The sequence below is a fragment of the Melitaea cinxia genome, chromosome 21 (assembly GCF_905220565.1).
Source record: "Melitaea cinxia chromosome 21, ilMelCinx1.1, whole genome shotgun sequence".
NCBI classification, from domain to species: domain Eukaryota; kingdom Metazoa; phylum Arthropoda; class Insecta; order Lepidoptera; family Nymphalidae; genus Melitaea; species Melitaea cinxia.
In genome coordinates, this window is record NC_059414.1 from 8746425 (window position 1) to 8868546 (window position 122122).

A 122122-nucleotide genomic window follows, 5' to 3' on the forward strand; every position below is an offset into this window, starting at 1 on the left:
TTAAGGTAGATTATATGAGACATTGTAACTAATAACACCTTATGTATTAACTATATTCATGCAAATAAAGAATTTGATTTAATTTAACGGAACAAATTTAAATAAATGAACGCATTATTGACTTAAAATACTTTTGTTTACTCCGAGTAAAAATCTACCGATTTCTACCGATTTTTCGGAGCCAAATATACCGATTTTTTATTTTACACTTTTGCAACACTGATAGCAAAACTTGCGTGTTGAATTTTGTGATTTGTGATGTTTTAATACGTTGAATTATCTTAATAAAAAGTTAATCATGAATTTATTAGACGATTTAATAAGTTCTTGTGACAAAAAGTAAAACTTTAACCGTGTTGGACGTACTCGTGTTCATATAAATATGGTAAAAATGGATGCATCAAAAATTACCAGTAAGACAAGTTCACTTAAAGCTTTGATTTTGAAAGCCTGGCGTGAAAGATGGACTGATATTCAATGGGGCATAAACATCAAGACTATTCTTCCAAGAGGGGTCAGTGGAGATCTGTATAACTTGGCTGACTGCATTTTACAACAAGCAATGGTAGGCTGTGGTGCCAATCAGTTAGTAATTTCATATCTAAAACATTCCCTGGCGTCACATCTTGTATCTTATGCTGCTGTATTGCAAAGAATAGCGAAATTTGACGCCTTTCACAAACCACACTGTATTCTAAGTCTCCTAGAATTCTTAGAGGGATTTCTTGACAGTATAACATGTCGCAGCAAAATGGAAGAGGAAATATTGGCATTTGCTGTGTCTTCTATCATCTTGTGGCTTTTACAAGTGTACCACTATTCATTGAGTAAGTACCCGGCATCAAATCCTATACAAAGCCAAGAACTTTTGGAAAAATCAACATCATTACTTAATTCCATCATTCATTCAGACTTTCTTTTATCTATGTTTTATCTTGCTAAACAAAATGATCCAGATGAATATAATGAAGTAACAAAAAAATGTCAGGAGATCACAGCATTTATGATGATGAACACTCAATTTAAAGCACCGGTTACAATACATGATACTTTGCAAAAGATTTGTAATATGGATGTTGATAAAATCGCTCCATTGAATAATAAGCCAGAGACAGTGTCTTACTGCCTACAAGCCTTAATAGCAATCTCTGTGTTGGTTAATCCTAGTGCTGATATGCAACAGTTATCTAGCCAGTTAATAATGATACAAAGAATAAAAACTTATCCATTGTCAAGACTTTACTGTGAGTTAATTAGAGCATGTTTTATTTCTTTAAATGATGCAAGTAAAGATCCATCAAAACAAGCCTTGTGGGCTGCATTCACATTTCTTAAATTACCACAAATTATACATTGTCTCCATAACTCGCATGGTACCAATAAAGATGGCGATTATTCTGTAGAAGTGGTAGAAGCTTTTGAGAAACTTTTGCAAAATACTCCTCTTCTTGATGTTGTTGATGCAAAGAATTCATGTAACAGTGTTGTGTCATTGTTAGAACCCCTTGTGAAATTAAATGTGATATCAGAGACTCAACTTGCATATTTTAATCAAAAAAGAGAAAGTAAAGATGTTAAGTTACAAAAATTAGAACCAATCGGTCTTCAAGGATCTGTCCCATCATTTATTACCCGTGCAGAACCTACATTAGCTGGAATGCTTAAAACTATGGGAGGAGATTTCCATAAAACTCAAGAATCATTATATGTAATGTTATGCCAAATTGTTGGAGGAACCACGTTAGATACTTTTCTAGCTGTTGCAACTGTAGAAGGAAAGCTAAAATTATTTGTCTCAAGATTGATAAAGTTTAATGAATTTGCTCTCCTTACTGCTAGTGAAAAAGGAGCATCTCAATCAAAAGTATATATTTTTGATATTTCATTTTTAATTTTATGCTCTATTGTCCAGGATTATGGAGCTGATGCTGTTCTTGAAGAAAATGGAGATTCGTTTTTTGAACAGTGGGTTAGAGATTGCATGCCACAAAAAGGCATTCATAAATCACCAGAGCAAATATTACAAAAATGTGATTTACAACTCATTGACCTTTTTATACATCATTTGAGTGCCCCTGATTTTGACTTTAAGAATACTAATTTAAAACCTCACGATTTGTGTACTAATGTGAGTGGAGTTATAAAAGAGGTATTATTTGCGTGGGAGCAGGGATCAATTTCCTCTGCAGATGTAAAACGTATGTTAGATTCTTTAAGACAAAAAATGGCTTCGTTAGCTGTTTGTGCTTCAGTATGGCTCTGTTCATATATTAATGTTGTACATCAAGATGCATTTATAAAACCATTAAATATGGTACAGCAGTTTTTGTCACCACCAAGTGAAGTAGAATTAGCTCAAATTGATAATTTCAAGGAGAGAGCTATCCTTATGTGTCAAATAGTGAGAAAGATGCAGTATGACGTTCATCCTCCATTGGCACCAAAATCTAAAATTTTACCCTTTTCTCATTGCATTGTTTCTCGTCAACCAATTCTAGAACAATTACAGTTTGTATGGGAAGATATTAAAACTAGAGGGTACTTACACATAGATGCTACTCATATTGTTGAGAGCCTTTTAAATACTGCTGGCCCAGTATGGTTTGTTACAAATTTGGTCAAGGAAATGCTAAAATTTCGATATCAGGATGATTTAGACAGGTCTGTTGACATTATTTTGGCAATGTTCCATTTGAATATTGAAAAATGTACTGAATCATTATTACTACATGTTTTGCCTCAGTATCTTTATAATGCTAAATTATGTGATGAGCTAGTTGAACCCCAATCAGCTATTTTGGCTAGACTTTGTGTGTACAGCATTTATGCAGCACTTGAATATAGTGTTTCTAATAAGGCTAATACCTCTAGAAAAAGACGACATGACGAATCTGAAGATTTAGATTCAATGTGTTCTTCAAGCAAAGTAAGAAGAATGAATGACAATACATCAGACTCTCTGTATTACTCTCAAGGTCAAAACAACATGTCTAGCATTGTTATAAAAGAACCCTTACAAACAGCTTTAGATGTATTGTATAAGTCATTTTCCCAACTAGCTGGAAAGAATGGCGATATTACACCTCAAACACAATTTATATTCGAGTTTTTGGTATATGCAGTTCAGTGTGGTCAGGATAGAGCTCAAATTGTGTTACAGAAAATGCCAAGTGAAATTGTTCCTACTCTAATAAAAGCTTTACCTGATAACTTCAATGTTGGACTAATATTACGCTTATATGACTTGTCTACGTCATATGGCAGAAAAGATACTGCTAGAGATCTGTGCCTCTTGAGAAATATGCGTCTCAGGCCAGAATAGTGTTTTTTTAATTATCAGTCACTAGCAACCCGCCCCGGCCCTACTGTATTTTGCATGTATTATAGAAATAAACCTTCCTCTGGAATCACTATTTACTAAAGAAAACCTGCATCAAAATCTGTTGTGTGGTTTTATAGATCTAAGTATACAGATAGAGGGAAGTGACTTTGTTCGATACTATGTAATGATATTGATAATAAATATATTGCTTGATGTAATTTCCAAATAAGGATAAAATAAAAGATTTATTTTAAATTATTTTTGTTTATTTTCATACTCATTTTAAAAATAAAATTTACACATTTCGCTATTAACAATATAAATTTACAATACCATCTCACTTGATTGAAAGGAATTGATTGAATTGAATATAAAAATATTTGGAAAATTAAATTATCTTAATTTATAGAAATCTAAATAATATTTAAAATTTAATGGTGGACGGAATCAGTATAATATAGTTTTAGACACACTTAACATCAACTTTGTGTTTTTTTTATTTATTTTATTATTATTATTATTTGAAATAAAAAAAAACAGTGTTTGTAATAAAATTCACAAAATTGTATACTCACTGTGTATAAGTTTTTTTATGTTCTTTATTTTTGATTAAATGTAAGTACGAATATTTAACAATTGCACAAAAACTTAAAATTAGACAGGTACTTATTTCCATGAAGACCTGCCTATATAACTTGCAACTTATACTATAAACTTAAAATCTTTAATTATTTACATAAAATATATATACAAATTACGCTACTACTCACATTTTATGTGACGTTAAATTTGTACAATGTCTACATTTTACATTACAATATAATAATCTTAAAAACACATAGATCACAGGAGAGTTCCAGAACTTTTACCTCTTATGTGGGTAGTTTAAATAACTAAAATTATAAGGTAACAATATATTATTTTTTTACTATAATTTGAGAACACTACAACTTATAATGCAGGCTTTTTGGCCACTGGTGAATCTGGATGCGGGCGATCTGTAATTTTAATCAATGGTTAGAAACGTAATACAATTAAAAACTATTTTGTAAATATAGTATAATTATTTAAATACAAAAGTATTAAATTAAATATGCGTAGTATGCGTTTTTTTTTAACGTGGGGCGAGATGGGGTCGCGCTAGCATTCGCCACCTAAATATAGCACCTACTTTAGCCTTTACCAGTACATTGATAAGTATAAAATTGTTCGTATTGAATTATCTTAATTTTGTTTAATCGGGTCTTCTTTTTACAAACTTGCATGTACCTGCATATTTTGATTGGAATGAAAGATTCTATTCATTCTACTTTTACTCACCCATGTGTCTGCGAAGAGTTTCACCTTCCCTAGTTGTATTATGTTCTGGTGGTGTTCTACTCACCCTCATAGGTAAGTTTATTCTATTAGGATTACAATTTTCGTCGATTGAGCTATCATTACTATTAGCGAAAGTCATTCTTTGATTTCTATTCCAAGTTTGCTGATAGGAACTTTCCGTTGTTACTGTGCTACATCTATTGTTAGTGTGAGGAACGTACTGTTCTGGTGACCAATCAAATACAAACGTATGGCTATAATTTTGCGTATAAGCTGACGGCGTGCCAGAAGGTGTTGGTGGTGTGGTTGTGACGTAAGGACTTAAATCTTGATGGCAAACATCGGGAACTTTTTGTAATGCCGATTCGGACCAAGTTGGACTTGGATTCCACTGATCCATCATTTCCGTTTCGGTTATATTAAAGTTTTTTGACCCTGGCCTCCGATTAGTAATAGATGTCGCTGCTATAGCAACCAAAGTGTCACCTCCAAGATTTGATGAAGAGATACGTGGAGATAAGCTCACAACAGGAGTTTTGTCGTCTGATTGCTTTGCTTTTCTTTTAGCACTAGGCTGAGACCGTGTCTCATCCATCCTTAAATTATGATATCTGAAATAAATACTTAATATTAAACTAAAAATGTTTTTCAAATCAGCTGAAATTTGGAAAGATTTAAGCCGAAAAAGAAATTACGTAAGTCTTTTTTATTAAAAAAATATACCTGTTTTCATGGAGTGACACTGAATAATCGACTGGTCCATTATCATGTCTTTCATAAGCATAATGTATTGGCGTTAAATGTGGTGCAACGTGTGGTATGTGTGGTTGTAGACTCGTATTTGGCATCATAACAGCTTGATTTCCATTAATGCAGACTGGCGGTGTCGGTGCATACTGCATGTTTGTTGGATATACTTGAATATCAGGAGGTGGTGGGCCATACATTCTGGTAGCTGCCTCATATGCTAAACCATAATGCAATTTTGATTGTACGGCGTAATAATGGTATAGCCATGGGTTAGCTTTCATCACTACTGCTTCTTGCTCACTGTTAACAATTAAAACTATGATTATCGTCAATGTTACACAAATTAGTATAGAATAAACTTACTATCTGCATGTGTGTGTTCTTTTCAAGACTACTGGACTTTGGTAAGATATTTATTAATAAATAAATATTTACAAAATACACACACGGTCAACTGTTCTTAAAGTAAGCAACTTTAACGCTTTTATTATACTCGTAGGTAACAGTCGACTGGTATGGCTACATTTTTTTTTCGATAAGCATACATATAAATGGTACATATATATATATAAATATGTATATTACACCCAGGCTCAGATGGGAATCGAACCCACAACCCTCGGAGCAGAAAGCAGGGTCACTACAAACTGCGCCAACGGGCTAGTCGTATAATCATATTATAGAAACCGCTCGACGACCGCTCTCTTGTAATGGTGCGTGTGCTGTGTCGGCGGCGCCTGAACTCTGACGGTCGCGGATTCGATTCACGCTCGGAGTGGATAATTGTGTTTATACAAATATTTATTTCCGATCTGGCTGATAGTCCTTTTGGGTATCCCACCATGCCTCGGAGAGCACGTTAAGCTATCGTTCCCGGTTATTATCATGTACATGATTACGGTTATTAAAATGTGTATGAATATATCCGCCAACTCGCATTGGAGCAGCGTATTGGATTAAGCTCTGATCCTTTTCCTACATGTGGAAAAGGGGCCTATGCCCAGCTGTGGGATATAACAGGCTGAAGCGATTTTTTTTTTGTGAGGACTTAAGATCAAAAACTTATTTTTATAATTATGGTATAGGAATCTTTATTAACGATAGGGGACATTAAAGCTTCAATTATTCTCGTAATAGAGATAGGGCTTCTGCCTAAAAATGATACATTTACAGACTACTTCGGTTCAGTTCGATTTCATTTAATTTCAAATTTGCTTTAAAATAATCATCTAAGAAGATACCAACCACACTTTGATACGCAGTCGCTGTTGCAATAGCTTAAGGGTCTCTTATAAACAATAAAGTTATAGGCACGAGAAATACCAAGTTCATATACCACATCGTAGGTACGTTATTCTTAATCGCAACTTATTTTTAAGATCAAAAATACCTTATCAACATTTGTGTAGAAAACATTATATTATTATATGTTTAAAATAAATCAAAATGAATATACAATATGAACTCTTGACAGGTGTTGTTTTCCTTAAATTCCTCGTACTGCAGTATCTTTACTATTGTACAATAAGATGTATTTAAACATACCTAAGAGTTTGTTACATGCTTTGCCCATTAGTAGAACGGAAAATGGGGACTACTAAAGTTTAATGTTTATATTAAGTAGTAATCTACGTCAATGTGCCTTGTATGTGAAAATTATTTTACAATGAATAGGCAAGTGTAATGCAAAAGATTACGGTCGATTCAAATTATTCTTGTAGATAAGGGCTTGCAGTCGTTAAGCGGTCAGGGATTATTCAAGGTAAGGTTTGAAATCGTCTTAAAGTAGGCCTTTGTTTTGTTGGATTTTATGAAATTTATAATTTTATTGTTATAATCTGTTAAGAAATTAGAATTTATTTTGTGTACTTGGGCTTTTTTTATCTTAAAAAAAATGGTTTTAAATTTATAACAACGAATTTATGACGAAATGTCTGCGACGCTGAAAATTTCAAATTGGCTCGTATTTATTATATAAATAAACGGCTTAATTTAAATATATTTTACGTAAGTGTAATATGCATATTTTAAATTAAAGTGCAATAAATGAAAGAAACTAAACTCAGAGACAATTAAATTTGACACGGTATAACACTACTTTATGGTATACTTACTCAACATTAGAATTAAAAATAAAAAATAAACGTAATTTACAGAACAAAATATTTTGGTATTTGAATATACCAGTTTTAGTTTTTCAATTTAAATATTTAATTAAAAACTATTTCTTTTGGTTTTGTTAATCAAAATAATTTATTGTTGAAAATCCCTTTTACGCTGTACAGAAACAATAATGTAATTGACGCCACTGAAGTATTGAATTTGTGGTTCTAAAATAACCTTTAACGTTAACTCAAGCTTTCAACCTTTTAGATAGTGGATGCAGGGAAATGTCAAATAGTTGGACTGAGTCCTGGACTAAAGATACAGTCGGGTGAAAAGGTTTTGGAAATTGATATGAAATAAATGTTAGATGTTAATTAAATAACATTCAGAAATAAAATCGTGTCATTTATCATTATATATTTTTATCCTACCTATTTAGATAAAGATAATCATCGAAATGTACGGATATGTGTATAGCTTAGCTTCCGAACGAGTTTTTTTTTGTTCGTTATTGTTTGGTAAGGCTTGTATGAAGAAAATTAAAAAATAAATTGCTGTATTCACGAAAATAAAGTATGAAACGAAGTTCGTCGGGTCAGCTCTAAGAAAATATTTTTCTCAGTGAAGGGTACTGGAAATGCGATAAAGTAATGTAAACGTATCACTTGAAGATGACAAATCTATTAATTTAACTGTTTAATGACATAAGACATGAGACAGTCTAAGTATACAAATTAAGATTAATGGCATTTCGTAGCTTTTAACCTTTTAAGGCTTCTGTATGCGACATTACTTACATCAAAGTTTAAATATGTTTTGGACGACGACAAATCGTTTAGCATTCGTAGATAACCGAGAATCAAAGGGTAAGAGGATAAGCGAACTCAGTTTACACACGTTCTGCATAAATAAACTTGACCTTCATGAATTACTTAAACGTGATTTAATACCGTCTTTATGTAGGTACCTGCTATAAAAAAAATATTTGAATATTATTGGCCAAGAATTTGTAAACAATTTGCTGCGTTTATGATATCTGTTGTTATTATTAATACTAATTATATTTTCGTAAATATAGTATTGGTACGATATTTAAAATGTTTAGAAATGTCCATGCAGCATGATGAGAAATAAAAACTAAGTATATGAATAAAAATCTCGTTAGTGTATCGTTATGTATGATGGTGTAGTGTAGTTAATCTCTTAGTACTAATTTACATTATTAAAATTAAAAGTCTTCAAATTATGTAGCTTCCCATACGAAAGAATGAAAAGGAATCACGTTTACATGCGAAGTAATACAGATTGTGATCTTCATTGAAAATTCTCATTTTTTTCGACTAGAATAGTAATGTGCGTAATCTTGCCCTCGTTATGCATAACCGAGTTAATGGAATGTCTGGAACTCGTACCGTCTGATCCGCACGCCAATTTGTGCGTCCGCATCGGCCGAACGCATAAATCTCCGCGACATGACGTAGGCGGTTGACATGTTGACAATTTGTTGTCGTTCAACCAAGCCACATTGGGCTACATGTGTACCTACAGTTATCGTACGGATTTATTAAGACGTTACGACATATAAGGCTATCCGTAATAAAACTGCCTTTTAAAGGTTATACTGACATAATAAATTAAACGCTTTGAGATATTATATAAATACTATTATAGGTGTTTGTTATGAATGTAATAGAATGTGGCTTTCAGAACTTATGTCATATATTATAGAGGGTGTAATGTATGCGTTAATATCACAGATAAACAAAGCGCAAGTTATTATTAAGATATATCACACAAGGAAGATTATTAAAGGCTACAATATTTATCAGAGGAAAGCACGAAGCAACATGAGTAGGTTGCGCAAGAGCATGTGCAGAAACGTGACAAATGACGCAATCCCATGAACAATGCAACCGGGCTTGAGACCAGATCACCAGAGTGGGTTTACTGTATCAATCTTTAAAAAGATGGTTTAATTTTTAACATTTGAGATGATCCGGAATCCAGAACTAGAAGCTGGATGTTAAGACAGTTGGACGTTTTCATATCGTTTCAGTAGTAAGAAAGTTCTACTTGTAGCCGACAATTGTAAGTTAGATTTCGGCTCGAGAAGATTTTTTTTATAAATAGTTTTTTTTCTGGCCTGGGTGTTTATCCACGTGAGTCTCCCCATCGTGCTTCGGAAAACTTTTAAAACCCTCGGTTCGATTGGTATCATATACCTCTACCTATTTTAGGTATAATTCTGTGTTGAATTATTTCAAAACAAATCTTTCTTTTTTGATGAAATGAATGAAACTCTACGCGCTTGTAACTTACGCCAAGTATTAAATAGCCTAGGGCTTGCGCCCTCTGTACTCGTTGATTGTTTAGGTCACTCTGTCACCCACTCGCATTTATATTAATTTAGATTTACTATCACAAGCGCCTACTGACGATTAATTTGAGGTCTTAGTCACTGCTCTAACGCATAATGAGCTTGTTCAGAATTATCTGCTAAATTAATAGTTGCGGTAATAACTGCAGGCCGTGTTGTGATAAATTTAAATGTTCTAAAGGGTGCAATTATGCTGGACCTGAGTTCGAATTAATATCTAATGTTATGTGCAAGATAATTTTACCGATAAATTTCAACTTGCAATAAATGGCAACTTGTTTAATCAGATAAATTAATTTTAATCGATAAAATGCTTTCTAAGATATAGTAAAAGAATGAGAGTGAACAAACACTTCTCATTTATATTTTTGTCGTAATTTATTTGAAAATACCTAAAAGATTGTATTTATAGTCCAATATCTGGACGACGACCGATTGTTTATTAAACAAAGGATGTACCTTGCATTAAGTCCATTATAATAACGATGATATTTGCTCTTATTTCCACAAGGCAAGGTAAACGCTAGGCTGCAATATACAAACATGATAGATCTAACATTCCACGGAATCAGGTGTTTTGGTGCATTTTCGCGCTATAAAATATTCTTGGAAGTAAATTCCGCGCCATCGATCAAACACGAAGCTTGGCGCTTGTTAAACACCGTTTCTCACATCACAATAGCCTGTGCGGGCATATTTCAAACCATCCCGATAGTAACATCGGATCGGCCCCGCTCTGACTTCATAAATCACCCCCTTACAATATTTATTCGTTACAACCTTTACTACGAGTTTTCGACGTCTTGAAGTTCTTCACTAAAATTAATAATTTACAATGAATAATTCATAATTTAGTTCTGTTTAGACGTATTTATTTATCACTGCAACGTTATTCTAAATGGACCAATACATCACAATTGTTGCAAATTTTAAAGATCATAATAGTCAGTTTTAGATGCTGCAATGTTTTATAATGTTAGATATTCGTAAGTTTATAAGTAAAAGTTGTGATTACTTACTACTATAACACATAATGAGAATAATGAAACATGATATATAAATTATTTCAAGCTTGCCGTGTAACAAATGGTAGGGGTGTTCTTGCGAGCAGTTTTAAGACGTCATCTACTATTGATCTCTCAATAGGGAAGTTTGTAAGTGACCGTTTTGAATTATGGCAACCATTTTTCATAGCTTTGCTCTACCGGAAATTATAACATTGTTTAATAGATCGACTTTAAAGCCAATTAGCGTAGCAGACGCCACTTAGACCTTTTAAAAAAGCATTAGCACTAACTGCATGCTGGTAAACTGCACTACAAATCTTACTCGACTTTAAAACATTACCTTATGACTAGCGTTTAAGCTTTTGAGAGAACGGTTAGACTCCACATATTATCTGAGTATTGCTTGAATTTTTTTAAGGTATTTCACACAAAATTTTAATTCGTAAATACTTTTTTTTTTCATACATAACATGAAATTATATTCTACGTGAAAGCCTTGAATCAGAATCGCTATACATAATGAATCACCAAAAGGTACGTACGAGTATAACTTCCGAACGATTTTGGTTCTGTATTATCAGGACAAAAATTTATAAAAGAATAAAATAAAAGTATATTCACGAAAACAATATGGAGGTACGAAAATCAACGGGCCAGCTAGTTTTTAAATCATTACATTGTAACAATTATTTTCGGTTGTTAGTGTAATCAGTGATAAATTTTACGACACAGTTTAAATTTTTAAGTATAGTACTCGTAAAAATTATCATTAAAAAATATTTGCATATTTCCATCTTATACCTTGTTATCCATCCATCTTATATATATTATGTATCAACGTTTATCTAAACAAGTCATTATGTAGTTAATCGCTCAGTATTGCTCATCTTCAAATTACCGTGAAATTGTTCACATCGTTAAACAAATAAAATTCCTAACAAATTATATTCAATTATATGTTAAATTAATAATTACAGACGTTTCGTATTATTACAGACGTAATCACATTGGGGCTTTGATTCATAAGCATTAAACTGTTATGTTAAATTGTTTAGACGAGTAAAATGGTTATTGAAGCCTACGGTCTTCGGTATTATAGGTTTCAAATTACATATCCGTGTGTGTAATCGATTGCATAGTATAAATTACATTATTACATTTTATTCAGTTTTTTATACTATATAGGTGACAACTAAACGAAAGGTCCGCCTATAGACACTTGCAACAACAGAAGCATCGCAAGCTCGTTGCTTATCCTACAATCAACCATCCCTAGGAGCTCTGGGTACCTTACTCTCCTTAGGAACACAATACAACTTGATAGTAGTATTATTTAGCTGTGCAACTGTGTGTATGTGTGTGTGTGTGTGTGTGTGCGTGTGTGGCTGTTCCAAATTTTAAGCAAAATATCTTCTGCTGTGCCCTTCGCATATATCGCAATAAAAGTCCACGGGTTGACAGTGACATAAGCTAGGTTTCCATATGCGAAAATGATTCGTTTTCTAACCGACTTCCAAAAAAGGAGGAGGTTCTCAATTCGATTGTATTTTTTTATGTATGTTACTTCAGAACTTTTGACTAGGTGGACCGATTTCGATATAAAAATGTTTAATCGAAAGGTGGTGCATGTCATTTGTTTCCGTTTAAATTTATTTGAGATCTAACAACTACTTTTCGTCTAACTTATATCTAATAATGTATTTTTACTTGACTATTTTTTTGTCGACCTACGTTGTATTATACCGCATAACTTTTTACTGGGTATACAAATTTTGATGGTTCTTAATTTAATCGAAAGCTGTTGTTTACCATGTGGTTACATTTAAATTTCATCGAGATCTGATCACAACTTTTGAGTAATCTTTAATAACGCGTATTTACTTGACTATTAAGTCGGTTTTTTTTCGTATGCGAGCAAACACAATTATTGTTTACAAATTGTTTAAAGCATGTGGCTTCAGGAATCATAACAATTGATTCTTGTTTCAGTAACAGATCTTCGTTATTGATAAATGTTGTATCTAAGTACAGACATTCTCTTGGATTTGTTTAAAAAATTTTGTTTTGTGTATTTATAACATAGCTTTTGGGGTATTAAAATTATTCGAGTAATTTTGATTATAAAATTCTTCTCAAGGTTTTACCAAATGCATCTTTTGACATAAAACGCGTATACTTAACATTTAACTACACGTAAATGTTTACTTACGGTTGTGTCATCTCATTTGTTTGCATTTAATCATATTTATTTTGTATGTTTACCATTATTTATAATAATTATCGTGAATTTAATTCTCATTTTATACATCACCAACTATAATCGTGTCTACAAAGCTTGATATTAAAAAATATATATTATTTGTCTTTCGTAGTACAGCTTTAATTGCGTTTAACTCTATTTAAACAAAGGCCAGAATATCATTCGATTTAGATGGTGGTAGCTCAAATTCTGGAAAAAAATGTTAAATAAATAGGAAATAAAAATAGGACACTAGTTTAATATGTTAGTTTAGATTAAATATTAATATTAAAGTTGACTGGTACGCAAAGCTAAATGACTTCAATCCGCCAATTGGTTTTATGTGTTTTATAAAGTTAGGTAAATAAATCAACATATATTTTTAAAGAAAAATTGGTAAAGTGAGTGTTGAGTATTAAAAAATTTAGAGTTTTATACGTGGCACAATATTTGAACGATGAGGTTCTATATTTTGTAACCTTTTCCATGGAGTTTTCACAAAATTTCCTTTAATTGTATTTTAACCTTTGAAGTGGGTTTGATTGATACTGTTTATTTTACTGATTGTAATAATACTTAATAATATAAAAATATAAATTAATTTTGTAATATTTGTAACCTTAAATAGGTCAATATACATCCCAAATTATACTATGTAATAATAAAGCGACATACTGGAAACAGATAAAAGATCCAGAATCCTTAAAATTTGTGGCTATATAACATTCGCTACACTCATGTACATATACATTTTATAAAGAGGTAATGTATTGTCATCAAGACAAACTATAAAAATCAGTTTTAAAATTATAATTTTGACTTAAGTTTATTGTGTTAAGTTTATTCTGACATTTATATCAATAACTAGCGACTTGCCCCGGCTTCGCACGGGTACAATGGCTGCTACTATCAACAACAAAACATATGTTAGACACCTCTAAAATTATCAGTGTTTATCTACCATATCATGCATTTATTATAAATATAAACCTTCCTCTTGGATCACTCTATATATAAAAAAAAACCGCATCAAAATCCGTTGTGAAGTTTCTTTGATCTAAGCATACATAGGGTTAAAACAGACAGCGGGAAGCGACTTTGTTTTATACTATGTAGTGATAACTATTAACAATCACATAATATGTAAAGTTTGTTGTGAGATGCTTAAAGATAAAAAATATATATTAAAAATATAAAAATTTGTTTTAATTAAATTTTTTGCGAAACATTTTTTTGTTGATCCTTTTTTTGAAATGACGTTCTTTTGTAATTATTTATCATTCAATCATTAAAGAACAATAAAGTTAATAAAAAAGAATCAAAACAAGTCTTCTTGATGCGTTGTAAGCATTTGTTTTTGCAAGCCCGTACTACATTCAGGTACGTACGAGTATTTTAAATAATAATTGCAGACAGCGGTAAAGATGAAGTGATTTTACCCTTGATCGCTAGATTGCTGTGGTTTCGATGTATTAATGGCCAATAAGAGATACCAAGGGAAAGGGCGATTACGTTGGATGTTTTGAGTGCTTTCATGATTTAGTTCTCATAATTTAGACGCAGCGAGTGAGATGTTACTTGTGAAATTGCCTCGAGTTATTTAGTACGAAATTTGTATCGGAGAGCAATCAATTAAGGGTGTATAATGAATGGCTTTATTAGTGTCAAATTATATTCTGTTTATGACAAATATATGTTAATTTACAAACTTAGTTCGATTTGATGATTATGAAATATTGTTTAGAATGAATTTGAATGCGCATACATTATAGATAATGATATGATAAATTATATTTCGAATTATTTATTGTTTATTTGGTTATTAATATATATATATATATATATATATATATATATATATATATATACATATATATATATATATATATATATATGTTTTCTTTATACTTAGAGCCACTAATACCGATTGCTGATAAAGCTTTAGTCGTAAGTTAGGTACCTATATTCGCAAGCCGTAAAACTAAAATAGGTATATAAATATAAATATTAGATGGTACAACAGGCTCTACAAACTGTTTCACCTCACGCATCAAACTATCGATCATTAACTGGCGATCACCACAGTATTTCAAGCGTCTGCTTCCTATTAGTCTCCTTAGTTAGCAATCTTTTTTTCATAATAAGATTATGAAATTTCATACTTACGGCTGCCAGCGGCCGGCAATTATTCATTGTTTTTCTCAATACTAGTAATTATATAATTACCTTAAAACCTGATTGGTACACACAATGACCGGTCGCTGCGAATTTTCCAGGTTGTCCTTGAGCTGCAACACCGCGTGTACCCAGAGGAACTGGCCGCAACGTCGCTGTAACCTCAGCAGTGCAATGCACGACCTCTCTTGCTCGGACTGCGTTACTGGTAACAAATAATAAAAAATGGTACCTTAATGTTTTCTTAGGCGAATATAGCTAACAACTGGAAATTAGATATACGTTAAGAATACGCAAACTTAAAAATATATATATAAATTAACGAATAAATTTTGAGTATTTATAAATACCATGGTTCGGATGTTTTAATTTATATTGTATTGTTAATACTATTTTAAACTTATCCTATACTGTTGTCAGATATTTTTAAACAAAAAACAAGTCAAGTAAAATCTTGACAGATAATTATTTTTTATTATTACCCAGTGAATCAAAAACACGTGTTATTCCATTCTATCAATATTTTTTTTATAAAATCTCAAATTTATTACTTTGTCCGTCAGTTAACAAAAGATAGATAACATCACAAATACTATCCGAATGAATATAACAGACATTAATCAAAGATATTAACACTTAATCGAAACTGAATTGTTATAATTGAATGTAACTATTATGAGATCATTGTTATTAAGCGGATTATCGACCACACTTCCTAACAAGATGACAACCTCCGCGACTAAACGTCATAAAGCTTGTGATTAATGCGTTTAATATTCGACTTTAATCCCAGTGAAAAAGGTATCATTTTCTTCGCTCTAAGTTTTATCACAATGATCGTTTGATTACGATTTTACTACGTCTTGAAAAGGTTTCGTTCAAAGTTGACTCTTACACGAGTCATATAGTATTGAGAGAGGAGATATTTTAGGAAGAAGTGTTTAATAATAATAATACGTATCAAATATGGAAATCTTCAAATGTCTAGTAACGTAAAAGGAATGAATTTGTTTATTGATCAGTAACGACATAAGAAATCAAGTCTGAGTTATCGTTTACGTTTAAGTTTTCCTACATTTTAAAGCCTATGCTAATATTGTAATGTAATTAAATCACGGTATGTATATTAGTATTAAAATATGAATATTTTATGATCTGTTTGCGTCTTAAATCATTTTGTACGTGTCACTGTAATCGATTTAATATTTACATATACATACTAAAAATTAACTAAGAGTTTTCTTAGACGCTATGTCGTCTACACTTTTATAGGTAACAACATTGTAGTTTGTTATTAACTAGTAAACCAAAACACTTCCGCCCTTGTTTATTTCTTTTACTTCGCTTTCATGTGTTTCTTTCATTAATAAAGAGGTTGTATAGCACGAAATATTTTGTTCAGATTTATAGACAAGTTTAAAAATGCTTAGAAACAGTCGACCTTATGTGTATCATATCGCAGATCCATTTATTTCCCATACATATGTATCAAAATTTACTGTAAACAAACCGTTCCGTAACTGTAGACGCTTAAACTGTGTACTAATTTCGCTATCAATGACTTATATAGACTATACAAAATTAAGTACATATTTATCTTTTAAATACGACATTCATAATTCCAGAGGAGTTTAGATTATCGTTATTATTTAGCTGCTTTGGTTTTGCATGAGGAATCTTAATTTAAAAAAAAAAAACGAGTGTTCTTTAGACCATACGACTGAAGTTAAACTTCGTTAGCAATAGGCCTGCACTTTATCTTAGATATACGAAACGTAACTGGCTGTGAGAGAAAGAGAGAGAGAAAATGTGTGCTCGCACCTCTTTCTCTTGCTCCGTTCACCTAACTGATCACACTTTTCGTAACGCTGTCGCCACATATTCACCAGCTTACTCTTCAAGTCAAGCATGTGTAAAAAAGTTTTTTTTTAAAAACATAAGTTAGAAACTTATCGTAAAGAAATTACTCCAATACTAAAAGTTACCTCGATAAATTCTTTATGAACGAAAATAATTAATAATATATCAGAACAATAATTTTTACAAGCTATTTATTCAATGGAGACACCTAAGCAATTGTATTAAATCATAACGAATATCGTGAGAAATTATTAAAATCGCCATTTAAAACTTGATATACATAAATTAGTAAAGCAAATAAGCGTTTAACGAGCTTTCAAACTCGGTTCATGTTCGAGGTTTCGCGACCGTCGCATGAAACGGGGCTGTAATAAATATTGATAATACGGTGACCCCAGCAGTCGCTCTCGTAACCATTACGTCTATAGAAATAAGATCTATTTTATAATTGTAACCCGGATTGTGTCGCCGTATAACCTGAGGTCGCAATTAAATATGCATTCTATTAGCTTTACAGGACATCCGTGTGGGTTCGTATTGGACCTTCAATTGCCTGTTAATTGTATTTAATTCAATATATTATTGTAATGCTTAATTAATTAAAAATCATAGTCGTAAATAAAAGTGATTTATTCATTGTGTGTGGTCTACGTGTACACAGCGCGCTCTATACAGTGAAATGAATGAGAATTATATAAATGATGTAGGCTATAATTTCAGTAGGTATTCTGAATATAATAGTAGAAGGTATACCGTTAATTTATATAACGCAAGAGGCTTGCTTAGTGATTAAGGTAAGATTTTATTTATGGTAACCGTAGGTAATTATTTTACAACAGTTAAAATACAAATAAAGTTTAATTCTAACACGTAAAATTTTTGTATTTTTTTCTTTTCTTAATTTTCATTATACTCGCGCATTAGATTTAAAGACTGACATATCAATAATTCTTTGTTCTTTTAAAGATTATAATCACTGAAGCCCTTGCCCTTGCGTATAGCTTTTTAATTTTTTGTTAGGCATTGATTAGTGCGGTGTAAGCGCTGGAATCGACTGTACGTGTGTGTGTTTATCGAGTATATCGGTCCGTAAGACCGACCCGAGTATAGTTGTTAGTATTTGACATAATCTACTAATTTTTTTTTAAATATTACTCAGTGAAAAGTAGCTATTAATTTGCGTTGTAATTATACACTGAACAGGAGGGTGAATCATCAGACGAAATCGAAGAGGTCTCGCACCCATCTGTAAACTACTATGGCGGCAGAGATACAACAACTAGGTGGAACAAAAATAATCCGTATTCCACTGTTATAACAAGATCACAAAACATCGTGACGATTATTGTAGGGATAAATAATTATATAAAAGCTAAAAATTGACAATATAAAATGAAGACGCAGGAAGTTTCAGAATATACTTTGCCCCATCTAAAAAACCGAGCTTTCCTTTAAAATATGCACAGAAAACTAAGACAGAGGCTACTAGAAATATGTTGACTTGATAATCCAGAATCTTTAACATACGTCGTTGTTCATTTTGTTCGTTAAAAATGCAGTTAGGGTATGATTAAATTGTTACACTTTACATATACCTACCCGAATAATATTTATTTTTACGATTTTTATTATTTTGCATTCCTTAGTCAATTATATGTCAGAGTTAATTTTTAATTAATACTAGAAAAAAAATAGTTTTCTTATTTAGAAGACATTTCTACCAAATAAAGTTTAAGTTCTAATATTCTTTAGTGTTTTTTATTCACTTATTCACACACCCTGTTATTTAAAATTAATAAGAATAATACTTCAAAAGTATAATATTAAAATAACACAGCCGAGATTTTATCTCGGTCGGAGACACCATGTCCGAGCATATGTGAAAAGCTTTTCCGGGCGAGTATACGAAGGTTAAAAGAAAATGGTCTAGAGGAGATAGCAAAGTTCTTTTTATCAATCTTCTTTGTCAATGAAGTTTCTTCAACTAAAAATATATAAACAAAGTTAATTAGTATTCTTTAAACGCTTATTACCTAGTTCAATATACAGCTTGGCTTAAATTACCTTATGTTCAGAGATTATTACATTACGTTCAGAGTACAAACGTTAAAGACATAGACCTATGCCCACACTAGTTATAGTACAGAGCCATCACAGCAAAAACTTTATTAACAAAATAATCGTGGGCGTAAACTGATTTATACCTGCTATAATTCCAATGTTATCTTATGCTAATAATTACTGGAATACCCACGAAACATGCCAATATCTGATTGCAATGATCTATAAATCCGCTGTGACAGTTAATAGTCAAAGAATGGCATTAAATGCTTATATCGTTTGAGATAATCTGTACATAACACTAGTACGGTACTGGAATGGTGACGGCTGTACTGTTCTTAGGTTGGGACTTCCACACAAGTACTATGGCAGTCTAGGAAAATAGTACTAAATGTACTAATACACACATTCTTAAGAATAACTTTGAAGTGTTTCGTAGCATTCTTAAAAAAAATATTTTTGTAAAACAGCATATAACAACATAGTATATGTGTGTTCTGTGTGATATCTATATATACGAGTATATCAAATATATAAAATTCTCGTGTCGCGGTGTTTGTTGCCAAGCTCCTCCAAAACAGCTGGAACGATTTTTATGAAATTTTGTGTGCATATTGGGTAGGTCTGCGAATTGGCCAACGTCTATTTTTTATACCCCTAAATGATAAGGCTGACCACTCCTAAAAATTTTTAAATTTTTTTGACAATTTTTTTTATTTTTTATTTTATTATGATTTAACATTGAAAAATACACACAACTCTTAATTTTCACCCTTTTACCACCAACCCCTATTTTTTCGGCTCAGCTAATATATACAAGTATATACCTACAAGTGTGTGGTTAAAGTAATTGGAAATTGTAAAATACATCTACTGTAAGATTAGCTTGTACAGAATTCGCTATAATTATTTATGCATCAATGCTTATATTGTACAAATTAAGATTATTTTAAAGCAAAAATTGGATTTGTTACGAAACTAATTTTATTTTAGAAAAATATGCCCACTAATAATATTTTCCTCTATAGTTTGTAAGATGCTTTAAATTTTCGTTGTTCAGTTCAAACTGTATTCGTTTCCAAACCATTAATGGAATGAAATATAGACTGTGTGTTGATTTTAACGAGATAGGTAATCCTTTCGTAGATAGAAACATGGTAGGTAGATAAACTGCTATTGCGTTTAGTAATTGATAATTTAATTTTAATTTAGTCTTTGTTCTATTTGTTCTTTGTCCTATTTTTTAATTTTAAAAATATTACGTAAAATTTAACAAGTTGAATATTTCAATTATTTTATGTTTCGGCGCAAATTTTGCAGTTTTACGATTTTTAATGTAGTTATAGATTTTTATAAATTACTATAGATGTAACTGGCAAAAAAAGCATGCTCAAATATATTTGCAAACACAAAATACGAGTACAGATCAGATCACAAATATGGTATCGAAAAAAGAACTTACTATTAGCAAAATATGATACGAAAATTTAATAGTACCAGCATTTTTAAAGCTTATTTCATGATAAAGATTGTAAAATAACACGCTTAAAACCGACTTCAAAAAAGGACAACATATTTTTGCACAATTGTGTGTTGTTCATATGCGTGAAATTAAACTTTTAAATTTCTTTCTTCTTGAATAATATAGATGTATTACGTATTAAATAGCGATACGCTCAACTCATGACAATAGAGATATGATGGTAATATACAATGAAAAGTAAGACTTGAAAACAATAATACATATATACAAAGTTCAAGTTAAGGTCACTGCACACCGGACGATCCTTGTCGATGCAATTATCAAATTATTCGAATGACGACTCGAACTAGTACGATGGACGCGTAGCCGAATGGACATATTTTGTATATCACCAATTTATTTCTGCTATCACTTTTTGTAAAATATAGCAATTTAGACTCTATAGTAAAGGACTAAAGGTGTGTGACGAGTTTAAGAGAAACATGTAGCTTGTGAAGAGTAATAAGGGTTAATGCCAGACGGTTATTTGTGCAATCTCGAATGTTAGTTTGAGAGTCAAGAGAGATTGACGACTGCTATGATTGTGGTCGGCTTCGCTAACTAGTGCGCTTATCTTCAAGTTACATTATCTATGTGTGTATTCCAAAGTGGGTTTGATTTGCGACTATTATTTTCTAAGTTCTACCTACGCGTATGAATGGAGGTAGGCAAATAAATCAAAAGTAAATCATTATAATGAATATTTATAGCTAAACACCGTTTATATTTTTCCCTGAAGTTTTAATGTATTTAGTTATTCTGACTTTGTTTTTAAATACTATAACAGTTGTTTATTATGACTTAATTATGCTGTCTAATCTTCTATAATATAAAAATGAGTCGCTGAATGTGTTGCTAAGCGCAAAACTCGAGAACGGTTGGACCGATTTCGCTAATTCTTTTTTTAAAATATTCCTTGAAGTACGAGGATGGTTATTACGGAGAGAAAAATTTAAAAAAAAAATTAATAAAATTAAAGAATCGACTGTTAGGCGATACGAAGTTTGCCGGGTCAGCTAGTATTTTTAATACTTCTGTGTCTATCTATCGAATTTGTCATTTATTTTGTTTCGTAATTTTCTTATATAAAGCCTGTTTTCACTTTAAACGTGCAACGGAAACGTCTTCACACCCTCGTCATGTTCGAAAGTGTTCCAATTTTAAAGTCACGACATTATAAATTTCACGTGTCGTTGTTTTGCTAAACAATAGAGTGCAAAATTGTCAACATTTATAGGGATATTTTAAAATTGGTATGTTTTATTTGATTTAATCGCTCACGTAGAGGCAAAAGTACATGACAGTCACGCGTGCTAATGTGTCAACTTTCTCTCGATCGTGAAGGGTTAAATTTTAAGTTTCTATTTTTAGGTTATCTGTGCTAACATGTGTCAAAGACATGCATTTATCGTACGACACATCAACGATGAAGAAGGTATTGGGAGACTTTTACTTTTCTAATTTAGGCACAAATAAACAAGCCTTTAAAACATTTATTCATACTTCAGTGATATTTAAGTAATAATAATTCATCCATTAAAAGTTCAGTTTGTAATTTATCTAAGGTGATTTTTCAATTCAATAAAATATCGTTTAATAAAGTAACAACTATAAATTATTCAATTTGATATAATAATAGGTAATTTGGGTAAGTGAGGCAATGTTATTAATCACAACTATTTGATAAATAGTAACATAAATCAATTAGGGCTTGTCACAGCCTTAGGCCGTGATTGACAGGTGTCTAGATCTCATAAATAGAGTATATGCTGATGTGCTTAGTCAACAACTATGAATTATGGTAATTTATTTTAATATTTTTGTTCAAAATACATATGTAACAGTTTACTACAAAACGAGAGTTTAGGATAAAAAAATGACGGCAAATAAGAAAATTATTGATTTTGTCTTTGTAGTGTTATTAACTTACTTTGATACTTAAAATTAATGCTATAATGATTTAATTTAGTTTCAATATATATTTTTTTTGTCGAAAAGCCAGCGGTGGCAGATACATATAAAAGAGAAAATAAATTGCCGTAAACTGAAATTTATTCTATTTTATTACGTAGCCTGTGATAAAGCAACAATTGTAAATAATTTATAAAAATGCTAACTTAGCATCAGGATATTCAGGAAAGTTTTCTAAAGACAACGTCAAATAAACATTTTTAAGTAAAGAAAAGTTATAGCTCGGTAGTTGGGGTTAGGGACACCATCCGTTCGGTTCGTCTCAAGTTTGACTTTGTTTGTAACAGACTTCTGGTTTTCGGACAGGTTTTGGTGATCTTCCCTAAGAATTTGTCATACTATTCGGAATTTTTTTTCGGGTAAGAAACCCACTTAAATAAAAATGTATGTGCAATAATACAAATCTTCGTTTGAAATCCGTATAAAAAAATTACTTACGTACATAAAATATGGTCTGCCAAGCGCACTCGGAGAAAACTTCATCAAAATATTCAGTAAGTTGTCGATTTATATTAATAAAAAATAGAACATTTTCCTTCCATACAGGGCGAGACAACGTAGTAAATAATAATAAAAAAATGGAATTCGAAATGAGAGCTATAAAACTTTACAACCTCTTATTGTCTTCGAAATAAAATATAACCGAATGGTGTATATATAATAAATTTTTACAACGATTATTGTTTCGAAGTATTGCAGAACAAATCCGTCAACAATTCATATAATATTTTATTAAACAGTTATTTGTAATGCGATCGAATAGATTCCGCTAACGGCCGGAACATTACAGAGCGTTTAGCATTTTACTATCCACATTTAGAAATGTTAAAATGGGTATAAAATAACGTGGGAAGGCGGGTTTTATTACTTTCGGATTTTAAATCTGCTGAAATATAAGTATTATAATTTTCGTTTCTTTGATGTGTGTAAATATGACTGAATACCTCAAATAAAAATTAGTGCTAAAAATACTAACGTAGTGCTAAACCGAAATAAAAATTATTAATAGAACTAGATTTATAATTAGAACTACTAAAAATCATGTCAGGCCTCAACGTTAGAACTAAGAAATTTTGTCACTAAAACAAATTTAAAAAAAATTAAAAAATAATTACTTTTCTCAAATAGCCAGTTCTAAATATCGAAACGTTTTGAGAACTTTTTTATTTCATTTTATTTAATATAACAAAAGTATTACTTGTAAATTTTTACTTGCATATTTGGTTTATTCCTACGAAAAAAAATCTGTCAAGCTTTCAAATCTATTACCGTTAACTAATATCAGCCTAGCAGTAGATTTTAAAGGTAACCTTTAAACAAATGGCTTTATTCGACTTGCTTTAATGTTTCTAGGTATTCAATAAGCGATTGACATCTTACCTTCACCAATTTTTTTTCTAAGACCGATTATAGGTGAAGGCCAATAGTAAAAGTTACCAGCTTTAAAAATCCTTGATTTAATTTTAGGTATCCTAGTTCCTTTTTGTACAATTGATTTTTTATTTAACCTAAGCCGCGCCTACAGCTAATGGCTTTTGTTATCATGATTTTCATAGTAAAAATAAACGCTAATTGTATGTAGTCACGGCAAAAGAGAATTAGTTCTAGATAGGAACGGAAACAAAGGATATATTTGCATGTACTTAAATGAAAAAGTAATTAATTAATTGGATGTTAATATGATCGTATTGCAATGGTCGATCAATATTACGTCTTGCGTAATGGCTGCGTTTGACAGTTTTAGAAATTGTAAGCAAAGTGAATCCTTTTTTGAAAAAAACAGTAGAGTTGTAGTTATATTATCACCAGTAATAGGAGGGGTTTAATCCAATAAGATTACTGTATTATTAACAAGAAACAAAACAAATCATTATGATATCAAAGACCCATTACATAACTTTGTGATTACTAATTTTTATTACCAGTTTTTATTACTCTTTTTTAATATTATAGTAATGAATTTATGAAAGATAATTTCCAAACTAAAATATCAACCACAAGATACCGCTATGGATATAATTATATTTTAAAGGATTTTTAATATTTTAAATTAAATGTATATTTCAAGTGTTCCGAATAAATAGCAGTACTTACAATACAATGAGCTGTCCTGTTTGTACGTAAAATTATATTAAATAGTACTTGTTCTGCAATAAAGGTACAAAATTGCGTATAATGAAGTAGGTTGAAGTTATTGTTTAAATTGACTGTGATTTTAGTATCGATTTTTCCTCATTTGAAGGTCGATACGAAACAAACCTCATTTGATGGTAATAAGGTAATGTTGTATGTTTATTTTTTTTTTTTTTTTTTTCGAAAGTTTCGAGAACTAAGCACTTAACGCGGTTGAATTGATCATTAACTTGAGGGTTTTAATACGAAAACGGTTTTGTTGTCTATATTATTATGTGTAATTTTTTCACAATGCGTTTATGTATCATGTAATAGGATTTTATCACTATAGTTGTATGTGGAATATAACATACGTTATTTAATTTAAAACATACATTGCTTAATATAAGACATTTCTATATCTTCTATGTCCTATTTTAATGCTACGCTATGACTTATTAATGAATGTATCATCATCATTACAGCCTATCACAGTCCACTGCTGGACATAGGCCTCCATAAGTTTACGCCAAAAATAGCGTGAACTCATGTGTTTTGCCCATAGTCACCACGCTGGGCAGGCGGGTTGGTGACCGCAGTGCTGGCTTTGTCGCACCGAAGACGCTGCTGCCCGTCTTCGGCCTGTGTATTTCAAAGCTAGCAATTGGATGGTTATCCCGCCACCGGTCGGCTTTTTAAGTTCCAATGTGGTAGTGGAACTGTGTTATCCCTTAGTCGCCTCTTACGACACCCACGGGAAGAGAGGGGGTGGCTAAATTCTTTAGTACCGTAGCCACACAGTACAATTAATGTATGATATAACTGAAAATTGTGATTTTAACAAAGTAATTACATTGAATTGTTAAAAAAATAAAAAATAAAATATCGTTTATAAAATATTGTAAGGAATACTAAACTTTAAGTATTTATCCAAACTACTACTATACTGTCCTTGTAGGTACTACACAATTTGCATTTATCCGAACTAAACTTATTTTCGGTGTCTCGTGGTGTAATATTACCTTATTATATGTTAAAAACAAATAACTGATAAATCCGTAAGTAAACTTACTCAATCGATGTTTATTCTGTGCCTCTTTAATACAGTCTGGATGTAAGAGGTGGTACCAGCTGACGCCGTGCAATGAACTTCGTTCCCAACCGAGATGCCATTCACTACTGTACAGAAAAAAAGTTTATTAGTCAAAGCACAGTTTTATATTAAGAATAGTCGATGTATCTCGCTATATATTAGATACATAGAATAACAAAAACATTATTGCAGTTAAATCTGGAGCAGCCTAACTGGGCTAGTACCTCAACCTTACAGAAGATCACAGCTACATAATACTGCTTTCAAGCAGTATTGTATTCCTTTAGTGAGTAAGGTGACTAAAGCTCCTGGAAGGGATTGGGGTTAGAGTCAGCAACACGCTTACGATGCTTCTGGTGTTGCAGACGTCTATAGGCTACTGTAATCGCTTACCATCGGTGAGCCATACGCTTGTTTGCCGACCTAGTTATATAAAGAAAAAAATATTGAGGTAAAATATTTGTGTATAGACAAGAAAAGATAACGCATATAATATATTTGTTTCGTAAAAATTATGTTTCTTTTACTGCCTTGTGATCTAGAAATATGATATGCGTGTGCATAGTGTACACATTCATATTTACGATTTAAGCCTACAATACATATAATTATATATACTTAAAAATATTATGTAAATGTAAAATTTTAAATAATAATTATTATTTAATAAATTATTAGTAGTCGTATTCTATTGCTAAACATTTACAAATAACTTAAAATATTAATTAATTTACTTAATTAGATACAAAGTTGTTTTTACATCAAAACATGTTATAAAAGTGTACACCAAAAGTTATAATTAAAACGTTATTTGAAAATTATTCAAAACTTGCATCAAGTCGGAACAAGCCCGTTTATTGACAAGGTCTCGATGATTGATTGATGTGATGACCCGGCTAGATATTTGTTTTGCCGTGTCAAGTTCGCTTTAATTACATTTATCATTATTTTTAATCAACTCTTTGGATTAATGTACTGGAATAATGAACTTGAAATTTGTACTATCGTAATTTAGATTATCTTTCTTTTAGATAGCTGTTGATTTTGATTGTTTAGCTTTTAGTTCTTTAAAGGCGTGCAGGACATTATTATTTCAACGTAGCGGACGTCAAATAAATGTAGCATTGCCATAAATTAAATGGACTAGAGAATGTACGTTTAAAAAATATTTTTGTATCTTAACTGTTCAAATAACCGTGACATTGCAAAATCATCTATGCTATCCTGGCACTAGTGAAAGCTATCAATTTTAATTAATTATAATAATAAATTTAAAATATAAAACACAGGAAGATAATTCGATAATATTTATTTCGTTTGACTAATGGGTTATTTTTCAAAGGGCAAATGCGGTCACATTTCGAACCGTTTCACAATTCATAAGGGCATGCGACGGTATTAATATTACATGACTATGTCGCTACAAGAGTCAAAATTAGTAAAAGCTAGCTTTTAAGATACTTCGTTCGTTCGTAAAAAATATCTTATAATACTCTATAGATTAATTGATCGATTGATCCGGTGAATTCAACCTGTAACATCCCACCGCTGGGCATAGTTCTTTTTTCTCTATGTAGGAGGTGTGGCACAGATTAATTATTTTATCGTTAGGTATGTCGCTAGGTAGACAGAATTTGTTCTTCTTGCGAGTCTCGAAATTAAAAAAAAATGCTCTTTATTAGTACGGTAAACAAACATTTTTTATACTCTTAAATTAAAAATTTATGACAAGTCTGACTGATAAGCAATGCAGTGATAACAGTCGGTAACCATAAGTAACTTTATTGTTCCTCGCATTAAAATATATTTAGCTAATATCTATTTTTATTACCCATCATGACACATATTCCCTTAGACTGATATATTAAAAATATTAATATTACCATATATTTAAAAGAATATCTACAACGCGTTGATATGGCATCGAATAAATAACAAATAAGTAATAACATGTCCATTATATTTATGATTGCCATTCATGAACTGTAAAGTGAAGCTAGTTAGAAAATGTTGCGCAGGCGCCCATTCTCATTGAGAATCGTATAATATGTACAAGACAGGACAAAGATGTTTATGACGAACGACTCCTTAGAATGAATTTTATGCCAGAAATGGCATTTAACTTGTTATCAATTTACTAGCTGACCCCGCAAACGTTGTTTTGCCATATATGTTATTAGCTCCCTTAATCCCCCCCTCCCTTATAACTTAGGGGTATGAAAAATAAATATCGGCCGATTCACAAACCTACTCGATATGAACACAAAATTTCATAAAAATCGGTCCAGCCGCTTCGGAGGAGTATTGTAACTAACATTGTGACACGAGAATTTTATATATAAGTATTTGTAATTTGAAGTATAGGCCTCATCCATATACATAAAGTACTGTGTGGCGCCACACGTTTGTAATAGAAACCTTTTGTTATGTGTGATATGAATCAATCGGATTAGTAGATCCGAGAATTAAAAGATGTCTTTGACATCATTGTTAACTCTTAAAAAGAATTATGATTCATATAATCAATACGACGCTAACCCAATATTAAAAAAGGTTGAAACTTCTTTTAGCATCTAAAACAATCAAGTGTCATCGATATTTTTAAAAAATGATATAAAAAAATTTATGTCTTTTTCTCTGAGATGTCATTTACACATAAGTGTTTAACGAATTATTCACGCTCATACCGCTTCCAATGCAAGCTACAGGACAGGACAATGATGCTCATGACAGATGCAATAGAATATCATGGAAGTTATGACATATGCGTGTGCGAGTGCGTGCATTCAACTTGATTTGCTTAAGACGTAAATTACAACAGCGAATTAATAGGTACAGTACATTAAACTAAAGACATACTCTATACTTAAAGCTTTAACTACTCAAAATGAAATACGCAATATAATTATTTTAATAACTAAATTCTTTGAAAATAATTGCATTACGCTTCAGCCTGTAATATCCTACTACTGGGAATAGACCACATTACCCATGTAGGAGAAGGATCAGAGCTTAATCCATCACGCTGCCCAATGCAGGTTGGCGGATATATACTATGAGTAACGATCGCTATCAGGTGTACATGACAACAACCGGGACCAACAGTATAACGTGCTCTCCGAGGCACAGTGGGGACACCCACAAGGACTAACAACCAGACTGGAAATAAATATTTGTACAAACCACAAATATCCACTCCGAGCGTGAATCGAACCCGCGACCGTCGGTGTTTAGGCGCCGCCGATACATCACATGCACCATTACACCAGAGCGGTCGTTAATTCGAAAAATTCTGCGTCGAATATTTCAATATAATATGTACTTTGGTACATATATTTTCAAAGGCTAAATACACGCGTCAAGGATCGCGGCTGCACTTGAAATACATCTACAAACCGTGAAAAAGATGGCATGAGTAAATATATCGATAATGTATTTTAAGTGTGCATTCAGCCCACAATAAGTACCCACAGTAGCGTGTAAGCCTGTCATTGTATGCAAAGTTTCTTCCGAGCAGGTGACGGACTGGTCTCTCAAAACAAACTTTGTACTCAAATATTTATACGCAATATGAAATTCCTAATCTCCACACGTTAGTTTTCTCCAGGAATTTAATTCTTACTGTTTTCTTAGAACGCAATAAATAATATAATATAACCATAAATCTACGTCTACGATTCTAGTGACTTTAGTCTCTCGATTTATGTTTTATTTATTAGATAAAAAATGTTTATAAATAAGTGTTTTTCAATGTATTAACTACGTTACGACATTTTAAATAATATTTCTTACGTCATTAAATTTTTTCATATTATTAAAAAAAATTGAATATATACTTTAAATGTACAATTTGTGTACATTTAAATATTTATTTTCCTTTTATTTTCCTTTTCAGTTCGCTACAGGGTCGCCACTGGCGACCACCATAAAGATAAGAATTAGCATTAAACAGATGTATCACATATACAATGCTATAATGTCATACATATTTAAAGTACTACGTATTTCTTTTCACTATCTTGCAATGCAATTCCTGATAATATTCAACGTATTGACGTACGCGGTGGACTGATGGCTGCGCCCGATGCGCGACTCATCTGACCACTGTTTACCATTGCATGTTTCAACTCGTCTTATTATTTCGTGCCATTGTTGGCGCTGACGCGGTACATGAATATGAAACGGTTTCAATAGAGACGTTGTCATACATCTGCCTGCCTTTGATGGACGGTAGCTCGATGCGACAGTTACGCATCGGTAATAAGACCTGTTTATTGTTAGCTTCAAACCTTGAACTAGTGTTCACGAGGAAGTGAGGGAAAAGTCGTTTTGTTAAAGAGGATATTATCATACTTGTCGCGCTTTGTTCCTCGTTGCCCTTGGACTTATGTTTGTTTGAATTAATCTGTACTATGATTTCTAACGAGGTCTTTCTTTAATCAGAACTATTGAATGGATATTATTAGAGTGCTGATTCGGTTTATAAGGAATTTACAAAGGGTTTGCCAATGTGCAAGTAGTACTGATATGTGTAACAATACACAATAGTCCGCTTATTTACTTCAGTCTATCAAGTCTACTGCTAATCATAGGGATATCAAGTTTATGTATAATGTTCCAGATCTTCGCAACTCTCATCTAGCTAGTGATATCCCACAGCTAATTGGCCCAGCAGACCAGAGGATGCCCTAGATTGTGTTTGACGAGACATACGTTACTATTATTTTATTATTGATTTTAAACTCACTTGGAATCAATATGAAGTATCTTCATGTCCATTGCGTGGACGGTGGTGAACACATTGGTGGCACCATGCACGACGCATTCCCGCGTCTCCGGCATGGCAAGGGGAGTGCAGGCAGCGAGAAACACGGGCTCGTTGCGACTGCAGAGCGGCAAATAGGACACATAGTGACCTCGAACTAGCACCACCTGGGGAGAGTGAGTTTTCTTAATAATATTCTTATCTGTCTAATTGCACCCCCGATTAGACAAACTAATTCCTAATTGTACCAATTTAGCAGTAAGCACGGAATTTTACACATAACTACTAGTTTATTAGTAATATAGTCAGATATGTATGTATATTGTTGCTGACGAGATTTTATATAATCTGTGTTAATTGTAAACATTGTAGTTATATAAAAACTATCTTCTATTTATTTTATAGTATACTTTATTAATTACGAATGACAACACCTTTCCTCATTATATACCCCACTTTAGTATTTTCGACTTTTATGTAACAACAACAAGGTGAAAAGTCGGTAATAAAAATTCTTGTTGTGTGTGCTGCATCAACTTATGTATAACTTAATTCGAGTTCGATAATTTAAAACATTTGTAATTGTTTTCAAAATTATGGCAAGTCAAGCTGCTAAATAAATTCGTTTGTAGAAAATCGGGATATTAAGAACCGTTTGGCCGTAATAAGATAATATTATTTGACATCATAAATGAAACACATTACATATAAAATCAACCTAAAATGTATTCTTATTGTCTATATTTCTATTTCTTAATGCAAACACCCCACAACTCAATGTTACCGTTAAAATTGTTATAAATCGTGGCATAGCTTTATATTTTTTTAAGAATTGTTCGTTAAATATTATGTAGGATGATTATTTTATTAAAAACGAGTAAAATTTAAACAACAGGTTGCATATAATAACAACAATGATTCAGACTCGTTTACTTTTTTTTAAATACTATTTTAAAATAAACATAATTACGAGTAAGCTTTTAACAGTTTGCAAACAAAAATTAATTTAAATATGATTTTTTCTTTATAAACAAATTATTTCTGGAGTATTTTTTACACAAAAAAAAACTTTTACCGAAGTAAAAAAAATATGTACTTAAAATATTGCAAAAAAATACTGAGTACTCCTAAACAATAACAAAAAATCACATACATAACCAGATACAATGTGTAATATTTTTCAAGTGGAAGCTTTAAAATACATAGAGACACAGTTTATGCATTTCATTTTTAAACTACCATCAAGGCTAAACGTTAAAAAATCTATTAACATCTATCGGCTTCAACTCTGACCGCTTAGCTTCAAAGGCTGTAGGCGTGGCGCTATGACATTCTTCAGAGTTTTAACAACAATGGCATGATAAGAGCTGTTCGACTCAATAGTTCACAGTTCAACCACTCACCGGTAATCTTCGATCCGGGACTTGGCCTTGGTACACATTTTATTGTATTGAATAAGTAAGTTGCTTAACCGCTTAACTGACGATCAATTGTAAGTAACGCTATTATAGAGTTGCATTTAAAGTGAAGTCAATATGCAAATTGGTGGCTTTGAATGCTCATTATTATTAATAGTTTTATATATTTTTAAATTATATATATATTTATATATATGACTAGCCGTTGGCGCAGTTTATAGTGACCCTACTTTTTGCTTCGGGGGTTGAGGGTTCGATTTTACCCCGAGTCTGGGTGTAATAAATGTATTTATTTATATATGTATTATTCATATGTATGTTTATCGAAAAAAACTATGTAGCCATACCAGTCGGCTGTTACGTATAACACAAGCATTAAGTTGCTTACTTTAGGAACAAATGATAGTGTGTGTATATTGTAAATATTTATTTATTTATTTATATTTGATACAAATACTTTTTGTCTAATATTAAAAAATAGTATAATTACACAAACTATTAGTACAGGCATAGTCTGTTGGTACTACACTACACGTACGTACAAACTTGAATTTTTTTCAACTCAGTTTTTTAAGATATGAATATAACAATTGTAACACTATGATACAATAATTTTAAAAATAAAGTTCAATAATATTGAAATATCAATTATCCAAAGAGAAATCTTATTTGTAAGGAATGTACATAAAGAAATAAAATAATACTAAATAGGCATTTTAGTACTAGATTTAATTGAAAATCATTCAAATTTTATTTTAGCTAAAGTATTTTAAGATAATTAAAAATTATGATCATGAATATAAAAATTGAATGTGATTAACACCGCTACTCATATAACTTCATATCCTAATCGATCATCCTACATTTAAAACTCAAGGGAATAAGTAATTCGAAACGCAGCGGAGTCCGTAATTACAATAATTAACACTCAATAATTCCAATCTCATTCGAGATTTATTTTCAGATTCCCCCGAAGATTAATAACTAGAAATGAACAGTTGCGTCAACGTGTCTCCGCCTACGAAAACAAAATGTAATGAGGCTATAATCTGATATGAAACATTGAAATATCGGATCAAACGAACGAAATGAAACGCCCATACTGAATAAGACATTGCTACGGTTTTGATTTAAGACGCTATTATAAGTTTAAAAACAACATATTATTGAATATTGCCAATAAATTAACAAATATAAAATGAAAAGTATTAACTATTTACAGTTAGTTCTGAATTGATGTGTACAAAATGTTTTCTAGGTATACGATTTAATAATTACATACCGATGTAGCTAGTTTTAAAAAGGCGTTAATGTTTAACAACTTCGCGAGAAAACTTGATATTTAATGGAGTTCCTGTTAATGAATATGTAATAAATAAAATAACTGTATATAACTTATTACGAAACCGTTATTTTTATACTTGTTTTACGTTATTCTTACAAGTTATTTACTACTTAAATCAATATTATTGGGACATGACAATTTGTAATTGTTTTAAAAGTAAATCAAGAAAAAGTATTTATTAAACATTTCAACTTTTAAATCGCTTATCACCCACGTAATATCTTAATCAGTCAATCTTATTTAGAACTGAGTGGGTATGACAACGTAGGGCGATCAATCGTGACTTATTATCTTTGGAGCTCTGAATCTATCAGTACGAAGTCCAGTCATAGGTGAACAATAAACCACTTTCTACTTCAGTACAACCGACGTGACTCTCCCTGACCCAGTCATATACTGACCATTTTGAATTTGATCCTAGTGTCAATAAACTTGTTTTATATAAACTTTTTTTTAATGTTTGCAATGAAATGTGAGTACTATGTACCTATGACATTGTTTTAATTTCTATTTTTTTGAGTTTCAACAAACATTGCTGAAGTATGTACCTTTCAAAAAGTATTGACAAAGCCTTTTTGTAGGTCGAGATCTTCTAAATCTTACTAGCTTAGCTATATTTTATTTAAAAATGTTTTAAAAGTTTTTGTGTCTAGTTTAAATGATTGCTTTAAACTTTTTTGTAGAACTGTATTTGTGATATCTGCTTATTAAATGATTTTAATTTTATTTTATTATAAATACCTAGTCGTGCTCGCGACTTCGTCCGCTTGGAATTTGATAAAAAAGTTATTTTTCAGTTCGCAGAGTTATAAAATAAATAAATTTCTAAAATAAAAGTAGCCTAAGTTACTCCTTAGTACATCAGCTATCTATCAGCGAAAGTCCCGTTAAAATCGGTCCAGCCGTTTCAGATATTAACCGGAACAAACAGACAACAGACAAAAATTGTAAAAAGTGTTATTTCGGTATATGTACCGTGTATACATCCATATGTATTTAGTAAAAAGCGGTTATTTTTATATTAAAAACCGACACTCTAATATTATTTATTTGTACATTTAATACAGTGAAAGCAGTCACAGGTCTTAGAACAGGACTTAATATATATCGATCGTAGTACAAAGGCTAGTGAGATGTCAACTACACAATTGTATCTGACGATTTTGACAATTCGTGAGGTTATTAGATAAGGTAAGAGTAATGATCTTGTTCTTACTTGTAATTAGAACATTAGCCCTTGTAACGCGTGTTCTTAGCTTAAAATATAACACCTGTAAGATTTTAAGCTACGAAATAAGACACTTGTGTTATTTTGAAAGGCATTTAAAATCGAGTCCGAATTATTAAATGTTTCTCAGAATTAAATTGCATTATATATTAAGAAAAACAAGGAAGTGATGATTGTGTGTTATTTTTATTAATACAACACACATTCTAAAAGTACTATGTTACTACTACGCTATTAAGCTGTTGAAATTAGTAATTATAATTGTTTATCTTGTTTTTAATAAAAATATATTGTATGTAGCCTCTTCAATTTGTTGTACGTACTTTAAAGCGTCTTAATTTTAATGATAAATGTGAATTCAGATTTTTGTAAATTGTTTCGCTTGGTATTCTGTAATATTGACATTAGATCCTAAACTTGAATACGTTTAAAAAATTAAAATGCATCACTCTTGTGGTTTGAATAGTAGCAGATATATTTGCCACGGAATTTTTCCTGAAGTTGTTTGAATAGAATTTTAAGAGTCTTCGTCGTATGAAGTTCTTTTATCATTGAGCAGGCTTCATGCATTTCAAACAAAATTTATTACTTATAGACTTTGGTGATGATAAGATGGATATCTTGGATGGATATGTCTTCTAAAGATATACACATATAACCTCTGTTAAACTAGAGAAAATTGCCCTTCTAATGTAGCTTTACAGCCAATAATAACTTGGGTTTGACTTTAATCAACATAAACACAAGACTTGATTACTTTAGACGATCATTAAACCATTTAAAATATGAAGATTTACCTAGACGGTATATGGAGTCGTAGTACTTCGTTTATAGTTACTTTAATGTGTTGCCTATCTAGTGAAAGGCGTTGGTTTTAACATTGGTGTGATAATTTTGATTTTATGGAGCGGTTGTTAGTATTTTGTTACCATAGTTTACGGGTGTAATATTGTTTTATCCGTAGTTACGGATTGCAATTATGTATATTAACATTGATTTCTTATGCTGCAAAGATTTCCAGATACTTTACTGGTGTCAATTTTTAATAACATAACATAAAACAATATTCTACATAAAATTTACAAGTATGTTATGCATTACTTTTTTTTCTATTCGAAAAATGTAATCTAACATTTTACATGTAATTATGCTAGAGTCATTAAATATATAATAAAGTTCTATTTAGAAATGTTAGTAAAATGTACAACGCCCTCACGACCTCAACAAATATTGGTTGGGCTTAAAATATTTTTCACGGACGGGCATCAAATTTTTCCGACTACTTTACATTAGTTAGTCAGTTGTTGTACCCTCTGTGCTAACACGTTGCTATCATTTATATAAACTACACCAATTCAAATAGAATGGAACCTCTTTCCTAAGTAACAAAAAAAAAAAAAAAAAAAAAAACGACCTAAAAAATATTAAAAAACTAATGTATTATAAGTATATTTGCGTATGTATTTTTTCCCTTATTTTATTTAATATTTTAATTTCAAAAATAAAAAAATGTGTTTAAATCAATATTTTTTTTAACCATTTCGATATATATTAAGTTGTGTTTAAAAACTTCGGTCAAAACAGTCACGCCGGAGCCTCGAAGTCACGAAGTGTTACGTCAGGACACACCTCTCATCTAAATCATTTGAAACTTTTTAAGACAGCCTCTATAACGGTGCTTTTGAATATATTATATGTGATGATAATATCAATCTGGAATTTATATAGAAATTTTAGTTATTTAGATTTTTGTGGTTACTGCGCCCTAATCGACATAATTTATAAAAAAAATATATTAAATATGGTATAAAAGGGAAGTATTCTAATATTTCAATTGAATTATTTTTAATCCGCAAGTCTTTTGTCTATCATATAATATTCTTTTTTATGTACGCTCATAAAACTAAGAAAATTATCAAAATACCCTAATGTAACAAGGACCATGTTATATATATTCAACGTCGCTTGGTATCGACTTATTCAATGCAATGTGGAAAGAAAGTTCAATAAATTTCATTACATACGAATTAATGTTACAAGAAAGACGAAGTTATATTTTATGAAAGAAATATTACTTTGTTGTGATTTGAGTTTATTATTTTTATTTTTTATATGCAAAGTGAAGCTTATTTTATAACAAGATAAATTATATAAGACGTCTGAATTTTTTTTAAAGATATTTAAGGGAGAGTTTCAATTGTAAAATATTTAACTTTTAAAGTTACTCCATTGTAACATTTTCACAGACAGATTAAATACTTAGCTGTCGGTATTTAACTCCTACGAAACGAAATCGAAAATAAAGCCGTAGATATTTTTAATTGACGTAGCTTAATTCGTAAGTACATTGCATAAAAAGTCATATAATTCTTGCATAAGGCTTTTTATAAGTTAGTGATAGAGTCGTGACACGGTGACGTCACCTGACGGCTGCGTGGCGTGCGCGTGCGCGCGTTGCCCGAATTCACACCGACAACACGACTCGATCGTTCAAAACGTTTCGTTTTTTATCCCTTCGGCCATTGCCATTGTCAGTGGCGATATATCTATGTCTTTTATGTATTTATTAAATTCTACGCCTGTCTGTCCGCCTGTGCGTATAAAAGACTAAATTATGGCACGATAAGTGTTCTGCACCAACTTTATGTGGTTAAATAATACACCTTTTACGATATTACTTATCAATAGTAGTGACAGAACTTTATATTTGTGTGTAGACACTCAATAGTTATAGGCAACACACGCAAGACAAGAACATTAAACTGCAAAATATCGATTGACAAAGCGAAAAATAAGCCCATTAAATCACACACACGGTCACACGTCCCCACAATACTATACAGTATGCAAATATAACATCTTAATATAGAGTGCGGTGGCTCGCAGTTTTGTTATTACAATCAGATGAATTTACATTTCATAAATAAATGCATCTCGGACTGCCCTAACGACGCCACACTGAATGTTTTTGCCGCATAAAATGTGCGAGCGCTTTAATTTAAATAAGACATGCCCGGGATGCTGTAGTGTGAATTTCAGATACTTGAATTTTAGCACAGGAGATCATAAATGCTAGGATGAGTCTACTTTTCTTTAAATTATTCAATTATTGTGCTCAAATAGTTCATTCAGTTCTTATTATTTGATACTTTCTTTATTATATCAGAGTTAATGGATCAAAAACTCTAACAATTTATTTAGTTTCTTACATATAGGTAGGTAGTTACAGACAAATTTTAAACTTATGAATGGTGATAATAATCAGTTCATAGCATTTTAAAGAGCTCGCGCTGTACTGTAATTTTAAATGAATTCTTCGTTTTTATCTGTTTAGTCCTTTTTATGTTAGCTTTTCTCGTGACTATGTTTGCGTCATTTTTTTTTGCAATCTATGTAGATAGGCTGTTAGTCAGTTAGGGATGTATTCTACTCAAAGCTTGTCTGTTTATCTGTACTAATATTATTTATATGATAGATTTGATTTTCTTATATTTATAATGAATAAATTTAAAAATTACTAGACCAGTTTAAGAAATTCTCTCACCAAGAGTATGCTTCTTTATCACCTAGGCTATATGTGAATGGGAGAAAACGTAACAGGTAAAATCGTGTAATCCGCGCGGGGGAAAGCCGCGAATGAAAAGCTAGTATACATTCATAAAAATTTAGGTTAACATAACAACAAACATCAAAACATTGTAGATCTAATAAATTTGTATATTTCCTGAGTATAAGTTTTTCATTGAATATTATTCTTATTTATTCGTCTTTTGTATAACTGAGATGATGAATTCATTCATTATTTACTACGGCAAGATATTATTCATTAATTAGTGAAAACTGTTAAAGAAATAAAATATTTTATTGTATTTTACATCAACTGCCCAATAAATAGTTAAATTATAGACACTCACTATTTATACACCATATATATACAAAAAGTTTCAACATATTATACAGTAAAATAAACATTAAGACAATTGCACGCAGTAATATCTCCAAGGCTTCATTTAGTTACATCAACCCAATTACTGGCGAAGTGCTATTAAACTTTCTAGCTTAATTGATTATAATAGCTTTAAATATTTATGACATTATTTAGTCTTCATTTGTAGAAGTTTTTTTTTCTATAAAATAATTTGATAATATTTAGACATTTTCAATTTTGCATGCGTGGAATACTATCGTAGAATATATGAGAAAAGCATATGGCACATACTTTCGTAGCTAGCTTAAAGCACGTTTAAAGGTTTAATAACAAAATTCAGATTTAAGAACGTTCAATGGCTCATTACACACGATTCCTGCTCAAAATGAATTAGACTATTCAAGACACAGAGACATATTATTTATTCTTGTTCTCACGGACGCTATAAAAATCAAGTTATAATTTCATAGAACCTCCGAACCGACACGTAGGTATATTAATTCAAATAATGACCGTCTCAATGAGGCTTCTTTCGTCACAGCGTATAGAAAACATCAAATACATATAATTAGAGGTATCTATAAACTACGGTAATTGTACCGTCTTCTTTAATTACGATACGGCTTTGAAGGTGAGGCTGCGTTGTGAAACATTTATTTCATTTAGAGATGATGTGATGGATTGATTTTAGATTTTTATAAGAAAACCGCGTATGAGTGTATTCGCTACAAATTTTATAGAATTTGGTGTCTGACGGTCAGAATACTTGATCGTAATTGCTAATGATTTGGCATACTTTGTTGATTCGTGATCAAATTATGTGAAGTAAAGAATTTAGAGTTGTATTGAAAATTGATTACGACATGATCGGAAAAATAAACTAATCAGGCAACGTTACGCGTTTCTTTAATAGAATTTAGTGCGCTATGTGTTTCTTCTACCTTCCATAAAAATAAAAATGAATTGTCGAAAAGGACGTGGTAACTTCCGAGTTACTGCGCAAATTTGGATTATTCTTTTTACCACGCTTTTATTAGCTTGGGTTATATGTATCTATGTATGTAATCTTGATAACTTAAATTTTATTATAATTTTATTTTGAAGTAATTAATTATGATTTTTCGATCTTCTACTACTGTAATATAAACTCTTTGTAATTAAAAATTATTTTCTACTTTTTAGTTCGATTAGCTATAAAAGCGTGCTTTTTTTTAGTTTTTTTTAAACTATAATTTATTTTGTGTTCGTTTGTGGCATGACAAGGTTGTATAAAACATAGATTCAAATAAAATATTTATATTAGTTTTATTAATTAAGTTGGCACATTACTTGAATAGCGTACTCAAATTGACAAACTCTTCTATATTATTGTACTGTATAATACATTGGCTAAGGTAGGTATTTTAGTCTAAAACTAACAGAAACTAAAATCAGAACGACCTACGTAGGATTTCAGTTCTACAAGTAAATATTAAAAATATCGACAAGATATTTTATTATATTCAACTGTAATGTACTAATGAGTCACATTTGAAATTTTATTATTACAAAGATTTGGTTATAAATCAACGTAATCTTTGCCTGTATACTGTAAAAAGATTTCTACATAACAACAATATTGTCAATTTAACAAAATACTGAATGGGCCATTATTCTGGTTATAAAGATCGATGACGAGCCTCTGAATACGATGTTAATACTCTACCGACCTTTTCGTGTTTGCTTTATCTTTTGTGTGGATATTTTTACTTTGATTACAACATATTTTTTTAAATGGCCGTTCATTTTTTCAATAAAATTATTTTTTATTAAAGTACAGATTCTGTTTTTAAAATTTTAGTTAATTTATAAAGTCATTTAAAATTTTTTTTTGTATATCTATTATATATTAAATGATGAGACACAATTAAATTCCTTAAATATTGTACATTTTAAATTGATATATATATTTTGAGTGTCTGAGATATACACAAATAAAATAGAAGTCCTAAAAACTCATTTTATTTATTGTTTATTTAAAAGAAAAATTTTAATACAGTATTAAAATACACATATGTATGTGTACGTATACCGTATCTATTATTGGTCGTATACATAGGAATGTTTTGCTTGCTGTACAGATAGGAATGGAGCCGTTATTGTAATATGGAATAAGATTAGTACACTGAAACCGATCGCTGTACCGTTTGCAACGGAATATAGAACTTTTACTATGTTTTTATTTTACAATTTCTACAAATTAAAAGTTATATACACATACTACTTAAATAGTTTTGAAAAATGTTAAAATAACTGTAAAATTATAAAACATGATTATATACTATACATTTGCAGTTAAGTTACTACTTGAGAGAAGTAATTTCCGGCTATAATTCTATATTCTATTTATATCTATGTGTAAATAACTGTTTTATGTAAATCTTTTCTGAGTAGTGTGCAATAAAGTATATACTATCTATATCATATATAGATATACTTTATAAGGTTGAGGGTTTTCCCTAGTTAGGTTACTCCAGATTTTGAGCAACATATTTCCTGCCGTGCTCAACCTCACAATATAAAATTTACATTTTTATTTATAAACATAATATAACTTAAATATACACACAAGTATATACATTAAAAACAACTCTTGCACTTTTATTACTTTAATAATAACATCAGCGTAGTTATAGATAAACCATTTTATAAATAAATAAAAGTATATGAAATCAGATATATTTTCTGGTGACTCTACATACAGAAACATTTCAAGCAGTTGCACAAGTTTCTTTTGTCATTGTATAATGATGCTTAACGTTTGTGATGTTTTGTACGTTGGAATGTCTTTCGATTAGACTTATGTGCCATACAGAAATGGATTATTCTCTCACTAATAACTAGCGTTACTTCATCTTTCGATGCATTAAACGCCTTTATTCTTTCACATTAAGACATATATTTGCTTGTAATTATACTAATAAGTGTAAATGTGGTCAGATTTCCTATGTTTGTGTGATCGATGGGTTGCGACGGTAGCCTGCTCGTGGTTAAGTGGGTAAAGTTAAAAGTTGTAATTGATAGAGCGAAAGTTAAAATGTGATTAATTACATAGCGGTATCAACGCTAATTGTATTTTCGTGTTTACTAATAATTGAGTGTATTTTTAAAAGTTTAGTTTAAATTTTAATATAGTAAATGCAGTGTGAAATATTTTTTAATCTAAATAAAATTAATAAACGCTTGTAATGGACGTCTATTAGAACAAATAAAAGAAGAACATACGTTTTCTGTTTACGCAAATTTCACTCATTATAATGAAAAAACTTTTTTCGATTTTATCGCGGTTTATTAGACTCCACCTGCGACCATTGTTGCTGTAAAGTATCCGAAACATCGGGCATCTAAAAAAACTTAATAAACTGCCATAAATCCGAAAAAAAATATTTTATTATAAAGAACATACGTTTTTATTATTTTTTATTTTTTGTGTATTGCACAGTCCCTATGGTTATATACATCCTGATCAAACAATTATTACTGTAAAAAATATACACAAAAAAGGCTTTATATGTGTTTGACGAATGAAGAAACTAGTAAAAAAACAATCATATATCGACCTTTTAACAATCTGTAATTAGTATTTGACAATCGAATTCATATTGCGCGATCTGAAATTGCATAAAAACTAAAGCAATAATTGGACTCAAGCAAAAAGATAAAAACAACTAAATAAGTTATTAGTCTTAAGTATATCCGGGATTGTTTCTTCTTTTAGTCAAGCATCGAACAAAAAATAATTTTTCCATTTGTGTAAATCATTGTTACTCTAGTGATGATTTCGATACTTGTATTAAAATATATTTTCCTTGTATCACATACCGTATGTATTATTGATATGAACAATGAACAATTTAAACACATAGCAAATCATTTAACCGAAAAAGATTGTCGTAGACTCATCGCGTCACTCCATTTTTCTTCCTACGAGCTACCTGCAAATTTAACTAAATATGAAGCTAAAATACCTAAAGCCCCTTGTATTGACCTTTTACTTCAATACAGTAAAGGAAATGGACCATGGCAAGAAGGAAACAAGACACATGAACAAATATCACGAAGACTTCGTCAAATCGGCAAGAGCGATTTAGCCAATTGGGTTGGAAAGACTGTTTTCCATCAACTCGCTAAAGATATTAATGATACGCTACTCAAAAATCCATTTGCGGAATATCGTACTCAAAGTGCACTTAACACTAAATTACTCAATGATAAAGATACGTTCGTAGAAACCGAATGGGATAACATTGATATTATGTTATGGATGGCTCTGGTCAGTTTACTTGCAAGCTTGGCATTCTCGTGTTGTCGTATTTTGTACCTATCCTATTTCAGAATTAAAAGGCGTCCAACAAATGAGGAGATGAGAGCTCTATTAAAATAAATATTTAAGTTTAAAAGTAGATGTATAAAACAAAGTGGCGCTATTGTTATAGTTTGATAATTTCAGTAACTGTTAACAGACCTTATATTTAAGGAGATGCTTTATTTTGTAGGGATATATAGATACTATTTTGTTGTGTAAAATCAAAGAAGTTAATCAAGAAAAATTTCTATACAGCAAAGTAATCAAGTGAAACGCATTATGGTACCTAAATGTCCCTCCAACCACGACCTGGGGACTAACAAGGTGGTTTCGGGATTGCGCGTACGGCATCGCTCGTGTCATCTCGGCCGGCCCTTGATAAGCCTCATTAGTGGCCGTCTTAACTTCATCAAGCGATACAGGAGGTACTCCCGGCTAAATGGGATTACGTTAATAGTTACGTACAACTTACAAGCCTTTAACGACATTTAAGTTTTGTAACTGTTGATTGTGAATGTCAACCATTGTTTTTATTATCTGTTTACTAATTAGCACAAGCTTCGTATATTTCGTAATAACTAGTAATTAAATCCACATAAACTCCTATAAACTGTATATTTACACATACGCCATACATAATTTTGCGTAGGTATCTATTTATAGTAATGCCTAGACACATTTTTGTACCTTTAATTTTTATACCCAAATCATTAAGTAATGTATTTCAGATCTTCCTTAAATTGATAACTGTGGATACTGCAATAAATATGATTGAGAGGAAAATAAGTGTGAGCTTTTTATAATATTAGCATCATTCCAGGTCTCTGGCAAGGTCTAATGAATGCCGTATCAGACTGCAATTGCAGTGATAAGACACCATTAACAGCTCGGACATTTCTCTGCCTCAGTTTCATTGCTATGCTGATTAAATCGATTATGAAATGGTACGTATAAAGTGACCATTATTCAATATCTATTTATCATAACGCATTTATCAGCTTCATTCATTTTAAAGGGATAAATTTTAATAAAAACATTTATAATCGTTTCGCTTATGATATTGAATTAATTCGACGATTTATTTGAATAGCCTGGTTTTGAAATTTTGCGCTTACTGAGCTGTGGGAAATATTGGACAATATTGTAATAAATCTTGTACGATTTTTAAATATAAATAACGTAGCATTAAATAAACGAATTGATCTTGATGGATTTGAATTTGAAAGAACAGGTTGAATTTAATTATGCGTAGTTAATTGAGTTGATATAGAGGTAATACAAAACGTTTGTGGTATTCCGTACAGTTCCCATTCTAGTTCTTTAAAGATATATAGTTAACTATTTAAGAAAAACGATGATAAAAAAAATCTACTATTTCAAAAAACTAATATACACAAAGTAAACACGCGACTTGGAATAGCTGACATTGTCACTGCATCGCATAATTAAAGTCAGTCTATTAGAAGCAATTTGCTCTACACGTAGTGAGAGTAACTAAGATGATATATGCAAACGATTAGCCAGCAAACGTGGGACATTTAACGCTCAACAAAAAATATATGACAACCGATGCGCAGACACTACTTGTATCTTAATATTCTCTTTTTAAATCTACCTTTTAACCAACTTGTTATGTTAGAAAAAAAATTACACAAGTAATTTATTGAAATAAATGAGATGGTGTAGTCATTTTAGGCGATGTTAATACATTATATTTTGTAATTAATTTAATGATTTATTACACTACTCTCTAATAATTGAGACGTAGTTTTAATTAGATATCGTCTTAAGATTTTTTTAATTAGGAATTTTTTCATTACCGGCTAGTAGTTACCACGTCAATTTATTATATATTTAATTAAATGAAAATAATTAGGTTTTATATAATTCACATAATGTAAAGGCTTAATATATTATTTTAAAATATACAAGTCTGATGTCTACACTGTTGTTAGCAGAGTAGCACGTGCGATTCGAATATTAATTGGAGACAATAAACTTGAAACTGAGAGCGTTTGTTATTTCGTGCTCTCGCTTCATATCTGCGACCACTTATTGAGCGTGGGTGCACTATAAAATACGTTGGAATATGTGCAATGTTTGTTTTTATTTTAATGGACATTTAATGTTCTATTGAAAGTTGATTATTTTTAAAATTATGTTTTATAACTGTAAAAATATAGTAATTTCTACTAATTGAACAACGAATATAAATAATAATTAATCAATTCCAAAATTATTATTCCTTGAGAAAGGTAGCTGAAATTGAAACATACTATTTATTTAACACATAGGTATCATATAAACACCTTTACTAGAGTTGCTGTTAGTGATCCTCATTTTGTTCATTTTAATTCAAAAGTATTTTATGTAATTTGTATTTTAAAAGAGTTATTTGTTATTTTAATATGTCAATAAATTGCTATAATTTCATTATTAATTATTATAGTTATACAAAATCAAAATCAAAACAAGTTTATTTAAATATGCTTCAAAATCACGTCGAAATGCCATTTAGAAATTAAAAATTTAAAGTGAGTATTATTTTTAAAAGTGAAGCTACCGCCGATTTGGAATGTAGATTTTGCAGAGAAGAATTGGTAAGAAACTCCGCAGTTACTCTTTTGAAAATATACAAACCTATGTAACTGATATACTTAGAAATGAAATTTAAATCGTTAGCATAGATAGATGAGGAATATTAAAACCGCACGAGACGTCTAGTTAAATTGATATTAATTATTATGTTACGTATTTCTTTTCACGTTATACTTTAAAAGAGGGATCAAGATAAAGTAATCTTAATATAATTTAATAACACTGTATTCTATTTTAATATTCGTTATGAAACGCATTAAGCTGATTACGAATCACGTAAGGTTTATGACCCACGGATTAATAATTACAGAAAACTAGTCAGACTTCACACCATCACTTTCTAAGATGAGTATTCAATTACGTGTAATAACTTCAATATATTGATGGCTATCAATTTGTTCATCAAACTGACCTTTTTATTAGGTTCGATTTTGGGGTTCAACGATTTTTTTTTCAAAATTATTTCAAAAATTTACTTTAAACATACTGAAATATTGAGTACGGATATTATAAAAAGTAAATTTTAAGTTTTGGATATGGTCACTTATGTTCTGTACTAGTTTAATAATACGGAAAACAGATATTTTCCCGTAGTTTATGTTAAAAATCAGGAAATCGAATGAAATAATCCGCTGATGAATAAGTACTTAATAATATACTTACTCTAGACTTAGAAATTATATTCGATGAATAATAAAATAATATTGATGCTCGATTTGCCAAAAACATAGTGTAATAAAAATACAGAGGAAACGCTAATAAATATACAAAATGAGTATCACGTAAGAAGCATAAAATTACCTACAAGCGTAAATGAAAAAGCCGTGCAGTGTTTCAAATCAGATACGAAAAGACTAACGGAACCTGATCTATAACTTATAAAATTTTATAAACTTGGCGATATGAAAGTAAACTTGTTAATTATGCTCTCATCAATTTCGTTTACAACCACGGAACCAATACTTGACTGACGTTACAATTTCTAACGAATGTTTGAACGGAGAGACGATATGAGGTATTAATATCCAGTATAAATGTTAATGTATTAATTTATATTCGAGTGTTGCTTTTATATTTTACCTTGTAATCAATTAAGAGTTTTTAAAAAAAATGATTGATGTAATTATTTTTTTTCCGGTAAAGCACTTAGCATTTGATAGGATATTTTCTAGTATAAAAAACATCGATAAAAAAGTTGTTAACCATGTCATGTTGATGATATCATATGAGTTAAATTACTTTTACGGTTGTTTTAATTGATGGCGACTGAGGCACTGGTGAACATCCTTAACCTACTGCTGATACTCGCTTCGAACATATATTAACTTATATAAGCGATATACATGTTTATTTTATGGAGAAAACTTTCACGAATCTTGTTAAATTTTGTAACAGTAAGTACTTATTAAGTAATTAGCAGTGAACCGCGGTTTCACGCGTTAATGTTTTGAAAAAAAAATAGCCTATACCCTTCCTCGATAAATGGGCTATTTAACACTAAAAGAATGTTTAAATCGGAGGTAGTTGTTTCTAAGATTAGCGCGTTCAAAGAAACAAACAAACAAACAAACTCTTGAGCTTTATAATATTAGTATAGATGTTATACTTCATAAGTTTTTTTTTTCATTAATATATTTTATTAAACATTATACATATTTACAATTCACAACTTAAGAACTAAATATTTACAGATAATTTTGGTAATATTATTCTCACTTTATGAGTATATGAAAGAAAGTTAAAAAAACATTTTTGTTACGGAAAAGTCACACGGTAATAAATATATACAATTTACCTAATTTAACATCTAAAATCCATATAAAATCTAACACTGTCAGAATTAAAATTTAAAATAAATGATTTAAACCGTGTATGAATTAAGACACTCAGAAAAAAATATTATATGAAAAAATTATAAATTTACATATGATATTATGTCATAGATTCCTTTAAAATTGTTTAATATATTTAGCACTGTACCTTTTGATCTCCAAATCGCATCTGTCTTCGTGCATTTCGAGCTACATTCATTCTGCATAAGAACACTCGATCTTCGCCGTCAGTCGGGGCCCTCGACAGCTCAGATCTGACGGCCTGTTGGTCCTGCTTGTCGATCACGTCATATACACTATCACCGTGGATGAGAAGGTCCTCCTGAAGAAGAAAAGATATAATTTATTAAGAATAAAATAAAAGGTGTTTTTAAGAATACCATTAGGTACTATTGGTTTCAATTGCCCCAACTACGTAAACACGCAGGTAGTCGTTAAAACAGTCAAATAAATATGCATCATTAAGATAAGTAACTAAAAAAGAACTAGTAAGATCTTGATAATATTTTAACTAAGCCACACGTGTGCTGTGTGGCTACGGCACTAAAGAATTTAGCCACCCCCTCTCTTCCCGTGGGTGTCGTAAGAGGCGACTAAGGGATAACAAGGTTCCACAACCACCTTGGAACTTAAGAAGCCGACCGATGGCGGGATAACCATCCAACTGCTGGCTTTGAAATACACAGGCCGAAGACGGGCAGCAGCGTCTTCGGTGCGACAAAGCCAGTACTGCGGTCACCAACCCGCCTGCCCAGCGTGGTGACTATGGGCAAAACACATGAGTTTATGTTATTTTTGGCGTAAACTTGTGGAGGCCTATGTCCAGCAGTGGACTGTATAGGCTGTAATGATAAGCCACACGACAAGCACCAGCTTCGATTAAAAAAATAGTCATCAAAATTTGTATACCCAGTAAAAAGTTATGAGGTAACACAGATAAAAAATAGAGGATTTGAGAACATCCTCCTTTTTTTAATGTTGGTTAAAAACAATACAAATGTTTGAAATTTATTTAAGAAGAAATGTATGAGCTAGGTACAGAATTTTGCTTTAGAATATCTCAAGTTAGACTATAAATAGTGGTTGTCGCGTTATACTAAATGTCCTTAAAACGCAGACACTGACGCGGCACCAGAGGTGCAAGTGGCAACAGTCCACGATTAAAATAATACTCCTGCGGTCGGCACACTGATGAAAATGTCGACGCAATCTCGCTAAGTATACGCCTCTTTAAAAATAAAAGCGTTTGCTTTAACTCTGCGGCGGCGACCTCTCGCTCGGTTTCCGCAATTATTCAATTTTACCATTCTTTTGTTTCATTTGCACTATAAACTATTTTGACAAAAGTTCGGTATCATGTTTTCATTTTGTCTTATAATCCGAATAATTACTATTGAAAATCATACTAATTAAAAATGCAAAACTTTGTGAGGATGGATGAACGTATGTTTGTTAACTTTTTACGTTAAAAATTCTGAACGGGTTGTAATGAAATTTGGTATGTATATCGCTTAAGATCCGGTATAACATACAGATTACTTTTTATCCCTATATTCCTACTGGATCGGATGTTACGAAGGTGAAACCGCGAGGTGCAGCTTGTAGGTATAAAAAGGACTATTATAAAACTTAATTACGGAAGCATGTGTACTGAACGCGTTCAACACGTTAATATAACAAATAAAACACATAATATATCGTAAAGAATATAGCGAGGCTCATAAATAAGTCTCGTATTTATACGGTAAGGAATTATTTGTAGTAAATATTTACTATAATTACTAGTATCTCACTTTTAGTCCACAGCCTGCTCTTCACTTGGACAGGGTTAATAAAATCGTTTCATATTCCCTTTGTTTTCTGCATAATAACAAACATTTTCAATTAACCTAGGTCTGCATTATTATGTTTAATTAAATCATAGTTCTCATGCAACCCAAAGAAAATATTCTAGAGTTGCGTTTTGATGTAAGGTAGGGCTGCCAAGTAATGTTTATTGCAAATAAGTGTTAGTTATTACAAGAATAGAAGAGTAAAGCAAAATGTTTGTTTGTTTGTGTATTTACATCGATTTTAGGACTTTACGTTTTTTGTTCGAGTTCCGTGTGGTCGTGGAGTTTGGTTCTATAATAAAAGCTTTTTTAGTTTAAGCCAGTTATAAGCTATAAATATTACTGTGGCTTAATAAAATAATACGTAACAAATAATAATGTTTATGACCAATAATTTACCGATTAATTTTTCTATGTATAAAAAAAACATGCCGAAATATACTTATATGCACGTAAAGCCCGAACGACTGCATCAAATTGGATACTATTTAGTATTCGTTATTGAAAGTAAAAAGTTTGTATGGATGAAACAAATATCCAATGTATTCAAGAAAAAATCATGGCGAAGCGAAGTATGCTAGATTAAATAGTTTACAATAAAATTCTTAATCTTAAAAAAAAAGTAGTAATCGTCTAGTAATAATTACCTTTTTATTCTTATAATATCAGTTTCTAACAATTTTAACATCCCACAATCTTCCTTAACAGTGTAAGTACAGTGTAATACGAATCACGTGTGGTCGTAATATTAATTTATGACGTTGGCGACCCTATCTGACGTCAGCGTCATAGCGCCCCGCCCACCTGTCGCGAGCGCTCCGTTAAGACATAATTGTGCGCTTGCGTCGATGCCGCCCACGCCGCTCGGGGGCTCCGACGTTCAACGAAAATGTAAATAAAACCACTGTTATAGGGTTAAATGTTGAATGCTATTATAATTTCTCTGCTTATGATAACACATGCCCTGTGCCGGAAGATTTAGATCTTTGCAATTTTCTGTTAATATTACAGTATTCGTTAAATTATTACCGTTTTTGTTTTGTTTTGTTAATACACAAATGCTATGTTTGTTAACTTTTTTTTTTAAATTGTGTATTTAATAGATACATTTACGGGTTGATTTTCCCAGACAATAACTGAATATGACTAGCTACCTACTAGCGAGGATTTTTCCAACTAATTATAACTCAGGTACCTTCAATGAAGGCATCTTCTAGGCAAGCGCGCACCATCTTAAGCTGCATCTTCACTTACCACCAGGTGAGATTGCAGTCAAGCGCTAGTCTATATATTTAAAAAAAATGGTACCTGGCTCGACTGTGGATATTTAAGTAAGAAATATTATATCAGTTTATACCCATAATATAGGCTTTTGGATGTCCTAACCTTAGTAACAGACGACCACGAACACGTATGTATGTTAAAAATATTTCAATACTACCTGACAAAGCTATAATCAAAACCCTTTGGCATTTTTACACTACGGTAATCTTATACATAATACTGCCTATATTGCATCGAATCTACATATTATGTTAATGGTGTTTAGATTATCGTTCACGCTCATATACCTGTTACCAAGCATTTGAATTTAATTTATATGCATAGTGTATATGTACTTCTTACGTGTGATGAAATAAAAAAAATAAATTAAAAACCTTAAAACAATTTCTTAAAAGTGAGATCTATACTTTTTTTTTTATATATATAACTAATAACATTTTGAATTTAACATTTTTTTTTTTAACCTTTCGCCATATACCTACTATAGATAGGCTGTATAGGTATTTTACTTTACTACATTAGTGTTAGGATTGCATCTTTTGTTTATACAATTATACTAATGTGGATGATTGGTTGGGACCTCTCAGTCGCACACATTCACTCGCAGCAATATTTCACTCTTCAAAATTCGACAACCGGGATTCGGGACTGATTTTTTGCAGGCAACCCTATACCACCGTGTTCATAATGAAATAATCTTTAATTTCATTTAATTTTAATTCAATCATCAGACCGGTGCAAAATGTCGTAGTATCGATCTAGTATTGATCGATATACCTGTTTCTACCTGGCTACCCGAGAGTTGGAACCGGAAAAGAATATGGAACCTAACGTTTGCATATTCTATGGGCTTCATACTTTCGATTGGTATAAACTTTGTCTAATAATAATCAAACCAGTGAAATGTTTAAAAATATTTTTTTTTTAATTATTAATCAATCATATCCTGGACTGAAATTTGTTAGGAAAACCATATGCAATTGATATTATTGACATATTAAATAAAATATAAAATACTTTTGATCAAATAAACATCTCGGTGAAGGTCGTTTTGTATCGGGATCCTATACTATGAGCTTGTCCATAATACATATTTTAGAATAAAATATTTTTGTGACAGTAAAACATACAACACAATTATGCTATCTCATACTGCCGTCAGGACTCTTGATTGTTACAGCTCCTTATTTATAGCTGCGTAAAAATAATTTAGTAGAGACTGTTATATACTTTCAAATTATTATTACGTGGGATACTGATATATGATATATTATACTTTATTGAACTTAGAAATATACTTAAGTTATCTATATAATTAATTATAATAATTAGGTTTGCTCGTAAACAAAAATAATACGTTACGGCGAGTAATACGTTCGTATTATTTATTTTTGTGTTACCTACTCATGAGGGAAATCTAAACTATTTTTGATATTATGATATTATTATAAAAAAAGTAATACGTTGTTTGTCAATAAAAAATTAAAATTATTAATCCTTGATCCAATTTAAATAGGAGCATACAACCAGCACCAGCTTTCAATAAAAAAAAGAATCATCAAAATCACTACACCCGGTAATAAATTATGAGGAAACAAAAAAATGCAGTCGAATTGAGAAGCTCATCTTTTATTTAAAGTCGGTTAAAAATATAACATATAAACTTAATGCCAAAAATAGACGTACCCTTAAAAGAGATCTCTTCCAGTCAATCTATAGTCATAAAAAAGCATAAAATTTAAAGTATAAATAACAGAATAATTTATCTAAATAACTATTATGTTTTTACAATACAAAATATTTATATCATTGTTCTTATCTCTTGTCTTATCGCCTAATGCGGTTCTGTAATACATTTGATATATATTTGTTACACAAACTAGTGAAATAAATCTCGTTAGATTTAACTTAGCAAGTGTATCGTAAATTTAAGTCAGATATTGTAACTAAATCTCTAGTCCTAGGGAACTATGATTTTCGTTTATACACGAAGAAGGTGAAATTATAATTTCAAACAGGTAAATAGTTAATAATAAAAGTCACGTGAATACGAACTCGAAATACATAACATGTAACAAAATTCGTGTTATTAGATATAAAGTTATGAATGCTAATTATTTACTAAATAAATGGTAACACAACTCTATTGTGTATTCTTATGTTAGTTTTTTTGTTCTTTTCTATTTATCTTCTCAAGCAAATTATATAATGTGTATTAAGGAGACAGACAATCTTTTACTATATACTTTTTTTAACTATTCGCAATCAAAGATAATAAACACTCACACACACACACACCACAAACACCCAGACTACAACACAAATCTGTGTTTAAAATATTTAATATGCGCGGCATTCGAACTCAGAACCGCAAGCGCGCCAGCCAGTTGTTGTGACCACAGCGCCTACGTGTCGTTCTATTTTGATTAATAAAAAAATTTAAATTAATAATTAAGGACAAATTCGAACCCAGATATATAATATTAATTCCGTTATATCATCAAAGATAACAACCGGGAATACAAAAATTTCACAATCTCAAAGAAGATGATCTGAGAGCAATCATGTCTATCGGAAACATCTGAATGTTGAACTAACGGACCGACAATTGAGACTAAAATACTGCGGAATCAATTGAATATAAAGAAATACAGAATACGCCGATACAGAGATAAATACAATGGGCCCACCGCAGACCGTTTGATGTTAAATAAACAGCTCGAAAGTTTGAGATGTGCCGTACTATTTTAGTTGTAAGTATTAATAATTATACGATTAATTTAAAGATGCAGAAAAATCTTTTTGGATTTGTGGCAAGTATCATATATATCCCGTCAATATCTCCAATATCTCTTTTATGTAGTGTGATTTGTTAGCTTAATTAGTAGTTCAATGGTCAAAATAGTGTAAGAGATAATATCTATATTACTTGTAATTAAGATTTTCTTTTTGAGTGTTACATTAAAACATTTACAAATAAGCTTTAAAAGCACCTTCGAATGGTCATTCTAAAATTAAAAATTTTAATTATTTTTAATAGTGAAGCTACCACCGATTTCACCATCTATATCACCGACAGTTATTGGCTGCCGTTATAAACGCTATAATTTTCAATCTTAACAACAATGTCAAATAATAATGCTTGTTTGCAAATATTGTAGTAAAGAAGTGAAGACACCATTAGTTCTCTTTTTTCCTTATTATAATGCAATTCATTCTTTATATTTATATATTTCATAGCGTACTTTTACCGCTAAATACTTTAGCAACCAAATATAAATTAACTATGTGTTACAAATACTATAATTCAAGCGTATGTACTTTTTCAATGTCTTATTAATGACCTTAAAAATATTTCACAATTCACAGGTAATAAATCATTCATAAATGTTTGTTTAGTTCTAAATATTTATAATAATTATCATATTACACTCGTCAATCACGTGCACGCTGTACATACGGACGTACAAATGCCCCCGGATATACTCGTAACATGTAGATTAATGGTCGAAAAGAGATCAGTACTTGAATTGTATTACAAATTAATGTTTGTCATATTTATTGATTTATTGCTGTTAAGACATTGGTTTTACAAATTAGTATCGCTTGTAAATAAGTTCCGAGTTGAAATTTTAAGAAGTAATTAAATTTTTGTCTCTAACTTCGGATCTATTATGTATTGGTACTTCACGAATTACAGTGAGAAGGTTTATTGACACGTAAAATATGTTTTATTGAATCATCCAGACTCGAGGATGATACACAATGATACACACATAGATACTTTTTCTAGTATTTAAAAAAACCTTGATAAATGTTTTAATTTAGTCAGCAATGTCTAATGCATAGTGCCCTATAGCTGAAGTGGGACTTGACGTAATCTCAGTAATCACAATAGATCTCTTGCCTTAATATCATTTTATTATATTGAATCGTAAAATTTCTGTTTTTTTTTTTTTTTAAATATGTGTCACGTTTTAATATTTCTGTATAATGATTGCTTGTCAAAAAATAATAAAAAAATAACCTAGATATTTTGCATATACATAGCAGGGTAAAATTTTCATTTTTTATTAAGTTGTCATAAAATTTTACTCTAACAGATTTGCAATTTTAGAAACCATAATAAATGTGTTTGAATATTATCTAAAATATATATTTCAACAGAATTTTGTCGACTATAACAATAATAAAATAATAATAGTATAATTTAAGTATCTATCAGCTTTGTTCTATTTTTCTTCGTAAAAGGGTACCTTTAAGGTACTAATTTTTACTAACCGACCGAAATCGAGAGAAACCCCCGAAAATCGTAGTGACGACTAGTGCGTTTCTTAATTTTTTTCGTCTACTTACGTTGTATTACTTGTCGATGTAATTGAAGTCGGTTTTTTTTTGTTTGCGAGCAAACACAATTATTGTTGATGTAATTTGTATGTTTTTATTCTGTGATCGTACGGTGTTAATAGACCTTCTAATTATAAAAGTGAGTAAGGACGTACTTAATGCCAACCAACAAAGGAAAGCGTGGTGGATTAAGTTTCGACCCTTTTCCTACATAGAGAAAGAGGCCTATGCTAAGCAGGGAGATGCTATACACTGAATCGTATCGTATCGTAAACCTAAGTACTTTCCGATGAGAATCAAGTTATAAAAAAACGAAACAGATACAAATGAGCTGCGGGTTAGATCTTATACTATCATAGTACAAATTGAAGTTAAAAAAAAGTTAAAAAATGAAGTTAATAACAGTTTTGTTATATAAGATCTTAATGAAGACTAAACCAAGCATTGACAATCCTAAATTTTGTAACAAGGATTTGATAAGGAAACGGGCGTATATTCAGAAATACAACAGAGTTACACAATAACAATGATAAATTTGTATCGCCTCGGGCGTGAGCTTCGCCCGAACGTACAAACCATTTTAGATAGAACTACTCCACCGCTTTCCTTCCACGTCACATCAGATGTAATCGGGGTAGACGTGCTAAATTCGTAGACCGTTTTGAGATGGTCGGTTTAATAACAAAGGTACTAATGATTTACATCAAGAAATCGGCACGGTTAGCGACGAAAGCATTGAAGTACACTACATTGTTCAGTTTGCATATTGAATTGTGCGTTCGTATTGTTTATAACTCGATTAACAACGTGTGTGGCTTAGGGCTTGTGGGGAAAGCTCTTGAACGTTGCAATTAGGATGTCTACATGACGGAGTTTTATCGGTGGTTATGCATCACGAAATCAACCGTTATGAGTCTATGAAAATCTTTGCTTGCATGCTATTACGAAAATATTATAATATTGTATAGATGACTGAATGAGACGAAGCTTTGTTTACGCTTACTTGACTTTTTCTGTTAAATAATATACTACTGCGTCTTATTTGTTAATACATAAATTATTTTTTTAATAATACAAGTAAATGAAATAGTAAATAGAAGAAGTAAGAAGAAGTAATAAGAATATTGTGATATACATTTTTGAGATCTCGTTATTGACCAAGAGTGAGCATGACCACGGCACTATTTAGAAATGTCATAAATAAATCATAATATACTAGACTCATTTCCAATTGACACAATAAATTATTTTGTATAATTTAATTCGTACCGCTCTATAAGCAGTATAAAGCTATTTATAATGGGGCACGCCCACAGAGTAATTTTCGTCTTTAAACGCCTTATTAACGACGCTGCATTGTTTTTAACTAGATATTTGGATTAAGTACTTATTACCTCTAAAATCTTATCATTAATCTTAATTGCGAAATAGCAATAAAATATTGCTTAGACGATTCGGGGAAAGCAACCGTATAATGTGCCTTATGTCCTTCGAAATAAAGTTGAAAGTTAGAATGTGTCGTTAATAATGATTGGAATCGATCATTACGGGGCTTATAAGAACGGGATCGTGGGAAAACGTTCGATAGCTAAAGTATGGGATTGAGATTTTTAATATCAACATTGAACTTTTTACTTGGTAATGTCATTAAATAACAATACTTATGGTCTAAAAGGGATTTGCAGAAAGTTTCGTCTAATAGTTGATTTATTATCTCTTTAGTGACATATAAAAATATAAAACACAGTATATAGTATAAATCAGTTATTTTATTATTTATTTATTGTGTCTGTTACAGTTTGGATATAGGATTTATATATTTCGAAAGAGCATATTTTGGCATTTAAAGTATTTGCTCTTTCTTTGCTCGTCTATTTATATGTTTATTGTTATACTTACCACTCTTGATATGGAATTATTTCAAAAATTTTATAATACTAATGAATATAATATGTGTACTTTTTTTTGTCGTAAGAAAAGTTTAGCATAACAAATATATATAACATTGTGATCTCTTGATATCACTGTAAAGGACTAAGAATCTTTGTACACGTTACAAAATGATTATTGCCCCAGCGGTTGTGGATTCAATCCTCACCTCGAGTGTGGGTGTCATATATATATTGATTAATATATTTATCACATAAAAAGAAAATATAATTATGGAGCTATATAATCCGGCTGTTATAAATACGTTTTATGTTACCTTAGGAATGGACGACCATTTTGTATGTCAATCGTATTTATTATTATTTACATTGTCCAGAATATTAAATAATAAATAATAATAATAATGATAAATATCATATAACATACACGGTCGTCTGTTCCTACGGTAAGCAACTTAATGCTTATGTTACAGGTAACAGCCGACCGTCATAACTATTTTTTTTTGATAAACATACATAGAAATAATACATATATAAATATATCAATACAAATATTATATTACACCCAGACTCAGGCGAGAATCGAACCCGCAACCCGCAGAACAGAAAGCAGGCACTACAAACTGCGCCAACGGGCTAGTCGAAATTTATATTAATGCAATGAAATTCAGTGATGTTCAAAGGTCAAAATAACTTGTTGGCAAAGCTCTTTCAGTCGCTAGAATCAGATCGCGGATTGAATGTCGACCTCAACGCCTATCTCGCGACATCTGACAAACTATTTCGATCACAACAAAATGTCGGGCCATTCGACTGAATAAACTTACAACTGTTTTTTTGTTTTTGGTTTCTTTTAATCAAGTGTATATTATTCTCATCCTCATTAAAAACAAATCTTAATTTTATGGAATATCATATTAAAATTGAATCGGTAAGTGTTCCTTGTAAAACTTTTTAAATGAGTTTTGAATAATTTTGCCTAATTTTAAATATGGGCTTCGGGGACATTTAAAATAATTCTGAAAAAGTTTAATTCTAGACTTAAATTTATTCATTTTTAACGTTGTCTTCTATCTATGGTATAGAAGATGTTGCATAAAGGCTTACGTTTAGTGCCTAAAAAGCTACAATAGAAATGAACACAAAACTAATACAAATGAGGCATTATTTCAATTTTATCTCTTGTGCGAACAGTTCACTGGTAATGGTTATTAATCACAATCGGTACATACTGATCATGTATCATTACATGCGAGCTAGCACGTGGTACACGAACCGACAGACAGGGCTAATTTTTATTCTTTATACAGCTTGTATAGGGAAATATTTTTATTCTACTAAGTTAAAGTTCATCTTCTCACATCTTATGACATCTTTGAGCGCATTTATGACTAGTTACCAGTTAAAATTATTATTGATATTTTTGCGTTAGGTGACGTATTTATTAGAGCAGTCGAAGGCTATATTAAATCACGCGACTAGAGTGACCAAATATGTTAAAATTAGCAAACATGAATTGATTTTAAAAGTATGGGAATGCTATTATCTTACAGATAAAAAAATAAAGCAACTGCTACTTCGTTGCTCGTAGAAAATGTTTGTGACTTCATAAATCCTTTATGCAGTACAAAGTTTTTTATATATCTATGTCTTCAGTTTTTAATTGATGACCCTCAGTAGTTGGACTATATACATACAAATGAAAAATTTCCACTAAGTCGCAGTGAAAAAATGTCTAATTAAACCTCCTTTTGAATTGACATGGAAAACAGGTGTTGTATGGCCCAACATTGGACATATTTGCAGGCTTTTTTATATAATTAAGTACTACTAATTTATTATCAACATTAATCCAAAGACGTTCCACATTGATGTCCTCAGACCAAATAATAAATGCGACTGCAGACGATTTATTTAAAACGGTTTATTATTGCAATACCACAACTAAACAAATAAATATTAATAACGGACAAACTTTATGAATCAACCTGTAGGGTTGGTGTGCGGGCGCGGCTAACAATAAAACATAGTGATTAATTTATCGTCTTTAGCTAGGGCTGCGAATGCTACTATAACGATACGACGTTTTACTATATCTGGGTTCAGTGTACAGCATATGTCGAAGAAAGGGGTATAAATAAGTAATATGCCAAGAGATTTGAGGTATATGTACCAATTAAAAGTGTAAAATTTATCTACTAACTATAATTAAAAGATATAAATAAAATTAAATTATTTGTGACGACATATCAAAAAATATAAGTAGATATAACAAATACTTTAGATAGATAGATTATACTAGATATAATATAGAAGGATAGGTATATTAAATTTTACTGAGTACTTTTTATTCTTATGGATGTCCCCACTGTGCTTCGGAGAGCACGTTAAGCTGGCGGTCGCAGTTGTTATCATAAATATTAGATAGCGATCATTAATATAGATCGGTTAATTTTTTAAAAGCTTTGCCAACCCTAATTCCGGCGCAACTAACGAGAGATTTGGGGTCACCTCGGTACGATTTGTTTCAACCGGCAGGCTTTGTTTGAGAAAAATTGGGCGATGAGAATTTATTGATTTTGTTAGGTATTGTTTGAGTGTTATGAAGGCTTAATGATACTTTTGATGAAATATAACTGTCATTGATTGTATATTTTTTTTGTTACAGTTTTAAAGGTAAGCTTAGTGTTCGAAGTTTGTTTTATAGGTTGAATATTATAGGTAAAATCTTTTTGAATTAATTTGTATATTTAATTTAAGGATACTATAATTATACTTACATATATATATTTGTACCTAAGGATACTATAATTAAACTTTCAAATATATATTTGTATATTTTTAAGTAATTAATATTTAAACTATGAATCCTAAATATTTAAATGAAAATTTGTTATTCTTCTATTGTATTAGGTTCAAAAGATAAAATTTAATTTTAATTTTTTGTTTCTAACAATGTTTACAAGTACTTACCATCGAGTGTCCAAGATATTCAGCCGCGTTGTCTGATATGTACAGCAGTTTCCCATTTTGAGTCATCATCATCAGGAATCCGTTTAGTGCCTAAAACAATGTCCACAATATATTTCCCTATCTAAAATATTTGCTTCTTATTGTATAAATTAGGTACAAAATATGCGGTTTTTATTAATTAATTAGAATTCGACGAAGTCCCGTCACTTACTTAAATCAACTACATCTAGAAAATTCCTTATATTATTGACGTAGTTTATATTTAAAATACATTTCGTGGTATGTGGTGTAAGAAAAGAACCCGAAAAAATCAATATATCTTATTAATTTATTTGATAAAGTTCAGAAGATGAAGAATCATGGAAAAAAAGCTATGCAGAGCAGTGGCGTATAAGTTACAGGCATTGTATTTGAAGTTACGAAATATATTACTTTAAATTTTATAAAAAAAAAATAGGACTACTGAACATGTAAAACATTTAAAAAATTACTGCTTCATTTATTTAATAAAATAATTATGACAAAAAATGTTACATTTCGAAATTTATTTGTGTTTGTGTAGACTGTTATTATGATACACAATAAGTTACAATCAAATATTCAAATGCCAGGTTTCACTTTCATAATACTAGGAACGATATAGGCATTGTGAGGCTATTATAGTAAACTGCGATAATCTATGATAAGGGCTAGTCCACAGTTTGCACGTACATTAAAACGATAATATCAAACATCGTGTGTGTTAACTGCGTAGTTTCATTGGTAAAAGTATTTCATATTTTCTAATAAAATAATATTTTTTATATATAATTATGTCTGTTCATTTTTACTTAAAGCAGATACAAACTAAGAAAGATGATAAAAATTGGTCACGTGACGTAATGTGTAAGTATATGTAAGGTAATTAAATAAATATTTTAATGGTTTTTGTCTTAATATAAGAAAATATACTTCAACTAAATTGTCAATGTCATTTTTAATTTCACTTATGATCGTATAGGTATTTATTGTGTTCATGTAAGAGTATTCAGCAATAGGTAAGCGATAGCGAGAATTGTTGAATTATTGCAATTGAATAGCAGTAGGCGAGGTGCCTGTAGTGAGGAAGTAAAATAAAAATTACAGATACTAATAATTAATAATTACATAATTAGTAAAAAAGACGTAGAATACATGTTTGATATTTAATAGGCGATCAGCAATTAATATATAACGTATTACATGAATTAGGGGTCGTTGTTGGTTGGTTTGTTTCAATTTCCTTCCTTCAATCTACAATAATATATTGTCTACTAGTATACACATTATAAATTAGACGATTTAATCATTTTATCGAAATGTCATGGAGTAAAGCAGTTGTTGATGAATAGGAAAATATTTTCACATATATTCCTAATTTAATAATGAGTCAATGAAACAAGTATCAAAACTAATTGCAAGTAAAACTAGAAGATGTGTCTAGTATGTTCTAAGTACAATATAAATTTTAGTGTGAACCTTGTTCGCTCATAAGTTATATTATTGCATCGGTAATCTTTACGTTGATATCTCCGGGCTTATTTCACGTTTCCGCTATCTTTCAACATATCTTTTCATATGTCTTTGTGTGAACTAGGGCGCTATATTTCAATAATATTTAAGCACGATTCTCCTAAATTACGGTCCACATATTATATTTGATGAATCTGTTTCAAGTTTAAAATTAATTCCAACGGAAAACAGAACCAAATATTAATAAGATTAAAGTAAATAGCCCTGGTTATTTTGGTTTATTTGGTTTATTGCCCTTTAAGTTATTCCTAGCATTATATGAAGAGGGTTTTTCAATACAATACTCAAAAATTAAAATTAAAAGGCGTGATAAAAATTATAATTTGAATATAATTGTCATATAAAAATAATCTTCAAATACATGGTTAAAATAAAAGTTACTGTTTGCACTCATACGCATACTAAAACCAGATGATATAATAACATGTAAATAAATTAATTTCCGTTTGAAAAAGCCTTTCAAATTTAACTAAAGGACTCTAAGATGCATTTAATAAATGGTTTAAAAACAACACGCCCATTTAATAACGTAGTTTACTCGAAATGAAATAAATTTGTACTAGACTTATCTCATTCTTTTGTAGCGTAAACTAATCGGAGGAAAGGAGAAGACGAATGATGAAGAGTACCAATTTGTATAACACAATACAGCGTGGGAAACAGAGGAGATCTTTAAGGCTTCATATTTTAACGTGTTATTTTTAAATGTTAATGTTATTTGAGAACTAATTTATTCGAATATTCGTAATCGAATTTCAAATACTAAATTATTTGATCTATGTCAAATATTTTAAAATTAAGTAATACAGTGAAATGAATCAGTTCGTTTTTTTTTATGAAGGATTAAATATATTTTTAAAAATTCGCATATTTTTTTGCAATAATTATTTTAGATTATGTGACAGAAGTATTTTCAAGTTTTAGAGGAATTTCGTAGACTTGTGCATAAGGACATTCATTACAAAAACTAGGACTACAAATTCACATAATAATAATATTTTATACAACATGCCAGTACGATATTAATGTTTATTGTTATCGATATATGTAAGTAAGATATACTTACCTTTGAAAATCCGAAGTTCGGAGCGTTAGATGATTGCTGGTTGATGTCAAAGCGTTTGAAAACTGTGGAAAATGTTGAAAAGTATTAATTAGATATATATTAAAATTATATTTACGACGATATTTCTCAGTTCCTGTGTTAACAAAAAAAATCTGTTATCTCTGTTAATGAGAGTATGGAAACTTTGTTATTATTTACTTTTTTGTGTTTTTATTTTAAATATAAAATACATATATAATATAGAAATATACATATTAGAAATTACTTTCTAAGCACATAGCGACACGATCGCCGTTCATATCGATTCTTGAAAGCGATATCTTAGAAATTACGCGTGTACCGTGTATTGTCATTTAGCGAGAGATTACACACCCACAGTCTGTGTCCATAAAACAGTTAATACGAACATAATGTGCCCGGCGTCGATAAGAAATTGTAACGTTGTTCAAAGTGAAATGCCATTTGTAAGGTTATTTACTTATTCTGTGAATATTCAACGTAACACATTTCAAATCTGAATTGCTTGATTCATAGTTTAGTCTCTCAGTTTTTTTTTTTGTTCTAATTTGTGAATGTAATTCTTTTATTAAATCTTAAATGACCTTATGTCATCGATTAACTGATGACATAAGTATTTGATAATTTTATGTTTGATTACAAATTCTTCATTCCAGAATTTTTGTCAGAATATGTTGTGAACAAATGATCAATATGATTGTGCTTTATCTTAAAATCGTCTCACACTAAATAATTGATAAAATTGTGGGCCTTAATCAAACTTATCTATTTCAGATACATCGAAGATACTAAAAATATATAATCGAAAAAAAAAAATGTTACAGTCAAATAAGTCTTTGAAATATAGTATTCAAAATTAATTCAATTTACGAATTCACATTATATTTAAGTAGGTATTATGTTCATGATACATATAAAAGACCTTAAACCTAAATTCAAACGACGAGTAAAATTCGAACAATTGACGATTTGAGCGGCCTACTCGTACAGTAGAGTGGAGATTACATCTATTGGCTACGTTCGGTACTACAAGCTGGTATACCTATCGAACCTTTTGTGACCTTTCCTTGTTCGTACAGTCCATGTAATAAATTTTTAGACAAATTTTAATATTGTCTAAAATAAAAATGAAAATATTTCGTTTTAAATTAAATACTGTTACATTTTTCTACTTATTTTTATTGAACATTACAAATAAATTAGAAACGAAGCTCAAAGGTAACAAACAAGGTATTATACAATGTAAGAATGCGCGGATTTATGACAAATTAGCCATTTCCTCCAGACAACCTGAATATTTTAAAATGAAATAAATATATATGAAAATATCGTATCTATATCTATATCGTATCTATAAAAGATTGAAAATAGATTAAATATGTCCTTTATATTTTAACTATTTTCAATCGTTATATATAAAATATGATTATTAGTATTGCAACTTCGTTTTGTTTAATGTCTTTATTTTACTTTAATTCAAGTAATAAAATATCTAAATTATTAAAATATACAAATGTCTAATACTTAGATCAATTTTCAATAGACACTGTTCTAGGTCAATGTAATTATTTTATTAAATTTAATATAAACTAGACACGCACTTTTCGATATATAGTAATAAAGCCGCGTTTTGTACATATCTTCTATTATTTTGATGAATGAACAATTATTATTATAAGTAACTTGATTTATGATACATATGTAATGATGATTTATATATGTGTCACATACATATATCATTACATATGTATCGTTCTTTTATTTATAAATTCATATATTAAATAAGAATAACTTAAAATTAATTCGGTCGCCGACTTTACACTTAACAATTTTGTGAAAGGATATTGTAATAGCGAATATTTAAACGGTTGTTGAGAGATGCGGTCGGGTTGTGTAACCGATTGATTGTGGTTTGTGGTGGTTTTATCATAGTATTGTTAAAGGGCAAATTCAGACAAATCATTGTATCTGTGATTTTGATCTTATGTTAAAGTATCAGTTTGTTCAATATTCACGGAACTTGTCTTACATTTCTACATTATATCCTTTGTAGGTACAAAATATTGTTGTCGATACAAAGAGAACACGCTAATTTCGGGCATATATAAAACACTTTTAAGCGTTACAGTAGGTTATGAAATATCAAGCTACGACTCGTAGGAAAAGAGCAGTAACCGTAAAGTTAACTCTATTAAAATAACTCTAGTGTCGCTGCAATATGCACGCATTTGCTGCATATGAGACGCCTAGTAAAAATTAATGAAGTGAGTTTCATATTCCCTGTGTAATTATAATATGATCTAATTTCGTTAGTGTAGAAATATATGAACATTTCGTTGCATGTACACCTATACTTTTACTGAACCAGTATAATTTACTTTAAATGCTTAAGCCTTTACGTGTATTTGTAACTAATGGTCGATTTTAGCGACGTTCTGTAATTTGGCCGAAGCGGTGTTTCAAAAACGAAAACTGACGTTTTAACGATGACACGCAATTATCTCGCACACGTATTTAACATCAATCACAATTTGTTATCTGCGGACAACCGGCGTATCGTACAAATCGTAATCGTATTACCTCCGGCGAAATTCCGAATCATTGTTGTAAAATCGATGTCACTGTAAGCACTTAGGGAACAAACATTGTTGTAATTAATCGATTTCATCTATCGATACTTTCTCGGTTGAAACATCGATAAACAATAACCGAGAGCGGGCACCCGATTATATTGATAAGATATCGAGTAATTCCAGACTCTAATGGACCCGCCGCGGAGTATAAGGAGGTACTTTCTAAAGTATCTTTAAAAGAGGATGGATTAGAATATTGAAATCTTTTAACTCTGATGCAGCTTAATTTTTTGAGACCTGTATCATTGTAATCTTTACTTATGAAATAACATGTTCCATCTGAGTAACTGATTCGTGTCAGGGAATGAATAAGTAATATAAAGCACTATTAAACCCAGTAAACATCAAACTATTAACTTATGCCTCATATTTCATGTATGAAGTAGGATTATAGCTGAATCTCTGACGTTGTCTCAAACTAGTTTTCCGAGATACATGTTTCAGAAGTTTTTCGAATTGAACAGCTAACCTCACGATACTGTGTGACTTGAACCTTACTTGAAACCTGCGAAGTGTGTACCCAGATTTAAAAACGTAATCGAGTGGAGCTGACCCAAGTATTCTATTTACCAACCATTATAGTTCCATTTAAAAAGGTACTCCTTAAAACACATTTCATAACACATCCCTAAGATAAAGGCTGGCAATTATATCTAATAGAAATCTAATGGTTTACTCGTCTGAATATTAATCTGAGTCAGTACAAATCGCGCTCACGAACCTCTAACATGCCTCTAACTGATTCTAACGCGCGGTCGAAGGCACTAAGCATTTTGTTATGTTAAGCTTAACGATTACTTTAACTTTAGCTCGGGACGCCGTGCATACTGCGATGATTAAGTTTGTCATATTTACCTTTGTGTGTGAAATAGTCGAACTCTGTTGTTCTTTACATACAACAAATCATTTAAATAATAAATCAAAGATTATATCGTAAGAAATGCAATAGAAGGGTGCGAAAAGGCTGGTGAAGATATCGAAATAAATATTTCAATAATCTAATTCTGAATATAAAATTTATAAAGTTGAGAAGCGTGTATAAAATAAATGTAAGGTTTTTATAATACACAAAAAATACAATAACCTACAAAAACTGTACGAAAATATACGTTAAGGGATAAAAAAATGTAAAATGTGTAGAAAAAAATCCAAGTTTTACGATACAGCTACATGACTGACGATCTGAAGTCATTAATGTAATTAATCGCTTGTATGGTAAGCACAACAATGCATTATGTTTCAACAAAACGCATGGGCTATGTAGATCCGTTTTTATTATATATTATAATAAAAAAAGAACAACCAAACAAAAAAAACGTTATGTATTCAGAAATTGCTATTTTATATTGATTCGAAATGAGCTAGAAAAGTAGGTACTTATAATAACCGTAATATAGAGAAAGGAAGAAGTAGGCCTTACCATTTACTCATAAGCAGTTAAATTTATAAATAAACTTATGTAAGTGCTAGCATCGTCATGGGTTAGTTAATTAATTAAGGCTCGTGGTATCGTTTCAAATGCGCTCGCTAATCAATTCTAAGTACCAACCGTTTAAAACCGATCGTCCACGTAAATTTAACACGCTATAACAAATTGAATTTATTTTTTTAGTTTAATTTTTTTCTAATAAATATTAGAAAAAATTGAGACCTGTGTTCATGTATAAAAGCAAAGATTTTTATGAAAAATTAAAAAAAAAATAGACCCAACACGACATTGATGATATACACTGTGCTCAGTGACAAATTAAAAAAAAAATTGTTATAGTTGTTTTACATTTATATAATATTTATATTTTACTTTTTACGAGATGATTATAAAAACTTAACTGAGGTAAGACACAGCAAACAATATCCTGCTCAAAATCTGGAACAGCCCGACTGAGGAAGTGCCTCAACTATACTTCTGTAAACGACATCGCAATAAATCCTGTTGTTGTGTGTTGTATTCCTGTGGTAAGTAAGGTGACCAACGTCGTGGGTCGTCGTGGTTAAGGGTCGGCAACGTGCTTGCAATGTTTCTGATATTTCCTAGTTGATATAAAAAACTAGATGGCCTAGTTGTATAAAAAATGCAATAAATCAATTTGTTTCGGAACGGGATGAACGAAAAAAAAATAACAAAAGATATAATTTTACTCTTTCGAGTGGATTGTTAGCCTAAAACATTTACCATTTAACAGTGGTGTCGATATTGGACGACATATAAGCACTAAGGTTATTATTGGTAATGAGTTGCAAGCTAACGATATTTACTAGTTATTAATTATAACGATGAGGTTACTATTCGAAGGATTTACTTTGAAGCTGGTCCAATTAATATAGTAAATAAGTTTTCTCTTCCATTCCTTTTCAATAATTTATACTCAGATTTGGTAATCTTTTTCGTTTCGTAACGAACTGTATTAATATTTTATAGATGGATTTCAGTTAATAGAATTTATTTAGTAAGAAAATGTTTAAATATCGTATCGAAACATTTCACACAAGACATCCTTGCATTAAAAATGAGCTCAAAACTGCTCGCGCGCATCCAATCACACATAGAGGCAATGGTGGCGGGCGACAGAAATAACCGGGCGCGATTGACGAGATACATACCATTATGGCCTAACGAACATCTCAATTTAGCCAACCACCTGCCTAGCTCGCTTTAAATAAACTTGCCATTTGCCAGTCCGATGGAATTCGGTAAGATGCCCTAGGTATTGATTTCAACCAGTTTTATAGAGAAATCTCTTGTTTGGTTTACTTTTGAATAAAAATTGTCGATTATTTGTAATTATGGAATGCTTCGTTTCGAGTTGTTAAGGTAATAAAAAAATGAAAACCATAATACATGCGGTGTTGACTGCTGACTTTCATTGATAGAAGTATGTTTGACGTAACGTTGTTTATTTAGAATACGAAGTTAAAAACCCGTTGAAAAAGCAATCGTTAAGTTTATTTTATTACATTCGAAAGTCTTAATGAAGGATGATTTTAAAAAAAATAGCTGTTGGATTAAGGTAACGATGCATGTCCTAATCATTGATAATAACTAATAACAACTTAATTTACGTTTTTAACAAAACAATTACAGCTGTGTGTAAATAATCTCAATAGTCGCAAGTACAGTGTAACACCAGAGAAAGGTTAGATCGTTATTTAAAGCATTTACAGTCCTTACAAATGCCATCTTAATTACGAAGCAGTACGTCGATTACAAGCGGACCGTGTATCGAATTGTTAATCTTGCAAAATCATTAGATTGAACCGAAAAGCCATTACGTTCACACATGACCTAAAGTTCTACAATTAATAGACCAGGGAACTGATAGACAATGGACTTATTTAAGTAGAACCCGAAAAGGCATCGCACGAACGTTTCTCGTGCGGAGTATAGGACCATTTCTTTTGTAGTAATTGCCAATACGATTTGCATAAGCAGACCCATTCGGCTCTTTCACGGTACATGTGGTCGCAGAGTAAAGAACTGAGGTGGACGTTGTGTGTGTTTGATTCTAGAAGTATATCAGTTTGATTTTTATCTTATGACCTTTTTTTATTTATCAGTTTTTATTATTAATCCTTTTGGATGGTAAATTTAAAAATATGTTAAATTGTCAAATAGCACACTTGTCTTTCGCGGATTTTCCAAAAACGTACGATGTTTCGCCCCTATAGTGATCTAAATGAAAAAAAGTAGAAATGTAGATAGTTAAAATAAAATTATGATCGCAAAAACGGCACTTATACTCAATATAACATTTATAATATTCATCCGAATAAAATTGACAGCGGCAATATCAAGTTAGGATACAGATAATTAAATTTGATTGACAGCCAACAATCAATTAATATATCGAACGATTATAAATACATATAGCACTACACGTCCTACACTGTTTTACGTTTATTGAGATCTTTTGGTCACTGACGATACCACGAGTAGTTGCACCGTAAATTTTAATCTAATTTTCGATATTAGTTTAATATATGTTTATGTGTGTGTCGCTTCAGCCTGTAATATCCCACTACTGGGCATAGGCCTCTTTCCCCATGTAGGAGAATTATCAGAGCTTAATCCACCACGCTGCTCCAATGCGGGTTGGCGGATATATTCCCTACTATGAGTAACGATCGCTATCATGTGTACATCATAACAACCGGGACCGACGGCTTAACGTACTCTCCGAGGCACGGTGGGGAGACCCACTAGGACAGCACAAACACACAGACCACGGCAAACACCTGTATCATTACAGCCTATACAGTCCACTGCTGGACACAGGCCTCCACAAGTTTACGCTAAAAATAACGTGAACTCGTGTGTTTTGCCCATAGTCACCACGCTGGGCAGGCGAGTTGGTGACCGCAGTACTGGCTTTGTCGCGCCGAAGACGTTGTCGCACCGAAGACGAACACCTGTATGGCCAATACAAATGTTTGTCATGTGCGGGGCTCGAACCCGCAACCGCCAGCGCAACAGGTACAATCCATGACTGTGACCTCTGCGCCAACGCGGCTTCCTTTTCTTATTGATATAGTACATTCTGGTATACCATTATATTTTCTTCTTCTCCTTCTTCTTTTATAATTGGACCCCCATAGGAATCGCCAAATACGTTACAAATATGTTACATAAACAGTTAAATGCGGTGTAAAATATTACTCTTAGCGTCATTAAGTGTCAGCGTCACTGAGCGTCAGCGTCAATTGTTTCATACGATTTCACTCTCCATATTGTTTTTCATATAACGGAATTAAACGATTTACGTTTATGAAGAAGTAAACTCTAAAAAAAATATACCTTACGAAACGCCATCGAAATACCGATCAGCTACATAAGCTGTCAAAACAGCACAGTTAGGCTCATCTATCAAGTTGGACCGCAATTATCGTTTCACACGCGTCAACTAAATTAGCCAGTCATGTCGGTGTGAAGACGTCACATTAGCGGCGTGCCTCGGAGGTTTGTGCGAGCTTGATTTACATTTTTGTCAATATTTGTAATCATAATTATTTTTGATCGACTAATAGTGCCCGAGGCTATAGTTTATAGAATATAGTTGAAGACGGTACCAAACGAATTTGTTGTGAGTCATAAGTGTTTTAGCTGAGTTTGGTAAATATTTATATCTTCACTAAAATAGCTGTTCAATATTTGATACCACCGAGTTTAGCGATTAACACACCAAAATAAAGTAAGTAGTTTCGGACTAAAATTGCAATTTTTCAATATCTTACACTCAACAGCCCCAAGTATGGATATGAATTCTGAGCTGGTGGTTCAAAAACACGCACAATGCATCAGCACCACGCCCAGCCCACGACAAACATCTGCGTGGACTATTTAAATGTATGTCATGTGCGGGAATCAAGCCCGTAACCGCTGTCGCATAAGCCAGTTATTTTGATCACTGTGGCTAACGCGTTATCTTTTTTTTTTTGTATAATGAAGAAGAAGAAGAAAGAAGAAATATACTTTATTGTGCATATTACAAGCCAACATAACATACATCTTTAAAAAATAAAATTTGCAAAACAATATTATGCACAAAGGCGGTCTTATCGCTAGGTAAGCGATTTCTTCCAGACAACCTTGGGGTAGAGGAGATTTTAAAATAAAAAGAGTAGGGTTATCAAAAGGCAAAACAGAAAATTAAAAAAAAAAAAAAACAAAGTAGATCCTACAATCTAATAATACAATAATATATACATATATACATATGCACACATATACATACATATATAAATAGATAGTATATATTATAAACATATAAAGAATTAAATACACAAATAAATACATACCCATTACATTATATATAATACATAAATAAATAGTATATATTATAAATATATAAACAGTTAAATACACAAATAAATACATACCTATTACATTAATTATCAAGTAGATAATAGTTAATCATAAATATGAAATTGAATAATTATCGACAGCACATTTACGAATAACTACGAGTAAACTTAGTAACACAGACCAGCTTTTCACTAACAATTTAGGTAAAAATCTTTAAGTAGCTTCTTAAACGATGTAAGAGTTTTAGCCTCCCTAATACTTTTAGGCAGAGCATTCCACAGAATGATTGACTGCACTGTAAAAGAGCAATTGTAGAAAGCAGTATAATGGATAGGTATATACAGCGTAGTAGTATCATTCGAGCGCAGTGCCTTGTCAGATTCACGCACTACAAACTTTTCTCTTAGATACTCTGGGGCCCGGGGACTTTTAAGCACATAATAAAGCAGCGACAGCATTCTAGTATTCCGGCGAAAGCGGATTGGCAACCACTTGAGCTTTTTACGAAAATCGGATATGTGATCGTATTTTCGCAAAGAAAATACGAATCTAATAGCTAAATTTTGGAGCCTCTCAAGTTTTGTCAGTTGTTGCTCAGTAAGGTCAGGATAGCACGCATCGGCATAGTCGAGATGAGACAGGAAAAGAGATTCCGCGAGTGCTATTTTAGTAGAAGTCGGTAGCATGTATTGTAAGCGTCTTAACGAATGCCAAGTTGAAAACATCTTTCTACTCACTTCTTTAATCTGCGTTGTCCAGTTCATATTCTCGTCCATGTAAACGCCAAGATTTTTAACGCACTTACTATATGGTATGGAAGTGTTATTGATGAGCACCGGAGGTAAAGAAGCCCAGTCAATCCTCGAAATAAAAGCCCGACTACCCAATACTATAACTTGCGATTTCACTGGATTTAATTTAAGACCATAACAGCGACTCGATTCAGCTACAGCAGCAAGATCTTTATTAATCATAGTAATGAGAATGATAATGAGGAGTAATGAAATAAAGAGGTATTTTATAAAGATATGTTTTGTAATTTTTTGGGTGTCCATTCCAGTTGAGGAAGAACTACCTAATAGTTTAATATAGATTTTATAGAACCCGTATATTTTGGGTTCTGAAAAGTGTAGCCATAAAACCATTATACTGTTCAAAGTTTTGCTACAGAATAAAAAAATCTGAACTTTATTTTATCAACTCACTTGAGCCACAAAAGAATTTATTTATATAAAATCATGATATTTTGCGTTATAATTTCATGAAATCGATATGAAATAAAATTTCAAATATTTCGTCATAGATTTCGGCTAAACAATAGTATGATTTTAGAATACATCGATCTAAGCATTCGAACCTAGTGTCTGAATCGAGATTACATTTGTTCGCTATTCAGGTTATCTCTGCAATATCTGATAGTCTAAACATTTCCGTTCATTTATTCAATTCGATTAAGCCTTATTTATTAGACCACTATTTGTAATGAATTAATAAGAAATAAAAAAGCACATTTAAAAAATAAATGTAAGAAAAAATCACTAAATTAATCTTTTATTTACATCTCTTTATTCTGAATTAAATTACATTGACACGTCAGAGTTTTATGCATTTAGTAAAAATATTAAAATTTAAATGTTGACTATAGTTTGAATCTATAATAGGTAAAAAAAAAATTACAAATACGTTATTACAGAGTGTCTATTAAGTATATGTATTTTTATTATATAAAATATTTTTAAATATTATAAAATTATATTAATAACAGTAATAGATTATTTCCCCGTAAAATGCATAATTTAACCTTTTAAATCATATAATAACAAACGCTACAATAATTGCTATCAGTAACTTTATCGAGCTATGCAGTCAATAAAACAGAAGACCATCGTATATAATTATCATCAAATTTATTAACTTCCGAACACCTGTTCAAATCAGGCAAATAAACGATCGATCATTTGAGAAGATTTTTCTCAAGAAGCACGCATAATTATTAATTTTATAATTATTGTTTTCCTTGACATTTGTTTTTAAGCACCGGATTCGTCAGTAATTTAATTATTTTATTAAATTAGTTTTTTACCATTACACATTATATATAATTAATCAAACCTTGTTATTATTATATTATTTAATTTTAACGCAAACAGCTTGAATTGCCGGCTACGGAAAACAAATGGATAGACTGCGAAGTATGTTTTCTTCATCAGTTGTTTAAAAAAACTACACCATGAAATAAAGTCAAAAAAGGTCTTTACTGGTGACATCCTCTTTGCATACATTAGTTAATGTATAAAGAATATTATTTGTTATATTTAAGATAAATTGTTTTGTAATTAAATTGATAAATATTTGTAGATAGAATAGCTATTTATATTAAATACGTCTCTGTTAGTCAAAATATATGAAATCATAACACGAAAATTTAGAGATAATTGTGTTTGCAGGCAAATGAAAAAAACCGACTTTAATTATATCGACAAGTAATAAACGTAAAAATTAGTCAAGTAAATACGCAGTATCAAAGATTGTTCCAAGAGTTGTAATCAAATCTCGATAAAATTTCAATGTGACCACATGATAAACATCGGCTTCCGATTAAATTAAAAATTATCAAAATCGGTACACCCAATAAGAAGTTATGGGGATTTTCAAGTTTTCCTCTATTTCTCTGGGATTCCATCATTAGATCCTGGTTTCCTTCCTGGTCATGGTACCACATCAGGGATATCTCCTTTCTAACAAAAAAAGAATTATCAAAATCGGCTCATAAGCGACGAAGTTATCCCTGAACATACATTAAAAAAAAAAACAAATACGGTCGAATTGAGTAACCCCCTCCTTTTTTGAAGTCGGTTAAAAAGATGTTACAATATCATGCCAATGCCATAAATTAGTATCCACCACAGACTATCGCAAAGTAATGACGTAGATATGAATTTTAGTTAGATATTTCTAATGTAAAATATAGTAAAACAAACATACACAGATAAGTATGTAATGGATTAATATCTATTTTCAGTAGTCACACAATATCAATCAATATATAAAAGCTGAAACGTTTAACTTATCGACATACTACAAGTTTATAAATGTTATCAAATCGCTAAACAAATTTATACATGAACAGTACAAGGACACATTTGTCAAAACAAATTACAAAAGAGAGCGGAAACGTAACTACCATGTTCTTTTAATCGACAATATGTAACTCTTATTTATCGATATAAATAAATACAGGTCATTCGATTTATAAATCAAGTTTAAAATCGATTTCAACAAGTGGCTATTAATTAAGTTGTAGCAAGATTAGAAATTAGATAGTTGGGCGGCGATCGCGTTCGATAATATATAGAGAAGGGCGAGTACAGGCGGCGATATAGATTTATATTATTTCAATTATATTTCTTAGACGCCCTAACTATGGTGATATTACTGTTATTCGAATACTTGGAGATGATATACTTGATAATGTAAGAGTTCCCAATTTTATATCCCAATTTAAGTGAAATAAAACAAAATTGCTGGCTTTGAAATACACAGGCTGAAGACGAGCTGCAGCGTCTTCGGTGCGACAAAACCAGCCCTGCGGTCACAAATCCGCCTGCCCAGCGTGGTGACTATGGACAACACACATGAGTTCACTCCATTTTTGGCGCGAACTTGTAGATACCTATGTCCAGCAGTGGACTGCAATAGGCTGAAGTAATAATGATGACAAGCAAATATTCTTTATCATTTTTAAAATTCCTGTCCTTAATTAATTTTAAAAGTCTATAGAGTTTGGTATTGAGTACAATATAAAACTGTAATTAACATTTTTGTTACAATATTGTCGACTACCAATGTAAATGTTTGTAAATAGGAGATGCTCAAAACAATTTAAAGATATTTGTTTAGTTTATACGGACACTACTTTGAAGTCGAATAAGGTATTAGAACAAGTAAAACATATTTCAACGTGCGTGTACTTTGCACTTAGAGGTACATGTACTTTGCTGCGAAGGCTTGTACTGACCAATCCCAAAATTCTTAATGATATCTGATACGAAAACAAATACTTAGTACATTATTATATGATTAAGCATTACTGAAATGAAGTAGAAATAAATTCAATTTTTTTTTGGTTTCTTTTAAGATTAAATGTAATTATGTTCAAATGGTACAAAATAATATTTCAGATTTTTTAGTTTTATTTATTTATTCTTAACACAACTTAACAAGCATGTTGCGAAAAAGGACTTAAAGCCCATATTTGTCCATGTGCTACCTACATACGAGTAATATACGAACATCAATTAACATAAGTATAAGTTCAAATAAGTAAAGTATAAGTTTCCTGCGGTCACCAACCCGCCTACCCAGCGTGGTGACTAAGGGCAAAACATATGTCGCACCGTAATGTCGGGTGAGAACTTGTGAAGGCCAATGTCCAGCAGTGGACTGCGATTAGGCTGAAATGATGATGATGATAAGTTCAAATATTTTTTTTCGTATAACGATCAAAAGAAAAAAGAATCCAGAAAATTTTGAATTTGGTGTATTCGAAATTAAAGTGAACAAAAATTAATAATATTTAATAAAAAAAAAAAACAAATTAATAAACAGCAAAAAGGTGAAAAAAAAAACACTTAGAAACTTATAGAGTAATAATAATAATAAAAATGGCGGAATTCGTGTTAAAAGTACCAGGCTAATTAATGGGTAGTTACTAGAATAGGTATAGTTGATATTGGATTAAATGAGACGGGAAACCTTCTATAAAACTTATCAAAATACTTCACAAAAGTTTTTCCCTTGATCCTTGAGAAGTTTCAACGCGACCGTCAAATGATACTGTTTAAGGAAGCCATGAGAAAGTTCATTGTAGCAACTCTATAATACAGTGTAGAGATTGTAATACTAGGAGTATTTCACTAAGACTTTGTTCAAATAATTTATAACAAATTTATTTATAGAAAACAAATTTTATTGATTGTAAATTAAAGTAACAATCAATTACAATTTGTTTATTTATCGTCATTATCTAAGGTCGGACTTTTGCAATCGTCAAGGTATACGTAACGTAAAATAAATCACTACTAATACTAAATTGGCTGTCATTTTAAGACAAACAAAAATTGCATAGTAAACATGAATGAAATATGATATTCCTTTTTATCAATTCAGCTATCAATAATTATTATTGAAACGAGGATTGAGTCATCAATTTCGTATTTATAATCGTCATGTCAGCGCAACCCAATCATACTGTTGCTGTCACCACCAAGGCTTTAATATTGTACGTACATACCGTTTCAATAGACATCTTCTTATTGGTTGAAGTAATTATTTTATAAATCATATCTTATTAAAATCTCCGCTAATATGGTACCTCATATCCAATATAAATATAAATCAAATACTGTTTGTCGGTGAATGTTTCTCTAGATAATTTTAAGACTGAATTAAAAATGTGTTATAAGGTTCAAGAGAATTTTTTTTTGTAGCTTATCGACGCCTGCAACACCAGAAGCATCGTAAGCGCGTTGCTGACCCAACCCCAATACCCCCCAGGAGCTCTGGTCGCCTTATTCACCAACAGGAACGCAATACTGCTTGAAAAGAGTGTTATTTAGCTGTGGTCTTCTGTAAGGTCGAGCTGCTCCATATTGAGCAGGAAATTCCAGCTGTGCCCTACCTCAGTTCAGTATAAGAATTTAATAAATACCACATAATTTTTTAATACCATCATTGTTACTTACAGCATAAAAGGGAAAATAAGGGTCTGTCACACATAGTACAGAGAGAGAATTTGTTGAAGATATTTTTGAAAGACGTTCTTATTTCGTTTCAATAGAAAATTTAAAAAAATTTCAAATCATTATATTATAAATAAAATTATAGAAAACTATTACACCCCAAGGCAAAAACCTAGATTACCACGTTCAAACAAAACAAAAAAACACTCGTAAGTTTCATAATAATAATAACTGCGCCAAAATGACATTGCATTTAACTATTATTATTATTAATATTGCGCTACAATAAACATATGAGTCATAAAAAATAAAGTAATAAACATAATACAAAAAACGTGTCGTACTAATAATATAGCTGCAAATATCAAATTATTTTTCAATATAAATATCTTATAAAATTAAATTCTACCAGTGACCTCTCATTTCACAACAGTCAGAATAACTTTATTAAAACAATTGAAAGCGAGTACCGTCTATAATTCGATGTGAGGTCATGTCGCTATGTGTTAACGGCGATTGATGTATTATACGAATGCTAGACATGTGTTTGATTTGACCTTCTCAGCAGTAGACCTTAATAACTGAATGGGTAAAGGTTTTTGGTGTTTCGAATACGCTATAAAGAAAATATAAGAAAAAAATACTGCGTTTTGTATAATCCCGCTAGATGCTAATGACCAGACGCATTTTGTGGTTCCACTGTGTATTATTGTGTTGTTCCAATATTAATTCGTAATTTTGAACATGTCACTATATTCGCATGGTATTTCTGGAGTAAGAGACAAGTTATTTGTCTTAGAAATAAAAAGTAATTTAAATTTGTATCATAAATAATAACAGTGTAATGGTTAAATATTCATAATAAAAATTTGTTCAAGTAAATAAACGCTTAATTCTAAACAGCATCCAGAAATCCACATGTACAAGACAAATGGAACTATCCAAACTAAATCAAATATCTGCATATATGTGACAGTCTGTAGTTGTTTTTTTTGTTTTATTTTTCATTTCATACCCAAAACAACGATTATAAGCACTGTCCAAACAAAGCTCATCGATATAATTATTTAAGGAAACAAATAACTAAAGCGGTTATTAATTTTTTTGACGTTTCAAATTGTGTAGCTAGTGATGACTTTATGTAATAGTTAATATTATAAAAGGAAAGATTTGTGCATTTGGAACAGACACATTAATCCGGTTTTTTATAACTATTTTAACGTTAAATAGTTACGTAACTAAGAAGTAATGTAGGCGTTGAAAAATAATAGCTCATTGAACATAAGCTATAACCATAAATGTAAACTCAAGTAAAACAACGTAGGACGTGTAGTCGCTACGTAAACTCATCTACCTTTCTTACAGAAGCACCGCTACGAATTCTTCTAAGCTACCAAGGACAGAGTCTTCCCATGATGTCTGTAGCGGTTGGCATTTAATTCGTAAATTCACTTAGAAAAGCCGCCTCAATATTTTAGTTAACTTGTCTTCATATAACCCGTTTAAGGAAATCATTAAGATATCTTACAGCGCACATGTCTCTGTGTAGATGTGACAATTTATTGTGTTGCCTGTTTACTTGCTTGTTTTCATGATATTAGTGCTTGATCAACATAATTAATTGTAGGTAAAATTTTCTCAAAGTGAATCTTATTGAGAAAAGGTCTTCCACTCAAATAGGTTTATTGGCTTTGTACCATACTAATAGACGGTTTACGACGAACGAACTAACGTTTTAATAAAGCAACTAGCTATACCCATGCGAATAATTCGCACTAAATAATTAAAATAATTATCACTTTACAAAATTACAAAAAAAAAAAAAAATACTTTTAACTTTTTATTTTAATATATATTCTATAAATATAGGGAGTTGATTTGAATATGAAAAAAAAAATTACCGACCGTCAATCATGTTGACGTTGTTTCAATATTAAAGCCGTCATATATATAATTTTAATAATTAATGGATTTACAAAAACAAAAGCAATAATAAATTTTTTAGTCGTGGACGCCTGTAGAGCAAGCAAATAATATTTATCTATAAAATGATATACAATTGGAAATAGCGTACATCAAATACTTGGTTAAAATCTTGCAGTTTTTTTTTCATATGTGTAAACAATGCCACTTAGCTTCTCACACCGATTCGATTCGGTTATTGTATTGAATAGCAATGGATTGTTATAATCGAATACGAAAATAATTATTTCCGACCTTACATCAGGAGCTAATTGTTGTTGGAACAGCCAGCGGTGGACAATTAATTTAATTAAGAATGTTGCCGCACTGTCGTTAGCGCTTGCACAAAGGCTACCGAAACTATAGGGCGATTGAGGTCAAATGGTAAATTAGCTGTGCCCTATGATTCTACCCGAGTAGCTACCGATTCCGTGGAAATTTTAGTCTTAGCTTAATAAAGATGTCTCCTAATACCTAAATTTTATCATTTTCCGTTCAATATAAAAAGCTCTCTTTACTTAATACTAGCTAGTAGTCTTACTTACTGTACTTCATCCACGCTTCATCCGCGCAGAGCTATGCAATATATATTTTTTAAAATAAAAGTAGTCTATTTTTATTTAAAAAAATATAAATTACTACTTATTGCAACGTTACGTCCCGTCAAAATCGGAAGAGATTGGCCAAAACAAACAGACAGACAGACAAATTGTAAAAATTTTTATTTTGGTATATGTACCGTGTATGTATATGTAGTGTGTTTGGTTATTTTAATATTACAAACAGACACTCCAATTTTATTTATTTGTATAGATATACATAGATAAGTATAGCATGTGCCTTGCCATTTTCTTAAATCCGTATATGGGAATTTTGTGAAAGAATAAGAAATAAATTTTCATCTAATTACAAAAGTATGAAACGCTATTTTTTATATGTAATTTATCTTTTTAATAATAGTTTAATTAACAGATAAAAAAATTTCCCTTACATTTTCAAGTAAATAAAACAGAAAATAATGACTAAAGGCAAAAACAAAAAAAAATCGCACGACGACTTCCACTTCATACCTTACAAGTGCTGTAGTTTATAGATTTGTATTGTCAGCTATATGCATATATATACACAAATATGCGCTGTGTTAGAACGACTACTTCGTATAAGAAGTTACCGGGCAAAGCAAGTGTTAATATAACAGTACCTATACGTATAAATTATATTAGTAGCAAGTGATATAATTTATAATATAACCAACTTCGCAATAGTAATACAATTTTTATCTTACAGTAAATCAATTTAAATTGTATCTCTGTGTTACTTAATTATACATTTTCTGTATCATATGTTCTTATCATACTTGTGTAACTTGTAGTCAAATCGATATTCTATTTTCTATATATTATAAAGTGTAGATTGATATTTAATTATAGGCTTAAGGGATATGACGCCTAACATTCAATGTTTGGCAACGTATTGCCATTGGGAATAGTTAAAGATCTCGCGTTTATACTTTCTCTCGACAAATAGATTTAGTTGGTCGGCAATGACATAAGTGCAATTATTATTTAGAAAAGAACAAATAGCCTATTAAACTTAATGATTAGATAAATATTTTATACGTTTCATCGATCAATGCCTTCTAAGAAAATTTACTTAAGGACAACGAAATAAATGAAAATTTAAAATTCATGTGGATTCTCGCTCGGAATGAATATTTGTATTTGTACAAATATTTCTTTCCGGTTTAGATGTTTGTCCTTGTGGGTCTCGTCACCGGAGAACTTCTCGCTTCAGAGAGCACGTTATGCTGTCGGTCTCAGTTGTTATCATATGCACCTGATAGCGATCGTTACTCAAAGTAGGGAATAAATCCGCCAACCCGCAGTGGAAAATGGTTGATTAAGCTAGGCCTATGCCCAGCTGTGGGACGGATCAGGCTAAATCGAATCGACAAGATCGTTACTAAGGGTCTGCTTTCGTAGAGCTATTAAAATACAAAACATATATATATGTATATACATATATTATTAATAAAACGAAATTACACCTAGATGAGGTCATACTCTTCGGTTAATCAATAGCGCTGTTGTTTTTTTACTTTAAAAATATGAGTTTTGTAACTTACCGCGTCTTAGCGGGGAGAATTATAAAATCAAGGTCGTACTATTGAAGTATAAAATAAACGTATGTTTATCGAAAGTTATATTCAATTGTAAAACTAGTAATATTGTGTGCAAGGGTAATAAATCTGGTCGCTGGCGTGTGTGTACCTCGTAGGGTCACCTTGACCCACTGTTTGCTGACCCGGTATTACTTACACATTTGTCGAGTGTTTAGTTATCTGTTGATCATTATTGCTTTTAGTCATATTGAATTGTATTTGATTTGCGGTTCCTTTGATCTTTTGGTCCAATTAATAAACGAATTCTAACATTGATCTGATTGAATGACAAAGACGCTTAATTTAGAAATATATTTTTTTTTGCAGAAGTAATGGAGAAATATTTAAAAATTCATTATCACGATTGAGAGCTTCATATAAAGATATCACAGGGTATAATTAAATTTTAGTAAAATATACGTTTCTCCTAATACATCGTTAATAGAAAAACTGGTAAACACATAGCAAGTTAATCATAAATCAATAAATACGAATATTTGAATTGGAGAATAAATAAATATCAATACAATTTTATTAATTTCAATATTTATAAATTATATCAATAACATCGATGTATGTTGTCGTCTCCGAAGAAATCAAGTGATTTCAGTTCGTTTTAAAATTCAAATTTATGCTAATGTGACACGGCCGCGTGCTCGCTAATTGGATTAACTTATGTGAACTAATGTTCCTTATTTCTATATGCGAGGCGGGTGTTGGGACGGAGATATATTCTATCGAGAGTTAATCGCTGGAAGGGGGACATATTGCTAGATTTGGTATGGAATTCCTAGAATATGGCGCAGAGGATTGACGGCTTAGCGTGGAATGTGTCGATTTTTGACTTATAGTTAATTGAATTTCATAATCTCTGTGAAAATACTCTTATTTTAAAAATAATATATATTTTTAGTTTTAAAAGAACTGCCTGTTTATGTAAATCAAGAAGTCTGTGATATGATGTCTTTTTGCTAACGTGATAACGACTGAGATTGCGACAAAGCTATGTAAGATATGTTGCAGATTAAGAATTTCAAAATTTCAATGGGATCAGAAATTATATAATGTCTTATGTCTAATGTCTGTCTAATTATTGATATGTGAAAGTCATTCGAAGACTTTCCTGATCCAGTGGGCGTTCGTCGTATTATTTTCTATCACAACTACACAAATGTCCAGGTGTCAAAAGTAATTTTCTAAGGACGAGCTCTCTCCGAGATTTCTAATTACTCGATTCTAGTAATCACTGTTTTCACTTCCGTATAATTAGTGACGCTGTTAAGCTAATAAGATTTGACATGACATGAAGATACTAAATGTCTTATACGATGTAACTACAAAGTATATTGCTCGTTTGACAAGGTATAATGCTCGTTTTTTTCACAGCTTATTTTACTTCAAATAACAATATAAGTGAGGTAGAGCACAGCAAGAAATTTCATGTTCATAATATGGAGCAACCCAACTGGGGTACCTCGACGTTACAAAAGATCACAGCTAAATAACACTAACAATACGTGTACTTTCAGATTCATAAATGACACGCAAATAGAAAAGCATCATAACGAATAACAATGTTTCTTGAGATAATTTTACAATAATCCGTGCACAATTAGATGAAATGATAGTGTTGTGGACAAACGAAGGCAACTACAATATTGATAATCGCGCTAAGTGTCGTGCCTCCTCTGCGGTTGTGGTAATGATACCCCAGTGGGCACTAAGCGTTCGCCTTACCTACTGTTTATAGGTTACATGTAACTAACATGTGAACATAGTAAGACTGAACAGTTCTGTTTAGACGCGATTCTTTCTAAAGTAAAATATTGATGTAGTTAAACTTAAATTGAATTTTTAATATTCATGGAAGACTTCTTTGAAATCAAAAACTAAATCTTTGGTTAGTCGAAATAAAAGTAAAAAAAATATAGAGAACTTTTCACGAACCGTCGCTTCGAGCTGTGTAACGCTATACGCTATTTAAAGTTCACTAAGGAATTTTGTATTCAAGTTTGTGACTGGTCAATTTTAAATTGATTTTTAATGATTATTAATAATTAAGACTTATACCTTCAGGACCATACCATGAATAAAAAATTACCATTTGATCAAATAAATATGGAGTAGTTTATCGATGTTACTTTATCATTTTATCACTATTATAAGTTACTTAATTTACTTTAATTTTGAGAATAGAACATTCTGAATTTCTTCATTTCTTTAGTATCCACTTCGCAGACGGCTCTGAAAACCGAAGAGATTTCGCATATAAATTTTTATATCTTAACACCTAATGCGTAAATCAGGCTATCGCTAGAACCTTGCGAGTGGCCGAGGTGAAAAGCATCAATTAATTCTAGCTCTTGTAAACGATCACTTAGCATTGCTATCTCAGTCATCCTTCCTACAAAGTGATCAACTTTGCTAAGTAGCAATTATTTTTCACAGCGACGCTTTATGTTGTAATAAAGTATGTATTTGTTCAAGTACATTTCGATAGTGTTTTAACACTTCTGGCGTCGTTTGTCAAACATCTCTTGATTCGATTGACTTAATATTCTGAGATACTCGTATGATTATTATTACTTAAAAGGATATATCTTTTATACATATTTTACTGTACGTCCCTTGTGATATCACTAGCGTTGACATTTATGGATAAATCGATCGTATACGGTATTCAGGTACTTCATTTCGTTACGTGATGTTTTAGAGAATGTGTTAAGAAGTAACTTTTTTTTGTAATGGTTAGTTGGTCGATTAGAAACAAATATTTACTATTAATAATAAAGCGTGAATTACTTTTTCATTAATCAATAAAGCATTTTAAAATACGAACCTACTTTAAGTATAAATAAGTTTAAGACGTGTTACATAAGATATTAGGTTAACTAATATAATTTCCATGTACAAATTCAAAATTATACTCAACTTAATTATATTACATTTTATTCATTATAATTAATAATAAATTATCACTTATCAAATTTTAACTGACGAACAGTCGGTAGGAAACATTCACTTAACACAGTTCTTTCTATATAATATAATTAGAAAAAATAATATTAATAATGATATGACATAACAAAACAAAAGCCTGAATAATCATTGAACAATTTTACAAAAATCTCTAACCGTATCAAAAGCGTAAACATCCCTACATCGTACGAGGAGTGTGCTATTAAAAATTTACCGAAGAATCGCGGGCAACAAATACACATTACCGATCCGGTGTACGGGTTAATTAGACCGAGAATACTCTTACGCTAGTTCCCAGGATGGTATGCAAAAATTGTTGAGAAAATACCATACGTGCGTGTTCGCTAATTCGAGGTCCGGTTAAGCAATTTCAGCTTTTAGTATGATAAGACTGGGAACCGAGATACGCGGTGTTTAATTGTCTGTCAGTGCTGACTTTAAGAGATTATTAAATATTTTAACTGAAATATATATGCTTTAGTTAGTGAAGTGTTTACATGTTAGTGTTTTTGTTTTCTCATTTTTTCAGTTACGGTTGCTACTAAAGGTTGTTTTTGTATGTTCATTTTAAACTTTGTACTTTATGGTTATTATTTTATGTTATGTTGTTTGTTATATTTACATTAATAAATACATTGTTGTCAATAATATCTCAGCTTAAGCCCTCAAGGCTAAAAGTAAAGGATAATTTGTGCTATAGAGGAATTATTTAAACTGACTTATTGCTTTTTTATCTATTATATCAATTACATTTATATCACGAAAAAAAAAAAACATGAAAATGCTGAAACGAAAAAAAAAACGTCATGTATTTGAACTTATAATACCTATGTATAATTTTTAAAGTTTGGTATTCTTAGCAAACATTTAAAGACGTTTAAAAAAGTAATATAAAAACTTATATATACTTTTTGCAGTTTACTTTTTCGTTGATTGACACTCTAATGAGTATTTACATTAATTTCAAAATATTTGTTTTATATTTCAGTTTTCAATTTTAATGTGACAGAACTGAAACTGAAATTGGAGTGTCTGTTAGTAATATTAAAATAACCGCTTTTTACTAAATGGATGTATACACAGTACATATACCCAAATGACATTTTTAAAAATTTTGTGTGTCTGTCTGTCTCTTTGTTCCGGCTAATATCTGAAACGGCTAGATCGATTTTGACGGGACTGTCACTGGCAGATAGCTGATTTAATAAGGAGAAACTTAGGCTACTTTAATTTTAGAAATTTATTTATTTTATTAGTCTGCGAACTGAACAATATTTTTTTTAATAATTATGTTAAATTCCGCGCGGTCACAGTTAGTATAAAATAGAAATCCTTAATTTCATTTACTTAAATTTCATAGAGTTAACATTTAAGCATCCTTAAGCAACAAATATTTAACTAAATGTTAAAGATGGCCATAAAGTTTTAAATACCAAAACATAGGCTTGAAATAACTAAAGAAATATGCAAAACTGGTTTGTTAAGACAATGATTATTCAAACGATGGCTGAGCAAACTCCTCAAATCATATGCAAACTGCGATTCCCACGATCTTCGTTTATCGAGCCATAGTGAGACGAGGACGGTAGTCCGCCTCACACAGTGAAAGATATTGTGGATATGATGAAAAAATATTATATAATAAAATAATTTTTGTTTTTTCGCGAACGAAAAAAAAAAAATTAACTTCAATTATACTGTCCTATACCCAAAGGTTGTCTGGAAGAAATCGCTCTTTTAGCGATAAGACCGCCTTTGTACATCTACCTCTGATTGTACTACTTTTGTTTGTATATTTTAATGGTGTACGATAAAGAATATTATTATAATTATTATATCGACAAGTATTATGATGTAAGTAATCGGCCAAACAGTCAATTAAATACGCATTATTAGAGATAGCTCAAAGAGTTCTTGTAGCAATTCAAGTAGTATTTTTTTAAGTAACAACTTACGTAAAAAAGAAATGATCATTTAAATTGGTATACCCAGTAAAAAGTTACGTTACACACATTAAAAAAAAAAAAATAACCGAATCGAGAACCTAATTTCGAAGTCGGTTAAAAATTAATGATATTGATCGAGTTATGTAGTGATTAAATATCTCTAAAAAGACATCTATAATTTGTAAGGATGGATGGATGGACGATTCGATAGAGATGTTCATTACTCGCCCGCGCTGAAATTATTAAATCAGTTTTAATAAAACTCGATACGCAGATAGTTGAAGACCTGGGAACTTTCTACAGATTTTGTTTTAAGTAAAAAGTTGCGTGCAACAGGAATTAACTATGTAAATAGATGATATTATCAAAGGCCTAAAATAATTTTTTAATTGTTTTAATATCTATTTAAAAAAATTTAAAAGCTTGTTTTCAAGGGATGTTACGTGCGATATAACTAATAAGACACGACAAAGTTGTAATAAACGGCACATTTAATTTACTTTTACGTCTTAAATTTTTTAAGCATTTTTGTATTAAATAAAGTATTTTAGTTTAATATTCTACTTTACATAAAATATTCTGTGGTAAAAAAATTGGAAAAAATGTTATTATTTTATTTTATGATAGAGCATAACTTACATTATTTAGAAAAGTTTTTCATAACTGCAATATATACATATACAATATTTAATTACAAAGTAAAATTAAAACTAAAAGGGAAAGCTTATCTTTATACGCTATCTAAAAATGCAAAGATCCTAACCCATGTGAACCCCCGGCGGTCAGTGGCGTGCGGCGCGGGCGTGACACCACTCTCCCAGGTTCGATTCCCGGCGGGCACTATTAGTGCCAATAACCATCAGCCGGTAGCCGGTCCAACTCGCTAATTTTCTCTAATTTTCCTATCAAAAGCGAAACCATTGTTTAAACCACGATTAAGGATAACTGTATTCGGAATCGTGAGAACATCGATATTGTTACGTAATTATCAATTTTCGGTTCGATCGGTTCAAGGCTGTGTTGGTAGCGTGCATATCGATATTTTGGTGGTACGAGTATGAAACGCGACCTTGTGATAATCCGTTAAATTGAGCTTGAAGGAAACTGAGCTAACCGATTGACGCTTGACCATTTTAGTTAGAAGGGTATAAACAACTTTATGCTATGAGACTTTTGAGATTTATGCTTTTTAAAATATACGTCTCATTCTTTACGTATATAATAAAATTACCCCTTATTAGTTTCTGTAACTTAAAGTAAAAGTAATTGAAACGTATGTATGCAAGCCTTTGTATAGCAGCTTTTAAGATTTTTAGATATTTTAATTTTTAAAGTAAATTTTTTTATGCACGCTTGACTTGAGGAATAATCTGGTGAATGCGTGACGAGATTTTTACGAAAAGTGTGATCGGGTGAGGCTAACGGAGCAAGAAAGAAAGATAGGTGCAAACACACTTGTGTATGTTTTCTTTCTTTCTTTCTCTCATAGCCAGTTACGTTTCGTATATCTAAGACACAGTGCAGGCCTATTGTGCAGCAGTTTTACTTCAGTCGTGTGGTCTAAAGCACACTCTTTTTTATAGGTCTCGCGTTTAGCGTGTATTTCAGCATATTATAATCAAATGAGCTGTAATCTATAACGAGTACATAATGTAATACACATCAGATTAGATTTTAAAGTAGTTCTGTTTTACTTAGGAAATCTATAAATAACAAGTACCGTCAAAGTTAAGAGTATTAGAATTTAAATGAATTTTATAAATTTCATATATCATTTACGTACGTAACCTTTGAATCACGACGTTAAACCTTCGTTGGCAGCTACTTACCCTAACAAACCGTGAATAAATTAATCTCTAACACGCATGGAGGGCTGTCAGCGCGTCTGTCTGTGGCCTCGTTGCCTTGATCCTTGGCTTATTTATACATATTGATATATCGTATCACACACATATATATATATGTTTATATACGTTTTAAAGTTATTTAAAATAGCAAATAAGTAAAATAATGTGAAGATCCAAATCTCCAAAAGGAACCCAATCAGGGTTATATATAAAACATATTTACATTACAAAAAAAATAACAATACTCATAAACAAATATAATTAAATCATGTATATATAACAAGAAACAAAACGATATATGGGCTAAACCGAGCGGGTCACCTATTACAAAATAAATCTTCGGATACAGTATCCGTTAGCAAAATTGAATCCGATTCAAGAAATAAACTATATCTAAAGGTAACTTTATTGTAAAGATGGGGTCGAAGGATTTATTTATGAGTTTGTAGTACAACATTATTTCTCAAGAATACCGTTCAAAGGTTGATCTTCCTAGCTGATAAGACCTAGTGCTGGCATAACCTATGGTCTTTTAATACACCATGCCTAATCATCGGATAACCTAATAGACGTATAATAGAAGCATTGAAATGATACGATAAAAACCTAGAAATTTATATATTGAGTTATTGAATAAATTAATTGAATATTCGATTGATAGAATTTTAAGTGATTTATTCGTTGAGCTTTTACTGTTTTGTATAGATGAGTGACTCACAAGTAAACTCAACAAGCAAGTCACTTTTAAGTCATCATCGAATTATACCATATTATGTGAAAGATATGTCAAAAATATAACAATAAAAGTAAAAGTATAAAAACAATGTTAAGCTCTATATATAGAGTCTATGTGACTAATTTGTAAAACATTTTTTGCACCCCGTTTATTATGTACTGCTGTTAGATCGCTATGTCCAAAAATGTTATGAAATAAATAAATCCATATAATTTAAAATCGTATACGGGAATAGCAGCTATAGATCATGACAACCAAGACACGTATTTATGTTTAGAAACTCGTAAAAGTAAAGAATTAGTAAACATTTTGAATATCATATCAAAAATTGACCGAATGTGGGTAACACAAAAATAAAATCTTAGATATTAAAAATAGCACGGTGTCGTCTCCTGTCAAAGATTTTCATTGTAATATGAAACTTTGAATAGTTACGGGTTTCTGTAAAGAGCTCACTATAGACGGCGCCACGGTTCGCTTAAACCGAAATTAAAAATTATCATATCGAAAATTTCGCTCGAGCGGGTGCATCGTTCCATAGCTTAATTGGCTAGAGCGCCGACACGGTACGTCGGAGACGCGGGTTCGAACCCCGCTGGAGCGGTCAATTTTTGATATGATATTCAAAATGTTTAGAATTCCTAATGTGGGTAACACAAAAATAAAATCTTAGATATTAAAGAATTAGTAATTAAATATATTAGTAGTTGAACTTAAGAAATAGTCAAATAAAAATACACAAGTAAGTGCCTAAAATTGTCTTGTTGTATCTTTGAATCTAATTTACCTTTATTAGAACTCTATCATAAGTATAATATAAAAAATACACAAGTAACAAACCTTGTTGAAAGTAATTCGACTTTCTCACGTAAACGCAGACGAGTGCCATCAGCTGTAGCTGCGAGAGCCTCTGTCGTGTAGACGGTGGAAGGGGGAGGAGGTCCCGAAGGTTCGCAATCTCTGCGTTGATGAGGTCGCGCCGAAGCTTGCTCGCGCCTTTTGTTGATTTGCCTTGATCGAACCTGGGAAAAATATAGAATATAAATAAGTATTCTATACATTTCATATTAGTGATTTGGATCATGATATTCCTTTTTTAATAACATTCACACACGGTCATCTTTTCCTAAGGTAAGCAACTTAAAGCTTGTGTTATAGGTCAGAGTCGGCTGCTATAACTGAATATTTTTTTTACAAATATACATAGAAATAACACATATATAAATATATGAATACAAATATTACACCCAGACTCAGGTTGGAATCAAATCCACGACCCGCGGACCAGAAAACAGGGCCACTACAAACTGCGCCAACGGCTAGGCCAAGCCATTAAAATCTTATTTATTATGTATATATTAGTTGCTATAATAATTAATCGTCCACGTTTATATATCTAACTAAAATTAAAATAAAAACGTAACAAAACCTATTAATTATATGTTTGAAATCCTTTCTTTATTTTACTTTTACAGAAAGGAAGTTTTTTTTTTGATATAATACTCATTCTATCTTACAAATCGCATGACATTCACGCTATTCTTGCTGCACATCAACGACCTGCTCAAACCCGGAACCTTTGGGTATGCAGATGGCAGCACCGTTGTCGAGGGTTACGTGTCCAACGCACGAGCGAGTGGGTCTGAGATCCAATCGCTGAGGGAAGCTATGATTCAGCGTCTGAACTTGTCCCTTAAAGCTGTCTCCGATTGGGGTGACGCAAACCTGGTCAAGTTCAACGCCTCTAAGACCCAGGCGTGTCTTTTTTCGGCAAAGCGGAGTCCTTTCCATCTGACTCCCTCTTTCCGAGGTGTGCCCGTGCCCATAACCGGCCGCCTAAAGCTTCTTGGCGTTACTTTGTCATCCACCCTCAATTTCGGCTCATACATAGAGAGAAAGGCTCAAACAGCTGCCAGAAAACTGGGCGTCCTCTCGAAGGTGAGACAGTACTTCACTCCGGAACAGCTTCTAAATTTATATCAAGCGCAAATTCGATCATGCATGGAATACTGCTCTCACTTTTGGGATGGCTCAGCCAAGTACCAGCTGGAGCTTCTCGAGTCGATTGAGAGGCGAGCCAGAGGCTCATCGGTGATAAAGCACTGGTCGCTGCAAAGCTGCAAAGCTTGCATCATCGACGGAGGGTGGCCGGCCTGTCGGTTTTTTATCGGATACACTTCGGAGAGTGTGCGCAGGAACTCCATAACCTGATTCCCCCTTCCCCTTCCATCATCGTACAACCAGACGCTCTGTGTTACGCCACCCTTATATGGTTGACATTCCCCTAATACGCACTAAGCGATTCGCTAGTACATTCTTGATCCGTACAGCCAAAGAATGGAATTCTCTACCAGCGTCTGTGTTTCCAGAAAATTATAACCTGGGGATCTTTAAGTCGCGAGTGAATAGGTTACTTCTAGGTAAGCGTGCTCCATCTTAGACCGCATTTTCACTTATCATCAGGTGAAATAGTGGTCAAACGCAAGCCTATCATTGTATAAAAAAAAAAAAAAAAAAAACATTTCATTCAATCTTTTTGTGAATCATTCTTATATTAGAATACAGAGTTTACGTATGCACGTGCAGCGAATTATAAAACTAAATAAACTTACCATCGCTTATAACTTAATTACATTTCTAAATGTTATTTCATTCAACAACACAACGATCTTAATAATTTTAAAATTATGTTTAAATAAAATAAAATATTATTACGTGTGTTTAACATACAATATGATTAAAATAAAAAAGAAACATCAAAACACACACACACACACACTTCAGCCTATCGTCACTGCTGGACATAGGCCTCCCCAAGTTCGCGCCAGACGTCCCGGTCTTCCGCAATCCTCATCCAGCCGACACCGGCAATTTTACGTAGATCGTCGGTCCAACGGGCCGGAGGACGTCCCACGGCCATCGGTCCTGCGACACAGATGACCAGCCCACTGCCACTTCAACTTGCTAATTCTGTAGGCCATGTCGGTTACTTTCGTTCTCTCGCGGATAGTCTCATTTCTAATCCTATCTTTGAGTGAAACCCCAAGCATAGTCCGTTCCATTGCACGTTGAGCGACCCTAAACTTGTGGACCAGTCCCTTCGTCAGTGTCATTAAACATTAAAACGATTTGTAACATTAGATCCATCAATCAATCATAAATTACATCAATATTGTTTGTACATAATTTAAGACATGTTACAGTTTTAAAAGGAATAATTAATAAAGTTATAACTATCTTTTATGCACTTTCAGTCAACATCGCGTGCTCTACCGATCGATAGCTTTTATCAAGTCAAGCTCTTGTAATATAAAATCTAGTCTGAACTTTTGATATCTTTAATATACCGGATACCGGTTGTGTTAACTTATACCCCATGACGTATGCTGACTAAAATAGTATTGCTTCAATCAAATGGAATGCGGTTAATTAGTTTGCAAATTGTTAGTATCTGATTTAACTGCATCTGTGTACTACGTCATCGGGAAAATTTAGTTACTATTAACGTTATACTCACAAGTATTTATTCTTGCTTGTTAATTTTTATTAATTTTACATAATTCATCCGTTAGATTTACTACTATAGCAGATACATTTATAAGAGTAAGTGCGCAGTTTGTATAAAGTAAAACAATAGATGAGTTGTTTATTGTTTTTCAATTGTGATTTGTTATCGTCACTGCTTGTGACGTCAATGCTGAAGTTTTCACTATACAACCTTGTTATTTACTGTGTGATGTATTAAACGTAAAGTAAATAACATGCTTACAAAGCTTTGTTTTTACTCAAAAACTGGTTTCTAGTAAGACTTATAAAACGATGATGAATTACAAAATTATATACTATAAAGGAGATGGATACGATTCCATACATTCTTGGGCCAAAATGTAATGAAATTAAAATGGTATAAATTAATGCATTTAAGCTTATTGATCCCTCGCTGAAAATTATGTATATTTTGGCTATCTGAGAGTGGAGTTATTAGACTTTTTGTAAAAGTGAGGTTATGTTACAATGTCTATAAAAAACCCGATCACTAAGTTCTTGTAGCATTAATGTTTGTTATATTTAGTGAAGACTGTTTGAAAACTCATTACAAATATTGATGTACACTAGAAACCATAAATAAATATCAGGAATGGACTCAGAATGCATCGGAAAACAGTAAACACGAAACGAGTGACGGACACAGTATTACTGTTAGTAAGCTGTCAAAGCTGTCATTAAAAATATGATTTATTTTAAATCGATACGAAATCGATAATCATTTTGGTTTATCAAATATTAATTGATATTTTCGATATTAATGTAACTTTATTTAAATACACGTTATTGTTTACAGCTTTAATTATGCATCTAAATATCTTGAGTTAATTAACTAGTGCAAATATATATTCTATAGAATTCTGTAATCGATTATAGTGGAATCGATACCCAAATAATTTCATGAAAACTATCTTTCTCAATTTTCTCCGCTTCTAGATTCAGAATTGAGCTGATATTTTATATTTTAAAATAAAAAAATATGACCAATTTTTTAAACAATATCTCTACTCATTACATTTTGGCCCAAAAGTCGCATTCTCCTTTAGACATTAAAAATGTTTTTACAGGAGTTTAAAAAGTTGTACAGTTCCCGTGACTACCCATCCTATGTGACTAATTAGGAACCTTCCTTAGTAGGAAACGCCTGCGGCTAACTTAAAGCCGCGGGTGTTGGCAGTGACATATTTATATCGGAATCGTGAAAAGACTAGTACAGTATATAAAAATGTATACACAATGTGACAAATAGATTTTATTAAAGAAAAAACAATAAGTATTATTATTATTTTATTTTTTATGTCACTAGGTCAGCAAACAAGCGTACCACTCACCTAATGGTAAGAGATTACCGTAGCTTATAGACGCCTGCAACACCAGAAGCATCGCAAGCGCGTTGCCGACCAAATTCCCAATCCCCCCAGGAGCTCTAGTCACCTTACTCACCAACAGGAATACAATACTGCTTGAAAATAGTATTATTTTGCTGTGATCTTTTGTAAGGTCGAGGTACTATCCCAGTCGGGCTGCTCCATACTTTGAGCAGGAAATTCCTGCTGTGCCCTACCTCAGTTAAATCAGTTAATTATTATTTATAACAACTATTATGAATACTACTGTTATTGATTTTTAATATTCTTTTCACGAGCTGCTTGGTCATTGATCGGTTGAACGGTTGTTGGGTTGTATTGTTTGTCACTGGCTGGTTTTGATACCACGAAAAGGTGACATTTTAAAATTCAAATTAGAAAGTAAAAACAGTTTTCTGCTACTTTTCATTTGTTTTTCTGGCCGCAAAAGCATTTTGCAACATTGATACGAGCACATTTGTGTTATGACAATATTGTTAACGAGTAAGTACATATATATATATTCTATTAATAGTAATAGGCATACATAATAAAAGCGTTTGACATAACATATGCTAATTAATTTATTATTAAAAAGTTTGTAATGAGCGACATTTGTCAAAAGTCCGACAGCATCGAGACATATCGACTACATCCATGAATGTATCGATTCGTTATGCTTAGAATAATCGTTTCGACAGCTTTACCATTTATAAGAAGATTTATATTGATTTTAATGGACTTCCATTACATTTATTTAGACGTTTTTATATATATTTTTATGGTTCGTAAGATTAACGTGAATATTAGTATAAAAGCAGTAAAATGTATTTATTAAGTGTTAATGCCTACGTTATTGCATACATTTTAATGTTATTCTATTTATTGAAACAATATTTAATAGACTTGTCCATCAATTTTTATTTTTACGATGGTTTTGAAAGGTTTTAAATTTAATCTTTAAATATTTATATCGAATGTTACGTAACTGATTTAGTTTGTTTGTTATATAATTAACTTGTTTACTTCACGCGTTAAATACCAGATAAAATTCTCTGAGGAATTATTTACAACTAAATATAATCTTTATAATAAAGGAACGAAATTATTTAAATAAAACGAGCGAATATTTTGCATAACAATTTTATTATAATAAAAACATCATAAAACGATTACCACAAATAGCGTTTAAACAATTACTATTAATATAAAATTGGTCACGCATTCGTTTCCTGATAATTAAACTTTTAGTTATCATCATTAAAAATGGTTCATATTCGATAATAATATAATTCTTCTACAGTTGATTTTTATTATAATTCGAATATTTAACGTGACCTTGGTGAATAATTGTACTAATTACAAAACACTTATAACACTTATGTCTAAAGGTCAATCTTTGAATTATTTTTTTAAAATTATTTCTGCTAAGTAGTTAAACCGTACAGTTTGGCTGGTACCTTTGATTTCAGATCCCATAAGTTAAAACGTAATATTTTAAATGGTTTCCCTCTATAGGCAAATATTCTAACGACATCACTACCATTTTAATTTTTTAAGTTAATTGAGTTAATATGACGCATGCATTCTTTAATTTTTTTTATTTCAATACTAATAAGCCTTTAAGCACCACTTGAGAAATGCAAACATTTATTTAATTGACTTTAGAATTAAAACAAAGTCGCTTCCCGCTATCTGTATGCTTTGGTCTTTAAAACTACGCAACGGATTTTGATGCGGTTTATATGTATGTATAATACGTGCATAATATAGTATACGAACATTGATAGTTTTTGCACCTGTGCGAAGCCAAGGCGCGTGTCGCTAGTAATTAATAAAATATGTACCTATACAGACATGTACAACTGTAATTTTGGAAGTTAAAATATTTCCTTTTCGGAACAATACTGAGGATATAACTGAGTAATGATCATGCTTGAGAAGTTAATAATTTAAGTCTTCATTTTCTGACTTTCTTAATAATTTGTAGAGGGTTCATATGGAATGAAAAATTTAGAAAATTGAAAAGTTTTAGAAAACGATTAATTATTTGAACTTCAGGCATTTGACAGTTATCAAGACAGGACGACGTCTGTCCTGTCAACTAGCATCTAGTAAAATAAATAAATATATGTAATAAATAATATAATAAGACTGGGTGTACCGAATTTGATAAACCTTTTCTTATTAGAAAGTTGGTGCTTCTTGTGTGGTACCATTTGAGTTATACCTATGAATGCGTATTTGTCGTTAACTTGTTCGTGTTTACACAAATATTTATAAAACTAGTAAAAAATATACCGAAGACAATGAAACGTTGCTTTTTTGGCTTTACGTCATTAAATTCAAAAATATACGTAAAGTAAATACAAGCAATTATCACTTACACAAACACCGTATTATACTCACGGTAAGTTTTATTAATGGTTTTTTATGAGGTAACATGTCAAGTGAAGGTAAGCAATATGAAATCTTAAAGTATAGATCAATTAATGTGCGTGTAGCCGTGACCCCACTTTTAGTGTCTGTTAAAAATTTGACCCAGTACTACCTTTTAGCTACCTGGTTCAGACGTCAATGTTTTTATGTAACCTGTTTGTTACTTCCTTTAAGGTAATTTTTTTATTTTTTATAATAATTATAATATTATTAACAATCCAAAAAAAAATGACTTTATTTATACAAAATATTATACATATTTACAATTCACAACTTAAGAACTAAATATTTACAGATAGTTTTGGTATAAATCATGTCCGCGTGGAATTGTGCCAAGAATGCTGGCAGCATTTCCCCGTTGAATCGCTATGCCGATTCTCTGGGCAAAAAATGCACCAGCCCTCTTGTCACCAGTGGAGGCAATAAGGCGAGGTGTTATCTCATTTAAAAATTAAACAAAACAACAACATTAACAATTAAAAAAAACTATATTAAAGATCGCTCGCTTTTCGCTTCAGTCTGTAATATCCCACTGCTGCACATAGGCCTCTTTCCCCATGTAGGAAAAGGATCGGAGCTTAATCGACCACGCTGCTCCAATGCGGGTTGGCTGATATATTATCTACTATGAGTAACGATCGCTATCAAGTGTATATTATAACAACCGGGACCGACGGCTTAACGTGCTCTCTGAGGCACCGTGGGGAGATCCATAAGGAGTACACAAACACCCAGACCACGGCAAACGTCTGTTTGTCCAATACAAATGTTTGTCATGTGCGGGGATCGAACCGCAACCGCCAGCGCAACAGCCACAAACCAGTGCTGTGACCGTTGCCCAAACGCGTCGTCAATGATGATACGTCTATGAAAGATGATAATCCAAAAATTAAAGCTATGTATATGCTTCCGATTTTGGGAAAGCTTATCTTCATAATGATGCATAATGATGAATTAAATATTATTCACAAAATTTACCATACTTGATAATAACGCCCATTAAAATATTTCTAAATTTTAATAAAAAATTTATATAAAATGCCTCACATGGCTTACGACTAGCCCGTTGACGCAGTTTGTAGTGACCCTGCTTTCTGCTCCGGGGGTTGTGGGTTCGATTCCTACCTCGAGTCTGGGTTTAATATATATGTATTGTTTATACGTATCTTTATCGAAAAATAATGTAGCTATACCAGTCGGCTGTTACCTATAACACAAGCATTAAGTTGCTTACTTTAGGAACAGACGACCGTGTGGGTATTGTGTAGATATTTATTTATTTATTTAAACAAGAGATAGACATAAAACTTTACAGTTTATTGGATCGACTAAAAATTAAAATGTTTTTAGTGTCGACTTTACTTTATTGAATAAACTCGTACATAAAACAAATCGTAAGTAACCATTCATTCACGACGTCCTATTGAGAGCTGTTAAACGAATGGCTTGTAATTAATAAAATTAATTCATTCATCAGACACAGTCAGAACTCGTTCGATTCAAATAATTTCTATTTACATATTGGCTTTCCCTTGCAATTAGTTTTCATAAGTCGTCACTGACTTTATGCAAATAATTTACAAGCCATCGAAATGATTTATGCTATTTTACACTAGTTTACATTTCGTCTTTGTTATTTTCTTTTTGATCTTTTTGCGTCACTTAATGTTATATTTTTTACTAAAATATACTTTTTTATTTATATGCAAAATCGGTTCATAAACGACGAAGTTATTTGCGAACACATACATCTATACAAATAAATAAAATTGAAGTGTCTGTTTGTAATATTAAAATAGCTGATTTTTAGAAATATATGTTACAAGTACATGGATGTCTACACAGTGCATATGCTAAAATGACATTTTCAAATTTTTTTCTGTCTGTCTGTCTGTTTATCCCGCCAAATCTCTGAAACGGCTGGATTGATTTTGACGGGACTTTCACTGGCAGATAGCTGATGTAGTAAGGAGTAACTTAGGCTACTTTTATTTTAGATTTTCTTTATTTATAACTCTGCGAGCTAAACAAATATTTTTTTGTTAAATTCCACGCGGACGAAGTCGCAGGCACAGCTAGTAGGTAAATAATATTGGACTGCATGTTTGTAATATTGAAATAACAGCTTTTTACTAAATGAATATGGATGTATGTATACACGGTACTTATACCAAAATAACATTTTTTACAATTTTTGTCTGTCTGTCGGTTTGTTCCGGCTAATCTCTGAAACAGCTGAGCTGATTTTGACGGGACCATGACTCGGAGATAGCTGATGTATAAAAGAGTACCTTAGGCAATTATTATATTATTCCTGAAATTTATTTATTTTATAAGTCTGCGAACTGAACAATAACTTTTTGTTAAATTCCACACGGACGAAGTCGCGGGCATAGCTTGTATATATATACGGTCGAATCGAAAAACGTCCTCCTTTTTTGTAGTGAGTTAAAAACAATATTATTTAGCTGCGATATTCTGTAAAAGGTCGAGGTACCGCCCCAGTCGGTCGGGCTGCTCGAGATTTTGAGCAGGAGATTTCCTGCTATGTCCTATTTCAGTTGTTGTCATATTTAAAAGTATTTTGCGCACATTATTAAAATATGCCTTATTACTATGTAGATGTACATTTATAATTTTAAAAATACAATTAATATTTCCTTTGTAAACTAAGAACCAAACAATCTTGTCTTTGCGTGAATTAGGAAAAAAGGCACTAAAAACAAATTTAATAAATTTATTAATCACTTATACGCAAGCATATTATTATAAACAAAGCAAGTTAAAAAAAAATACAAAGTAAACGATACCATTGCACAATGAGTGTTTTAAAGAATTCCAAACGAATAACTTAACTCCAATTTAGCATTCCCACGTTACAAAAGAAGGAAACACTTCGTAAATATGGTAATACTGAAGGCTTCAATCAGTAACATAAAGCGGCAGTATCAATGACTGACAGTATGACCACTTATTAGCTTATAAAAAACTGCACGCGATGTTTTGAATTTGAAAGCTTGCGAATGTGCGTTTTGCTTGCAATAATGTTATTTTGTTGCAAAAATGTTAATAGCTTAACAATCCACACAATTTCTTTTAATAATAGTGTTTTTTTTTACATTTTTCAGAATTTAATTTCCTTTAATACTCAATTCTAATATTAAAGACTTTGACCTTAGAAGACAGTGAATACAAATCTATTAATTTGAGTGACTAGTTGTCTTGTCATAATACCGAACCCATCCAATAGTACCTAATATACTTATATATTTTATCACTACATAATATAAAACAAAGTCGCTTCCCGCTATCTGTATGCTTAGATCTTTAAAACGCAACGGATTTTGATTCGGTTTCTATAAGTAAATAGAGTGATTCCAGAGGAAGGTTGATATGTATAATACATTTATAATATAGTAGAGGAAGACTGATAGTTTTTGCAACTGTGCGAAGCCGGGTCGAATCGCTAGTTTAAAAATAAAATCAGATTTCAAGAATTTTTGTTTTTTGATATGTTTGTGTTGTTGCGTAGCAAACTATTTGACTTAAAACTTAAATATCTTAGTATAAATAATTATCATGACATAAATTACTTTTTAAATTATAAGGTTCTAGAACGCAAATAACAATTGATCGATATTTTCTGTACGTAAAAGAAATGAAACAAATATTAGTATGCCAGCCTATACATCTTAATATGAAATTCAAAAAGCATTCAATTACGTTAACCGTATTAAATTTATCATATTCAATAGCTAAGCTTGTTTAGACGCGGTCTGACGTGGAAACCTACCAGTTTTCTCACGGTGCACGCGAGCCGCTACAAAGGCGCTCAATAATTTAGGCAATTTTCCAATATCGACCTGTCCGTGGTGCAAGTACAACTTTTAATTACGGGCTCGAATAAATAAATAATAAAAATACGGGTAGACGGTTAAAGCCATGGATTGTACCTGTTGCGCTGGCGGTTGCGGGTTCGATCCCCGCACATACCAAACATTTGTATTGGCCATACAAGTGTTTGCCGTGGTCTGGGTGTTTGCGCAGTCCTTGTGGGTCTCCCCGCCGTGCCTCGGAGAGCACGTTAAGCCGTCGGTCCCGGTTGTTATCATGTACACCTGATAGCGCGTTACCCATAGTAGGGAATATATCCGCCAACTCGCATTGGAGCAGCGTGGTGGATTAAGCTCTGATCCTTCTGCTACACGGGGAAAAGAGACCTATGCCCAGTAGTGGGATATTACAAGTTGAAGCGTTAGCGTTAAAAATACGGTTTTTTTAAGTATTTGTATAATTTAGTTGCGAACCTATTGTTAACACTTTTTATGTTATTGTGGATATCACGTTTTTTTTTTTTTCATTTCGTATCTTGGAATAATTCGTATGTAAAGTATTTATTGCTATTTTTTAAGAATTATGATTCTAAGATTAAGTTTTGATTTTAATCAATATAGGCAAGTTATTTGGAACAATAACCTATAATTATCTACTAACTAACTAACTTAAATTCGTGGTATTTTAATTTAATATAATGAAATTACTTTGAAATGTAGTCTTATATAAGAGTTATGTGTCACCTTTAACTTGTACCACCTACAAAAACCATGTATAGAAACCGCAACAGCGTATCAGCGCACTGTACAAGGCCCTTGCATTACTACCTATGGTATTCTTCTATCTTCAAACTACTCTATAAATTCTAATTGTTTGATTCAATATTTTCTTTGTTTTGTTTATTATATCTAAAGATATATGGAAACATGATTTTTGCATTTATATCTTGGTGTATGCTTCCAACTTTAAAACCACCACCAACTTCAAAAAAAGGAGGAGGTTCTCAATTCGACTGTGCTTTTTTATATATGTTATCTCCTTAATTTGCTAGGTGTACCGATTTTGATGATTCCTTTTTTAATCGAAAGCTAGTGCTTGTAATATTGTCCCTTTTATTGTATGTCGAAAAAGCGAAAACGCTTACACAGCCAAGTTTTGTAGAATCGACGAATACTAATGGACGTAGAAATATTAGTTTGTATTTTTTTTCCATCAAACATTTTATACTCCTGTAATGTACACACCATCACATGTTGCATTTACTTCACATACTTCTTTATAAAGAGTTGATTATGATAGCTCAGTCTAACAATCGGCTTGGAAAGTGCGCTAAACGGAGCCTGGAGCAAGCAATTTCCTCGTTGGAATTCTAGTCATAATAAGTGAGATCTACTCGACTTATGTTCGCCTGGTAGTTTGAAGTTAACATCATATAAAGAAACTTTACTGGTTATTGAAGGTATAAAAAAGTATTTTTTATTTAACCGTATTTTAAGTCTAAAAGGTGTTTTAAAGAATGTACCTTAGTCGATTTCGTTGGAATCATCGAAATTTTAAACAGACATGGCCCCTAAACATAAAATAAAACAGCCTGACCTATATCAGCAATTATTTTATTGATTAGCTGATACCAAATATAATTACATTAAATTACCCATTCAATTTTTCTCGGAATATTCCAAAAACAATTTACATTAGACAGTTTGAATTCTATTTATATATGACTGTAATTCAAGGTCTTATAAAAACTTACATGAAACGACAAAAACTTTGTCAGAAGTTTATAAATATTAAACGTGTGGTATTTAAAATATTTCAAGTTTATTTATTTTTTTGCCTTAGTTCGTGCAATAAGATATTTATAAAAGTTTATCAATACGATTTTGAAAATTTACAACTTTGTAAATATTTTAAAGATTATAACGAATACAAAAAAAAATGTATTGCCATTTGACGCTTCTTATCTGTAGCTTACGTTTGATAACAAGTATTCGGTAACTCATGCTTAAAAACATCTTTGTAAAAATAAAAAGTCGCGAAAAGACATTTTTAAGAACGATATTTTTACTTTAATTAAAACTTAGCAGGATTAATTTTTTTAATAAATGCTTTGGAAAAAAAGCAGAATATTTAGAAAAGTATATAAATTCTTTTGTATTTATACTCCATACTGAATACAAGTGCAAATTTTGTTTTTTTATTTTTGTCTGTTTGTATCCTAGGTCTCTTTATGTCTCTAATTCTCTATCTTGACCGCGTATCACGGTGAAACAACTGAATTAAATAAAATAAAACAAGTTTTTATGACAAATAAAAATAACATTTTACTTGCATTAGAAGCTAGACTAACGACCACGTTTGACACTGACTATATTGGGTAATGTTATTAGCAGTCAATTAACCTTCATCTGTCAGCCACTCGGGCTTAAGGCTTTTTCTCTTGTTAGATAACATAATATGTGTAATTACTAAAATTGACCATTTTTATACTTTGAGTAGTACCTATTAACCACTACATATATTTTTTAATTGGGATTAGAGATTAATTTAAAAATAATCAAATCTTAAAATAATTGTCAGAGCAATAACGGAACTTTAAATTCTACATATAAAATTCGCTATAGATCTTAAGTTAGTAAATAATCTAATATATAAAATTCTCGTGGCCCGGTGTTTGTAGTTAAACTCCTCCGAAACGGTTTGACCGATTCTCATGAAGTTTTGTGTGCATATCGGGTAGGTCTGAGAATCGACCAACATCTATTTTTTACTCCCGTAAGTTATAAGGGGGTTGAGAATGTTAATAAAATAGATGGCAAAACAACTTTTGCGGGGTCAGCTAGTTAAAATTATAATTTTCATTGGTTTTTTCCATTTAACATCGTAGTAAGGATAGTCTCTAATAATGCTATAAAGTGAAGCCTGGCATATCTGACTATATCTATGTATATTAAAAAGAAATTCATAGTCTGTGTTAGTAATGAAGGTATGTTTTTTTATTACTACTAGCTACGAACTTAGTGACGCCATTTTTGTAATATACATTTTTTTTATTGACTTTAATACAAACCTTACTACAGATAATAAAGAAAATAAATTAATTAACTATACAATTTAGTGCAGTCGTTCGTAAGTAGTGCGCTAGTTATGTAAGTATGTATATTATACACATATTTTTAGGAAATTTATTATTATTTGCACAGATTTACAATAAAAGAGAAAAAGCAATGAATGAAAGTTTATAATGAAATATAGCCACCAGCACATGTTTAACATCAATAAAGCACCAGGAGACGAGTGAAGAGCAGGGTCAGTGCACGCTCATACAATAGTCCAGTCATTAGTACGCCATTTGCATGCACTAATTATGGGGACACGGCAACTTCGGCGTTAACTTGTAGTTTCATAGTTGTTTTGGGTTGTTTGTTTTTAGCAACTCAGAAAAAGCATGAATTGTAGATTCAATGGGGATATAAGTTTAAATTTTTATATCAATTAACAAAAAATTCTTGGTTATGATATTGTAAGATTAAAAAACTTCATTTTAGTAGTAAATAAAAATAATTAAATATACATAAGAAAAAAATAATCAATATATTAAAATCGTTTGTGTAAATGTTGAAAACTGTTATCCGCTCGACTTTACTTGAAACTAGAAATACCTACTAGAGACAACACTTATATGAACACGGACAATAGTCCATTACAAAAACCTCTATAAGTAGTAAATGAGCAAGGCAGTAGGAGCAAGTATGTAATATACGTACGTATTGCTTCATATATATGTGTATGTGGTGTAAACTTATACATAGTAACTGGAATGATAACGCTTCCAATCTAATCGCATGAATCCTCAACGTCAGCTATAAACAATCTGCCTCTCATTATTCGCAATCCTTGACAGAAGTCTAACCCTTAATCGAAGATTAAAATTAGCTTTCGACTAAGGAGTGTTACACGCTAGCGACTATATATCGCGATATTTGATCAATTACTGTTTGTCACTAAATTTAATTTGACTGCAATATTTTTATATAGAATTTTTGTAAGGTAATTTGCAGTCAAATATTCAGCGAGATTGTATAGAACTAACAGTCACTTATGAACTTGGCGTCTGCAACGTCACCAAAATATCGGGAAAACAAAATGAAAATACCGGTCAAAATAAAAGTTTTCCGAATGATCGTAAAAGTATAAAAACTTACCTATATAAAACTAGTGTAGTATTTTATTAATGCATTTTCAGCAATTTTTTTTTTTTTAGTTTAATAGCCTTACATAGTGGAAATCGAATGTATGTCGGAGTCTTGTGTTTGCAGTCACCCTTTGAATTGTTGTTCGCCGGATTGTTTAACGCCGCCTCTCATACATCGCCATTGCTTTATAATTGTTTTTCACGCTCATTAGCTGTAATTGAAATAAATCTTTTGTTTGATATTTATTTTTATGTGCGCCGGTTAAAGTTATGTCGTACGGTGGACCACACAGATGCTAAACTTTATTGTTCAGAATTTTTTATACGAAATTTATTGATGATAAAATCAGATTCGAATGTAAAATTTAATAACAGGATAGAATCTATTACGATTTTATGTAAATATATTTAATAATATACTAAACTTTAACAACTTTTAATGCGCTTTATAAAAATTATTCTGTAGATAAGGGAAAAATTCTTAAAACACTAATATTTAATTATTAAAAAAACTTTGTAAAAAAAAAGTCTTATACAAGAACAAATCGACACCAGCAATTAATACTAAGCTAATTCTTAAAAGTAAACTTTACAATAGAGGCTTATAAAAGGAAAAAACGTGATACCTTTTATATTAATTAAGAAAATTATTTGAAATTTGGTATCTTTAATAGTTAATTTATTCATTGCAATATCACAATTTTTTTATTACATATAAAAATACATTTTATCAAGTTCGCATTAAAAAAACAAACTTATCGAAAAGTCGAATTGGCGTAGTATAAATTGTTGGTGTCGAAATATTTATTACTTGAAAATGGGTGAAGTAAATTGGACTGCATGTTTTTTTTTTATATTTTAGTTATCTCTACGCCAAGAGGAATTTTTATTTACAATTTCGAGAAATACTACAATCATTATATTAAATACTTTTTATGTTATAATATTGTCTACTATTATGTGTTAAACACTCAAGTGAGTGTTTAAATTTAGAAAGTTGGAAATAAATTTTTATCTATGCTAATTTCAAATCAATAAGCAATGTTTGTATCAGTAATACAGTACATTTGATATGAAATTTTTCGTTTACTTAGGGAGTAGAATTATAAAAAAAATATAGCAACCTGCCAAATTTCCTACACAAATTCAATGTCCAATGTCAATGTTACCATATATTTCTAAGCCTAAATAACTCAACATTGTATGTTGATTACATTTGAATATACGTAACAGGCTTGATATGGTTACGTTAAGGCTTTGTGCTCAATCATTCGTGACCTTGAGATGTACATAAACGATTAGGAAGCTTCACGGTGTATTAAAAGATGATTTAGAACTGTATTGTAATGGCAGGGCTTGACGCGATTTCCGTATTTTTGTCACCGAAAATTATAAAATTCTGTGAATATTCGTTTAATTATTTATCCATTTTGTAAAGAATAAGAATAAATGTGGAATTTTCATCATAAAGAAACAAATGCAGTTAATACTTTGGCAAAAATGTAATTTCCTTTTAAGAAAGATAATATTTTTTGTTAAAACGTGAGTGTTTTTTTTAAAGAAATGGCATATACGGCCCTTAATTACTCGTGTCTTTTTTCAAGAATTCACTTATCCTAAATTACGTACATATGATTATAACCAACTAGCTAAATGTCTCAATGCCTCACACTCAACCTTCTCCAGTAGTATGGACACCCTCTGCGAGGTGCTCACAAGAACGTATGACCGCATGATACGCCAATCCACGGTCAAATTAAGCTATGAACCTGATCTCTATTATCCTTGAAGACTTACAAGCTACTTTTTTTTTATGTCACGAGGTCGGCAAACAAGCGTACGGCTCACCTGATGGTAAGCGATTACCGTAGCTTATAGACGCCTGCAACACCAGAAGCATCGCAAGCGCGTTGTCGACCCAATCCCCAATCCCCGCCAGGAGCTCCGGTCACCTTACTCACCAACAGGAACACAATACTGCTTGAAAACAGTATTACTTTGCTGTGATCTTCTGTAAGGTCGAGGTACTACTCCAGTCGGGCTGCTCCATATTTTGAGCAGGAAATTCCCGCTGTACCCTACCCCAGTTAAAACAGTTACTGGTAAACAGTTTTCCTAAAAGTCTAATAGAATTTCAGAATTATTTTAAACCTATCTGTTGTGCTTAATCTTCATTTAAAACATTAGCTTTTCCATCCAAGCTCTTAGTTCGTGGAAATTGATTTATCGTATTTTGTTTCATCGAATATAAAATAAAAATACATAAAAATTAAACGATTTAAGCCGGTAATGCATTAAACGTTAATTATTTATATTTTATTATACTACACCTTGCTACACCTATTAACTTTTCACAAATTACCAACTTAATTTATTAGGGGTCAAGGAAAAAAACCATACACTTTAGAATACCTAACATAATACGTTTTATAATGAGTAAAAAATGTTTAAAAAAACTCCTTATATTCGTAGTAAAATCATTTTCGTTGCTCTTGTCTCTATTGTTCGGAGATTAGACTGCTACAGGCACACTATTTGCTAAAGGTTAATTTATAAATTAGTCATCCAAACTCAAGGTTAAGGCGCATCAGACAACTATTGTTATATAATTGACATGATTTGTCCTGCGTCATTATTATGAAAAGATTTAATAGCTTTTTTTCAAAACAATATTGCATTGCAAGAGCTCTTTATATGTTGAACAATGCTAAGTTCTAATTACAGATGACATTGATATCATCACTTTTGTAACAAATAACATCCTTGAAAAGTATGTAACTTATGCTACAAAAAAACATATTAAAAAATTTAAAGAATTGTTTGCTTTAACCAACAACCTCTGAAACCATAAATCTACTTTTTATAAGTCTTCTACTATTATAAACCTATTATCTCTAGAATTAATATGCTATAAACAGGAGGATTTTCTCCTGTATCGGGGGTCCGGAAACACACTCAGTACACAATCACAAACGCCCAAACCACGACAAACATCTATATGGCCAATACAAATGTCTGATATGAACGGGGATCGATCCCGCAACGGCCAGCGCAACAGCAACTGCTGTGACCGGTGCGCGAACGCGTCAAATAATGTCATAGTAAGCTATATAGTATCATTTGATCATTACTCGTAAAAATCAACCCAGACAAAACGTCAAAGGACACCAAAACCAACCATGAAATGATTCTTTTACCAATCGTGTCTAACTATATTTATATTATGTTGTTAATTAGACGATAGAAACTAGTTCCAGTCTAGTGATGTCATTCATTTAGTAATTAAGATAGATAGACGCATAAGAACAAAACAGTACGCTTAAACATGAACTCCATTGAGATCTCATCTCTAGTTCAATGTATGGCTTTGAATATAGTCTATAATAATATATATTACTTACTTACACGTATATTGTTATACACAGTAATTAATATGAGTACTTATACTTGAATGATTGAGTCAGCAACGGTTTCTTAATTTTATTGAAGTTAAAATGAATCGTCAAAATGTATGTACGGCACATTAAGAAATATCCTGCTCAAAACTTGGAGCTAACAGTCGCGGAAGAACTACAATCTACAAGTAGTGTTGGTTGTGTTTATGTTGTGAGTAAGGTAGCCGCCAGTTTAAGTGTCAGCAATGCGCTTGGATTGCCAGGAGCAGGCGCTAACCGTAAGATTGAAATTTGTATGTCTATGCTGCGGCACTTTTACATGCTGCTACAGTTCAGAAAAAATATATAATAGACGAATAATTTTATATATTTTCATCAATTTACAGACTCAAGATTAATGTAAAACTTTGTGAGAAGATAATCCATGATTCTATAACTGTGATTTTATTTCGCATCATAAGATTAACCTGATGTAAGGTATATGAAGAATATTAAGCTATATTAAAAATGAACATTTTTCCATTAAAAATTGATTGACATTAGCACCAAAATTTTTATTTCGATTATTAATTCTAACCGCAAACTCTTAGGTTAGGTATTTGCATATTACGGCTTCCTATCCACTATATGCACTATGTTAATATATATTATAACTAATGTTTAGTAATGCACAACTGACTATATTTTCATTTAGATGACCTTAATAAATCCACAATAGAAAAACGTCGAGTATTCGAAATTTCCATTAAAATGTATTTTTTTTTTTTTTTTTTTTGATATTTGAATCTGTACAAATATTTAATTCAGGTTTGTTTTAGCCTCGTAACTGTGAGAAGAGCACTCAATACTTGATAACGATGCTATTCATTGTATGTAAAAATCCATTAACTCGAAGATGATTGGCTGATTAAACTCCAACTTTTGTCAAACTATAAAATGCTTACAGACGTGGATTACTTTATTTCTATGTATTATTGCGTATTTTTCACTTATATTGATGAATGAAAATTAGTAAATAACAATAACGGCTTATATCTCTTACTACTTTTCACTACGGGTAATGTTTAATCGAACAGTACCATTTAATAAAAAAAGAAATCAGCTGTCTTCAAGAAACACACAGTTACTTATTTTTATAGATAATAAGCTCTATAAATACACTATGGATTCACTGGATATCAAAAAATACATTTTTGACAAAAATACTGAAATCACTCTGGTTTTAAATCCTTACAGATCGGAGGGTAAAATATTAAACGCTTAATACACATTCAATCAAATCATGATGATTTTTCCCGATCTTTCCATTCCTACTTTTTGAATGTTCTTTATTTTATTTTGTAAATTAAATGAAATAAGTTATTGGTATTGTACGTTTTTACTAAAATCAATAATACTTGATCGAGTGGACTGTTATTGTTAATAATAATTTATTCCTCTCTCATCCCAACATTGCATCCGTAGATCTTTAATATATCACTTCGCACGCCGATATTAAAGTACTGATGTTATACCGGAACTTGATTTAATGTAGTCACTGTTATTGGATCCTGATTATTTATTACTAACAGCGTTCGTGGGAAAGATGCAATATCGTGTGCGTAATACGAGTTTTTGGTGTTTATGTCCAAGGCGTGAGGTTGAAAATTGCTTAGCAATTATTTTAATCCAGGTGTTTTAGTATAACATGCGAAATTGTATCAATTGTAAAGGTAGTATATAATCCTGGCTGATACATAACTATTCCAGAAGCTAATTGTTTTGTTTCAATTAATGTTAATGAAAATCTTTTAAAAAACAACTTTTATTTAAATAATAATTATAGAACTCACGCAAAAAAGGCGCACTAAGACGTCGAGTTGCGGAAAAAAGCCCGTGAAAAAACAAAAAACAATATAGAACCCGATTTTTAGCAGCTAAAACTTTCTTTGTTGACAATTCTTACAATCAATCAATATACACTTAAGTATTCGAACCTACAGGTTATATAAAATATAACTTCTTTTAAGCCAATCAATTATAATACTCCGTAAAAACTTCTGAAAAGCTTTTTTTTAACCTAAAGAATAGATTATATTCAAATAAATAATATTTAATATATAAAATTCTCGTGTCGCGGTGTTTGTAGTTAAACTCCTCCGAAACGGCTTGACCGATTCTCATGAAATTTTGTGTGCATATCGGGTAGGTCTGAGAATCGAACAACATCAATTTTTCATACCCCTAAGTTATAAGGGGGGGGGGGGGGGTGAGAAGTTTAATAAAATATATGGCAAAACAACGTTTGCGGGGTCAGCTAGTTTTCTTATATAATGCTGCATGATAAAAATCCCTATAAGCCCCGTAAGCTAGCAGGATAGTTTCTATAAGTAACCTTTGTAATAAAGAAGTAATTGTTAAAATCAAACCAGTAGAACCGCGGGTCGCAATTAGCTTACATCAAAATAAATGAAAGCAATACTTAAGTAGTTTTTAATATACGTCATAACAAACGATGTTGAACTCGATCTGTGACCTCGATACGTTTAAAACTAAAATATTGTAGCAAAAAGCTTCCATCAAAGGCTAGAAATGTATCTATCAATTAAATCATGGCTCATGGGCATTGATTGATCCGTCAGTGAGTAAGTAAATCCATTAAGATAACACTCTGTTAATTGTAAATTTCTGCGGCTGTCAGCCTTATGTACGTTTGATTTATATGACTCAGATGCAAACCTTAGAAATTTCATTTTACGTTTAGAAAAGGCTTGCATAGAAACTGCAGAAGCTAAGTTATATAATTTATTTATTTGTTTGTCGAACTAAGACCATCCACCTACCTAATTTAGATAATAAAGTTCCTTTCTATGAATGGGTTGTCTGGAAGAAATGGCTAATTAGCCATAGTCCGCCCATTGTACTTCACTGTCTATACTTTATGCTTTGTTTGTAATATATTTGTGGTGTACAATAAAGTATAAAATAAAATAAATATCACATGTACGTATAACACAATTATAGTAAGTATTCAAGTAATTCATACTATCTTACATGATATTTAGTATCAAACTACAACAATATTAGAGCCGGATATAGTTCAATACCGTGTCCTTGACTTAAGTGTCGTTGCCATTTCAACCGTACAACGATACATGACCCACTCCATCATTTGCATAACTTAACTCGAGAAAAAGGTGTGTTCGTAGGCATTTCATATATCCCTTTCAGTATTTCAAGGTAAAAAATAAAAATATGACCACTAATTTATAGCCACTAGGTTGTAGTTGTGAAATTAGAAGTATATTGTAAGGATCTTAGTCAGAGAAACGAATATCATAACACAGTATAAAACAGTCGCTTCCCGCTGTGTGTATGCTTATATCTTTAAAACTACGGGACGGATTTTGATGCGGTTTTCTTTAGTAAATAGAGTGATTCCAGAGAAAGTTTTATATGTATAATACATGCATTATATAATATTGATAGTTTTTGCAACTGTGTGAAGCCGGGGCGGGTCGCTAGTATATACATATAATATATTTTATTTTATTTTAAATGAACTACGATTTACGCTTTGAAACTTTTTTTTCAAAAATACACCTACGTACTTATGTTATATCAGTCTTTTAGGTAGCAGATTTTCATATGTTAAGCTCTATCTTTAAGCCATGAACCATGATTATAAGGTATTATTTATGACTCAGTCGACTTTTGGTCTTTAAAAGGCTACAGATATATTCAAAAATTTTAAAAGCCTCAAGCATTATTGTAATTATTCGTAATGAATAAAGTCGGTAATACAATGGCTTGATTAAAACGAGTACGCATCGTTGTCAAAACATCCCGCTAGTTCTGTCAACTCGATGTCACTAATATCTAGAGATGTGACTTTAGGTAACATACTGGCGAGTGATAAAGGCTTTGTCGAATAAGTTAAAATGTTACTATTAATGTTTGTGTTGTATGTGTTTTCGAACTCAGTACATTCTCATTTTATTTTGTGCTATTACGAATGAGATCTGTTTTTCTGTTCTGTTTTAGTTTAAACATTTAGATGATAATGTTACAGACAACAAATAATGTCGTAAATAGACCACACAAATAAAAAAATAACGTTAATCTTACCATTACTCATTTATTATTATAACGTACTTATATATACAATTTTTTTATATTAATAACATGCAATAGTAATTTTAAGTATCAATAATTATCTAAAGAAAATATATTAAAGAAATCCATCTTTAGCGATAAGATCGCCGTTGTACATCTTGTATTGTATCTTGTACATCTGTTTGTGTTTTGGTGTACATTAAGAAAAAATAAATATCGAAAAAACAAAGAAAAGAGAAAGGTTATAGTTTTAGATTAAAATAGAAATTAAGGATAGAATAGAGTCCATTGTGATGTAGGGCATTATGGGACTGACATTTAAATTATTCTAAATTTAAATATAGATTCATAAATAACTTAAAACCTCTTTTCAAACGATTGTACACTATCAACAAAACAAACCTGCGCTGATCCGCTTACGTCCATCTGTCCACGTGCCTGAATCAAATCTATACGTACCCGTGTATGATTAATGGCCTACGACGCTACAACGGGAAACGGGATTAATGAAGTGACATTCTTGATACGTTTTTTTTTTATTGGGAGATTTACTTGCGTTAGTTGTATTATGTGATACAATTTTGATAATTTTGTAGCTAAACTTTTTAATATTATTTAAAAAAACAGTTATTTTAGGTATGTTGTAAAAGTGCGTTAATTTTGGGATCTATAAGATTTATTTATAAAGTAGCTACTCTTACAGACTTCATTCTGTACAGTCTGTAAATAGTAAAAAAAATTCTGGCATTAAAATCGTCCGTGGGCCTAAAATTAGCCGAATTCATTTTTATTTATATAGATCATTACACATCAAACAATTTTAAGGTTATGACTAAAAAGTTTTAAAGACGCAGTAACGCTAAAGTTTTATAAAAACTTCGCACTTTTAACTCTAAAAAGGGGTAGAGACTTACGACGATTTACCTTAGTTATGAATAATTTAGATCATTTATTTAAATATAAGAAGTATAGTTTTTTAGTCAACATGTCGTATTTTACAACTGTAAAAACTATTAACACTAAAAGTTGTCTACTTTTCGAAATCAATATTAAATTGCCCGCGTTGATGATAAAAAATTGCTTAAGCCGTTATTTTCGGCATTTTTATAATGGATGTCGTATAATTTCGGAGCGCTTGGTAAAACAGTACACATTTAACCGACTGAAATAAAAGCAAGTCATGCCTAGTCTAATATAAATAGCTTACATTTATTGAAAGCGAATAAAGTCAGTTATCCATTAAAAGACGTAGACTTTGACGTAATATATAGAGATATTAGTGGGACATTAGTACTATACTTTAACCAAAGTTATTAGTATTTCTAAATATATTAAGCTTATTACTTGTTTTATTTTAAGTGTTTATGTGTAAATAAAAGAATAAATAAAAAGATCACTATTATCACTATAAGGCAATCTTTGCATTTTCAAAATCATAATATTGTAATTTTTTTTTCTGTACTTTCATGTTTGCAATAAAGTATTAAAATAAATAAATAGAATATGTTACACCAAGCCTAAAAATTATACCTCATTAATTTTAAAGTAAAAATATGGCAGGAGGTTTAACTTTGACGAATAACTACCACAATTCAAAAGTAAGTTTTTAAGATTTCATGCTTCTGTAATGATAATAATTATGTATTTAAAAAAAATTAAGCCCTTTTTACCAAAGTTTTGAGTGATACATTTATGTTACAATTTGTTCAAAAATAATTGCATTACATTAATTTTTGCTCATTTTAGTAAAAAATTTATATTTAAACAAAAAAATAAAAAAGTGTGTGCGTACAAAGTACACATGACAGAGTTAAAACATCTTTGGCAAACTAATTTTAAAGTCTCGTTTATATTTATACAAATCTAAAGCTTTAGATTTCCGTTCCAGCGCCATCGACAAAAACGTTGCCGTTTCATCAAAACGTTGCCGTTTTATGCGTAAAAATTTCACCCTCATGCGCCTAAAGAAGTTTCACTTCAAAAACATGAAAATATATTGAAATAAAAAAATACTTATACAACACACATTTTTCGTAGTCAATTAAATCGTTTTACTATATAGCGTGCAGTGTACAACATGCCTCACTGCCGTAATGGTCTTACGCGCATTACGTTATTTTGAGTGGTTTGTAGCGAACAAAAAATCAAGACAATTTGTGTTATGCGTGGAACATTCACGGAACCCTCAGTAAATCAAGCAGGAATGTTAGCTTATGAAATTATCAGCTGGAAATCTTTTGAAACTCAGTGAAATTTAGCAATGGGCTTATCTATTTGTGACGTTATGAAATCTTTCAGTTGTATCTGAATTCAGTTATATCTGTTGATCACCTTCCACATCCCTTTGTGTCGAATTTCAATAAATTTTTGTTTATCTATCATTTTTGAAACACAAAAAAAGCATTAATAAAACTTAAGTATTTGAGTCTGTATTTTTCAATAAATAAAACAATCAGACAATATTCTAATAAAAATACGAAGTAGTAGTACTTACTACGTATTTCATTACTAATAATAGCCTCACTCATATATTGTTCTATCTCCAATTTAATGTTTGAATTTAAATTGAAACTGATGGTAAAGTTTTATTCATGAGTTTCCACAATCTTTTTAAAAACTTGATTAACTTGCAATGTATGTAAGCATGTATGTATCTAAGTATGCTTGTATATTTATTAGGGAGGAATCTTACAACTCAAATTTGAAGCATATAACTTTAACCGATTAAGCTGAAATTTTGTATACATGTTTAATTTGGATGAAAATGCATGTGACGTCGTCCTAAATCCAACATGGTTTATGTAATTTTTCATCAAAAGTTTATTTTATTATTTTTGGTGCATTTAAATAAAAAAGCTTGTTTTAAAAAAATATTTTCTTTTATTCTTTTTTTACCGCTACGTCTAAGTGACTATGTATATATCTGTCTTTTCGTGATCGGTGTAGAAGAGATTTTTTAAGTGTGCCTCTATGGAGAGATTTTAAAAAATATCAAAATAAATGGCAGGGAAATCGTGTTGTATTATTTCTCCTTCTTAAAGTATAGAAGCCATTACCTAGGAATTATTAGGTCGGGAATAAACCTTAACTGACTTTTTACATAAAACGAACATCTGAGACACATTTTCGTTTTTAGCTGGTAGTAATAAAAATAATTTTTAGTTTTACACAACTCTAGGTCATTAACGACGTATAAAGCGCTCTTGAAATCTCCTAATGTGTAATGTCATTACCTCGTTTTTATTAATCGAAACAAGATTCTACTTTTTTAAGTTAACCAAACTGTTAGAAGATTCGCTTCCATGCTGCTAATGATTACGTTCAATATAAATATATTTAGTACCCTAAAATAATATTTAATATTCTACACGTTTTTAATTCATATTAACGAAATGACAGCACAGAATCACACTAAGTAAGTAAGTAAGTCACGATCGGCGCCAAAATGATAATGTTAATCAGTTTTGCAAACAGATTAAGAGACTTTTTTATCACATAATCGATATAAAACTCGTTTAAAAGTATCGGAATGAATTAGTGTCTTGTAAATGTGAAGACTCAACAAATATGTGTATTGCGGAAAAGTTAATGGCATTTGAAACAAATACACGAGAGATGTAAATGTATAGGAGATTGTGTTAAAATATTTGAAACATTTAAATTTTGGACGTGAACGTCTAATAAATCAATGAACACCGGCTGCATACACGAAAAATGATGACTCATTGTCCCGTTACGCTCATTGTACGCTTGCACCGCATCTATCTCTCTTCCACTCGATTGGCCTATGCGTCCGAGATGTTTTGTTATGACGGTGTCACGTTCAACTATCGTCCGTAAACCATCTTTAAGACAACCAATTTTATATAAATTACAGCATGCGTGTGGTAGGTCACAGCAGGAATTTCCTGCTCAAAATATGGAGCAGCCCGACTGGGGTAGTACCTCGACCTTACAGAAGATCACAGCAAAATAATACTGTTTTCAAGCAGTATTGTGTTCCTGTTGGTGAGTAAGGTGACCAGAGCTCCTGGGGCGATTGGGGATTGGTTCGGCAACGCGCTTGCGATGCTTCTGGTGTTGCAGGTGTCTATAGGCTACGGTAATCGCTTACCATCAGGTGAGCCGTACGCTTGTTTGCCGACCTAGTTACATAAAAAAAAAAAATGTTTTTTGTTTTGTAATCTTTGTTTATAAATCAGGTACGATAATTTTTCTTAACAATAAGGTCTTGAGACTTTTTGCGTAGTAACTATAAGATAGCTGTTTAAATAATTAATTTTATTACTTTAGTGTTTATGTAAGGAATATTTTCTCTATTGATAAGGGTTGTTCGTAAGAGATCATTATCAGCGATAAGACCGTCTTTGCAATTTTTTCTTCTTAGGATATTATATTTCAAATGTGGAATTAAATATAAAATAAATAATCAATAAGAGTGGAAATATTGGGCGCGGATTTCTGCTCTTATTGCGAAGAAGGACACTAATTCTCATTAATGTGAATGTATGGTATAAATACCTCGGAATTAATGACACAATATACGAGTAAAGTCGATCAAAAAGGTTACGAATGAATATGAATATACGAGTATGAGTGTGTGTTACATGGTCGTAGTATCGAATCTACGCTAGAACCCCGCAGTGCCTTTAGATATTATGAATATATAAATAACTATTTGCGCCGCAAGATTTCACTCGCACAATTTTCTATTCCATGGGAATGTCGGGGTAAAAAGTAGCTTGTGTGTTATTATCTCCAGCTATGTACGTATCAAGTTTCATTAAAATCAGTTCAGTAGTTTTTTGCGTGAGAGAGTAACAAACATACATACATCCATCCTCAAAAACTGTTTCGTTTATAATATTAGTTGGATATTTTTACAGTAGAATAGAAAAATAATAGCTAATGTAAATTCTTAACTTACGATAAACTTGGAGACCCATGTACTCATACATAATTATGTTACAACATAGTGATGTGGATTATGATTGAAAGAGAATATGAAGCAGCCGCGTTGGCGCAACGCTTAGAGCCATGGGTTGTACCTGTTGCGCTGGCGGTTGCGGGTTCGATCCCCGCACATGACAAACATTTGTATTGGCCATACAGGTGTTTGCCCTGGTCTGGGTGTTTGTGCAATTCTTGTGGCTCTCCCCACCGTGCCTCGGAGGGCACGTTAAGCCGTTGGTCCCGGTTGTTATCATGACCACCTGATAGCGATCGTTACTCATAGTAGGAAATATATCCGCCAATCCGCATTGGAGCAGCGTGGTGGATTAAGCTCTGATCCTTCTCCTACATGAGGAGGCCTTTGCACAGTAGTGGAATATTACACGCTGAAGCAAGAAATAGTACCACTTACAGAGCCAGGATGGTTCTACATAATTGCTTGTGGTAAGTAAGATATAGGGACGTAAAATTAAGGACAAGTTTTTTTAATGATGATTGATCATCAGAATGATGTGCCTACCTACATTATTATTACACCTCTACATACGCTGGCTATTACCAAAAAAAAAAAAAATGAATTCACCAACAGTTTTCACTCACAACAGTACATAGTGATACTTCAAGTTAGCACTTCATACGTCACTGTTCAAACACGCTCAGACCGCGCGAAACGTCATTATTTAGCGTAGTTATCGTATTTAATAAAACTATGTACATAGATACCGAATATAAACTATAAAATTGCTTTATGCACGCCTACGTAAATTTTTATTTACAATTTTGACGTAACATTTATGTATTGTCTGTATATGTCTCAGTGTTGAGCAGACATATCTCCTTTAAAAATATGAATACTCAAACTATTATATGCTATTTCACTGCAGAAAGGTAAACATAAGTTTTAGAATTTATGCTGAGCTCATCGAGTTTTCTCAAAAAGGTGTATTTTTAACCGACTTCAAAATAGCAGGAGGTTACTCACTTCGACCATATATGTATATATATTTTTTATGTATGTTCGGCGATAACTTCGTCGTTTGTGAACCGATTTTGATAATTCTTTTTTTTTTTTTAAACGAGATACCCCAATTATAGTACTATAATTACATGATAAGGAAACTAGGATCTGATGATGGAATTCCAGAGAAATCGAGGGAAACCCTCGAAAATCGTAGTGACGAGTAGTGCGTTTGTTAATTTTTTTCATCTACTTACGTTGTATTACTTGTCGATGTAATTGAAGTCGGTTTTTTTCATTTACGAGCAAACACAATTATTCTTTTTCTAACCTTATTTAACGCAAATTCTTTACGCCATGACGTTTATCTAGACAAATATAAATGTTATTTAGTTGTGAGCTTCAAAAGTGGCTATAATACTTAGGCGATGCAGCTAAACGCCAATATAAAATAAACAAACTTGAAGATATAGTTATCTAAAGTTGTTTTTATTTTACATTTTTTTTTTTTATACAACTAGGTCGACAAAGAAGCATATGGCTAATAGTAAGCGATTACCATAGCTTATAGAGGCCTACAACACTACGAACATCGCAAGCGCGTTGCCGATCCTACCCCTAATCCCCCCCTCAGGAGCTCACCTTACTCAGTACATGGACCCACTATTTTTATGTGCATTATTCTTCAGCAGCGATTTTCTTTTCGAGCAGGATATTTCCTGCTGTACTCTACCTCAGTTAATAACTTTATATATATATATATATATATATATATATATATATATATTAATAAAATACTTTTATCCGTGTTATGATATTAAATTAAGCAATAGTTTTAACTTTAAGTAAAATCAATTTAACATAAACAGTAGTAACAAATTATACGAAAGTGAAAAAAGTTTGAATTTTTTTTATTCTAAAATGCGTATATTGTCATAAGCATTCAATATTTTTAAATATATTATGAAACTATGTATTCCGCATCTTAATATTTCGTCATAATTTACAAGTTCCTAAGGTGTCAATTCAATTTATGTGGGTTAACTTCTAACTACAGTTCTAACGGTTACTATGGCATGTCGTAGTGTTATGGATGTATTTTACCTCTTTTTTTTAGAAAAAAAAAATACTTATAATATCAGCCTAATAACTTAAGCGCAACCATAATGACGTTAGCTTCGATTAAACCAAAACTGATTCACACTAAAAAACTCCATTTGATTTAACAAATAAAAGTCAAAATTTATTCTACTAAAGGAGGCTCTAATATCACCTAATGAACAAACTACTAAATAAATAAATATAAGGATTGCCAACAGATGGAAGAAGTACTGGTCCCTAAAGGAAATTATGAAAGCTCCAGACCTGACCATGGCTCTTAAAAGAAAAATCTTTAACACGTGCATCCTTCCATGCCTGACATACGGATGTGAAACATGGTCGCCAACCAAAACTTTAAGAAAGAAACTGGCCAAGTGCCAAAGAACGATGGAGCGAAGCATAACAGGTTGTAAGCGAAAAGATAAAGTGAAAAATTCTGATCTCAGAAGTAAAACCATGCTTACCGATATCCTGAGCAAAATAGATAAGCAGAAATGGAGATGGACAGGTCGTATGATGCATGACACAAAAGGAAAATGGAGTAAGGCGGTGACAGAATGTTATCCAAGAGACGGAAAGAGGAAGCGCGGACGACAGAAAACAAGACGGATGGACGATATGAGAATGACAGCGCAGATCTGTGGATCAGAGTTGTGCAGGACAGAGCTCAATGGAAACCATTGGAGGAGGCCTATGCCAAGAGGCACACTGAGATAAGGGATATTTTATAAACAAATTTATTATGTTACTATTTTTTGGTTCTCGGAAAGCTGCTTAAAAGCTTAAAAGGCTTTAATATTATTTTTATTATAACGGAGGCTCTAAAAACACTTTAGACCTTTTAACATATTTGAAATGGATATACCGGTCGAGAAGAACTTACAAGAAATTTAGTGGTTGATCTCTAAAAATACAAGTACATCGTTTCGACAGCCAGTAAGCGAGCACACTACAATGGCTAACGGTAGCCGTAGTAGTGCGAGTACAATGTAATAAACATATTTTTTACGCGAAATTGAATCTTATGTGTAATTTAACTGTCACGCTGTACGTTAATTATGTGAAATAACATATCTGACTTTTCTTAGAAATATTGCTTTTGGTATAACACTTTCGTCACAATTTAATTAGCGCCATAGATAATAATATATTCAAAAAAAATTTTTAACGATTATAACCGTTTTGATAGTATCTAGTCCTTAGAGATGTATATTGAATATGATACTAAATTAAATTGAGCTGACATCTCACATTTAACGGCACCCACTAAGAACTTCTTCTGTTTCAGGGTTCGGAAACACATGCAATAGACAATTATAGTCGTCCAGACTAAAAAAATACTAAAAAAAAGTTGTTCAAAAATATTTCGTCGTTCTGAATTTTATCGAAGTAGGTAAAAATCAAAGCTGCTGAGCAGCTTTTAATTAATATCATTAAAAGTAATGAGATGTGAACGCTTAATAAAAAAAAATCCTCATTTGAATTATACATCATGATTCAATTACATTATTGTTGGTTTGTAATATAAAATATGTATGTAAACATTTTTATAACTCCTACCTTGATCATTTACCGCTATTTGTATTAACCATACAAATATTTGTATCGGTCTAGCCTTTGTTTTCATACATTGTCTGCGAGCTAACTATCGGTCTCGGTTATGACACACTTGTGATAATAAACATTATCGTAGTTGTTTTATTAGTACATCATTAGCTGCTTCATACGTAATGGGTTGCGGAAATGTGATGAAAGGACCCCGCACAATTTGTATGGAAAATGGCTCTCGGCTAAATTGGCTGAAATTTTGCATAGGGGTAGTTTTCAACATGCTGATTAAAAGTCTCAAGGCACAAACCCCCAAGTTTAACCCACGACCCTCTACAACCCCCCAAACCCCCCAAAATGCACTTTGCAATAATCGACTGCAGTTTTGCGAAGAGATAGGCACCAACATGCTTAACATAATTCTAAACTATACCTCCTCAAAATAAACCCCTGACCACCTACAGCTCGAAACCCCACAACCACCAATCCCCACACTCCCTCCCTTAATTCACTATGCAAGAATTAGCTTAAGTTTTTAAAAGAGATGGATATCAATATGCTGGTCGAAATTCTCAATCGACCCCCCCCCCTCCCTAAAATCAACCCCGACCAAAACGACCCCACACAAACCCCCAACCACCCTTAAATTGAGTTAAGACTCGTGAGTTTACCAACTGTAAAGCTATGCACAGAGAATACCGCTATTCTAAAAATAATTTTCTTAGGGTCTGAAGAATACGGTGATTCAGCAGTCCTTTTCAGGATAGTAGACCCGATCTTCATCACTTTCTTCTACTGGCTTCACTGGCTTTCTATTGAGAATTTCGACCAGCATGTTGATATCCATCTCTTTTAAAAACTTAAGCTAATTCTTGCAAAGTGAATTAAGGGAGGGTGTGTGGGGGTTGGTAGAGTGGGGGGTCGAGCTTTAGGTATTCGGGGGACTATTTTGAGGGGATATAGTTTAGATTTATGTTAAGCATGTTGGTGCCTATCTCTTCACAAAACTGCAGTCGATTATAGCAAAGTGAATTTTGGGGGGTTTGGGGGGTTGTAGAGGGTCGTGGGTTGAACTTGGGGGTTTGTGCCCCTTGAGACTTTTGATCAGCATTTTGAAAACTACCCCTATGCAAAATTTCAGCCAATTTAGCCGAGAGCCATTTTCCATACAAATTGTGCGGGGTCCTTTGATGATATTGAACTAAACATAGTCAAGTCTGACTAGTAATAGTTAAACTTTGAATACATTAAAAAGCGACCTAAAATGAGACGACTACACTTAATGAACTCGAGTCACATACGCCAGTCGTAGTTGGGTACTAATTGCAAGATATATGTATGTTATTCAGTCTAAAATACGTATTAGTTTTCAGTTGTTATCTATACTAATATTATAAAAAGGAAATATGTGATTGTTTGTTTGCATTGAATAGGCTCCGAAACTACTGATCGATTTGAAAAATTCCTTCACTGTTAGGACTGACACTGAACTGACACTGAAGCTACACTATCCGCGGGTGACATGGGCTATATTATATTTTAAAAAAAAGTTGGGAAAAAAATATTTGAAATTTTTGCTAAATAGCCGTGCGAAGCCGGGACGGTTGCTAGTAATTTATATTTTAACAATTTTGAACTTATGTCCTAGTGCAGTACAATACTGACATGGTAAACTTTAAAATATACTAGCTGTGCCCGCGGCTTCGCTAGCGTTGAAATCGGTTTGTCACAAAGTTTTCCCGGCAAACCTCCAGTGAAACTCTCATCAAAATCGGCTTAACGGTTCCATAAACCTTCCTCTTGAAGCCCTCTCTCCATTGGTGAAACCGCATGAAAATCCGTTCAATAGATTTTGAGGGAATCGATCACAGACGCTTTTGGGGACTATGTTTTATAATACACTAACTGTTGCCCGCGACTACGTCCGCGTGTTTATGAAGAAATGCAATACTATTAAGATGCTTAACACAAATTATTTTTTTATTTCAATCACTTGAAATGCTTATCACTCTGTGTGACTTTTCAAAGGCACAATTTATTATAATTTAATAGTTATTTTTACAAAACCTCTCTATACACCACATTTTTAGTTTTATTTTCAGGCTGCAGTATGAATAACCTGTCAGGCGAACTTATAGCTGCTGTATATATTTCATACAAATTATCGACCCCAATTAAACCCCCTTAGCGGCGAAATATCGCAAAATCCGTTCTTAGCGGACGTCTACTAACTATAATGTACCTCCCTGCCAAATTTTATCCCCCGTTTCAACCCCAAAAGGAAGTTGATTTCTAAAGATACATTATTTGGACACCTTTTCATCATCTATAGAGCATACATTTTAAATTTCAAGTCTCTTACTTCAAAAACATAGGACTTTCATACAAACTTCCAACCCCCGTTTTACCCCCTTAGGGGTCGAGTTTCGTAAAATCCATTCTTAGCGGATGTCTACGACCTATAAGGAGCCTATCTGCCAAATTTCAAGTTTATGGTTGGTATAGTTTCGGAGATTTCGCGATGAGTGAGTCAACATACCATCCCCCATTTCAACCCCAAAATCTTCAAAATT

General features: G+C 31.4%; 2 protein-coding genes across 2 annotated transcripts; one reads left to right on the forward strand and one right to left on the reverse strand.

Moving 5' to 3' along the window:
• Positions 1 to 391: 391 nt before the first annotated feature.
• On the forward strand, positions 392 to 3577 carry LOC123664027 (mediator of RNA polymerase II transcription subunit 24). The gene has a single exon (XM_045598653.1). The coding sequence runs from the start codon at positions 392 to 394 to the stop codon at positions 3320 to 3322; it is 2931 nt and encodes a 976-aa protein (XP_045454609.1). The 3' UTR covers positions 3323 to 3577.
• LOC123664294 (nuclear receptor coactivator 2-like) lies at positions 3578 to 89205 on the reverse strand. The gene is made up of 10 exons (XM_045598885.1): positions 88980 to 89205; positions 62317 to 62378; positions 59700 to 59789; positions 47523 to 47696; positions 30663 to 30847; positions 25895 to 26001; positions 15348 to 15501; positions 5366 to 5692; positions 4643 to 5253; positions 3578 to 4320 (listed from the first exon to the last, which is right to left on the reverse strand). Exons 1-10 carry the CDS (start codon positions 89203 to 89205, stop codon positions 4274 to 4276), a joined length of 1983 nt encoding a protein of 660 aa, XP_045454841.1. The 3' UTR covers positions 3578 to 4273.
• Positions 89206 to 122122: the final 32917 nt, after the last annotated feature.

Coding starts and splice junctions, on each gene's coding strand:
- LOC123664294 (XM_045598885.1), bottom strand. CDS start 89,205: ATGAAATGTATAGAATACTTATTTATATTCTATATTTTTCCCAGGTTC. Junction 30,848..47,522: donor TGCGATTTGGAGATCAAAAG/GTACAGTGCTAA, acceptor CACTCTCCCCAG/GTGGTGCTAGTTCGAGGTCA. Junction 15,502..25,894: donor ACAGAATAAACATCGATTGA/GTAAGTTTACTT, acceptor ATTTGTTACCAG/TAACGCAGTCCGAGCAAGAG.
- LOC123664027 (XM_045598653.1), top strand. CDS start 392: ATGGATGCATCAAAAATTACCAGTAAGACAAGTTCACTTAAAGCTTTG.